Here is a 144,179-nt window from a genome sequence, read left to right as displayed (position 1 = left end):
ATCCCCCAAATTTCTTTTTAAGGCCATGCAAATCTACTCAGAGTGTATTTAGAAGCTCTTGTGATGGTCTGCATCAACAGAGTAATTGAAACTGGTTAGAAGGCTACTCATAAATTCACTTTCCCAGAAAATAACCTGTATGTGAATATACACAAAAATTTTTTGAACAAATTAGGTTTATAGAAATGACTAGAATTTTATTTTAGATGCCTTTGGGTATAAGTATTTATCATTTTAAAATATCATGAATAAAAATAGCTCAGTTAAAATCTATTATATGCCTAGTCAGTACACCTCTCTATTAGAAAACTGCCACATACTACTATTAAATGTAAACTGTTACAGTATAAGGATAATTTGAGGTTTGAATGATAATCCATCTTCTGTGGTCAAAATTCCATCTTTATATGTCACTAGTGTGTTTATAAGTAAAGTACTATTGTTGCTGTTTAGTTGCTAGTTCAGTTCAGTCACTCAGTCGTGTCCAACTCTTTGCGACCCCATAAACCACAGCATGCCAGGCCTCCCTGTCCATCACCAACTCCCGGAGCTCACCCAGACTCACATCCATCAAGTCGGTGATGCCATCCACCCATCTCATCCTCTGTCGTCCCCTTCTCCTCCTGCCCCCAATCCCTCCCAGCATCAGAGTCTTTTCCAATGAGTCAACTCTTCGCATGAGGTGGCCAAAGTACTGGAGTTTCAGCTTTAGCATCATTCCCTCCAAAGAACACCCAGGACTGATCTCCTTTAGAATGGACTGGTTGGATCTTCTTGCAGTCCAAGGGAATCTCAAGAGTCTTCTCCAACACACAGTTCAAAAGCATCAATTCTTCAGCGCTCAGCCTTCTTTACAGTCCAATTCTCACATCCATACATGACCACTGGAAAAACCATAGCCTTGACTAGATGGACTTTTGTTTGCAAAGTAATGTCCCTGCTTTTGAATATGCTATCTAGGTTGGTCATAACTTTCCTTCCAAGGAGTAAGCGTCTTTTAATTTCATGGCTGCAGTCACCATCTGCAGTGATTTTGGAGCCCCCAAAAATAAAGTCTCTCACTGTTTTCACTGTTTCCCCATCTATTTCCCATGAAGTGATGGGACCAGATGCTTAGTTTTCTGAATGTTGAGCTTTAAGCGAACTTTTTCACTCTCCTCTTAGACTCTCATCAAGAGGCTTTTTAGTTCCTCTTCACTTTCTGCCATAAGGGTGGTGTCATCTGCATATCTGAGGTGACTGAGATTTCTCCCAGCAATCTTGATTCCAGCTTGTGCTTCTTCCAGCCCAGCGTTTCTCATGATGTACTCTGTATATAAGTTAAATAAGCAGAGTGACAATATACAGCCTTGACGTACTCCTTTTCCTATTTGGAACCAGTCAGTTGTTCCATGTCCAGTTCTAACTTTTGGTTCCTAACCTGCATATAGGTTTTTCAAGAGGCAGGTCAGCTGGTCGGGTATTCAGTTCTCTTTCAGAATTTTCCAGTTTATTGTGATCCACACAGTCAAAGGCTTTGGCATAGTCAAGAAAGCAGAAGTAGATGTTTTTCTGGAACTCTCTTGCTTTTTTGATGATCCAGTAGATGTTGGCAATTTGATCTCTGGTTCCTCTGCCTTTTCTAAAACCAGCTTGAACATCTGGAAGTTCACGGTTCACATATTGCTGAAGCCTGGCTTGGAGAATTTTGAGCATTACTTTACTAGCGTGTGAGATGAAGACATGTCCAAATCTTTAATGACCCCATGGACTGTAGCCCATCAGGCCGCTTTGTCCATGGAATACTGGATACTGAATGGGTTGCCACTTTTGCTTCCAGAGGTTCTTCCTGACCCAGGGATCAAACTCACATCTCGCGTATATAAAGAAAGACACAATTGCCTACATATTTTAAAAATAACAAAAAAGTATATTTTGAAGGTCCTATTAAATATTTAACCTCATTTGAGTCTCACATTTAGCCTGTGAGGGAAAGATTCCTAGGGCAATTATCTGAGGCATCAGGAGTGTGACTCATGGGTATCATAAATATCATTCTGATCTTGTATCTGAGAGAGATAAGCTGTGAGAAACAGAAGAACATGACTTATAAAAGACTACTTTAATTGGAACTTGAAAATGGGACTACCCACTTGGGAAGGGAATAAAAACCAAGAAATTATCAAAATATTTTGGGGAACTTCTTGGCCAAGAAGATTCCCTTCTCTTTACTGGACTCTTAATTAATTAGTTGTTTGGTTTTTTTTTTTTGTAAGATAGTGTGAAGAAAGATCTAGAGCTCGAAGAGAGAAATATCAATTAAAAAGGTTTGTTTATTTGTTTTCAATGAAATCTTACTTATTTTCAATTTTGATTGTAAGGGTCTATTTTTTTTCAATTATAGAAAATTAAAAGCACCCCATCTCCCACCTCCCCACCCCACCTCACTTACTACTGGTTTTAGGAAAGGCAGACAAAAAGCAGAGATTCATCTATTATGCTATAGAGAAGCAAGCATACACTTTTTTTTTTTACCACACAAAATAAGATTTAAAGATTTGGTAAAATATCCCTTAATTTTGTTTTATCTATTAATCAAAATTAAATAAGTTATTTTTTGTGATTTGAATTGCCTGGGAATTACAGAACTATATTTAAAAAAAAAAACTATTGAATTTTTTCGCTGGGATTAACTAAATCCTACAGGAATATGTGTAGGTATGAGTCATTTTTTTCTTATATTCTGTTTTGAATTCTGTGTGATCTTTCTCCATACCTTTTTCTTTCTTCTAATTTTAAATGTTTTCTTTTATGTCTTTGGTAATTTTCTTCCTGCCATATCTCTTCTTTTTTATAAGACTTCCATCATATACTGGGCCTGCTGGGTTTACCCTTTATATCTCACTTTTTCCTCTCTCATATTTTACACAAATATCTTTCCAAAGAGTTTACTCCATGTCTCTTCAATAGCTAATGATTATGCTGTTTCCCCTGCACGTTTCAAAAGGCCCTGGGAAACTCCACTGTCAGCTACCCTGTGGACACTCACTGGCACTTCCCAGTGCCATCTGGGATCCTGGAGCAGGGTCCCAACAGGCTGACACTCTTTCCAGTTTGGATGCTGAAGGGCCATTCCTCTTACCCTTCTTAAGAATTCACAATACATCAGCCAAATATGAATGGTTGGTTCACTGGCAATCAGAGAAATCTCAGAAAGAGATTACAAATTTAAATTCTAATAGCTTCCCTTAAATGTCACAAACAAAGGATTTCCTGTGGGTGCCCTGACTCCAACTTCTGACCAAGGTCACCTACCTTCAAGTTTGTAACCATGCGGGGAAAATGCAAAAGTAGACATACTTCAAAAGACAAACTGCTATTGTGCTAGCATGACAGGAATATGGGGGATTGTACTTATTTTTTCCCATCTTCCAGTATTTGGGTAAAGTATGCATATTAATTTTAAAATAAATAACAAATTCAAAGTAAATCTTATCATATCAGTATGAAAAGCATATCAGTACTTATTGCTTGATAGTCAAATATTCATGACTTTATATGTTCTCCTTGCTTTTTATGCATCAAATTCTGTGTCCTTTCACCATAGTCCCTATTTTAAACAGAAGATACCATTGCAAAGTACAGCAAAACATGTAGAATATTGATGTTTTATGGTATTCCTCAGCTCCTGTAACTTTCCAATTCTTGATGTAAGACTCATATGAGGCCCAAGAGCACCTCTTGTCCTTGGACCCTATGGTATTTCTATTGTTTCTTCATGTTTAAAACAAATTAACCTACATGATTTCAGTTAATTAGAATGGAAAGTTCCCTTAGAAAGACACAAGGCAAAAACCTCCAGTGATGAAAAGCCACCACCTAGCTAATACGAAGGCTTTAAAAAATGTAATAGAGATATTTGCCATGTCTTAAACGGACAGTTTGGAAAAGCATTGCCAAAATCCATTGCAACTGTGTCCTTGATTTGAGTTATAGGAGGAGAAGTCAATTAGCAGTAACTTTAGTTAGGAGGACAGCTAACTTTGGAAGTCTGTTATTAAGAACTTCACACCTCTTTTTCCCCCCCTATAAATAGCTTTCTGGTTTACATCTTTAAAGCAAAGCACATACCTTAAGGTTCAGAGTGGCAAGCAGTACTCTTCAAGTATAAAAGTTAATCAAAACAATTCATTTCTCAAATGCTGATATTTACTTATTTTTAAAATACAGTTGACCCTTGAACAAAACAGGTATGAACTATGTGAGTCCATTTATATGAAATTTTTTTTGTTCAGTATTAAATACTTCAGAACTACACAATCAGCACTTGGTTGAATACACAGATGCAGAACTGGGGATGAAGAGGAGCCTTGTATATGATGTGTATATACAGGGCTTTCCAGGTGGGTGAATGGTAAAGAATCCATCTGCCAATGCAGGAGACACAAGAGGCATGGGTTCAATCCCTGAGTCAGGAAGAGTCTCTGGAGGAAGAAATGGCAACCCACTCCAGTATTCTTCCTGGGGAAAATCCCATGAACAGAGGAGCCTGGCAGGCTATAGTCCATGGGGTCGCAAAAGAGCTGGACGCAACTGTGCTACTGAACACCCAGATGCCACAAAGGTCACATATGTGGAGGGCTGACTATAAATTATATGGGGGGAATAGTGACTCCTTGAGGGTTGGTGTTCCTAATCCTCATGTTGTTCAAAGGTCAACTGTAGATATTATTACCGACTTTTTACAAATGGGGAGATTGAAGCTCAGAGATCTAACTATTTTGCTTGAGATTTCAAACCTAAGTGCAAAAGCTAGCCATAAAATCCTGATTCTAAGTCTGTTGTGCTTCCCATATTTCCAGAGCCACTATTTTTTACAATAAGACTATTTTAAAAAGACTACTTTTTACAATAATACAGGAAGACTATACAGGACATTGATCTCAATGGAAACCAACCTTATGAATAATACAAACAGCTAAAGAATGTGTTGAGAAACGGTGAGCAAAAACCCTTCTCCAAAATATTTCATTCACTGCCTAACAGATTTCCTCATCCTGGAACCCAGGTCAGGAGGAATTTACCTGAGATGAAAGCAGTAAGACCTCTGTCTTTACCAGTTAGTAATGTATATCAAAATAATATTGGTAGCCTTTTCACTGTACAGTACTTATGCCTAGAACCCTCTATCTCCTCCTCCCAAATCAGTATTTGCTGTGGGTAGGGACTAGCACATATGTATAATGACAATTCAGGGGATTCTCAGTTCAGTTCAGTTGCTCAGTTCTAGGGACATGGCAAGTGTGCAAGACTCTTTGTATTTATTTGCTTTATTGAAGTATAAGCCTTCTGGCTTGGCTGTATTATGACAGCATTTCTTGAAATAGGAAATATAGCATTAGCAAGTTTGCCAAAGGAGTTTTCTTTTGTATGCTGAGTTTAAGAGCTATCTATGGGAAGTTCTTAAAGAGATGGGAATACCAAACCACCTTACCCATCTCCCGAGAAACCTGTGTGCAGGTCAAGAAGCAACAATTAGAACCAGACAAGGAACAACTGACTGGTTCAAAATTGGGAAGGAGTAGGACAAACCTTAGATATGCAAATGGTACCACCCTAATGGCAGAAAGTGAAGAGGAACTAGAGAGCCTCTTGATGAAGGTGAAAGAGGAGAGTGAAAAGGCTGCCCTAAAACTCAGCATTAAAAACACTAAGATCATGGCATCTGGTCCCACAACTTCATGGCAAATAGAAGGGGGAAAAGTGGACAGTGACAGATTTTATTTTCTTGGGCTCCAAAATCACTGTGGATGGTGACTGCAGCCACAAAATTAAAAGACACTTGCTCCTTGGAAGAAAAGTTAGACAAATGTAGACAGCATATTAAAAAGCAGAGAAATCACTTTGCCATAAAGGTCTGTATAGAGAAAGCTATGGTTTCTCCAGTAGTCATATATGGACATGAAAGCTGTACCATAAAGAAGGCTGAGTGCCAAAGAATTGATGCTTTTGAAATGTGGCACTAGAGAAGACTCTTGAGGATTCCTTCGACTGCAAGAAGATCAAACCTGTTAATCTCAAAGGAAATCAACGCTAAATATGCATTGGAAGGACTGATGATGAAGCTGAAGCTCCAATACTTTGGCCACCTGATGCGAACAACCAACTCATCAGAAAAAACTTGATGAGAGAAAGATTGAAGGCAAGAGGAGAAAGAAGCGGGCAGCAGAGAATGCGATGGTTAGATAGCATCTCCAACTCAATGAATTTGAGCGAACTTCGGGAGATAGTGAAGGACAGGGAAGCCTGGAGTGCCGCAGTCCAACAGAGTTGAACGTGACTTAGCAACTGAACAACAACAACAAAGCACGGAGTAGGAAGTGTGAGCACAAGCTCAGCATTTGCTGAATGGGTGTTATCATTTAGTGAGAATATAAAAACGAGAAGAGAGGCATGAAAAAGGCCTTTAAACAATGACAAAATTTGAAAGAGTGGGAAGAACAAAAATTAAATGGAAAGGTTAGAGATGTAAATGAGACTTAAAGAAGGTGGTTTCAGTTTGCATTTACTCTAATTTCCAAACTGGAATCTGGAGTTTGAGGTGAGCTGTTTTCCCTTTATGTTGCCACCAGGGGTCTCTAGTAACTTCTGCAGTATCTGTTAGGGGAGCCCTCAACAAGAACCCTCTCAGTTCAGTTCAGTTCAGTCGATCAGTCGTGTCTGACTTTTTGCATCCCCGTGAACTGCAGCACGCCAGGTCTTCCTGTCCATCACCAGCTCCCAGAGCCTACTCAAATTCAGGTCCAAGGAGTCAGTGATGCCTCCAACCATCTCATCCTCTGTCATTCCCTTCTCCTCCTGCCTTCAATCTTTCCCAGCATCAGAGTCTTTTCAAATTAGTCAGTTCTTCACATCAGGTGGCTAAAGTATTGGAGTTTCAGCTTCAGAATCAGTCCTTCCAATGAATATTCAGGACTGATTTCCTTTAGGATGGACTGGTTGTGTCTCCTTGCAGTCCAAGGGACTCTCAAGAGTCTTCTCCAACACCACAGTTCAAAAGCATCAATTTTTTGGCATTCAGTTGTCCAACTCTCACATCCATACATGACAACTGGAAAAACCATAGCTTTGACTAGACGGACCTTTGCTGGCAAAGTGATGTCTCTGATTTTTAATATGCTATCTAGGTTGGTCATAACTTTTCTTCCAAGAAGCAAGCGTTTTTTAATTTCATGGCTGCAGTCACCATCTGCAGTGATTTTGGAGACCCCCAAAATAAAGTCTCTCACTGTTTCCATTATTTCCCCGTCTGTTTGCCCTGAAGTGATGGGACTGGATGCCATGATCTTTGTTTTTGAATGTTGAGTTTTAAGCCAAGTTTTTCACTCTCGTCTTTCACCTTCATCAAGGGGCTCTTTAGTTATTCTTCGTTTTCTGCCATAAGGGTCATGTCATCCGCATATCTGAGGTTATTGTTATTTCTCCCAGCAATCTTGATTCTAGCTTGTGCTTCATCCAGTCCAGCACTTCTCATGATGTATTCTGCAAATAAGTTAAATAAGCAGGGTGACAATATACAGCTTAGATGTACTCCTTTTCCAATTTGGAACCAGACTGTTGTTCCATGTCCAGTTCTAACTGTTGCTTCCTGACCTGCATACAGATTGCTCAGGAAGCAGGTCGGGTGGTCTGGTATTCCCATCTCTTGAAGAATTTTCCACAGTTTGTGGTGATCCACACAGTCAAAGGCTTTGGCATAGTCAATAAAGCAGAAGTAGATGTTTTTCTGGAACTCTCTCGCTTTCTCGATGATCAAATGAAAGTTGGCAATTTGATCTCTGGTTCCTCTGCCTTTTCTAAATCCAACTTGAACATCTGGAAGTTCATGGCTCATGTACTGTTGAAGCCTGGCTTGGAGAATTTTGATCATTAATTTGCTAGCATGTGAGATGAGTGAAACTGTGTGATAGTTTGAGCATTCTTTGGCAATGCTTTTCTTTGGGATTGGAATAAAAACTGACCTTTTCCAGTCCTGTAGGCACTGCTGAGTTTTCTGAGTGTAGCACTTTCACAGCATCATCTTTTAGGATTGGTGGCTCAGGGGTAAAGAATCTGCCTGCCAATGCAGGAGACTCAGGAGATGTGAGTTCAATCCCTGTGCTGAAAAGATTCCCCGGAGAAGGAAATGACAATCCACTCCATGAACAACTGAGCATAAACGTGGCTAAGAAGAGGGCTTTTCCAGCTGTGCCATCCACACATCAGGTGCCTCACAACAGTAAGTTTATTGGATGCCTGATACTCTTGATTGAAGTAAAGTTAGATGAGTCATTCAAGTGATCCATTGGTCTGTGGTCTATTGACTTCCCTGTAGTCACTTGTATTGGCAGTTTTATCGCATGATAAACGAATGAAACATACTTTTCCCATTTCAGAACTGGACTGATTATCTGCCTGGACACACTAGTGCCCAATATACAGTTTGCATAAAGGTCTGGTGAAACCTCTAAGCATACTGGAAAAAAAGAAAAACCTAATTTTTTCTAAAACCTAATTTTTCTAAAAAAAAATTCATCATGTTATAGTAACTCTAGAAAATAATTTTCTTTCTTAAAAAAAAAGATGAGAAGAAAAATAGATCTGTCGCCCAGAATGATGAGAAAAGGTGAGACTAGATAAAGCTGACAAGTGTTTATTTCTAAACTTTTCCCTTTTTCTAATTATTCCTACAGATGACACTATTTCTGTAATGACAACATCAGTATCTCCAACAGGTTATAATGCAATTAAGTTATGTGCATATGAACTTTTATATTGGATATTTAAAGTTTTACTAACGTGAAGATGTTTGTTAATACAGAAAAGTAGAAATAGCAAAATATCAACTAGCGATGTCCTACGTCACTAACACTTTGCCATATTTGTATGTATGTTTTTTCTCTTGAACCCTTATAAAATAAATTATAAATATTCTGATGCTTCAACCTAACTGCTTTAGCATGCATTTATAGAAAAATAAGAACATTCTCCCAGCTATTGACAGTACTGTGCGTGTATGCGTGCTAAGTTGCTTCAGTCATGTCTGACTCTGTGTGACCCTATGGACTGTAGCCCACCAGGCTCCTCTGTCCGTGGGACTCTCCAGGCAAGAATACTGGAGTGGATTGCCATGCCCTCCTCCAGGGGAGTCTTCCTGACCCAGGGATTGAACCTGTGTCTCTAACATGTCCTGCATTGGCAGGTAGCTTCTTTACCACTAGCGCCCCCTGGGCACCCTGACAGTACAGTAATCACATCTAGTAAATTTGGAAAACATAATGTCACCTATTTCCCAGTCTGTATTTAAATATTGTCACCTCTTTCCAAAACACATTGTATAGCTCTTTACTTTCAAACCAAGAGCTAATCAAGAACCATGCATTGTCTTCAGTTGCTTTGTCTTCCTTAATCTAAAACAATTACAATTCCTTCTTCCTTTTTCCACTACAATACAGACTTGAGATAAGACAAACTGTCTTGCAAAATATCCCATATCCTTGATTTCTCTATTTCCTTGTCATATCCTTTAAATTGGGCTTTCCTAGTGGCTCAGACCTGGAGGAGGAAATGGCAACCCACCCCAGTATTCTTGCCTGGAGAATCCTATGGACTGAGGAGCCTGGCATGACACAATCCGTAGTGTCGCAAAGAGTCTGACATGACTGAAGTGACTTAGTTAGCTAGCTAGTGGCTCAGACAGTAGAGAATCTGCCTGCAATGCAGGAGACCAGGGTTCAGTCTCTGGGTCAGGAAGATCCCCTGGAGAATTCCATGGATGGAGGAGCATGGCAGGCTGCAGTCCATGAAGGTGCAAAGAGTCAGACACAACTGAGTGACTCACAAACACACAAAGAGTTCAGTTCAGTTCAGTTCAGTTCAGTTCAGTCGCTCAGTCGTGTCTGACTCTTTGCGACCCCATGAATCGCAGCACGCCAGGCCTCCCTGTCCATCACCATCTCCCGGAGTTCACTCAGACTCACGTCCATCGAGTCGGTGATGCCATCCAGCCATCTCATCCTCGGTCGTCCCCTTCTCCTCCTGCCCCCAATCCCTCCCAGCATCAGAGTCTTTTCCAATGAGTCAACTCTTCACATCAGGTGGCCAAAGTACTGGAGCTTCAGCTTTAGCATCATTCCTTCCAAAGAAATCCCAGGGTTGATCTCCTTCAGAATGGACTGGTTGGATCTCCTTGCAGTCCAAGGGACTTTCAAAAGTCTTCTCCAACGCCACAGTTCAAAAGCATCAATTCTTCAGCACTCACCCTTCTTCACAGTCCAATTCTCACATCCATACATGACCACAGGAAAAAACATAGCCTTGACTAGATGGACCTTAGTTGGCAAAGTAATGTCTCCGTCCTTTAATCCTCTAGCTCCTATATTTCCTACATACTGGAGGTTAAAACTGGGCCTCCTGAATTATGTTCAAGGTTAAATTCTTTTTTTTTTTTAAGGTTAAATTCTTAACAGGAATTCTTCTTAAGTGATACTGTGAACATTGTGCATCACACTGAAAGGCACTGGCAGTGTGTCCCTGTCATGTCTGATGTCCCACTGTTAGTAAATGTGATTACTGGATTAAAGGCTATGAGCTAATCTCTTGGTTTTAAAATTAAGTTATTTTCATTTGAGACCTACATATAATCTGCATTCCCCATCAACCATTTACTTACTGGTTTTAGAATTCATTAACTTTCCCTACTGTGACATGCACAATAAATCCCTCAAAGATGTTCATGTCATAGTCCCCAGAACCTATGAATATGTTACCTTACAAGAAACAAAGAAGTTTCAGGTGTGATTAAAGTCAAGGACCTTGAAACGGGAGAATATGCAGGAATATTGAGCTGAGTCCAATCTAATCACTTTTCCAAGTGGAGCAGAGAACCTTTTCCACAGGTATTCAGATAAAGTGATATAATGATGAAGCAGGGTCAGAGAGATGCTAAGTTGCTGGCTCTGGAGGTGGAGTAAGGGATCCTCGAGTCAAGGAACTCAGGCAGCCGCCAGGAAATGGAAAAGGCAGAGAAGCAAATCCTTCCCTAGATCTTCCAGGATGGAGCACACCATGCTGACATCTTTTCAGTCCAGTGAGAACCCTCTAGGACTTCCAACGTACAGAATTGTAAAACAATACATTTGTATTTTAATGCTATTTATTGGTTATTTCTGGTGGTGCTGGATCTTCTTTGCTGCAAGGGCTTCTCTCTAGTTGCTGTGAGGGAGGGCTACTTTCTAGTTGTGGTGCTAGGGCTTCTCATTGCGATGGCTGCTCTTGTTGGGAACACGGGCTCTAGGGCACACAGGTTTCAGTAGTTGTGGCACATGGGCTGTGTAGCTGTAGCTCCTGGCTCTGGAGCACAGGCTCGCTAGTTATGGCACATGGGCTTAGCTGCTCCACGGAATGTGGGATCTTCTCAGATCAGGGATAGAACTTGCGTCTCCTGCATTGGAAGGCAGATCCTTTACCACTGAGCCATCAAGGAAGCCTTATATATTTGTACTTTTTTAAGTCACTAAATCTGTGGTAATTTGTTATAGCAGCAATAGAAACTAATGCAGATCTTCTTCAACTTATAATGGGGTTGCTGCTGCTGCTGTTGCTAAGTCACTTCAGTCATGTCCGACTCTGTGTGACCCCAGAGATGGCAGCCCACCAGGCTCCCCCATCCCTGGGATTCTGGGTTACAACCCAGTAAATCCATCATGGCTTGAAAATATGATTAAGTCAAAAATACACTTAATACACCAAAGCTTCTGAACATCATAGCCCAGCCTACCTTAAACATGCTCACAACACTAACATTAACCTGCAGTTGGGAAAATCATCTAACACAAAGCCAATTTTATGAGAAAGTGTTGAATGTCTCAAGTAATTGTTGAATACTATGTTGAAAGTAACAAACAGAATGGTTGTATGGATACAGAATAGTTATAAATGTACTGATTGTTTACTCTTGTGATTGCAAGGCTGACTGGAAGCCGCAGAGTGCCACTGCCCAGCATTTCAAGAGAAGATCAAATGCATGTCACTAACCAGGGAAAAGATGAAAATGCAAGATTCAAAGTGTGGTTTGAAATGCATATCATTTTCATGCCATCATAAAGCTGAAAATCATAAGTTAAACAATTGTAAGTCAAGGTCATACCTACATCAATTATTTATTGAGGGATGTGAGTAAAAGTGTGTACACATTTTCTACATCAGTCAAATTCCAAATCACATGTTCCTAAAGGCTGTACCTGGTCTATTATGTTGAACTATAACTATGGCCCATCAGTATTTAAGTAGTTATGCAATTGAATGATTTTTACTAATTTTCATGTCATAGAATGAGATTTTTCTGGTTTTCAAATACTCTACTCCTACTCTATCAAAACTTAGGACTTTATTATATAGTAACAATATGGAGGCAAGCCAGAAAGTATTCATCCTTGGAAAGCATTATCATCATCAGTTAAAAAATATTGCTTATATGGGAATTTTCTTGCATAGTTCAGGAAGTTTTAGAAACTTTATAAACATTAGTTTCCTCCTCTTTCCTATACACTACTATGTCCCAGAAGACAAATGCCAACAGTAACTAGAAAGAGCTGGAGTATCTGTTACTATTGTCAGACAAAATGAACTTTAAAATAAGAACTGTTACTAGAGACAAAAAGGGCATTTCATAATGGTAAAAAGGATCATTTCATTAAGAAGATAAAACAATGATAATATGTATGCACCTAAAAACAGAGCTCCAAAATGCATGAAACAAAAACCGACAGAATTAAAGGGGTAAATAGACCATAACAATAATTGCTGGACACTTCATAATCCTATTTTCAATAATGGATTTAACAACTAGAGAGATCAACAAGGAAATAAAAACTTGATCAAATTATAAACATAGCAACAGACAAAGAACATCTATAAAACACTCCCCCAATATCACAATATATATTCTTTTCAAATGCACATGGAACCTTCTCCAGAAGAGATCATATATTATGTCATAAAAACATGTCTCAAACTTAAAAGAATCAAAATCTTACAAAATGTGTTCTCCAACTTCAATGGAATGAAGTTAGAAAATCACAATAAAATGATGGATGGAAATTTGAAAATTTCACAAACATATAAAAGTTAAACAACATACTCCTAAATAATCAATAGATCTACCTGGCTGGGCAGCTGGATTGGGAGATGTTAGTGCTATAGAAGATTGTGCTAAGCCTTAAGGCTAAAATCAATGTTAGGTAGGGCCTAAGGAGCACTGTTGTGTTCAACTCTCAAATTTTATTTCTTGGATCTGTCTTTGTCTATAAGCAAACATACATTTAATGGCTTCTGAGATAAGCTCCCAATCCCATTTATAATCAAACTAATCTATTAAACTATTGCTCATTACTGCCAATTCAACTGCCCAGCTAGATTAATCCCTCAGGGTTTTGTAACTCAAGGAGCCTTCACATCCTCTGTGCCTTAGCTGTACTACTGAATGCCTGCTCTCATCTCTCTGCTGAGGTATGACACTCCATATGACATTGTGCTGTGTGCTGTGCTGTGCTTAGACACTCAGTTGTGTCCAACTCTTTGCAACCCCATGGACTACATCCTGCCAGGCTCCTCTGTCCCTGGGGATTCTCCAGGCAAGAATACTAGAGTGGGTGGCCATGCCCTCCTCCTGGGGATCTTCCCAACCCAGGGATTGAACCCAGGTCTGCCGCATTGCAGGCAGATTCTTTACCAGCTGAGCTACCAGGGAAGCCCCAATAAGACATTATGTATATGCAATGTTGTGTAAACTAGAATACATTGATGTAAACTACGTTTACTTGCATTCACATCCTTCAAGAACCAGTTAAATTTCCTCTTCTTCCAAGAATCTTACTAAACTCCTATAGTCCTCATTGATCTCATTTCTTTTTATTTTCTAGATTTTCCTCTCTCCCTTTCTTCCTTCCTTCTTTCCTTCCTTCCTATTTTCCTTCTAAAACTGTATTCTCCTTCTTCTATACCTCTATCCCCCACACACCTGGTAAAAATTATTTTGAATTCTGTATTTATTATTTCCTGGTTTATTTCACAGAATTTATCATTCATGTGTATTTCCTGAAATAAAACACTGCTACATTTTGTCTTTTTTAACTTCACATAAAAGAATTATAACGTATTTGTTCTTCTGTACTTTGTTCCTTTTTATCATCATGGGTCTGTCAGTTAACTTGAGTAAGAATTATATACAAGGTTCAGAAAGCAAAGCAACACAATACAAAATACTGATTAGCCTTACTCCACCCTCCCCGTCTCTGCCATAACCTCTGTCTCCCTCTACCTTCTTATGCTTCTATTGAATGTTTCCAGTGAAAGCAAACACCACTGTATTCTTATCCCCACCCCACCTTTTCAATTAAAAAGGGGTTAACATCATGTATAAATCTTTTCATATAAATTTACAGAGAACTTTCTTATTTTTTTATAATATGCATCTGCCTTAGTTTCATAACTAGCCTCTTTAATGGACTCTTGGATACTCTCTAATCTTTCACTAATACGATGTTGCAGATAACAACATATGCCATTTTCTTCTGTGTGCATGTATTTCTGCAGGATAAATTCCCATGAGTAGGACTCCTGGATGGAAGGGGAAAATATACTTATAATTTTGACAGGCATTACCAAATTGCCCTTCAGAAAAAGTGTGTATTTTATACTTATCCAACGATATGTTCCTGTTTTCCCTCTGTTTCGTTAACCTTAGATTTTTGCTAATCTAATAGGTGAAAAATTCATCTATTGGATTTTGAATTGTGTATATTTTCTTATTTTTAAGACCATTTGTCTGTCTTTTCTATGAGCTAGCTTTTCATGTCTTTGGTACATTTTTCTTTTAGATTATTGATACTTTTTCAAATTAATTCCTAGCATATCAATTCCTAGAATTATATGAAAAACAACATATTCTCTGATTTTTTATCTTTCACTTTGTGTATTACAGTTTTGCCACAAAGAAATTTTTATAAATGTTCGTTAGTTTTGTCTGTTTTAAAATAGCTCTGGGTTTTTAATCAAAGGTAAAGAGTGCATTCCTAATTTAATTTTGTCAAGATATTCTTCAATGTTTTCGTCTAGTACTTACATGATTTTATTTAAATCTTTGAGTTTATATCCATGTAGAGTTTGAGGACTGGCTCTAACTGTATCTTTTCCTAAGTGGAGTTTACCTAGTTGCTCCACCCCAGCATCATGTATGAGATTCACCAGTGTTGATGCTACTGTTCGTCCATTCATTCTACATATTGAATTCCATTGTGTAAATATGAACAACTTATTTATTTTCTCCAGCAATCCAGCGATGTTGGTTATTTCCAAAATTTTGCAATTATAAGCAGAGCTTTGTAAATGTGCTTATAACATCTTATTTCTAAAGTCTATAGCACTTACTGTCTATCACATGTAACTTGCATTAATTGGATAAATGAATTGATATTTAACTATTTCCTATTACTTATTCACTCTTTTCACCCTAGGACTTGAGAAAAAGAAGACAGTAATTTTACATCTTTTCCCCTGACTAGAAGAGAGATGAGCTCTCAGTAGTAAATGAATTGAGTTGAATTAAACTGAATAGAATCAGTAGCCTGCTATAGGCAGTGAAATGTAACATTATTTCCTGTTATTCAACAAAAGCAGAAGCAACAGGATAACATTAACTGCATACATATTTTGAATATATATAGCTGTTTATTTTTTAAGGTTACAGAGAACATGAATCTTAACGAGAAGCCTGTTGTTATTGTTTAGTCACTAAGTCATTTCTGACTTGTCTGTGACCCCATGGACTACAGCCCACCAGACTCCTCTGTATATGAGATTCCCCAGGCAAGAATACTAGAGTGGATTGTCATTTTCTTATCCAGGGTATCTTCCTGACCCAGGGATCAAATCCACGTCTCCTGCATTAGCAGGTGGTTCTTTACCACTTAGCCACCTTGTTAGTCCAGTCAATTAATTCATTCACCTTTGATACTCTTGGAATTTTTCATGTGCATATGAATATTGATACAGATTCTGTGTGTGCTGTGCTTAATTGCTCAGTCGTGTCTGACTCTGCAACACCATGGATTGTAGCCTGCCAGCTTCCTCTGTCCATGGGGATTTTCCAGGCAGGAATACCAGAGTGGGTTGCCATGCCCTTCTCCAGGGGATCTTCCCTACCCAGGGATTGAACCCAGGTCTCCTGCATTGCAGGTGGATTCTTTACTGTCTGAGCCACCAGGGAAGGCCTTTTATGACCTATCAAAAACAGATGAGAAATGAGAAATGGAAATGTTACTGCAGAGTTTCCTTTTCATGCATTCAAAAATAACACATTGACCTTATTTGGTGTTATCTCTCACATCACTTTTGACTAATCCTTTTGTTTAAATGATAGGCGTCTAGGAGTTCCTACATCCTCTTATGGTAGAAGCAAATGCCTTTTAGAATGCATTCCAGGCTAGGTTTTTGCCCAGGGATTAAAAGTCTGAGTTTTAAGTGAACAAAATCTACATCTCTTTCAGAATTGTAATTGATTTTCCTCCTTACCCAGCTATTACTGCAAGTACTACACTAAAATACTCACCAATAAGCTGGAGTCATCCCTTTTTAGGACTGATTAAACTTATGAAAAATAAATTAATATCTTGTGTTCACACTGAGGCTTACCAGAGGCTCATATTTATACTACAGTTAAGAGGCAATCTTAAAAGTACATTTCCATTAGCAATAACATATTGAGCTCTCAGGAAATGGCATACCCAAGGAAAAGCAGTGTTTGAAAAAATGAGATCTATGTACATTCTTAAGGTAAGAAAATTTATTAAAGGACAATATAACAGATAGAAAGATGCTTTTCTATAAAGCAAAATCATGATTTTACTATTAAGTGATAATATTCCATTAAGGCAAGGTGTTGTGTTATAGTTTAAGTATTAATAGAATTAAAATGTCTGTGAGCTTTGAACCATATAGAAATTGCACATAGTACTGTCTGACATACAAGCCACTTTGTCTTTTTCTGTACTAAAACACTTTTCTAGAAAAACTATAATTACATTATTTAGGAAATAAACTGCTACAATAGTTAGAAAAATGTAAGACAATAGTATTTGTTTAATTTTTTGTGATACTTGTCTTAGTCTTTTGGGGGTGGTATAACAAAAATACCATAACTTGGTGGCTTACACAGCACATATTTATTTCTCACAGTTCTGGAGGCTGGGAAAATCAAGATCAAGGCACTAGCAGCTTAGGTGTCTGGTGAGAACCTGCTTCTCCCTGTGTCCTCACATTGCTCAAGGGCAAGGGAGCTCCCTTGGGCCTCTTCTATAATGAGTGTGTACTCAGTCATGTCCAACTCTTTGCGACCCCATTACCCTGCCAGGCCCTTCTGTCCATAGGATTTCCCAGGCAAGAATACTGGAGCGGGTTGCCATTTTCTCATCCAGGGGCTCTTCCTGACCCAGAGATCAAACCCGTGTCTCCTTCCTCTCTTGCATTGGCAGGCAGATTCTTTACCACTGTCATTTGAGAAACCCTCTTTTATAAGGACATTAATCCCATTTATGAGAGTTCTACCATCATCACCTAATCACTTCCCAAAGGTCCCACCTCTTACTATTACTGCATTAGGGGTTAGATTTCAACATGAATTTTGGGGAGATGCAAGCATTTAGTCTATGGCAGTGCACATGGTTTTTTGTTCCTGCCAATGAGCAAAACTTCAAAAAGCTCTCAGTACTTATTCCTAAAAGCTATCATTCTATCCAGGGAACATGCTGCCATAGACAATAATTCCACAAATACCATTCAGCCCTCATTGCATATGCCCACAAGGAAATATTTATTCTAAAAATGATGTAAAATTCTCCATTGCAAGAAACACAAGGATTCCTAGCCAATGACTTCAATAAACTCCAAAGCTCTAATGTCTCATGTTTTTATTTTACAACCCTATCTTTTACATCACATTTTCCTTGTTTGCCTAGGAAAGTAGTGAGCATTTAGCATTATTATTAATGTTTAACACTGACTTGTGGAAGAAACAGATAATAGCTTTGCTTTCTGCTTTTTACATCATTTCTAAATTCATCCAGCAATTCAAGAGGGATTACTCAATGCTCTAGGTTTAGGTTAAAAGTAAGTCTTACTAAATTGTGGTGAAATAGTGATGGAGTTCTTGCTATCAAAACAAAAGAAAACAAAATTTTCCCTAGAATAAGAAAATGATTATGCCAGCATTTCCTTAAGATTATAAGGGACTTAAATAGATAATAACACCTTGTGACTCCTTAGTTTAATAAGAAAAAAAAAACTGGCCATAGATCATTTCCAGAATTTTTCAAAATTAAACTTGTAAAGAAGAGTCTTATTTTACTTAGTTATGAAAGATGTGAACTGGAATTATCTGTTGCCTTGTCACTGGTAACATGAAGAAGCTTTGTAAGGGAATGAATCTGAAATACTGCAAGGAAGAGAAATAATTCTAATGAAGTCAATAAACCCAATTGGGTTAAACTAGTTCAAATTATGTTTCTGTCCTATGCTACCTAGACAATGGCAAGACATTGAGAAATTACTATCTGGAAGATGGGGTATTGCAAAGGAAAGGCCTTAATATGTGATTCTATTGGTGAAGGGAGACAATAGTGAGATACAATCCATTGAAAATGATATTAAGAAAGTTAGTTAAATTTCTTTCCAGTTTTCTATTAGGACACAGGCCATGCACACCAAGGCTGTTACTTAAAAGAATTCCAAAACAAATGTCAGGGTATTGGAGGGTGTGGGTGACATCTTACAGTCTTCATAAACTACAAGACAGAGATAAGCTGGATCATCAGAAGGAAGAAAGGATCCCGTGGTATCAACCAACAGTGTCAGTGTTGTTAAGATAAGTACTTTCCACCTGTGGCCAGAAATCCAAAACAGCAGAAAGTCAAAAAAGCACATGTTCTGCTCATACAAAGATGAAACACTCTGTCTCATACTGAACGTAGTGTGTTGGCTTAGAGAGGTGCTTTCAGGAGGAACCAGAGAAATGGAAGATTTTATCCCATATGACTCACCAAATGATCTCCTGTGTCCTCGCTGTTAGGCTACTCTCCAAAAGCCTCATTTCAAGATGCAGTAACCTGGAATCAGTCCTGTGGCAAGGTGAAGCTTTCTATTATCTCTGGCTGTTTGAGGATAGTGGCTTAGAGCAGGCAATTAAATTGAGGTTAGAGAGGTAGACAGAAAACCAAACTTGTTGCTCAGAGATCAAATCTATGGCTTAAGGCTAGAGATGCAAAGATTTCACTTGAGAAGGGTGGCAGATTGTATCCAAAGATGACCATAAAAATATTTTCCATGCCACATTCTTAACTGTGTGATATTTACATCCTTCCTATTGCACAGTAAAGTCTATGACACCATGATCTTGAGGGGATCTTTGTAAGTACATTGATCAACAGAACTTAGTGAAATTGATACCATGAGACTTATGAGGCTAGTTTAGAAAAAAATGTCAATCACTTCCACCTTGCTCTCTTGGGATGTTTATTCTTGGAACCCAGCTGCCACATGTGAAGAAGTTCAAATTAGCCTATGCTGAAAGAACACATGGAGAGACCATTTGTAGATGTTTTTGCTGATAATCCTAATCACCAACCATCATCAACTAGACACGTGAAGCACCTTCAGATTATCCTAACCCTAACCACTGAGACAACCCCAGGTTTCAAGTCTTTCAGCAAACAAGCCTTTCCTATGTGTGTGGTCCCCAAGACCACTCTCAGGTTCAGTGATTCAGTAGAAAAACTCACAGAACTCAGAAAAACTGTTAAACTCATGTATGATTCATTACAGTGAAAAGATAGATTAATTTCAGCAAAGGAAAAAGACACACAAGGCAGAATCCAGGAGAGACATGAGTTTCTAGTTCTCTTCTTTCAGTGGAGTTACAAGGACAGCACTTAATTCTCCCAGTAATGACGTGTGACAATATTCAGGAAATGTTTCCAGCCAGAGAAGCTCACCTGAGCCTTGGTGTCCACTGTTTTACATAGGCATGGGCTGTCTGTGTGACTGGCCTTTGTAACTCAGTCTATAGCCCCCAAGAGGTCAAACTGATACAGCACAGCCCATGAGTCACATTTTTAAACCATCTAGTACCTCTTAAGTCTCCAGATATATAAATGCATGTTTCTGAGGCAGGATACTCCAAAAGTTTAGAGGTTATCTCCTAGGTGACAATTAAAGCCAATTTTATTTTTGGAATTTGCAGGGTTTGAACAACTGATATCCATTGAGTTACCCCTCTACTGAGCATGAGGCTAGTTCAGAAAGATGCCCAGCACTTCCATCTTGCTCTCTGGGACCTTGGAATTCAGCTACCATGCTGTAAGGAAGTCCAAACTAACCCAGGCCAAAAAAAAAAAAAAAAAAGAAATCATAGAGAGGCCATATTCAGATGTTCTTGCGGGTAGTGCTGGTCAATATCTATCATTAATCATACATGAGAAGACATCTCCAGAGAATTTTGTTCCCCAAATGTCTTGTCATCCTTAGCCTTTAAGACTTCCAGCTGCAGTCCCAGAGATCATGGAACAAGACTTTCCCACTATGCTCGCTCCAAATTCTTGATCCACATAGTTTCTAACCCTACTAAAATGGCTGTTTTAGGCAGCCGACTTCAAGCACTGGAAGTAAGGTCCTGCCTCCTTCTCTGCCCTGCCTCACACACACAAAAATCTAAAACATCTTACACTGGCTTTAGGAAGAAGTGAGAAGAAACTCAAGGGCCTAAGTATACTATCTGAAAGTCTAAAGAGATTCCAGGCAGCAGTTATCTAAAGCTAAAGAAGGCTGTCAGTGAGTTTTTAAAGGAAAGGATGAAAGTGTTACTAGAAACTGGAGGAAAGAAAGCAGTTGTTAACGTAGCGGTAGAAAATTTGCCAAGACTGTTGTCTGTGGTAATGTATAAAACAGAAAACAGCTAGAACTGGGTAACTGGAGAATATTGAAAGTGCCACTTGACTTCTTTTTACTCTCTATGATAAAATGTGAGAAGAGAGATGAACTAAAGAATGAAATTCATTGTCAAATAAAAAAGGGACTGGTACTTTCTGGGTTCAAAAGTAAAACTGTTTCACATAACCAACATTTCCATAGGTCTAACAATTTTTAAATTAAGTATTGAGAAATGGCTTCTTGGTAAATATCAAACCCGGGGTGGTGTATAACAGTCTTTGTTAAGACATCAGAGAAATTTAACAGATTGACTCATACATAATCTTTTAGACAGATGGAAGGCCGCCTGAGGTTCTTAAGGGTGTGCCTCCGATATCATCTGCATTTTAAAGTGTTTCTAAGAATACTAAATATAATGTCTCATGGAAATTTCACACTGGAAGGACAAGATAAAGAAAGGATACTATCAGAGAAGTCTGTGGATGTGGCTTTGGCTTAACAGAATATATTACACATTGGCACATAAGAAATACAAATGGTTTTTCAAATAATTATAAAAGCTTGAACTGAAAGGAAAAAAAATCAGTACAAAATGCTAAAAGGCCTTTGGACTCCTATTTTTGCACTCAGCAAGCAGGTTGAGAAAATGACTCAAATACAAACATGATGTGCTCTTGGTAGAAAAAGAATGCATCAGAAAGCAAAGCCAAGATTCCAGAGTGGAGTCAAGATCCATGAAGAACAATTGCCAAGGAACAGAAATGAGCGCCAATCAAGGAAGTCACAGCATGGTCCTGGCCAGATTTCGGAACTGCTATGGAGCAGTGGCTGTTACATGCCTCCTGTTTTACACATTATTGAAGGGGATTGTCTACAGCAGGTATTCCAGGACTCGCTCTCTATACACTAAATATGCATGAGGCACAGATATCTTGTTTGTTTAGTTCAGAGTTTTTCAGATCAAGAGGAATTGTCCTCAAGGAGCTGTAACCAGTTACACTTGAGGAGTATCATCCACATCTGGCCTTGATGTGGATGACAGAGACTAGACTTTGCACTAAGGAGACCTGCAGCTCTGAGAGAATGACATAGTTATATTTGGCATGTGAAGGAAGGTGAGTTTTTGTGACAAAGTGTAGATGGTAGATTATATTTTCCAAAGAAGATTGCAACAATATCTCCTATTTTATATACTCTTCTTAAATTGTGATTTTTATACTCTTCTCATCAAGGTGGGGTCTATGTCTCCTCCCCTTAAAACTGAGCAGATGTTTATGATTATCTCAAACAACAGAGCATGATAGAAGTGGTACTGCTATATGACTTCCATAGCCAGAACATTTAAAAATGCCATGAATTCTACCTAACTCTCTTGGAACACTTGCTTTTGAAACCCAGCCATCAAGCTGTAAAGAAGCCCAAGCAGCTCATAGAGGCCCTAGCTGGGGAGGAACTGAGGCCTTCCCCCACCCACAAACATCACTGAGGTCCAAGCTGAGAGCCAGCACTAACGTGCCTGTTGTGTAAAGCCATCTCGCAGTACGTCATGTAGTATTCAGGCATCTCAGCTGATAGTGCATGCAGTGGAGACAGGGGATTCTGGCCTTTCCTGCTCAAACTGCAGATTTGTGAGCAAAATAAAATTGTTGTTCTTGCTGTTTAAAGCTATTAAGTTTTAGAGTGGTTTGTTACACAAAGATAGATAATAGACCTCTGGAATCTTTTAAAGCTGAGTGGTTCTTAACTGGGGATAATTTTGCTTCACAGAACACATCTGACAATGTCTGGAGATATTTTTCGTTGTCACAACTGGGGAGGGATGCCACTCGCGTCTAGTGGGTGAAAGCCAGGAATGGTATTTAACATTCTATAATACACAGGACAGCCCCCTGCCACAAATAATTACCTGGCTCAAAATGTCATTGGTCTCATGGTTGAGAGACAGTCAGACATAACTAGCACTTTCAACTTTTCTTAGCACATAGTACCTGAGACATGAAGTCTTCTCAATCTTCTTTCATCACAGGCCGACCTTCTGAAAGCCATCAACTGGAATTTATTTGGGTTTCCCAGGTGGCATTAGTGGTAAAGAAACTGTCTGCCAACGCAAGAGACACAGGAGACTGGGGTTCGATCCTTGGGGCAGGAAAATCCCCTGGAGGAAGGCATGGCAATCTACTCCAGTATTCTTGCCTGGAGAATCCCATGGACTGAAGAGCCTGGCAGGCTACAGTCCGTAGGGTCACAGAGTCGGACACAACTGAAGCAACTTAGCACACACGTGAAATGTCATTGGTCTAATGGCTGAGAGATGCTGATTTAAAGTTCCCCTGAAATAAAAATGACAGGCATATTCTTAAGTCTCAAGCCTGGCAAAAGGTGTTGTTTTATCCCAAATATCTCAGTCCTCCAAAAAGCTGCTCTTATGGTAGCACAGCTTTCCAGAAGGAAATCGTCAATCAATGCCTTTTTAGAATTCATCTTAGGGAACAATGGATAGGAAGTGTTTTCCAGAAGTAATAATCCAGTGCCTCTAAAGTAGAAGACAAAGGAACTAACGCCACTGACGGTAAATTTAGTGCTTATATTCTCAATTCTGCAAGATATATTGTTGAGTGTGGAAGAAAGGCCACTGATTGCTTCTGCTTTTTCCTAGTAACAGTTTTACTGTGACTATGTTGCTTTTGTTCTCCCACTGTAATGGGTTATATTATGTCCCCTCCCCCCCAAAAAAAAATTCATATCCACCCAGAACCTCAGAATATAACCTTATTTGGAAATAGAGTTTTTAATAGACATAATTAGTTAAGATGAAGTCATATCAGATGTGCATGCTAAGTTGCTTCAGTTGTGGCCAACTCTTTGCCATCCTATGGACTATAGCCCACCAGGCTCCTCTGCTTATGGGATTTTCCAGGAAAGAATACTGGAGTGAGTTGCCATGCCCTCCTCCAGGGGGATTTTCCCAACCCAGGGATCAAACCCACGTCTCTTAAGCCTCCTGCATTGGCAGGTGGGTTCTTTACCACTAGTGCCACCTGGGAAACCCCATACCTCATTAGGGTTGGCCTTAAATCCAATGACTGGTGTCTTCATGAGAGAGAGGTGAGAGATTTAAACAGAGGTACAGAGAAAACAGCCAAGTGAAGATTCTTCAGGAAGGGCTCATGAGAACTGTATTTCCTAAATTCTATGTTTATGAAAGTCTTTGCCCTTTAACTTGAAACTTACTTCATATAAAATCCTTGGTTTACATTGTCTTTCTTGAATAGCTTAAAATGTTACTCTATCCTTTTCTGATCTAGAGAATTGCTAAAGCAAAAGTGCAATGTTGATACAATTGTCTTCCCCTTTTAAGTCACATCCCTTCCTAAAGCTGAATACCCAAAGGATTTTCTTTCCCATTCTTCAAAGTCCAGTAACTTTACTAGAATATGTCTTGTGTTGGTTATTTTGAGTCAATATATTCTCAGGTAAGCAATATGATCTTTCAATATCTAGTTTCATATCATTTTTTTAATTTCAGAAAGTTTTCTTGAGTCACCATTTTTCAGTGTTTGTTCCTTTGGTTTCCATCTTCAGAGACTTCTATCATCCATGTACTTGATCTCATCATCTTTTTAATATTTGCTACTTTCTCTGGAATACTTTATATTTGTCATTACTTTTTAAAATTTTTATTTATTTTTAATTGAAGGATAATTGCTTTACAATATTGTTTTGGTTTTTCCCACACATCAGCATGAATCAGCCATAGATAAACATATGTCATTACTTTTCAATTTTTTAGAAAGAAGAATTTTTACTATCCATTGTTTGTAGGCATTATCAGTTTTTTGCCATAGTATTCTTTTCAGTTTAGCCTTCATCTATGTAATATTATTTTCTTCATTTCTAATTCTTTCCTGAATTCTATTACCTCAGTTACGAGTTTTTCTAATTCTAATTTGTGTGATCCTTTTATGACATGCATTAACTTTTTGATGTCTTTAATTTGTTTTCAAGTAATACACTTTTGCTCTGTTTTGTGGACACATCTTTCTGATGTACTGTAGAGAAGTTATTCTGCTCTGTTTGCTCTCTTTTCTTATAAGTTTGTATTGGATTTGACCTTAATAACTACTGTTACCCATTATTATGTGACATTAATTTTCCTAAACTTATACAATGATGCAGAGTTTAGAAAATTGTGTCCAACTTCAGAGAGCTCCATCCTCCCTGTTTTTATGAAGCGCTAACAAATACAAGAAGATTTTGGAGATTTCCTGACTCCATTTCCCTTTCTGGCTGTTGAGCACTTGAAATATGGCTAGTATGACTGAGAAGTCAAATTTTAAGTTTTAATGGATTTTAGTTAACCTAATTAATTAAATTTTAAATAACTACATGTGGTTACTGGCTACTACATTGGAGAGAGCTCCTCTAGCCTTTCACTTTCCACTGTCTCTTCTGCCCCAACCTACTTATTCTGATTTCCCTTGACAAAATTTCTTATTGTGGGACCCTCTCCTAGAAAGAAGTCCTAGTGGGTGAGTCATGAGATATCACAGGGTGAGATTAATTCAGCCCCTTCAGTCACATTTCACTGTTTCCGCTGCTGTTTGAAATTTGGCCTGCAGTGTTTTAAATCAGATATCTGGAGGAGAACATCTTGAATTTTCCTGGTGTCCATCAGACACCAACTTATTGCTTCTCTCCCTCCCCTGACAGAATTTTTTATACATGCGTGTCTTGTGGCTCTTGTTGGCTTGTCCTTATCTGTCGTGTTTTTGGATTTATGGAGATACCTTGCCAGTTTTATTATGAAGGCTGTCCATGGCTTTTGGTTTTGCTAACCAGTTGATCAGTTTTTTTTTTAATGTAGATTTTTCAGGCAGATTGAAAAATTATACTGCCACTGCCCCATCTTCCTAAAATGCTTTGAATAATATATTTTTAGATAAGGTTTTTCCATTAAGAAATATGCCATGATCATGAAATATTTTTTAAAGGAAAGAAGAAATCCCCATGGACCTATCAATCAGAGACAAACCACTGTTAACATTTTATGAATTTTCCTCATGTTTCTTTTCTGTGCATGATATTTTTGCACAGTTGTGAGCATAATCTATATACCATTCTATTTTCTATTTTGTTCCTATAACATTATGATTGTTTACTGTTAGAAAAAATTAATATAAACTTATCATGTGAATCATTCATTATTTCCCTAGCCAAACACCAATGTTTGGTCAACTAAAAAAATTTTTTACAGGTAATAATTTTTTCTGAAAAAATGTTTGTCTCCCCATAGAACAATGTGTAATCCATACAAGCTGCTAATGAGCAATAACAGCTAAGTCAGTAGCACAGGAGTTCCTCTAACAGGTGGTAATAAATTATGAACATTTGCTAAAGAGGCCACCTGGGGCTACATTAATAATTGAGGAGACAGGTACAGTCATCTTTATCTTGGAAATTTACCTTACCTGGTGTAGAAAACTTTCCTACTGGTGTTTTCTTTTCCTAGTGCTTTGGTATGTTGAGTGTGTGTCTGTTTATATGTACATGTGTATATGTAGATGTTTGTGCCTGTGTATTTATAACCAGTCATCTGCATCTCCATCCCAGATGTCTCTTTTGACTGCCAAACTCAGATCCAATCAGCCTTGCAAAATCATTACATGCAAATGAAACTCATCTTAAGGTGGGAAAGGAGAGATCTACAGCCACCGTACAAGTCACCAAATTAGATTCCTAAGAGTGACTCTTAGGAATGCTCATCCCTCCTCCCTTCGAGTCAATCACTCAATTCCAACATTTTCTACTGCCTTAAAATCATTGGTTATTCCTTTAACTCTCTATGTTGCTGCCTCAGTTTGTCCCATAGCCTATTTGACATGGGATACAGCTTTTACTCCCCAAGTTTACTTTCTGTTAAATTCAATGAGAATTTGACCATTTTCTATAGCTGGACATTGTTGATGAATTCCTTCTTGAATTTCTTCTCTTAAGAGGTTGTTGGGAACTCTAATTTTTTTTTTTTTTTTTACTAACTAACCTTTATTTCCGTTCTGTGCTTTTCTTGCTCAACTGTGCTCAATTGAGGTCATTGATATTCTCTCTTATTTTGTTATATTCCATGCTGATCTTTTCCATCCATGGCTTTGAATTGTTTATCTATGTAAGATATTGACACTTAAATCACCATTCCACTCCAGTTCTCATCTCTAAGATTAATATTTGGATACTTCAGTATCCCAGCCTCAAATCTAATGAATTAAAAACTGTACCCTTTGTCCTCATCCCACTCCCAGGAAAACACAACTAAACACAACCTATATTTTCCTTTTTCCAGAACCACCTACAAAAATGAGCAAGCCAGCAACATGTGTATTATCTTCTACTCATTTTTCTGTCATCAATTACATCTTGTCATCAAACAATGCCAGTTCTAATTCCTTAGTATCTCTTTAGCATAACACTTGAACAGCTAATAAATTGGAATCTAATCCTCCTAACCTAAAACTTATCTACCTCAATGTTAATTTGTATATAATTGGCACAATAAAGTTTCCAGGTAGATAAAAATTTCAATTAGCAAATGATACACAAAGTGATGCTAGAAGGTTTGGGAGGAAAGAGAGAGAGAAGGGCAAAATACAATGCTAAAAAATGTTTCCAGATATTTTCTTTAGTGTTTGTCTCTCAAACTTCACAAAATAAGCCCAAAATTTATGTTACGACATCGTTTGATTCCTTATTTAAACTGTTTCACTGGACATTTTCCACTGTTAAGCTCCCTGAAAGAGACCAATTTGCCTTGTCATAACTAAACCTCATGTTCATTGGAGTTTACATTGGGTAAACTTTGCAGGAGCCCAAACATTGTAGCATGGTTTGGGAAAATGGCTTGGAAAAGTTTTAATTAAACTGAGTGAGAAGAAAAATTCATGACCATCTTGGTCATTTCATTTTTAGTTTATTAATAGAATAAGAAAAACATCACATCATAAATCAGTGCTCTGTTACTGAACTGAATTTGGGTCTGCTCATCCAATATGAGACAAAGCTAAGCTACTGACACCAGGTTGTGGTGAAGCAAACTGTAGTGTTTATTGTGAAGGCATCAAGCAAGGAGGACAAGCAACTAAAGCTCAAAACACTAAAACTCCCCAGTGGTTTTTACGGGAGGATTTTTAAAGGCAGCATTTGGGGTATGGGTTGTAGGGTGCCTGACCAGCTTGTGCACAATTCTCTGACTTGTCGGTGGTGAAGTAACAGCATGCAATTTCAGGAATCCCAATCATCAACCTTCTTAATTCCAACTGGTCTGGGGCCTACATGTTGGTGGTTCATCTGGTTGGAGTGGGGCCTGGTTTCTGTAAAACCAGTACAAGGATATGGCTCAGGATACTATCTATAGCACTGAAGGAAGAAACTAAAGGCCCTTGGCTTTACTTTACAGCCAAACTATTATTATTTAGTTTCATTTGACTGTTTTCCTTTGTTTTTGCAATTTCTCATTTAACCGATTAAATTTGCTTTTGGGAACTTGGGAGAAGACTAGGAAGTTAATGTTCTTCTACAAACAAAAGGCAGGGGACACCAGGGGTCTGTCCAGGGGAAGATCCTAAGGGTTGAAAACGTTAGCTAAAATTAATTTGGGGTTTTTTTTTAAGTTACCATATTTCAAAAGGTAAAGGGGAGAGAGGGCTTCCCTTGTAGCTCGGTTGGTAAAGAATCTGCCTGCAGTGCAGAAAACCTGGGTTCGATTCCTGGGTCGAGAAGATCCTCTGGAGAAAGAAAGGGCAACCCCCTCCAGTATTCTTGCCTGGAGAATCCCATGGACAGAGGAGCCTGGCAGGCTACAGTCCATGGGGTTGCAAGAATCAGACATGACTGAGAGACTAAACCACCACCACCACCACCACCAAAGGGGAGAGAAATGTGGACCTAAATAGCTATACGATTTGGAACTTTTTCCCTTTCAAAAGCAGATGCAGATTAGGTGGTCACTTGCTATCTAATCATTATAATTTTCTATCATTACCAGGAACAGAGGAAAAAAAGTCAAATGGTTGTTTTTTTGCATCTGGAACAAGCTGAAGACACTGCTTAAAGACTCATGAGCTTTAGCTCTGTCCCCAGGAGACTAAGAAATTGGGCAGGTCCCTATACTTCTGGGGTCCTCAGTTCCCTGCAAAATGAGAAAGTTATCCTCAATAATCCCTAGAATTCCTTTCAGGTCCACCAAGGCAATAGTATTCACTGCCATTGCTCCTGAACGAGGCCATAATATGGATCCAAATCTAGAGCTGCAGCGCTGCTTGTTATGCCTGTGATACTGCTTCATCTAAGCATGAGGCACATGAGCAGCCTCACATCATTTCACACAACAGGGGCAAAGGACAAGCCTCTCCTTCCAAAGGAATGGTGTAAGTCATCCCTTCAGTGGTTCACACTATCCTCATTTTTGAACTGTCAAATGCTCAGAAAACCCATATAACCCTCTTCGTTGTCTGTCTGAGATAAGGTTTCCAGCCAGTGCTTGGGATATTGGAGAAAAGTATTTAGCCAAGTGCCTTTTCCACAACTCAACAGTGAAATTATAGAGTGCATTTCCACCACGAAGATCCCTAACAAGCCCCACAACTTCTCTTTTTCTTCGCTCTGAATTCATATTTAAAGTCGCAAGGAAAACAGGTTCAAGCTGACTGAATGGAAAAGGCTCTTCCTCATTTCAGCTGGAGGCAGCTTGGGCTCCAGTTCTTTGGGAGCAGGTAGTCAGGACGCCCAGCGGAGCCTCAGAGACCAACTCGGTGCTACAGGATTGAGCTCCGCAGGGTACCGCCCCGAACGCGGCCCCGCCCCTCACCTTGCTGGCGCCGCGCTCGGCAGCGAAGGTGCGTGCGGCGCTCAGTGATTGGCGGCTGCCTGGAGGGGCCCGGCTGCCATTGGCTGCTTGGGCCTCTTTGTTCCCGGTCCCCGCCGCAGGCCGGCTGCAGCCGACTGGGCAGCGGAAGTTTGACCGTGCCGGGCAAGTGGCTGCGGCGGTGGCGCCGGTGTCCCGGTACATCTCCTCCAGTAACCGCAACGGTGCCAGACGCCAGGCGATCCTGGGCGTGATATCCCCGACAGGAGGAGAAACCCCCTCTGACACATAGACATGGACCTGGAGGCCAAAGTGAAGAAGGTAGGGTGGCTGGCAGCAGCCGCTTCACCTGCGCGGGGCGGCGCCCCCTGGCTACCAGTGGCTGGTGGGGCGCAAGGGCCGTCAGGCACGAGCGGTGTCGGGATCGCCGGCGCCCGGGGCCCCAGTACCCGGTCCTTCGGGTAGAGGGGGTGTCCGCTGGCCCTACTAACTTCTGAAACCCAGGAGCGACTGAGAGTCGCGCGCGAGGGCGGGCGCGGGACATTTCTCCCTGTCTAACCAAGTCCAACGGTTGGAGGTGTTTGAAACTTTTCCTTAAGATGTTTTGGCTGGGCTTGTGCCTCCCAAGAAGAAAAGGATGAGCTTAGGGCGAGTTCGGGCGAAACCGTGACACTACTTCTTCCTGTCTCAGGAAGCTGAACTTTATTAAGCCTTTGTGGTTTGGGGTCACTGATGAGACTTTTGACAGCTCAGACCTCCTCCCTTCCCAGCTTGGCAGTCAAGAGGCTGTCTAGAGTGAGCGTTGATTTAATGTGCTTCCTTCGCAGCAGCGGCTGGTGATGGCGTGCAAAGGTGAACTTTTGTTTTTGTTTTGTTTTGTTTTGTTTTTGTCTCTGGTCATTCATTACTTGACTTCCAAAGCACTGCCTTCGTCTTCCAAAGAAAATGTTCTCCTTCTTTGGCAGCTAGTCCCAAAGGACGATTGTCAGCGGTGGTTTAGCTCCAGGAGACGTTTCCTGACTGGCTGCCCTTCGGGCGTCAGGACCCACGGCCCTACCTGAGCCGCTCAGTGAGATTAGGAAACTCGCGTTTCCTGGGAGAAAAGGGTGGGACTAGACTGTGACTCAGAGGGAATGCTGATGTCACACTCCAGTGTAACGTTCTGTGTGAAAGGTCGTCTCATTCCAGGGAATTGATTAAGCTACTTGCTCCTTGGAGAAGGAAATGTTGCTCCTTATCAAATAAGGAAGGAAGTTCTGCTGAGAGTAAAGGAGGGGAAAGTAGAGAACCTAATTTTCTTCTCTTGCTCATTGTGGGTTATCAACATTGCCATTACTTCATCTTCTAAAGACAAGGTTTCTAACCTAAGCATTAGTTCTGTTTCATGCCCAGAGTTGGATTTTTGAAAGTATATGCAAGTGCAAAATATTAGGTTAGGTTAGGAGGCTGTTGAAAAATAAAAAGCCTGCAGTGGGGGAAAAAAAAAAAAAAAACATGTTTGCCCCTTGTGACTAGACTCAGCTTCCAAAAGGGAATTCAAGAACAGGAAAACGTAAATTCTGAGAGTACAGTGATTGAATTCTATTGTCTGCTAGTTTGGTTTCTAATTCTTTTCTTTGCTTTTAGATGACACTCACTTCACTTTCACTTTTCACTCTCATGCATTGGAGAAGGAAATGGCAACCACTCCGGTGTTCTTGCCTGGAGAATCCCAGGGACAGAAGAGCCTGGTAGGCTGCCATCTCTGGGGTCGCACAGAGTCGGACACGACTGAAGCGACTTAGCAGCAGCAGCAGCAGCAGCACATTTTTTGTTAATCTTGCTTGCTACTAGGAAAGCATTTTGTTTGCCCCTTAATTAGCCATCTGTTGATGAACGCTGCTTATTTTGTTTTTCATGTGGGAAACAGTGGGTAATTTAGTACTTGTCTAAAAATTTTTTGGGGGGATCTTGTCTATGCTTAAACATAGTGCTTCAAAAAAGACTTTTTAAATGCCCAGATCCTTTGGGAGAGAGGGATGAATGGGTGAAACCATTCTGTATGCTACTGTAATTGTGAATACCTGTCATTATATATTTGTCAAAACCCACAGAATAAACACCAAGAGTGGACCCTAAAATAAACTATGGACTTTGGGGGATGATGATGTGCCAGTGGAAGTTCATCAGTTATAGCAAATGTACCACTTTGATGTGGGATATTGATAATGGAGGTAGGGGGTGGTCTGAAAAGGGATAGAAGATATATGGGAATGCTGTATCTTCTGCTAAATTTTGCTGTGAACCTGAGACTGCTCCAGAAAAAAAAAGAAAAAAAAAAACCCTCTATTTAAAAGGAGGAAAAAAAAAAACAACAAGTAACATTCAAAAGTGATTTTGAAATTATTTGAGACAAGAAGTAGTTCTGAGGGAGAAAGTCCAGAGTTAAGAATTATATGTGCTAGCAAGGGAAAAATCCAGACATTATTTATACAGTTTCCTTAGTTTCAGAATGTGGATTATCATAAATAATGGTCTTGATATATGGTGTAATTTTTCTCCTGCATCTTCCCTTTACTTTAAAAGGTTATCTTTTCAACCGAGAATCTTATCCTTCTCTCTCATCTTCCTCCTCCCCTCCCGCCGCCCCAAGAAAAAGGATTCCATAAATTTAAAACTTGTACAGACAATACCATGACAGTAACAAATCCTTGTTTCACTACCTTGTCATCACTGGTGATTCTCAGGGCAAAGTCCTCAACTAGTAAATTGGAAAGTAAAAGATCCCAAAGATGTCCAGTCTGATTGCCAACATACCCTCTCTGTGTCTAGGTAGGATCCTTGACAGATTAATGTTCTGTGTATTTGACAGAGTGTTTCCCAGTACAAAGAATTTAGAGGTCCCAGGAATACATTTCATAATTTCAAAAAGAAACTTGCATTCCCTTTAGAAATTGTTTTCTAACACATAAGAAGAAGGAAACATTACAAGATCATCTTTGATCTTATGAGCCTTCTTACCCTATTTTGGTATCTAGATACTTTTCAGGTCTCCCTTCTTTTTCACTTGGATATACAAGAAAACTGATAGTTTTACTATACCTTTTAAAAATCATAGCTGAAAGTTGAAATAAAGACACAGCCATTTAACTAAAACTAAATTTAACTTCTGTTTTAAGATGCATGGCATTTTTTTCCTTTTAAAACCTTTTTACTGTTGTTTTCATAAGAAATTTTCTCCAGGCAGATGACAAATGTTACTTTCCCATTAACATTTCATGTAAAAAGAATTAGAGGGTTATCTTTATTTCACATCCACCTAGGTGGATAATGTTATTATAAGATTTTTTGTTTTTAAGAGGAGAACTTGGGTGTCTATCATGGGCATAAATTTGGATTAATTACCAGTTAAAATACACCATCAAAAAGGCAAGGAATTTTTATAACTAAATTTTACTATATTGTATTTTGTTTGCGATAAGTGAGCTGTTGCTAGGAAGTAAGAGCTAGTTTGGTTATACAGAGTTTTGTTTTAATAATATTTTAGAGTAGAATTTGAGTTTTACATCTTTGCTCTTTCTTTGGAGTTTCTTGTCTAGATCTCTTCCTTATGTCTTGTGTTTCTTCATTATAATTAACTTCATGTAAGTAGAGCCTGTGTCTGCTTGGAAAAAACAATGACCTTTGAGAAACAGAAACAGAGTCTCATTTTGTGATGAATGCTAAATCATGGCCCACAGCCAGCTATTTTCCTCTTTCCTTTCTGTGTTACTCTCCCCTGAGAAACACTTTTTTCCCTTTAAAAACATACCAGAGAGAAAGAGAACTATAGTAATTTCCGTTATGCTGCCTGGAATTGCTATAGAACTTTTAATTTTACACCTTATTCATTGTTTGCCTCCTTTCTAACCTCCATCTTTTGATCCTTCCTGATGTCTTGCGTATTTTTTCTGTAAGATCCTTTTCTTTGTTTCTTTCATTTTAAAAAGATGAGATTTTAAAGATTACACAGTCACTAAAACATCTCCTTTCTCAGCATCCAAACATGTTCTGAAAGCTTCTGTCATTTGCCGAAAAATCAAAGTGACACCATGTGATTGCAGTTGGAAAGATAACTGCACCACAATGACTGTCTCCGTTAGAAATTAGAATGAACCTTTTCTCTTAGGGTGGCCCCTGACTGAAGTGGAAAAGGCAAGTAAACGGTGACCTGGAGGTTCAGCTCTACAGTTGAATTCTCTGCTTGAAGCCATTCTTGCTGAGAATCATTGGCAAGACTTGGGGTAATGAGAGGGCTTCCAGGGCTTTACCTTAGAGGCAGTTACTCTCTCAGAACAAGTACAGAATAAAGTGTTCCTCAGCAGGGCTTTTATCTCTTTTAAGCCATAGTGTGAGTCATTACATTAATTAGACATGAAAAGTCGCTTTTTCTAACTTGCTTTGAATATTGGTTTGAATAGAACTGTAGTAGATTTTCTGTTGATTTGTTCCTTAATCCTATCCTATGAAGTTGAATTAGGGGTTTATGTCTCTACTGGCTATCAAGCTGTGTACCATCACCTCTCTCCTTGACTTTGCTAGCTCACCTTCAATAATATTAAATATTACTAATCCAAGACACACTCCTCACCCTACTTGCCCCCCTTTCGCCCCAACACACACATCACCCTCCAGGTAATCATTCTTCTTGTTACCAGCTAGATGGAAAATCTCTTTCTTCTATATTCCCAAAGCATGTTATCATAACTCTTAGCAAACTTTTTACTTTCTCCCTCTAGATTATAGTCTTTCTCTTACTTAGATTGCAAGCTTCTTGAGGGAAATTCATATCCTATTTATACTTGTATAGTTATTTTGTTTTCTGTTCAAAGCAATTTACGAAGCAGACTAGCTTCATTTTAAGGATAAGAAAATTAAGGCTTAGATAGGTTGATCTGAAACTGGCAGAAAGTAACTATGATCTTGCACCATAGTCTTCATAATCCATGTGACTTCCATCACATCACCCAGTCTGAGTCCTCTGATACCCTTGCTTTGATCATTGCATATATGTTGAATGAAGTTCCCTAATAGAAAAAACCTAAGATGCATTTCAACATTTTTATTTGTTTAAAGGAATTATATTGGAGAAATGGTTTCTATTCCAATAAAATTACTACTCTACTGGTTTTCTATAGTTTATACTTTACCCATGATCATATGTATGCCTTTAGTGTAAGTTGCCTTTGACATTTTTTGCATGGAAACAAAGTCTAAATAAGTACAAATATCATGAAAAGTAACTTCTGGGAGATTTTACAGTCAAAGAAATTCCATAAGCTCCAATAATATTCTGGACTGTATCTTCTAGGATTCCCAGGTTTTGTTGGGAGCAGTGATAATGCTGCCTTCCAGCTACCTAATATGGTTCTGAACAATAGCAACCCTGCTTTTGGCTCTTTGTCTTTCAACTAGTGACATCTGGAATTGTATACAGGTACTCATGGTTGGCCTGTAGAAGAATCTGTTCTACCTGCTGAACCCCAGAGTTGATAGTAAGCCTTACACGTAACATGGTAGGCTAAACCTCTTTTTCTCCTAGCAACAAAGTACTGTAAGTGCTGCTGGAATGGCAGATCAGAATAGAGCAGTTAAAAACAAAAAGTTTAATGTTAGGAGAATTGTTCATACAAGAAGACCTATTGAGAAGCAGTAGGAAACACCAAAATGAACTATTTAACGAGGCACTCACTGAACTCCTGTAGGGTACCAGTCTTGTGAGCCTGGAATTAACATCATGGACCATAGAGTTAGTCTAGTCTAAAGGGTCTGTTCAGTAGAAAGAACAATAAATTGGTAAAAGAGTACTACTTCCTGTATTCTTTTTCTGAAAGCCAGAAGTAGGGATATAGTTTGCCCCATGCTAATTTGAATATGTTTTTTACACGCCAAATCACTACCATGTATTCAGAAATTGAAAAGATCAGTAAGTACCCAGTATAGGTAAAGCACAGTAGTATACAGAAAGATCTTCTATGGTATATTAGCTTTCTCGTGTCTGTTTATCAGTAGGATGTTTTAAATTCACTCTGGGCTGAGAATTAGCAGATCTGGGTCCACTGTAGTCTTTGTGATCTTCGCCACTCTGGATCTCAGTTTCCATATCCATAAAAATCAATAGGGGAGCCAAGTGATTTCTAAGACTTCTTCAAACCCAGTTACTCTTTTTGACTTTGGAAAATATTATCAGTAGTTTACCAAATATAATAATATTCCACAGTGCTTAAAAATCATACAGGCCAAGAACATATAAATATAAATGATTTTCAATGAAATGGCCTGTATATAAATGTTATATATTCATATGGAGTCCATGAGAAAATGAAAAAAATTTTAATAGATCTTAGCTGCTTTTTCAACTTGTTTTTACTTAGTTTGCCTTTTACATATTTGTGGCGTATTTGAAAACATTAAGTTTAATTCATTTAACTCTTTAGTTTACAGCTTCAAAGGCATATAAATTGCTTTCTTAGCATGAGGCAAATAAGCCTAGTTATGATGTATATCACTCTCTATGGTACTTAATTACAGGAAAATGAAAAATAATGGAGCTTTTATTGTCTTTAAAAGTTATCTCTCCCAAAATAAGATGATTCATTTAAAAACTATGTGAGTAGTTTATGTGCAAAACATTTTTCTAAACCCTGGGGGTATAGTATGAACAAAAAGACAAGATACCTTGTATTATAGAACTTACACTATTGAGAGAAATGATAGAGGAAAAAAAAATGACAAAATAAATGATAGAAAGTAAGTACAAATGGGATTATATCCCTTAGTGAACTCTTTACAGGACAAGACTACACTAGATTTGTAACACAGAATGTCCTAATTTAATGGTGATTCTTGGCATTTGTTCCTGGCTTTGCAAGCTTTGTAATTAGGAGTGATTATTTGTCTTAAGTAATATCAAATGAAAAAGAAATGAGAAAGCAGCTTATATGTAGTAGAATGTGAAGAAGCTCATAATCAGATAAAGCTAAAACATTTACAGTGTTACACCTATAGATACACAAACTGTCTTTTTCCTGATTACAAATGTGCTGCAAGGGTCATTCCTGTGTTGCATTTCCTGTTTACAATCATTACTAATTTTTGTTTGGTAACTACTGTCATGGTACCTGAAAGAATGACTTTTTAAAAATCCATTTATTAGATCATTGATATACAATACATAAAGGAAATTATTCTGCTTTTTACAAAGTAGTGATGTTAGGGATTATTATATAAATTATGAATTATGAAATAACTTCTTCAATGATAAGAAAATAGAGAAAAGACTAACCAAATTGAAAATGAGTTTTAGAACCTCAAACTTTCAAGATTTTAAGGAAAAATTAATTTGATAATTGATAAATTTGTATTTGATCTTTGAGTAAAATCCATGGATTAAAATGTGCCTTAAGCACTGTTATTAGAGGATTAAATTTAGAGGTTATGTTTTTCAGCTATCTACCTCCAGTCTTTGACTCTTTTATAAAAAAGCTCCGGTCATATTTTAAATAGTTTCACTTATTTTTGTTTTCAAGTACCTGATCTACCTAACTCCCTACTTAAATAATAGGAAATTAGAAGAATTAATATGCATGGCTATAATTTTCTAATGCAAGTTCAAGCTGTGATTCTAAAATGACTTTTTAACTATTTTTCTTTCTTTTTTCTTCTCAACCTTTATAATCACTGTTCATTGCCATTTACAAAAACTATAAGAAAGAACAGAAGGTGATAGAAGAAAGAACCTACCTAAAGAAACTCACTAGGTATAATCTGGGGACTGCTATGGAAGTATTTCATGTTTCTGTAGTATTTAGCTATAAAAATTGGTTGATTGTAGGTATCACTGCTTTTATTTTGGTCATATTCAACAAAGGAGAAAAGCATAGTTTAGGATTGCCAGTTTCTCTTATCCTTGGCTAGTCAAGAATGTAGGACTGCTTGGGTTTGAGTATGGCTTGAGGGAGGGACTGTAGGAGAAGCCAGGCAGTTTGAGGACTGCTGAGAGCGCATCTGCCAAGCAACAGCCAGGCTACCACTATGTAAATATAATTAAACTCAGGATGAGGCCGGATCATCCTCAAATCACCTATGCTTCAGTCTGTCTTTATTACAGTGACATTCTGACCACCATACAGATTTTAAAAAGGGGTTTCAGGGCATCTGTTGGTTACATAGCTTCGTATCTGAACAGTGCGCCTAGCAAAAAAAGAGGCTGAAATCCTAGCACAGATGCCTTGGTGCTGAGTCCGTTAATGTCTGTTGCCACCATGAACTTATTACCCCTGTTTTGTTTAAAGATAAAGTGATACCGTGTTTCATTGCAAAATGACAATGCAAATATTAGGTGTATTTTTCTTTTTATGAGTGCAATATCATGGAAGTCTTCATAGAATGAGTCACAAAGTAAAGGTAAAGAATATATTTTCATTATGGAATACTGGCATACAATACAAATAATTGAGGGTTAGACAAAACAAAGTCACCATTTATTTTTCATAGAGGATATTAAAATTTCAATTTAGATGTAAAACTACAGTATCTTAATTCCTTTTCTATCAGTATCACCTATTGAGCTTATATCCCCCCAAATTCCATGATGTCATCTCTGGTGGATCAAAGAAGGAATGTAGGCAGGCTAGCTAGTGGGCAAGATGTGAATTAACTACAGTGCTGGATAAATGACAGAAGTGCTGTAATACAGTGTTGCTCAAAATGTCTATGTTGAGGAACCATTTTTTCAAAACTCCGAATCTGTCCCAGGCAAAATACTTTTAAAAACACAATAAAAATGAATTACTAAAAGAAAAAGACAAAAATGAGGCCAATTTAAGAAATATACCAGACCTACTGTCAAAGTGCTTAACAATTCCTAATTTCTTTCAGTTTCTTTGTATGTTTCATAACAAACTGGTAACCAACAGTTTGCAGGCTACACACTTTGTAGCACTGCAATAATAGGAATACAGACCATTACGACTACCATTCTCTACCCATATCAGTGGAGATGTTCCAAGACCCCCAGTGGATGCCTGAAACTGCAGATAGTACCAAACCGTTATATATATGTTTTTTTCCTATATACATATGCCTATCACAATACTGTGGAAAATTCTGAAAGAGATGGGAATACCAGACCACCTGACCTGCCTCTTGAAAAACCTATATGCAGGTCAGGAAGCAATAGTTAGAACTGGATATGGAACAACAGACTGGTTCCAAATAGGAAAAGGAGTACGTCAAGGCTGTATATTGTCACCCTGCTTATTTAACTTATATGCACAGTACATCATGAGAAACGCTGGGCTGGAAGAAGCACCAGCTGGAATCAAGATTGCCGGGAGATATATCAATAACCTCAGATATGCAGATGACACCACCCTTATGGCAGAAAGTGAAGAGGAACTAAAAAGCTTCTTGTTGAAAGTGAAAGAGGAGAGTGAAAAAGTTGGCTTAAAGCTCAACATTCAGAAAACGAAGATCATGGCATCTGGTCCTATCACTTCATGGGAAATAGATGAGGAAACAACGGAAACAGTGTCAGACTTTATTTTGGGGGGCTCCAAAATCACTGCAGATGGTGACTGCCGCCATGAAATTAAAAGACGCTTACTCCTTGGTAGGAAAGTTAAGACCAACCTAGATAGCATATTGAAAAGCAGAGACATTACTTTGCCAACAAAGTTCCGTCTAGTCAAGGCTGTGGTTTTTCCAGTGGTCACGTATGGATGTGAGAGTTGGACTGTGAAGAAGGCTGAGCGCCGAAGAATTGATGCTTTTGAACTATGGTGTTGGAGAAGACTCTTGAGAGTCCCTTGGACTGCAAGGAGATCCAACCAGTCCATCCTAAAGGAGATCAGTCCTGGGTGTTCATTGGAAGGACTGATGTTGAAGCTGAAACTCCAATACTTTGGCCACCTCATGCACAGAGTTGACTCATTAGAAAAGACCCTGATGCTGGGAGGGATTGAGGGCAGGAGGAGAAGGGGACGACCGAGGATGAGATGGCTGGATGGCATCACCAACTCGATGGACATGAGTTTGGGTAAACTCCTGGAGTTGGTGATGGACAGGGAGGCCTGGCGTGCTGCGATTCATGGGGTCGCAAACAGTTGGACACAACTGAGTGACTGAACTAAACTGATGATGAAATTTAATTTATAAATTAGGCACAGTAAGAGATTAACAACAAGAACTAAAAATAGAAAAATCATAACTATATACTATAGTAAAAGTTTAGTTGATGTGGTTTCTCTCCTTAATTAACTTCTTCGTTCCTACCCAAAATGAAGCAGTGGCTTATTCAATGGCAGACCCAGTCTCTGCAGTAATTTTTATATTTTTCTGTCCAAACCCATTCCCGAATATTTGTAACCATCCCTTGCATGCGTGCTTGCTAAGCTGTTTCAGTCGTATCCGACTCTTTGCAACCCTATGGACTGTAGGCTGCCAGGCTCCTCTGTCCATGGGATTCTCCACGCAAAAATACTGGAGTAGGTTGCCATGTCCTTCTTCAGAGGAGCTTCCTGACTCAGGGATCAAACCCATGTCTCTTTTGCCTCCTGCAGTGGCATGCAGGTTCTTTACCACTAGTGCCACCTGGGAAGCACTAAGTGGTATAAGTCATTTTATGGGATCCCTTGCTGAAGTCTTCATGTGGGCTTCATGTTTTCTGGTGCCACATGTTACCACCAACTAGAATATGTTTCTGCTTATGTCTCCCACCCATGACTTTAATGCCTTTTCCATCTTAACTAGGCAATTAGCATGCACTGTGTGGCTATAATTTCTGCAGTTTGAGGTGCAACAGCAACACTAGCAAGAATTTGTTTTTCCTTCATCACAATTTCATGGATAGAAGATTTCTTCCTACCATAGATCTTAGTAGCATCAGCATATAATTTTTTTCGTTGTCAAGTGGAGAAATTTCATCTTTCACTTAAAGGAATCACTTTAAGTTTTCTCTTTGTCATATCTGAATTGCCAGCATCACTATTTCTGCAGTTTGGAGCCATTATTAAGTAAAAATAAGGGTTATTTGGAATGCAAGCACTACAGTGATACTGTAACAGTGAGTCTGGTAATGAAATTAGCTACTAAGTGACTAACCAGCTGAATAAACTGGACAAAGGATGATTTGTAACTAAAAGCAGGACAGAGCAGACTCCAGATTTCATCACACTACTCAGAATGCAGTTAAAATTTAGGAATTGTTTACTTCTGAAATTTTCCATTTAATATTTTTGGATCATAGTTAACCATAAATAAATGAAACTGCAGAAAGCACAAGTGTGGATAAAGGGCAACTACTGTATTATGAGGTTTCAGAAGCAGAAGCAATATAATTGAGTGGATTGAGAACAACATTATGGAGGAAACATCAGTCAAACTAACTCCTGTAGGATAAGTAGACAAAGAAGGATTTCCAGGAAGAATAGATAATCTGAACTAAAGAAACATGGCTGCAAAACGTCAGTAAACCCTTCACATTCTCACCATTAACATTTTTAGCATTGACTCTTCTAGAATAAAGCTAAGGTATATGATTTGTGATTTTCCTAGATTATAGGTTTGAATTTCTAAGTGTGCCACTGAGCTTGTACGGGAACATAATCTACTGCTGAGAATCTATATCTCTCTCCTAATCATGATTCTTATTTAATGTCATCTCTTGACTTAGAGGAGAAAACATCACACTGGAGTCTAGCTGGGGTACTCTGGGCTTGGCTGCAAGCTGTGGGTTGGGACTACACTGGCTCTCCATATCTCTCATCTTCCTTAGATCACTGGATATCTTAAGCAGACATTTGGAGAATAGTGGGCGTGTCCAACTGTAGGAACACGTTTTAAGCCTCTGCTTGTGTCACCGCAGTCACATGTCCAAGTTCAAACTCAAGGGGAGGAAAGTTCTAGTCTAATGACTACGAGGCAAGGGTGTGGATATTTAATGCTACTACCTGGGAATAAAGAATTTGGATCATTACTTCAGACTATTCTATAGTGGGATTAATTTTTTTTTTTTTAATTTGGGGGTTGAAGTATACTTTTCTGAAGTTCTTTCCTGTAACAAGTCTGTTCCGAGAAGATATTCTGCACAGTTTCAGAGACAACTGATACTTCAAAGCAGGACAGTCTTTGACCTTTCTGAAAAAGCTCTGAAAAAATCTTGAAATATCCTTTACTTGATTTTTAGAGTGATCTAGTCTCTTTTCTGTTAGTTTTGAGACTAACAGACCTCTCTAGATTCATCCCAGCTAGGTCATATGATCTCCATGTAAAGAAATGTAGAACTCATTTCTCTGGAAAAGATCAAATTGCCAAAGGTTTTTAAGAGGAATTACAAAATCTAACCTTTTAAATACTGCAATAAATTGAAAGTAGATTATACAAATATTCAAATGATGCTGTGTGTTATACTCTGCCATTGGTAGCAAAATAGAAAATTTTCCCAAGAGAAATAGGCAGATTAGCAGTAGAGAGAGGCAAGACAGATGAATGGCTCAGTATCCATATTTTTTTTATGATGTCACAGGTAAAAGTAATTGAGATGCTATTTGTTGGCACTTTTCTCATGGACCAGATGAAATCAAGCTGGGGAATGGAAATCATCCAGAGGACCACTGCTGCCCACTTCTCTGGAACAGGGAGTGTAGAGGATGCAGAACAGAACTTACATAGGTTTGAATCCTGGTTGACACTCCCCTAGAAATTTAGACAAGTTTCTTAGCCTCCTTGGCTTTAGGAAACTTATTTGTAAAACATGGATAATACCTCCTTATCGGGTTATTGTGAGACTACATAAAATGATACATGTAAACACTTAGAACAGTGCCTCACATGTAGCAAGTACTTGATCAGTGTTATTATTCATGTTCTCTGATGAGTTTTATTTAGTTATCTAGACCTTAGTATCAATAAGTAAATATTTGGAGATCCAGAATTGCAGAAAGTTCATCAGCTTTAGAATTCTGAGTTGAATTCTTAGCCCTGACACTTACTGGCTGTGTGAATTTGGCAAAATTACTTAAACCTTTAATCCTCAGGATCTTTATCTGAAAATGGCATTACAACCATCTATCTCACAGGGGTATAAAGAATAATTAACATGAACATTTTAAAGCACAAAGTATGGTACCTGCACATATGAAAAATAGGTGTATTATAATTATTATCAAGAAATCCAGTTTAGACAGAAGAAAATCCTGCATAGATTTTAAAACCATTTAACAGGTACCTGAATATATCATCAAGGATTTTATGACTTAACACTTTCAGAAAAATTATTGATACTTGATGCTTTGTTGGACACAAAGAAATAATTAAAATTCAATAAATGGAATGTATTAAATTACTGGATTTCATTTTTTCCTTTTTTAAAATTTGCAAGTTTTTTATGATAAAAATAAAAATTTTTAAGTAACTGTTGCTAGCAGTTGGTTGAGTACATGCTGTATGCTAGTCACTGTGGGAAAGATTTCAGAGCTATGTTATTGGGTCTCTAGTGGGGCTGCTTGATGTAACATTGCCAGGTACTCTGGTCCAGTATAGCAGACAGTTATGTTTTCCTGAATGTAGTCTTCCTTAGAGTTTTTGGTAAGTTGCAAAAATGGATACAGTTCTTTTTAGCACCTCCCATCAAGAAATGGAGTCTATTTTCCTACGCTTTGAATCTAGGCTGCTGGCAGACAGTGTTAGAAGTGGTGTTGTGTGTGCTGTGACCAGGGACTTCACAGGGCTTGTTTGCATCTCTCTTTTTGGAACCCTGTTACCACCATGTGAGTTAGCCTAGCTCAGCCCACTGGAGAATGAGACTACATAGAAAAGATGAAACATCCCAGATGAGCCTCCCCTGAACTAGTTGCCCCTAGCTTACCTGAAAGGTGACTACCAATGCAGTGAGCCCAGCTCAGACCAGAAGAGTCATCAGCTGAACCCAGCCCAAGGTGCTAAACTGCAGAAGCATGAGCAGAATATCATGATCAGAAACTGCACACTAAATGGTTGCTATTTTAAGCCACTCTGTTTAGTGGTGGTTTGTTAGGCAACAGATCGTAACTTATACTCCCTCTATTGCTAGGATGTAAGTCTTCTTGGCCTCCCACAGTGAAAGCTATGGAAAAGGTCTGAGAGAAGACTTTTCTCATTCTGAATTACCCTCCTAGCCCTCTGTACATAAGAAAGAATCTGGGCACTGTAGCTTCCTTGACATCACTGATCACTTGAGAATGGCCCTCTTTCTAACCGAGTCGAATCTAATTTTGATTTATTTGCTTATTGTTTCATCAATATAAAGGAAAATTAAATTACTCTGCAATTGAAATTTGATTCTAGTTGTAAAAAGGTGGTGTATGTATGTTTTGAAAATTGTCTATTTCCCCTGAACCCCAGTACCTTTTGTAGTGAGGAAGTCCTTGGGCTGTAGTTTAAATATAGAGCAAAAAGCATGTGAATCCACACCACTTCTCTAATAAATCAAAAACCAAACGATGGGTCAAAAATTAATTAAAGCACTTGTTTACATAGCACATCATATAAACATAATTCTATTTTTCCAGAGCAATGGATGGTGTGAAAAGTTTAGACAAAAAGTACATAAGCGTAAGGCATCTGGCAGTAGGGTTCCTGCATCTCTCCCTTCCTTTCAAAGTTTCTAACACCTCTACCGGTGCTTTAAAACTTTGCTTTTGCTCTAAATACACCTGAATGCCAATCGTGGGCAAAGTGGAAAATAAGAAGATCGCCTTTTGACACCTTGTACCCCAGATTTTCTGTGTCTTCTCCTCATTGGGCTTTTCCTCTCCAGCTTCCCTTGGATGCTTGTGCTTGCCTGGGCAGCCTGCTCTAACAGCTCTTTCAAGCCAGTGCCACAGGGCTTTCCCTTCATTCTGTTTCTGAAAACACGCCTGTACTGTTCTCTTTTCTGCATGTGCTCTGATTAAGTACACAGTCAATGGCAATACATCACTTAATTGTATAGTCATCCTTACTCCTCAGTTATACTCCTAAAGAAATACTGTAGCCCTTAAGCCTGGTAAAAAATGATGGCAATATTCAAGTTTTGGTATGTACAGTCTTTAAAAAGGCCTCTCAATAAACAGCGATATCTGTGGAATCCACTCTTTGAGCAAGCTGTGGAGTTAGTGACACAAGACCAGATTAGAATTGTTTGTCGTGATCTAAATTCTTTTAGGAGACTCTTACAGATGCCTTTTGGAATCACATTTTAAAAATAACCTTTTATAGCTGATAATTGGGAGTTTCTGAGGCCTGTGTATAAAAGCACATGCATTACAAAGTCTTTCCACTGAGCCACAGCTCAGCCAATCCTAATTAAGAAATCATTTCATCAGCAGCTGTAGCCTGTGACACTTTTATAGCCTGCATTGTCTTTCTCAAAGTAACAGAGTTAGGAGGAGGCTCTTTTTGAACAGAATTCACAGAAGAGAATTGGTGAACAGCTCAGGTGACTGACTTTACTTAAGAGTTTAGAAATAATTTGATAGTAGTCAATTTGAAAAATGTTTATAAGGAACCAGCATAAACTGAACAGATGCAGTGCATTTCTTTTTATAATTTACTTACCTAAAATAAGTGCAATCTTTAAAAAAAAACCTAAATTATTTTGTCTCCAATAATACTGTGAGGATACATTAGGTTTTGAATAAGTATACAGTACTGAAAAGTTAGTTATGAACTGCTGCCTATAAATATACCTAATTTGAATCAAGTAATTGACATTCTGATATCACAAAGAAGTACTATATATTTTTTCCTTTTCATCATCAGAAAAGTTATAAAATAAGGTTTATATCAGTCCTTTTCCAGTTTTATCCTCTGTTCATTAAGGAGGACTATGACATATTATAAAAATTGTGAAATTTTTCTTTTAAATGTATTTCTAGAAATTTCTTGCTAGTCAAACCTGATAGTTTGTATTCTGGTTTGTGACTGTGTTCTAAAACAAGTATGTATGTATGTGTGTACACAAGTGTGTATGTATGTTGAGATGGTTAGAGAATAAGATGAGAGACAAAATCATTCTACTCTGTCTTCTGAAAGACTGTTCCCTGATCTTGACTGAGTGAACAGTTAAACTGAGGGGAATAAAATGAGAGCATTTATAAGGAAAGACAAAGTTTTGTTTTCTCTGCCCATTGGGGTGAATAGAGACTTAAATATTTGAAGTGGAAAAAAAATAAAGGCAAGGGTGGTAGATAAGCACATTTATATCCCCTCCCTTTGTAAAGTCTGTCATTACAGATCACTTAGTCTTAGCTTTTAAAATCAAAACAGAATAGAGGCTGTCAAGATGGCCCCCATTGATCCCACCTCCTAGAATTCAAAGTCCCTTCCCTTGAGTGTGGGCTGGTCCTGGTCAATAGCCGCCAAGGGATGTGACATGGCAGATGTGATGGTACTTCGAAGATTAAAGACTTCAGCTTCCATCTTGGGTACGCTCACTCTCTGTGGTTCGCTTGGCCTGGGAAAAACTTGCTGCCATGTCATAGGTGCCAGTGTGAGACAGCTTAACAGTGGATCTTCCCCAGTTGAGCCTTGAGTGACTACAGCCCTAGTTGACCCCTGATTGCAACCTTGCAAGAGGCTCTGAGCCAGCCCACCTAGATAAGCCACTCCCACCTGCCTGACCCATAGAAAGCTATAAGATGATAAATGTTTGTTATTTTCAGCCCCCAAATTTTGGAGTAATTTGAAGTAATACACAGGTTTTCCACTAGGAATCTAGGAATTTAGTGATTTGAAAAAAAAGAAGAATTATTGCAGTTTTTGCTTCATTATATTACCCCTGGACACTGCATAAATATATGGAATCTTCTATATAATATAGTTAATAATTTTCAGTACTAGTGATAAACTTACTTGTTTTGAATAAAGATCTTTCAACTTTGAGAATTAACTTGTTCATTTGCATTTCATTTGTTCCTTTTAAAACATTTTTTTCCTCTTAAAATATTGTAAGAGACCTATTTTGCATTAGGACCCTGGATATTTCCTTGACTTATACCCCATAATTTTGAGGGTCCTCTTGTATGTGTGAATGATCACCTCAGGGCTTTCTGTGTAGTGCAGGTGGTTTGCAGACACTCAGGTTTCTTATAATCAGTCTCAGGTTTGTCTAGGAAGGAGGAATTCCTGGCTGGTGACAAATAGACAGTCTTTCAGATGAATATCTATTGTTCTACAGAAGTTACAGATGAGGAGTATGACTCATTTAAATTATTACTTATCTTCAGAGTCTCATTTTAGAGGAAAAAATAGTGATTTTGTAGTTAAGCTCAGGATTTGGAATTAGAAAGGTCAAGATTCAAATCAGCTCTGTCGGCTTTTGGCAGATTGCCCACAAGACAAATTACTTAATCTCTCCAAGTCTCAGTGTCTTTATTTGTGAAATAGGAGTAATAACACTTTCCCATCAGTTGTCTTGAAAATTCAATCAGGTGATGTATGTATCGTACTTGGTAAGTATTAATGTCTTAACAAATGGTGCGTGTGCGTACTAAGTCGCTTGAGTTGTGTCTGACTCTTTGTGACCCTATGGACTTGTAGCCCAAGAGGCTCCTCTGTCCATGGGATTCTCCAGGCAAGAATACTGGTGTGGGTTTCCATTTCCTACTCCAGAGGATCTTCTTGACCCAGGACTCGAACCCAGGTTCCTGTACTACAGGCAGGTGTCTTACCAGCTGAGCTACCAGGAAAGCCCCTAACAAACAGTAATTGAGGTATTTTTATTACCAATTCCACCTCCACAACTACCAGTGGTCATTAAGAAAAAGCATAATTAGAATTACTTTAAGGCACCCTAACAAAACTACAATTCATTATTGCTTCCTAGAAAAAAGCAGCAGGATCTACTTCTGGTCTTCATCAAAACTGTTACTATATTTATTGAGGTTGTGTAGATGTTTTAAGTAAGTTACGATTTGATTATATCCCAGATCAAAGTACACAAACTGCCTTGGTTACAGTCCTTGTATCACTTACCTAATACTGGTACTGCCTTAAGGAATGTAGGGAAAGACTGAATGGGAGTTATCTATTTAATTTGTTAAAGTTCCAGGAAGATTGACCCAGTACCTCCAGAAGAGAATTTATTATGAACTATTTAGACTGAAAGATCACTTGTTTTCTTTTCCTTCCTATCACAGTGATGATTTACTACTATGTGTGAACAAAAAAGTGTTAGTTCACTTGTCTCACAGTGGATTTTGTGATATAGTTTCACGAGGGGCTCTGCCTTTGTATTTCATGCACTGAAAAGCTGAAAGGATGTGAAAATGAATTCTAGAATCTGCTATGAAGAGTTTTATTCCCACTTTCTTCTGAATAAGTGGTCCTGACAACTAAATACCCTTACTTGATTATTTTATTCTTGGTATAATATTTTGATCTCAAATTAAAATTGACATTTCTATTTAAAAAGAATTAATATATTACATATTTATCTGAGCCGAAGTCTTTGCATGTTCATGATCTGTGCTTAGGCACTAGTGGTTAAGAAGAGGCATTCTGCAGTGTAGCTGACCTTAGACCTGTCAGCAGTTTTCTGCTTTAGTTTCTTCACCTGGATGAAAATGCACATAATAATTAACAGGTTTCATAGCATTGTTATGAGTATAAAATGAGATGGCCCAAGTGAAAATTTATAGCCATTCCTGACAATATAATTGCTCAATAACTATTTGCCATTGCAGTTATTATCACCACCACCCCTGCCAGAGCCCTTTTAAAATCTTTATTTATTTTTTGTGAAAAGCAATGGGAATTCCTTGGTGCTATATCATAAATGATTTGATTAAATTAAAGCAAGTATTAAATAAGTAGATAACACTTTCTGGCATTTCTACAAATCTCAGGCTCTGCAGCAGGCATCAGGAATTCAAATATAGAAACTCAGTCCAGTGGGGTAAATGAGTATCATAGTATGGAAAAAAAGGACTGAATAATGGAACTTGAACTAAGACCAATGGAATTAGGAAGAACTCTGCTGAGGATGGTTCAAGAAGGATACAGAGTAACTGCTGTTTGAATTGGGTATGTACAGATGGAGGAGAAGAGGAATGAGATCCAGGCAAGGGAAAAGCTCCTCTAGAAGCAGAGCATGGCTGGAGGGGAGGGCTGCGAGGAAGGGAGTTGGAACCAGGGTGGTGCCAAGTTGAAAGGCCTTTCTCCGCCAGGCTAAGACATGTGGAATTCATTGAGCTCACTAAAAGTATCTAACAAGGGTAATATTACGATCACCTTTGGGTTTTATTAAAATAATTTTGGGAGCAGCACTATGACATTACATGAAGGGAGTGATCAGTTTGGAGAGTGTGATCCCAGGTTGATGTGATAGAAATTTGGACATGAACAGGGAAGTGGAGATGAAAGAGCAAAGTGTAGTTTTTAACAAAACTTGGACATTAAAAACATGACTTTGACGAGGATAAAGAGGCCCTCATGCCCAAGTTTGGGTAACTAGATAAGTGTAATGACTTTTTCTTCATTCTTCTTCACATGTATTTCAGAATTAAGTGAGAGATGGGAAGTTTTTGTTCTTATGAGCAAAGCAAAAAATAACAGCAATTTTACTAGAAATGATTAATCATACCTCTTAATCACAATAAGTTTACTTCTTTGTATTCCCACCTAAAAAACTTGACAAACTATATGAAAGTTGAGGGTGCCTCTCTTTGTGTTTAAGTCTGGTTTTCTCTGTAACCTGACCTTTTTTTTTTCTTTTTTTGGTGGTGGGTGGTCACTGAGAATCTTAGTAGATATTGGGAAACAGGCATTGAGCTAAAAAACTAAAACAGTTTAAAATCTTATGTTAGCTATTAATGAAAACATACCAATTTGAAGTTGGGTTGAGGGGAAACTTGAAAGATTATGTCAGGTTTCTAGAAGAGCCATGTGCTGAGAAGAATTATTTATTTAGAAATTTAATTCCTTTGTCCAGAATATTCACTTGTGTGAACAAGATCTAAAATACCTGAGTGTAATATGAATATATGTGTGTATACATATATATATATGTGGATGAATAGATGTGTACAAGTACAGAGAGAGAATATATATGTATTTCATATAATCTACCTTGGTCAGCTTCATTCCAAGATGATTAAAGAATTCTTAGTAACACTTGTGTGTTTAGTAACCACATATGATTTTTTGCTCCAGAGGGAAATTTGGTTATGAAAACAGCATGAATCAGATGATCTCACTATGAATACTGAATAATATCTTCCAGACCTAAATTGTATCCAAATCAAGTCAGACTGTATTAGAAATACCAGATGTTCCCTACTTTCCTTTTTCTTTAAAGTATCTGATATGTAATACCCTTTCCTGGGTCAGAAAGGTCGCCTGAAATACTGCCAAGCTATGTGGTTGCCTGAAATTATAAATATGGAGAAATTGATCCCATTCTCATTTCTCTCTCTGAAATAAGCAGGAGATGAGGGATATTTTAGGCACGGATCACAGTGCTATATGTTCAGTATCTGGATCCTGTAGTTAAGGATATTTAAAAAGTCTTATTTGTCTATGACTGGTATTTCAGGATAAATATTATACAGTCATTTTTATTTTTTCAAAGGACCTAGATAGGTATTCCTAAAGCATGACTGTAGTTTTTCCAAATATAGTCAATCCAAAGGACCTGTTTTCTTGGACACTGAAGAAGAAAAATTAATCTGTCATATCCTTGTATTGATGCTGGCCAGAATATGTTACTAAAATTATATGAAGTAGACAACTTTTGGACTTGTGTGCTTATGAAAAACACGTGTTTTCAGGCACCAAGTGTTGACTCTGCAGGGAATACTACATCCCATTTGCTGCTGAAATAATTTTGTATAACAGAACTGTGTCTTATCCCTCAGAACTTAAATTTTGTGTTTCCTATGTAGTTTTTAAACTACTCTTCCAAGCTGAATTCCAGATGATTCTGACCTGTTAGAGCCAATAATACATTAACTTTCTCAAATAATTATTTTCTATTTAGTATTTAAATGTTAAGCAGGTGATCATGCTGAATAGCAACTGAGATGAAGTTAATCTGAAACACAATTTTCAGCCATAATTTTAGAATTGAAAAGTGTCTTAGAATTGATGTAGTTCAATTCCTTCATTACCTAGATGAAACCTGGAGAAGAAGAGTAACCTCTAAAATCACTGGACTTGGTCATAATTCCTTAGGACCACATAACAGTTTTCCTGACTCTCTTCCAGTGCTCTTTCTACATTTTCACCATTTAGTTGTGTAATTCTTGATCATTAATGCCTGGTATAGTTAATTCTCATCCATATTACATATAAGCACATATATTATAAGCACATATATAAAACACCAATATATATGACCTTCCTGTTCTAAACAGCCAGGCTGCCTTAGGTGAGGAACTAATACTTCCTCTACCATCCCCTCCCACACACCGTAGGTATCATTAAATAACAACTTCCTTGTTCTCATCACTCACCAAAAATTCTCCAGCCCAGAAACCTGGGCAGAATCTAACCTATAAGATCTGGATGTCTAAGAGTAGTGGCCATAACTCTTGAGGAAAGGAGAAGGACCCTGACTGACCAAAGAGCACAGTCTGTGCTGTGGGTAAAGGGGGGCACGAGGTATAGAGAGGAGGATTCTGGTCCTGGACTTAGGGGCTCCTGAACACTAAGGAGGAAGAGAAGTTGGCTGAGCCCTTACATGGGGTATAGAGAGGAGGATTCTGGTCCTGGACTTAGGGGCTCCTGAACACTAAGGAGGAAGAGAAGTTGGCTGAGCCCTTACACGGGATATAGAGAGGATTCTGGTCCTGGACTTAGGGGCTCCTGAACACTAAGGAGGAAGAGGAGTTGGCTGAGCCCTTAGAACAGACGGCATTCCAGACCCGCAAACTGAGACTAAGAAACGTTAGAGACTCCAAGCTCCTGTGACCTCTGCCCAAAAGAGTCTTGGAATAGGTCTTGAGAATGTTCCTGGGGAAGCTCTGGCTCAGAAATTCATTTTACTACAAAGTAGACTTAGAACATTTAACCTCATTTTATATGTTTAACTTGTTAAAGGGAGAATGGCAGATGCCTAAATTGGGGCAGGAACAAAAGCAGAAGGAAGTTACCTCATACCAGTAGAGATATGTCTGCTGGGGTGCAATTTTATCACCTAAATTGGGTTGAACAGGATTAGAGAACACATTGTACTCTGGATTATTACTTAATCTGAAAGTAGGCTATCTATAAAACACTGTTTTCCACAGATCTTTGTTGTTTGAGTATGATACAGAGTTTGTGCTTTTGTATCCTAACAGAGTTTGATAAAGAGGGTGAGATTATGGAAGAAGTTCCCATCCCAGTAAGTGGCATAAGTTAGAGATCTTCAGTGCTGGGTGTTAAGGAGGTTGAGTTCATAGCTTCATTTATATCTATAAAATTTCTCTTAATGAAATTACTCTAAAGAAAGTAAGTTTATTGTCAGTCTGAAACTCTGATCACTTTAGCTGCTAAAATGGTTTTGAAACCTAGGTGCTTTTTTTCTCTTGTGTGTTGTTTTTTAATTAGAAACATTGGGTTGTAACAGGAGAGTTTGTGTATCATATTGCTGTGACCTCATTCCTCTCTCTTTCATTTACTTGTCTCTTTGTGATATTTTGAGAGTCTCCTCACTCCTTATGGACCCCAGGGGAAGAGGAATGTGTGTGTGTTTGGGAAGGTGGGAAGGGACACATTCTTCAGGTGGACACAAACCCAAACTGCAGGAAAGAAGATGAAGTTGCTCTTCCAGGCAGGCCAGCAGGAGTAGAATAACACTGGAACAGTGCTTTCTGAGCTTTCCAGGGCAGACTGCAGAACTGTTTTCTAATTACTGCTTCTCTCAGAGTTAGGTCTCCTAGTCTCCCTAAGGGTCTTCCTGAGGTTTGGCCAGCAGAACTTAAGAGGGGCTCTTGCTTCCCCGTTCCCCATCCTACCCTGTACCTGCATGCCTTTTCTCTAGGACTGTCCTCCATAGAGTCTCATCTTCTCTCTGGGGATGTCTTCTTTTTTAAACCTGGTAACCTAAGACATGGTGCCAGATGCTTCAGGAGATTTATTTGTTCCTCAGGAAAAGTAAAGAAAAATGATAGCCCCACATGGCCACTACAAGGCTGGCCCTATCTCTTCTCATGTTCTCTAAGAGTTCCTCGACTCTAACCATCCTTCTGTCACTGGCTTCAAATACGGTGTCCCTTCTGCCTTGAATGTACTTCCTCCTTCTCTTTACTGAGTTAGATGTTCATCATTTCCAGCTTATTTCATGTACCACTTGTTCAAAAGATTTTTCCCATCTTCCCTGCCTGATTCATGGTGTCTCTTTATATAGGGTTCAAAGTCATCTCCATTGAGAGGCAAAGCAGGAGGCTTGGGGCTTGTAGTCCTTTTCCTTGAAGCAGAAATGAGCCAGGGAATCTCATTGGAAACTGGACACCCTACAGAGTCTGCCCCAGCAGCACAGTAGAGCACAAGTCAGACACTGGGTTTTAGGTTAGTTTGCTATTGACTGGCCGTGTAACCAGCAGCAAATCATCTCCTCTAAATTTTGGTTTCCTGATTTCTTATATCAGGAGGATGTCTAGGCTTGTCCAGCACGAAGAATATGTAGGGCACTTTAAAAGAGTAGATGTTCGTGGAACACCACCAGTTCTAATAGCTCTCATGAATAAACGGATAACAATTTTAAGAATATTAAAACGCAGGTAGGAAAGAAACGAATTGCCCCTTTCCAAGGCTGACATCCTCAAGAAAAAGAAATGCAAAAAGGCAAAATGGTTGTCTGACGAGGCCTTACAAATAGCTGAGAAAAGAAGAGAAGCTAAAGGCAAAGGAGAAAAGGAAAGATATGCCCATTTCAGTGCAGAGTTCCAAAGAATAGCAAGGAGAGATAAGAAAGCCTTCCTTAGCAATCAGTGCAAAGAAATAGAGGAAAACAATAGAATGGGAAAGTATAGAGATCTATCTCTTCAAGAAAATTAGAGATACCAAGGGAACATTTCATGTAAAGATGAGCACAATAAAGGACAGAAATGGTATGGACCTAACAGAGCAGAAGCTATTAAGAAGTGGCAAGAATACACAGAAGAATTATACAAAAAAGATCTTCATGACCCAGAAACCACGATGGTGCAATCGTTCACCTAGAGCCAGATATTCTGGAATGCAAAGTCAAGTGGGCCTTAGAAAGCATCACTATGAACAAAATTACAGGAGGTGATGGAATTCCAGGTGAGCTGTTTCAAATCCTTAAAGATGATTCTGTGAAAGTGCTGCACTCAATATGCCAGCAAATTTGGAAAACTCAGCAGTGGCCGCAGTACTGCAAAAGGTCAGTTTTCATTCCAGTCCCAAAGAAAGGCAATGCCAAAGAATGTTCAAACTACCACACAGTTGCACTCATCTCACATGCTAGCAAAGTAATGCTCAAAATTCTCCAAGCCAGGCTTCAGCAGTGCGTGAACCATGAGCTCCCAGATGTTCAGCTGGATTTAGAAAAGGCAGAGGAACCAGAGATCAAATTGCAAACTTCCATTGGATCATCAAAAAAGCGAAAGCATTCCAGAAAAACATCTACTTCTGCTTCATTGACTATGCCAAAGTCTTTGACGGTGTGGATCACCACAACCTGTGGAAAATTCGTCAAGAGATGGAAATACCAGACCACCTTACCTGCCTCCTGATAAATCTGTATGCAAGTCAAGAAGCAACAGTTAGAACTGGACATGGAACAAGAGACAGGTTTCAAATTGGAAAAGGAGTCTGTCAAGGCTGTATATTGTCACCCTGCTTATTTAACTTATATGCAGAGTACATCATGAGAAATGCTGGACTGGATGACGCTCAAGCTGGAATCAAGACTGCCGGGAGAAATACCAATACCCTCAGATACACAGATGACACAACCCTTATGACAGAAAGCAAAGAAGAACTAAAGAGCCTCTTGATGAAGGTGAAAAAGGACAGTGAAAAACTTGGCTTAAAACTCAACATTCAGTAACAAAGATCATGGCATCCGGTCCCATCACTTCATGGCAAACAGATGGGGAAACACTGGAAACCGTGACAGACTTTATTTTGGGGGTCTCCAAAATCACTGCAGATGGTGACTGCAGCCACGAAATTAAAGGACACTTGCTCCTTGGAAGAAAAACTGTGACCAACCTAGACAGCATATTAAAAAGCAGAGACATTACTTGACCAACACAGGTCCTTCTAGTCAAAGCTTTGGTTTTTCCACTAGTTATGTACGGATGTGTGAGTTGGACTGTAAAGAAAGCTGAACACTGAAGAATTGATGCTTTTGAACTGTGGTGTTGGAGAAGACTCTTGAGAGTCCCTTGGACTGCAAGGAAATACAACCAGGCTATCCTAAAGGAAATCAATCTGAATGTTCATTGGAAGGACTGATGCTGAAGCTGAAACTCCAATATTTTGTCCACCTGATGCAAAGAACTGGCTCATTTGAAAAGACCCTGATGGTGGGAAAGATTGAAGGCGGGAGGAGAAGGGGACAGCAGAGGATGAGATGATTGGATGGCATCACCGACGCGATGGACATGAGTTTGAGTAGACTCCAGGAATTGGTGATGGACAAGGAAGCCTGGCGTGCTGCAGTCCATGGGATCGCAAAGAGTGGGACATGACTGAGCAACTGAACTGAACTGATGCCTTCAAGGCACTTGCAATCTAATGTCCTTTCCAGACTGGCACTGAATTCTTCTAGCATCCAAATATCAGCCACGTTTATTCAAAAAACTACGTAAAGTATCAAGCCCTGTGAGACACTTAGGAGAAACCCTCCTATATGGTCAATACTCTGAAATTTACAATCAACAAATTATACAAGTACATAAACATAAGCATACCTGTTACATGCTGGTTAATACTGCAGGGAAAGTAAGTGCTGCAGAAGTTTTTCCAGGAATTCACAGGAGGGGTATAGTAGTTAGTCATGGTGCAGTGAGTAAAGGTAAAATTTTAAATGGTAATTGTAATTTCCAAACTTAAATTACTTGAGTAATTTTAAATATCTGGAACTGTGAAAAGGAGCTGGACAGGACTGAGCGACTGAACTGACTGAAGGCTGACTTTGTAAATCAGCAATGAGCTACACTGAGTTCTTAGTATAAAACCTCTGCTAACTGATTGAGCTTCTAGTTATATTAGCTGAGCTTCCAAGTTTCATTCAGAAATACAGAATGAGGTGGTATTGGTCTAGTATGTTTCTGGTATTTTAGGGCCAGTATTGCTCAAACCAGATGATTCAGATTTGAAGGCAGGCAAGAATTTGTTTAGGTGGCCATTTAACTTAGAGGCAGAATCATACTTAGTTCTCCGTATTATATAAGCCAATAAACCTTTGTTTCAGGATTTTATACACACTCACAAACATAGAAGTTTGTATGTGTGTGCATGTTCTCTTTCAGGAGATAAAATGTATTTCTTTTTTTTTTAATTTATTTAATTGGAGGCTAATTACTTTGCAATATTGTATTGGTTTTGCCATACATTGACATGAATCTGCCACAGGTGTACAGGTGTTCCCCATCCTGAACCTCCCTCCCACCTCCCTCCCCATCCCATCCCTCTGGGTCATCCCAGTGCACCAGCCCCGAGCACCATCTCATGCATCAAACCTGGACTGTCGCTTAGTTTCACATATGATAATATACATGTTTCAATGCCATTCTCCCAAATCATCCCACCCTCGCCCTCTCCCACAGAGTCCAAAAGACTGATGTATACATCTGTGTCTCTTTTGCTGTCTCGCATACAGAGGTATCATTACTATCTTTCTAAATTCCACATATATGCATTATTATACTGTATTGTTTTTCTTTCTGGCTTACTTCATTCTGTATAATAGGATCCAGTTTCATCCACCTCATTAGAACTGATTCAAATGTATTCTTTTTAATGGCTGAGTAATACTCCATTGTGTATATGTACCACAGCTTTCTTATCCATTCGTCTGCTGATGGACATCTAGGTTGCTTCCATGTCCTGGCTATTATAAACAGTGCACATGTTTATTATATACACGTGTCTCTTTCAATTCTGGTTTTCTAGGTGTGTATGCCCAGCAGTGGGATTGCTAGGTCATATGGCAGTTCTATTTCCAGTTTTTTAAGGAATCTCCACACTATTCTCCATAGTGGCTGTACTAGTTTGCATTCCCACCAACAGTGAAAGAGGGTACCCTTTTCTCCACACCCTCTCCAGCATTTATTGCTTGTAGACTTTTGGATAGCAGCCATTCTGACTGGTGTGAAATGGTATCTCTTTGTGGTCTTGATTTGCATTTCTCTGATAATGAGTGATGTTGAGCATCTTTTCATGTGTTTGTTAGCCATCTATATGTCGTCTTTGGAGAAATGTCTGTTTATTTCTTTGGCCCATTTTTTGATTGGGTCATTTATTTATCTGGAATTGAGCTGCAGGAGTTGCTTGTATATTTTTGAGATTAATTCTTTGTCAGTGGCTTCATTTGCTATTATTTTCTCCATTTTGAAGGCTGTCTTTTCACCTTGCTTATAGTTTCCTTTGTTGTGCAGAAGCTTTTAATTTTAACTAGATCCCATTTGTTTATATTTGCTTTTATTTCCAGGTTTCTGGGAGGTGGATCTTAGAGGATCCTGCTGTGATTTATGTCAGAGAAGGCTTTGCCTATGTTCTCCTCTAGGAGTTTTATAGTTTCTGGTCTTACATTTAGATCTTTAATCCATTTTGAGTTTATTTTTGTGTATGGTGTTAGAAAGTGATCTAGTTTCATTCTTTTACAAGTGGTTGACCAGTTTTCCCAGCACCACTTGTTAAAGAGATTGTCTTTAATCCATTGTATATTCTTGCCGCCTTTGTCGAAGATAAGGTATCCATAGGTGTGTAGATTTATCTCTGGGCTTTCTATTTTGTTCCATTGATCTATATTTCTGTCTTTGTGCCAGTACCATATTGTCTTGATGACTGTGGCTTTGTAGTAGAGCCTGAAGTCAGGCAGGTTGATTCCTCCGGTTCCATTCTTCTTTCTCAAGATTGCTTTGGCTATTCGAGGTTTTTTGTATTTCCATACAAATTGTGAAATTATTTCTTCTAGCTCTGTTAAAAATACCATTGGTAGCTTGATAGGGATTGCATTGAATCTATAGATTGCTTTGGGTAGAATACTTATTTTCACTATATTGATTCTTCCGATCCATGAACATGGTATATTTCTCCATCTATTAGTGTCCTCTTTGATTTCTTTCACCAGTGTTTTGTAGTTTTCTATATATAGGTTTTTTGTTTCTTTAGGTAGGTATATTCCTAAGTATTTTATTCTTTTCATTGCAGTGGTGAATGGAATTGTGTCCTTAATTTCTCTATTTTCTCATTATTAGTGTATAGGAATGCATTTCTGTCTGTTAATTTTATATCCTGCAACTTTACTATATTCATTGATTAGCTCTAGTAATTTTCTGATGGAGTCTTTAGGGTTTTCTATGTAGAGGATCATGTCATCTGCAAACAGTGAGAGTTTTACTTGTTCTTTTCCAATGTGGATTCCTTTTATTTCTTTTTCTGCTCTGACTGCTGTGGCCAAAACTTCCAAAACTATGTTGAATAGTAGTGGTGAGAGTGGGCACCCTTGTCTTATTCCTGACTTGAGGGAAAATGCTTTCAATTTTTTACCATTGAGGATAATGTTTGCTGTGGGTTTGTCATATATAGCTTTTATTATATTGAGGTATGTTGCTTCTATTCCTGCTTTCTGGAGAGTTTTTATCATAAATGGATGTTGAATTTTGTCAGAGGCTTTCTCTGCATCCATTGAGATAATCATATGGCTTTTATTTTTCAATTTGTTAATGTGGTGTATTACATTGATTTTCAGATATTGAAGAATCCTTGCATCCCTGGAATAAAGCCCACTTGGTCATCTTTTTAATGTGTTGTTGGATTCTGTTTGCTAGAATTTTGTTAAGGATTTTTGCATCTATGTTCATCAGTGATATTGGCCTGTAGTTTTCTTTTTTTGTGGCATCTTTGTCAGATTTTGGTATTAGGGTGATTGTGGCCTCATAGAATGAGTTTGGAAGTTTACCTTCCTCTGCAATTTTCTGGAAGTTTGGGTAGGATAGGTGTTAGCTCTTCTCTAAATTTTTGGTAGAATTCAGCTGGGAAGCCATCTATTCCTGGGCTTTTGTTTCCTGGAAGATTTCTGATTACAGTTTCAATTTCCATGCTTAGGATGGGTCTGTTAAGGTTTTCTATTTCGTCCTGGTTCAGTTTTGGAAAGTTGTGCTTTTCTAAGAATTTGTCCATTTCTTCCAAGTTGTCCATTTTATTGGCATATAGTTGCTGATAGTAGTCTCTTATGATCCTTTGTATTTCTGTGTTGTCTGTTGTGATCTCTCCATTTTCATTTCTAATTTTATTGATTTGATTTTATCTTCTCAAAGAACCAGCTTTTGGCTTTGTTGATTTTTGCTATGTTCTCTTTTGTTTCTTTTGCATTTATTTCTGCCCTAATTTTTAAGATTTCTTTCCTTCTACTAACCCTGGGGTTCTTCATTTCTTCCTTCTCTAGTTGCTTTAGGTGTAGAGTTAGGTTATTTGACTTTTTTCTTGTTTCTTGAGGTAAGCCTGTATTGCTATGAACCTTCCCATTAACACTGCTTTTACAGTGTCCCACAGGTTTTGGGTTGTTGTGTTTTCATTTTCATTCATTTCTATGCATATTTTGATTTCTTTTTTGATTTCTTCTATGATTTGTTGGTTATTCAGCAGCATGTTGTTCAGCCTCCATATGTTGGAATTTTTAATAGTTTTTCTCCTGTAATTGAGATCTAATCTTACTGCATTGTGGTCAGAAAAGATGTTTGGAATAATTTCAATTGTTTTGAATTTACCAAGGCTAGATTTATGGCCCAGGATGTGATCTATCCTGGAGAAGGTACCGTGTGCACCTGAGAAAAAGGTGAAATTCATATAATTGTTACATCTTCTTATTGGATTGATCCTTTGATCATTATGTAGTGTCCGTCTGTGTCTCTTTTCACAGCCTTTGTTTTAAAGTCTATTCTATCTGATATGAGTATTGCTACTCCTGCTTTCTTTTGGTCTCTGTTTGAGTGGAATATCTTTTTCCAGCCCTTCACTTTCAGTCTGTATGTGTCCCTTGTTTCGAGGTGGGTCTCTTGTAGACAGCATATATAGGTGTCTTGGTTTTATATCCATTCAGCCAGTCTTTGTCTTTTGGTTGGGGCATTCAACCCATTTACATTTAAGGTAATTATTGATATGTATGATCCCATTGCCATTTACTTTATTGTTTTGGGTTCGAGTTTATATACCCTTTCTGTGTTTCCTGTCTAGAGAAGATCCTTTAGCATTTGTTGGAGAGCTGGTTTGGTGGTGCTTAATTTTTTCAGCTTTTGCTTGTCTGCAAAGCTTTTGATTTCTCCTTCATATTTGAATGAGATCCTTGCTGGGTACAGTAATCTGGGCTGTAGGTTTTCTTTCATCACTTTATGTATGTCCTGCCATTCCCTCCTGGCCTGAAGAGTTTCTGTTGAAAGATCAGCTGTTATCCTTATGGGAATCCCCTTGTGTGTTATTTGTTGTTTTTCCCTTGCTGTTTTTAATATTTGTTCTTTGTGTTTGATCTTTGTTAATTTGATTAATATGTGTCTTGAGGTGTTTCACCTTGGGTTTATCCTGTTTGGGACTCTCTGGGTTTCTTGGACTTGGGTGATTATTTCCTTCCCCATTTTAGGGAAGTTTTCAACTATTATCTCCTCAAGTATTTTCTCATGGTCTTTCTCTTTGTCTTCTTCTTCTGGGACTCCTATGATTTGAATGTTGGTGCATTTAACATTGTCCCAGAGGTCTCTGAGATTGTCCTCATTTCTTTTAATTTTTTTTTCTTTTTTCCTCTCTGTTCCATTCTATCTTCTACCTCACTTATCCTATCTTCTGCCTCCGTTATTCTACTGTTGGTTCCCTCCAGAGTGTTTTTGATCTCATTTATTTCATTATTCATTATATATTGACTCTCTTTTATTTCTTCTAGGTCCTTGTTAAACCTTTCTTGGATCTTCTCAATCCTTGTCTCCAGGCTATTTATCTGTATTTCCATTTTGTTTTCAAGATTTTGGATCATTTTCGCTATCATTATTCAGAATTCTTTATCAGGTAGATTCCCTATCTCTTCCTCTTTTGTTTGGTTTGGTGGGCATTTATCCTGTTCCTTTACCTGCTGGGTATTTCTCTGCCTTTTCATCTTGTTTATATTGCTGTGTTTGGGGTGACCTTTCCATATTCTGGCAGTTTGTGAAGTTCTCTTTATTGTGGAGTTTCCTTGCTGTGGGTGGGGTTGGACGGGTGGCTTGTCAAGGTTTTCTGTTTAGGGAACCTTGTGTCTGTGTTCTGGTTGGTGGAGCTGGATTTCTTCTCTCTGGAGTGCAATGAAGTGTCTAGTAATGTGTTATGAGATGTCAGTGGTTTTGGAGTAACTTTGGGCAGCCTGTATATTGAAGCTCAGGGCTGTGTTCCTGTGTTGCTGGAGAATTTGCATGGTATGTCTTGCTCTGAACTTGTTGGCCCTTGGGTGGTGCTTGGTTTCAGTGTAGGTATGGAGACATTTGATGAGCTCCTATTGATTAATGTTCCCTGGAGTCAGGAGTTCTCTGGTGTTCTCAGGATTTGGACTTGAGCCTCCTGCCTCTGGTTTTCAGTCTTATTCTTACTGTAGCCTCAAGACTTGTCCATCTATACAGCACCAGTGATAAAACATCTAGGTTAAAGATGAAAGGTTTCTCCACAGTGAGGAACACCCAGAAAGGTTCACAGAGTTACATGAAGAAGAGAAGAGGGAGGAGGGAGATAGAGGTGACCAGGAGGAGAAGAGGGGGAACCAAAAGAGGAGAGAGAAAGCTAGCCAGTAATCACTTCCTTATGTGTGCTCCACAGTCTGGACCGCTCAGAGATGTTCATGGAGTTACACACAGAAGAGAAGAGGGAGGAAGGAGACAGAGGTGGCCAAGAGGATAAAGAGGGGAATCAAAAGGAGAGAGACAGATCCAGCCAGTAATCAGTCCCCTAAGTGTTCTCCACCGTCTGGAACACACAAAGAGATTCACAGAGTTGGGTAGAGAAGAAAAATGGAGGGGCAGATAGAGGCGACCTGGTGGAGAAAAAGGAGAGTCAAAAGGGGGAGAGAGCAGTCAGGCCAGTGATCTTGCTCCCTAAGGTACAAAGTTGATAACAAATACTAAAAAGCAAAAATTAAAAATCTATTGTAGAAGTTGGATTCTCAAAAATACAATATTAAAGAAAAAACAAAGTCACAAAAATTATAAAATATATATATATGAAGTTTGCTTTAAAAATTAGAGTCTTTTTTTTTGCAAAGTAATAGTAGGTAATGAAAAGTAAAGGAATAACAGAGAACTTAAAAAAATTTTTTAATTAAGAAATGATAATAGTAAAAATATATCTTGGACTTTCTCTGGTATTGTGGACATTGTGGGGTCAGTTCATTCTCCCATAGTTCCTTGAACCGGCTTATACCTCTCAAGATCTATAGGCCCCTTCCTGTGTAGTCGGTGCTAACTACAGGGTTTTATTCTATTGCACCTGTCTCTTCCAAGGCGGTTCCCTCTGTTTGTTTTAGCTTCTTCTGTTTGCTGGTCTCTTCAGTGTCTAATTTCCACCCTGACACAAGGGGGCGGTGGTGGGCACTTTTTTAGGCTCACTTGTTCAGTCGTGCTGTGGGGAGGGAGGAACGCTGCAAACAAATAACACTGGTGTGTGCTCGCAGTGTCTTAGCCACACTGGGTTTGCCCCCGCTCACAGCCTTATGGAAGAAAGTGAAGAGGAACTAAAAAGCCTCTTGATGAAAGTGAAAGAGGAGAGTGAAAAAGTTGGCTTAAAGCTCAACATTCAGAAAACTAAGATCATGGCATCTGGTCCCATCACTTCATGGCAAATAGATGGGGAAACAGTTGAAACAGTGTCAGACTTTATTTTTTTGGCTTCCAAAATCACTGCAGATGGTGATTGCAGCCATGAAATTAAAAGACGCTTACTCCTTGGAAGGAAAGTTATGACCAACCTAGATAACATATTGAAAAGCAGAAACAATACTTTGCCAACAAAGGTCTGTCTAGTCAATGCTATGGTTTTTCCAGTGGTCATGTATGGATGTGAGAGTTGGACTGTGAAGAAAGCTGAGTGCCGAAGAATTGATGCTTTTGAACTGTGGTGTTGGAGAAGACTCTTGAGAGTCCCTTGGACTGCAAGGAGATCCAACCAGTCCATTCTAAAGGAAATCAGCCCTGGGTATTCTTTGGAAGGAATGATGCTAAAGCTGAAACTCCAGTACTTTGGCCACCTCATGCAAAGAGTTGGCTCATTGGAAAAGACTCTGATGCTGGGAGGGATTTGGGAGCAGGAGGAAAAGGGGATGACAGAGGATGAGATGGCTCGATGGCATCACTGACTCAATGGACGTGAGTCTGAGTGAACTCTGGGAGTTGGTGATGGACAGGGAGGCCTGGCATGCTGAGATTCATGGGGTCGCAAAGAGTCGGACACGACTGAGCGACTGAATTGAACTGAACTGAATGGTGCGTGTGCTTTCCCTGTCTACACTGCTTAGGCTCTAGGTTGCTCTGCCGGGAACTGTCTGAGGCCAGCCCTGGGTTGCATGCACTTCCCAGGTCTTAGCCGCTCAGGTTCAGGTACTCGGATACTCCACAGAGGCGCAGAGTCGGTTGGGCCTGTGTTTTGTGCCCTTCCCAGGTCTGAGCAACTCAAGTGACCAGGTGCTTGGCGAGAATGGTCGCTGCGACTTATGGCCTCCCCCCATCCCTGCCGCTCGGTTTTCTGGGTGTACAACGGAGCACCTTCTCAGGTGTGCCGTGTGTCTCTTCTGGGGATCTGATCTCTGGCTGCAACCCTCCCGGCAGATGTTGACCATCCAGAATCCCAAGAAGTCTTGGTTAGCAACGAAGCCTGCTTGCAGTTTGGTAGATGATGCCTCTCTGGGGCCGCGATTGCCCCCTTCCAGCTCTGGCTGCCCTCGCCTGCCTCTCTGGCAGGGGATGGTCCAGTCCGCAGCCGGCTAGCTCTGCTCAGTCCTTTGTTCTGTGAGCGGGCCTGGCGATGTCTTAGGTTAGGGCTTTTCTTGGGATAGCTATCCCACAGACTTGTTTGCTATCTCAAGTTAGGTCCCTCAGATTGCCCTCGGGACATTCAGGCCTGGTCCTTACTGTAAGCAATGCAGCCCACACCTCCCTGCCCAGCCCCCACTTGCTAGTGGCGGATGTGGGCATCTGCGAGCATCTGCGAGCATCTGCGAGCATCTGCGGGTGTCTGAGGCTGCTTCTCCACTGGGAGTTACCGTTGGGCACGTAATCTGTGGGTTTTAATTATTTACTTATGTTTTTCCCCGTTATGTTGCCCTCTGAGGTTCCAAGGCTCGCCACAGACTCGCCAGTGAGAGTGTTTCCTGGTGTTTGAAAACTTCTCTCTTTTTTAAGACTCCCTTCCCCAGACAGATCTCTGTCCCTACCTCTTTTGTCTCTCTTTTTATCTTTTATATTTTTTCCTACATCTTTTCGAAGACAATGGGCTGCTTTTCTGGGTGCCTGATGTCCTCTGCCGGCATTCAGAAGTTGTTTTGTGGAATTTACTCAGCATTCAAATGTTTTCTCGATGAATTTGTGGGGGAGAAAGTGGTCTCCCCATCCTATTCCTCCGCCATCTTAGGACCGCCTCAAAATGTATTTCTTACTGTGAGTTTAGAAGCAGCTGATTTAAGCTGAGCTATGTGATTAAGCCTTAATAATATAATCTTAATTTTCATCTGAGATTCAGTTTAGCGGGGGATACATGGAACATAGTATGAGGCAAATCCATATACCAGACAGACTCAGGATCATTACCTCTCCTGTAATGGAAAACGAGGAAGGGCTGGAAAAATAATTGACCTTTTTAGATTTGCTATTCATTTTACTATGGGTATTGTAGTGGAGAGAAAAACTCTTTAATTATGTTCATCGCAGAAGACCAGTAAACTAAAATAGCTAGAATCTGTCTTTTGGTAACCCATTTTATTTCTGTACTGTGAACTATAATGATAAGTAACAAGAAAATAATTTGATTCTTTCAAAAAAAAAAAAAAACAAAGTGGCTAGTGTTAAAGTATACAATTTAGAGAATTTTTAATCTTTTGAAAATGGTAATGGAGATATGGCAAAGGTAATAAACTGTAGTTAATGCTGGACAGGTTTTTATCACGTTTAGCAAATATTCTTGAAATGGTCTAACTTTAAAAATCGTAGGTTCTCCTAAGCAGCTGGGTAGACCAGCTGGTTTTGAATATGCCCTTAGTTATGTAAAGGATGTGGTAAAATTCTTAAGAAAAAAGGAAGGGCTTCATTTAAACTTCATGGGCTGATCAAGCTGATCTTTCATGGAACAAGTTACAATGTGTTTTGTTTTAAATTTTTTAATCGAAGGATAGTTGCTTTACAGAATTTCGTGGTTTTGATTGCAGTGACAAACACAACTTGATAAAGCTACAAAAGGGAGCCATTGAAAAAGTCTCTTGTCTGACTTGTAACACTCACTCCAGACACTAAACAGTAACAAATCTGTCTGCAGTCAGTGATATGAATAATGGAAGCACTGGTGATTTGTTGATGTGCTGAAGCAAAGCTAGTTGATCTTTTTCACTCTAATACCAATAGTTGGGTTACAGAGCTTACATTGCCTTCTGGTGTCCTTCCCTCATCTGCACCCCTCCTCTTTTGCTTATTAAGTCATGTCTCAGCAGTTCCTGAGAATTACTGTTAATATGGTAGAAGGAAAAAAAATGGTTTGCTATATAAGGGCAGTAGTGCAATCCCTGCACCCCTATCTAGGGCATAAGAGCACAGACCTTGAAATCAGACTTGGAGTCAGATCTCTTGTACACCATTTATTAACACGTTGATCTTAAGTAAGCTCTGTGGCCTCTCAGAGTTTCAGTTGTCATCTCTTAAGATGGAGAATAGAATTGCCTACTTTATAAGTATTTTATGAGGTTCTGTAAAATTTCAGTGAGATAAGTGCTCATCTCTATCCCTGTCATTCAGTATGTTTGTCATTGCTATTATTATTATATTTATCAAAAATAAAATAATATCAAATCAATTTTAATTAAATAATTAAAACAGTATTTCCCCAAATCGTTTGCATATTCCTTGTTTGCCAAAAAATATGTCATTTGGGGCCAGGCTTGCTTTCCAAGCTCTGGCTCCTCTGACTGTTCCCTGTACCTATTATATACAGGGCATGTAGTGGCCAAAAAGATAAATTCATGACTTTTTGTGACTTTTGCAATCTGTTTAGTCTTCTATATAGTTGTATTCTAATGCTTTTTTATTCATGAAAAAAGCAATAAGAATACAGGGTATGTTGTGTATGCACTTGGAATCGCCATAGAGCATACCTGGGTGTCATCACTGACTAAACAATGTGATACTCATGAAAGATCTGTTTGAAAGTTATATCAAGAGGAGTAGTAAATTGAATTAAAGTTGTGGTCTATTGATTTTTTAAAGATTTTTTAAAAACATAATAAATCCATGTTGTTTTCTCTTTAACAGATGGGTCTAGGTCATGAGCAAGGATTTGGAGCCCCTTGTTTAAAATGCAAAGAAAAATGTGAGGGATTCGAACTGCACTTCTGGAGGTAATGTTTTGAAAACTAAAGCCACATTAGTAATTTCTGCTTTTTGGCACTGCTTCCTCAGACAGTGGAGACTGCTTACAAGTTATCCAGCATGGTTGATAAGTTGTGATCTAGTATATTCTTTTCTAAGAAATAAGAAATGAAGCTATTCTGACTTGTTATCATTATTTGAGCTTATTGAGCTATAGTGACTGTATTTATTTGCTTGATTTATTTGCTGGTTTTCAGTTTTCCTGTGAGACTAAAATATTGAATATGTCTCTTCTGTGAGTGGCAAATAAGTGTATGGTAATCCTGAAGGACTATTTATTAGTTGTTATTCTTTTACTAAGAATGGACAACTATATTCTTTTATTAAAATGGACAATTATGCACATCTCATCGGTATATTTGTGATTAAACAATAAATACAATGAATTGAGCATTCATGTCCTAGTTGTCAGGAAATGGACTTGAATCTAGATTTTTTTTTCCCAAAAATTTTCAGCTGTTAATTTACTACTGAAAACCTTTGAAAAGCTTGAGTTAAAAAAAATGATAATCCTTTGCCATTGTCTTGATTTGAATCAAGTGCCTACCTGTGGAAGACAAATGTTAGTGGATCAAAAATGTGAATTTTTTATAGCTCTTATTTGCATGTTTTTTTTAAATTGTTATTCTATGTCATATAAACCTAAAATTGGTATTTTAAATCCATTCTTTTAAAGAACATAAATGTCGTTCATCAGTGGCTGCCAAGACCATAATGATAGTTTATAAGCGTTCAAAGTTCAGTTCAGTTCTGTTCATTTCAGTCGCTCAGTCGTGTCCGAGTCTTTGCGACCCCATGAATTGCAGCACGCCAGGCCTCCCTGTCCATCACCAACTCCCGGAGTTCACTCAGATTCGCATCCATCGAGTCAGTGATGCCATCCAGTCATCTCATCCTCAGTCGTCCCCTTCTCCTCCTGCCCTCAATCCCTCCCAGCATCAAAGTCTTTTCCAGTGAGTCAACTCTTCGCATGAGGTGGCCAAAGTACTGGAGTTTCAGCTTTAGCATCATTCCTTCCTAAGAGATGCCAGGGTTGATCTCCTTCAGAATGGACTGGTTGGATCTCCTTGCAGTCCAAGGGACTCTCAAGAGTCTTCTCCAACACCACAGTTCTAAAGCATCAATTCTTCGGCACTCAGCTTTCTTCACAGTCCAAACCTCACATCCATACATGACTAATGGAAAAACTATAGCCTTGACTGCTGCTGCTAAGTCACTTCAGTCGTGTCCGACTCTGTACGACCCCATAGACGGCAGCACACGAGGCTCCGCCGTCCCTGGGATTCTCTAGGCAAGAACACTGGAGTGGGTTGCCATTTCCTTCTCCAGTGCTTGAAAGTGAAAAGTGAAAGTGAAGTCGCTCAGTCGTGTCCGACCCTCAGCGACCCCATGGACTGTAGCCTTCCAGGCTCCTCCGCCCATGGGATTTTCCAGGCAAGAATACTGGAGTGGGGTGCCATTGACTAGACGGAACTTAGTCGGCAAAGTAATGTCTCTGCTTTTGAATATGCTATCTAGGTTGGTCATAACTTTTCTTCCAAGTTAGAATTAGCATATTATTGCTAGAAGAAAAAATTAAAGTGATCAACCATACATCATTAGGATGGCAGCTGACTGTTAGAATGAATCTCACTTGAGGACCACTCTTACATTGCATATTTCCATAGGAAACACTGTAGAATAAAAAATGTAATCAGCTATAGGGTTGTATACAGTATAAGTTAAAGAAGAATGTAAAATAAAATTTAGGGTATTAAGTTTCTTTAAAAGCTCATTTACATAATAAGTTTTAGGAAACAAGGACAGTTGTTTTAAATAGTGAAGGCAAAGGAAACCTTAGTCCTCCCCCAAATGATGATACAGTTCTTTATGTGTAAGGAGCTAAAGTGGCCCAGGGAATTTTAAAATTACAAGATTTTACTGGCTCTTCTTTGTGCCGCCTCTTCAAGGGATATAGCAGTTTGTGAATATGTCTGTAATATTTTGGAAAGGTAAAGTCACCAAACACAAAATAGTTGTCATGCATTAGAATATTTCAGCTCCTGAGAACACAGCTCTCTGTACTCAGTGGATTTTGTGGAGAGCTGCTCTGCCCTCTGCTGGGCACAGTTCTTGCTTTGCAGTCTCACATCATGCTCTTTTTAGTTTGACTATGCATTTGCCAAAACTGCTAATGAGATTTTTATTTAAAGCAGGTTAGTTTAAAGTAGTTCTTATTTGCTCTGTATTATTTTTGTATTGTAGATAACGATCATCTGATATTTTCACATAAAAATGTCACATAAGAGCAGTGACATAAAAATCACTTTATTTATTATCATTTTTCCATGTAGTCTCATCTCCTTACCCTCAGTATTTTCTGAGAATCTGTTAAGAACTGTAAAAGACTACATCTTCTGGTTGGGCTTCCCTGGTGGCTCAGAGTGTAAAGCATCTGCCTGCAATGCGAGAGACCCATGTTTGATCCCTGGGTGGGGAAGATCCCCTGGAGAAGGAAATGGCAACCCACGCCAGTATTCTTGCCTGGAAAACCCCATGGATGGAGAAGCCTGGCGGGCTACAGTCCATGGAGTCACAAAGAGTCGGACATGACTGAGCGACTTCACTTTCACTTTTCTTCTGGTTAATAACCACAGTGTTGGGTATGTGATGTAAGCTGACCCAGTCATGGTTTGTCATTTCCTTGTTCACACTGATTGGTCCATTTATGGGCACTTGACAAAAGTCAGATCAGTTGAAACTCTTCCTAGAGGTGGTAGTTGTTGAATAATTTTACCCTAGGGACCTGCAAACGTCTTGTGTTTCTGATTGCCTCAGGTTGCTTATGAGAAACCATATGCAAGTAAAAAGAAACAAACTCTGATTACTACCTAGTAGTATTTTCATTAGCATGTTGCTGCCTGATCTCCCAGGGTCTCAGAACTCAAGCTGAGTTATTTGCTGTTCCACACACACTCACCAAGCATCTGTTATGATTTAGATATTTTGCCATGTGCTAACTCCAATACTTTGGCCACCTGATGCAAAGAGCTGACTCATTTGAAAGGACCCTGATGCTGGGAGAGATTGAGGGCAGGAGGAGAAGGGGACGACAGAGGATGAGATGGTTGGATGGCATCACTGACTCAATGGACATCGGTTTGGGTGGACTCTGGGAGTTGGTGATGGACAGGGAGTCCTGGCGTGCTGCGGTTCATGGGGTCGCAAAGAGTCAGACACGACTGAGTGAACTGAACTGAACTGAAGAAAGAGAAAAGTCCCTGATCTTACCCAAAGTGTAGATATTCCTATGATTTACTAGTTTCTCTGTGTTCCCTAGAGTATTTGAGAAGTTATTTATCCCCCATAATCCAGTTTTTTTCCCCTACATTGTCCCTTACATTGTCTGCACAAATGATACTGGCCTCTTTATCCTGTTGGGTAACTGCTCAACCCTCAGATCATGGCTTAAATGTTACCTCTTCAGATAGGTTTTTTGTTTTCTCTTATTTCCCCATTTATGTGGATTCATTCTGTTGTTGCTCTGTATTAATGTACCATGTTTCTTTCCTTCCTGATACACATTGTTCTAGGGCTTCCCAGCTGGCTCAGTGGTAAAGAATCCACCTACCAATCCAGGAGACACAAGAGACAGGGTCCAATCTCTGAGTCGGGAAGCTCCTGGAGTAGAAAATGGCAACCCACTCCAGCATTCTCACCTGGAGAATCCCATGGACAGAGGAGCCTGGTGGGCTACAGTCCATGGGGTCACAAAGAGTCAGATACAACTGAACATGTTCACACATATTCATAAAAGACTAGGGCTTTGCCACAGCTTCCAGTCTAACTTGGATTTATATCGTCTGTACAAATGGTGTTATTTAGTAGTTCTGTCTTCTTCCTGGCATCAGTCCAGACACATTTCTCAGAATTTTTGATAATTCCTTGACCTTTTCACCATAGCTGGAAAGCTTGAGGGTAAGTCCCTTTGACCTCCAGATGAGCCATTTTCAGTACAGTCTTTGAAGACTTTTACAGACTTTCTAAGGCTGGTTGTCCTGAGTGTAACAAAGATTCCAGATTTGGTTCGAGGCCATAGAACTGGTGTGATTGAAGTAGACATGGGGTCTCAAGTTCCTGCCCACTTAACCTCCTCCTCCATCTTCATGGTGACCCTTGACTTCTAAGACCCTTAGGGCTTCTTGGAGCACATTGTGAAAATCAGAGCCTAGTTATTCTTCACTTTTTTCAGTCTGACCTATGCAGCCACAAGAATGGTCTTTTGAAAATGGATACTATTGTGTACTTACCAATAGCTTAAGAATCTTAATGCTTTCCCACTGGATTTGATCCTTTGAACAAAGTCTTTGGCCTTTAATGTTAAACCTCAATATCTGTCCTCTGCTTACTCTTCCAACCTTCCTTCCATTTCAAGTACCCTGTGCTTCAATTACTTAGACACATTCTCTTTCCTGAAATTTCTGTGCCTTATCTCATGTTCCCTTTGCCTAGAAAGACCCTATATGGTCAAACTAAAAAGAAATCTCACCACATGGAAACAAAAAGTCCTTCCTGTTCTCTTCAGGTCTTGGCCCAGGTGATGTCTCTGAGAAGTTGTCTTTGCTCCCTATATGAGTCAGCTCAGCTTCTGTAGTAAAATACCACAGACTGGTTTCTTAATAGCAGAAATGTATTGTCTTATACTTCTGGAGGCTAGAAGCCCAAGACTAAAACATGAGCATGGTTGGGTTCCTGTGAGGAGCCACTTCCTCGTTTGTAGATGGCCACCTCCTGGCCATATCCTCACATGCCCTTTTCTCTGTGTGTACATGCAGAGAGAGAAGGTCTCTCTCCTCTTATTATATGGCACCAATCTTCTCAGATTAGAACTCCACCCTTATGATCTCATTTAAGTTTTATCTCCTAAAAGCTCTCCCAGTACAGTCACATCGGGGGTTAGAGCTTCAAGATATGAATTGGGGGAGGGACCCTGTTCATTCCATAGCACCTTCTTTTCCTGGTCCACACACACCCAAGTAAAGTAAATCATTTTCCCCTTTAGCACCTTGTACACTTATAGAAATCTAGGAAGTAAATGCTCAAATTTCATTTTCTTCATCGTTCAGACCTCCTGCTGGTGCTTTCCATTGGTGGGGCAAGGTGGCCCATTGCCACAGTCCTTAAGTGTCTGCCTGCTAAGGCACTGCACAGGGTACTGTGCAGAGTGGGTCTAGAGAGTGAGTGGGAGAGATCCAGCAGGTATGACTGCCTGTTCAAAGTGTGTCCCAAAGGTTGTAAAAAGCTGAAAACAAACTCTTAGACATACAAACGTCTAGAGTGGGATTCATAAGTTAGCTAGCCAAAGCTCATTTTACAGATCGAACTTAAAATCCAAAGGAGTTTTTAAGAAAAGACTTATTTGAGCCTGTTGGTTCTTAGTAAGAAATACATGAACATCTTTGTCGCACACCAATAAACACTTGTCTGTTGCTCCATAACAAATTACTATAAATTTAGCAGGTTAAAACAATAACTGGATGTTAATTAACTCAACCTCCATTTGCGCTTTAGGTCAGAAGTCTGGGCTGCTTAGCTGAATTCTCTGCTTAGGCTCCTAAAAGGCTGAAATCAGGGAGTTGGCCAGGTTGAGCTCTAAGAATCTGCCTCCAGGCTCACTCCTTAGGGAGGTAGAATTTATTTCTCTGTGATTGTAGATCTGAGGTCCCTGTTTCCTTGCTGGCTGTTAGCCAGGGGCTACTCTCAGCCTCTGGAAGCCACTCACATGGCAACCTCCAAGCCAACATAGTTGGCTTAGAATCCTTTCTGCACCTCTGATCTCTTCAAATTCCTCTTACACTCCCAGCCAGAGAACTTATTATTTTTTAAGGGCTCTTGTGATTAGATTTGGCACACCTGAATAACCTCTCCTTTTCCATATAAAGTAACATAATAGGAGTAATACCAAGGTGAAGGTCATAGGGACTGTCTTAAAATTCTGTTTATCACAGCACTTTATTTACTTGATTGTACCTCATCCTCATAATACCTTTTGAGATAAGTGGTAGTATTCCTGTTTTATATTTGAGAAGTCAAAGACTTAAGGAAAGTTAAATAACTTATTAAGGCATGGCTTATAGATGGCAGAGCTGGAATTTGGACCCAAAGCCTACCAAAACCTTCCTTATCACCACTTTTCTACAGGACAGAACAAAAACTTGAACCCACATTCACACTCTTCTGCCCAGTGAACTGTGGACTGCACCGGCTGTGTGCCCTCCCAGTGTGGCGCTTTTGCAGCATAGACATGGTTGTGGACAAAAATATTGTAACTGTGAGCTCTCCTTTTTTTCAGTGTACCAGTAATTGCAAAGCTAGAGGAAAATAAAAGATTGATACCTGATACTAATACTTATCATGAAAAAACTACTATCTTCTGGGCACACTTTTAAGTAATATTTAGAAATAACAAATATTTATGAAATGTGAGACAGAAACCCAGGATATGAAGTTTATACCCAATTATTTCATATTGAAAGTAATATCATTGGAACCATAGATCATTTATTATATAAGTAATAGAATAAGTAATAAAATTATTATTTTATTTAATCCTCGATAAATCGTTTCAATAAAACAGTTGCATTTTACAAGAAAAGTGTTATTTGGATGAATATAGCATACATCTGTCCAGAGAATTTCTGATTGGGTTAGAGCTGGCTGAAAACTGAAAATTCCCCACCATAAATGGATTAATGCCTGTGTTGAATTCTATAACAGAGGCCCACTCTTAAGTCCATATATGTATATCCCTGTTGTAAAAGGGCAGCTTCCAACCCTTTTAAATTATTCGTTTATAGCAGTGTCATGACCATTCCGTTAAATCACTGTGACTGCTGGTGGTATGTCAGAGCACTCCAGTTGCTACTACTTGCCTTGGAAAAATAATAATTTTTACAAATAGTGTTACAAAAATAGCTTCTCTTTTGAGAAGCTGTGAGGGATAGTTTCTTGACTGCTTTCAGCTTGCAACTATAAATCTATCTACTTTTCTGAGCAGTGCTTTTGGTAAGTTTTGTACTCTCCTGAACTTAACTCAAGAACTCTGAAGTTGTAATATAAAATTGTGAGTATACAGTTCTGATTTGTCATGTATATTAATCTTTGCATGTGTATGTGTTAACAGCTTTAAACTTTTTAGGACAAATAGCCCTCCTCACCCTACATCATAGAGCTTCCCAATCTACCAGTCTACCCTCAAATCTTTTTTAGAAAGTCATATAAAAAAGACTGTTTTAAACTAACTTAATTCAGAGTCTCCCCTACATTTCCCCTTCACACAACTTTAACCTCCCATGGAAAATTTGGGCAGAAATGCTATAGGGCAGTTTAGAAGATTTAAAGATATGACGGCTGTGTAAGTATGGGAGCTGATTTAAATACTCCCCTCAAACGAATAGCTCAGATAAATTTAATAAAAATAAACTTTTTAAGCCTTACACCTATCATCAAAAGTTACATGTGAATCATCTGAAGAAACATACGGTACACACCTTATAAACATAGCCCCTTGCACATGGATACTCTGCTCACCTATGCCGTTTTCATTTTATTTCAGGTTGGTCTAAAACAAATTTTTTAAAGTTCTGTGTTTTCTTAAATGTCCTACTCATCCTCAGACTTTCTCTTAGATAAAAAATAACGGTATCTCTCTCTTCCCTAATTTCTCAACAAAAATTTCCGTTTAATAAATTTATTGACTATTTTCCAAATGACTTGAAATTTCCTGAAAGATATTTCTAAAAATTAAAAAAATAATAATTTAAATATGGGAGATTAGAATATAAAACACTGTAGACTAAAACCCCCCCAAAATATTTTTTAAAACCTAGATAAGTAGTGGATAGTGCACATTTCCACAAGGATAGCTCTTGGCAGCTGGCCCAGATTTTATGGGTTCTTTCTTGCCTAGTGGTTTGTAGCTGTCCCTTTTTATTGCAGAAACGGAGCTCTGGTTTTCGGAGTCTGGGACGAATGTGGTCATTCCAACTACTACATTGATGACAACTCTCTGGCTAAAAGAACCATCCTACCCTTCTTGAGTCACATTCTTGCCAGTTCTGTTATTGCAGGTCACAGTTTTGGAGTAAGGATGCAGATGAGGCTTATAGTATATTGGGATTTTAAAAACGATCATGAATCAATCATAGGTTTTCCCCACTTAGGAAACTGTTCATCAGGCATAGGCTGACTCCTTTAGCTACTACTTCTTCCCTCATCACTGCGCTATCAGTGTGGTGTCTTAACCTGAATTTACTTGCTTAATAAAGTTATATTGGATAGGTTAACGGGTAGACAGGGAATATAGATTTTCTCAGAATGTAAATCTTCAAAGAATCACCAAGATTAATAAGAAGAAGAAGTATAGAGACAGCTAGTATGTCATTGGTTAATATACTTTTTTATATAACATTTTCATAGTAAATACAATCTATTTAACCATGCTACAGCTTGTCATAGTATAGTTCATGCTTTAGAAAGTCCACAGGCTTTGTTTCACTTACTCTTTTACTATCAATCCTTCAGATTTTAGAGTCTTACTCTGTATTTCGTGGCATACATGTTATACTGGTGTACACCTGGATAATAAACATTTTTGAAGGAACTCCAATATTTATCACTATCCTTGTAACATGATTCCTTCCTTCTTTAGTCAGTCACTTTGCTAATGCCAGGATGCATGCCATAGTTCACAGCCATATAAGGAACTAGTTATTTATATAAGAACAAAATTCCCAGCCCACCTCTTTCTCCTCAGGAAGGTGTCGCTTTAAACTTGATCCAAAAGCACTGTGATAGTTTTATGAATAATTTTATAGTTTTCATTAACTAAAGAACAAGAGTGAAGTACATACTGTAGTAGGAGAGTATGCTCCTTTCCAGTAGATGAAAGTATGAGATAACCAGATGTAAGTCTTTTATAGCTGAACTAGAATATGCAAACTATTCAGCAAGTTATTACCAAATAAAGAATTCTGACCGATGTGTACACAAGGGAAGTACTTTGCCTCCCTACCCTACATCTCTTGACACACTGTCTTTCTCTCTCTTTCTGGGACTGTATAAGTCCAATGTAATATTTTCAGTTTGCATACCTCACCTTAAGAAAAACAGAACATAAAAGTAAATAATTATTTAATAATTTGTTATTTGACAAAGTGTTTAGGGGTTTTGTTTTTTTTTTTTGGTAATTTTCTGATGTAGAGAAATCCAATGATTTATATTAATTTTAAATATGTAAGACTTATTAACTTTTCATGATGCTAATACATTTTTATATGATCAATTTGAGCATGTGTAATTAACAGTTTAGTTTCTCCCTTTCTGATGAATCCTTACCACTTGTATTTCTTTGAACTTTCTTATTGCTCTGATTAGTACCTAAGGAAAAATGAATGAAGTGGCAATGGCAAGGTTGCTTTCTTGCTTCAGATCCTAAAATGAATGCACTAAGTATGACGGATGCTGAGTGGTTGCTGACTTTTTTCCCCAGAAACCCTTTCTAAAGTCCTAATTCCTTTCTACAACTAAAATTACTTTAAATGTAATCAGAAGAAATGTTGATATGTATTGAATGTTTTCTGTATCCAATGAGAAGCAAACCTTTATCAGTTTCTGTTATTGTCTTTATTTTCCTTTTTACTTTAGGTTTTGTCTGAATATTTCCTAACCTCCTTATTAATTAATTAATTAATTAGCTTATTAATTTTTATTCTTCTTTCTAATTTGAGCATACCTTAACTATAATTTTCCTCCTCAGCATCTCTTTAGTTGTATTTTACAAGTTTGAGGAAGTGATAGTTTTGCTTTCTTTTTTCCTAAAATGTTTTTTGTTTTAATTTATATTGTAATTCTTTTCTTTCAACATTTAATTTTTTAAGAGTCTTTTTTTAAAAGTACTCTGTAATGTTTTTGTTGATGATTTTTAACATAACTGCATTCTGTTCAGCTTATCTGGTTGATGATCTGTCCTTGAGACTTGCTCTAGGGCCTAGTAGATGTTCGGTTTTTCAAAGTGTTTCAAATAGTTGTAAAAAGAATATATATTCTCCAGTCACTGGATATAATGCTTTCATGTGTCTCTTAGGTCAGGCTTAATACTTGTGTTATTCAAATCTTTATCTCTAATTTTTTAAAATCTCACCATAATGATGGCTTTGTCCATTTGCTTCTTATAGTTCTGTTACTTTTGCTTATATATGTTGAAGTTAGGTTATTAGGTGGTATTCAGTTAATTGTTATAGCAGAGAAGTGATTTTAAGTATTTGTTACTGTGAAGTGACTCTGATACTCATTGAGGGAAAAAGCCTTAATTGTATTCCCTAATATCATGACTCAGTTGGTCTAGAATCCGCCTGCAATGTGGGAGACCTGAGTTCGATCCCTGGGTTGGATGAGCCCCTATAGAAGGGAAAGGCTACCCACTCCAGTATTCTGGCCTGGAGTATTCCATGGACTTAGTCCATGGGGTCACAAAGAGCTGGACACAACTGAGCGACTTTCACTTTCAATATATGTAACAACGTTTTGCTGGTATTTGCCAGATTTATCTTTTTGCATCATCATACTTTTCATCCTTTCTATGTGGTTAAAATTTAAGTGTTTCTTAAACAGCATATAGTTTAACTACTTTGTTATATTATCCTTCTGAAAGCCTTTATCTTTTAACTGGAGAAATGAGTCCATTTATTGTGACTGTTGATATGATTAGGTTATATCAACCATCTAATTTGTGCTTTCTACATCTCCTAAGTTCCCAAGTTTATTTTTCTCCGATCTTGTTTGACTAATTACATTTTCATATTTTCATCCCTTTTTATCATAGTTAGAAATTACATTTCTTTCTTTAGTTATCTAGATATTTTAACATATATAGTTAACAACGTCCAATGTTAATCTGTATCTTCAGTATCTTCCTGAACAGTGTAAGGATATTAAAATGTTTTTTTTAGCTCTCAGATTTCTCCCTAACTTACATGCTATCATTGTGCGGTGTTTTAGTTCCAGCTTATATTTTTAATCCCACAGATTCTTTCTACTCTCTGTTTTCCTCTGTCATCTTTGCCGGCTTGTGCTCCTGTACGAGGCTCCCTCCTGCGGCCTCATCTCCCTCTGCTCTTCCCCCAGGAGGTGAAAGTGCTCTATTCAGCTTATTCCCTGACTTCTGAATTTATATTTTCCACCAGGCTACAGTTTCTAATAATAGATCTATATATCCTATAATCTACTTGATATCTTTACCCTGTTTTATAGGCATTTCAAACTTATTATTTCAGTTTGGATAGATTTCACCAACATTTTCATCCCATACCTCAGTACTATTCTTATTTTGCTTTTATGATCTAATAAATTACATTCCTTTTACAATCTTACTCATCCCAGAAACCTGGGTTCATTTTTTAACTGATTCTGTCTTCCTTTCATCACTGTATTCACAAGGCCTAATTCGTTTCACATTATTTGTTTAGTCACTTAGTCTTGTCCAACTCATGGCACCCCATGGACTGTAGCCTGCCAGGTTCCTCTGTCCATGAGTTTCCCAGGCAAGAATACTGGAGTTGGTTGTCATTTCCTTCTCCAGGGGATCTTCATGACCCAGAGATCCAATTCAGGTTTCCTGAGAGTCACCTGCATTGCAGGCACATTGTTTTACCACTGAGCCACAAGGGAAGACCAGTTTCACATTAAGGATATCTTAAATTTGTTCCTTTCTTTTTATCTCCACTATCAGATACTTCAGTGCAAGCTATTACACATCTTACCCAGGCCAAGACAGTAACCATCCAAGATGTAAATTCCAGGTTTGAAATAGCAGTAGAATCTCTGTTCCTTAGGACCTTGCAGACTGGATGCACCATTGACGTGTTAACTGGTCTTCCTGCTTTAAGTTACATTTATCCCTAAGTCCTCCATATGGCAGGTATTACAGCTTTTGAAAGTGATAGATCTAATCATGTTATTCCATGACTTAAAAGCCTTCAGAGCCTCCTGATTGCTCATACAATGAAAGCCAGACTTCTTAATATGCCTTACAAGTAGTCCCTGCATGATCTCAGGCTTGCCTACCTTTCCAGCCTTGTCACTACCCAAGTTACTTAGCTCACTGTAGTCATACATACCAGACTTCTCTGATCATAGGGCCTAAGGACGCAGTCTCCTAATACAGGACAACCACACATACCCTTTCTACCCAAAATGTCTGGAGGCTTTTCTTCTCCTGTCTTTACCTCTTCTCAAACACATACACACAGTTCACATTCATTTTACACATCCTTCAGATTTCAACCTAAATGTCACTTTCTTAGGATTAATGTTCTTATGGAGTCCTTTGCTCACCAGTTCCAAGTCAAAATGATATCCTCTCAAAGTAGTCTGTGATTATCACAGTGCATTTATAGGTATGTGTGTGTGTGTGTGTGTGTGTGTGTGTGTGTGTGTATTTGTTTAATGTCTGTCTCCTCACCAGGTGGTAAGCATAAGATCTAGACTGTCAGAGACTGGGCCTAATTATTGTCATCATTATGTCCTAGTATCAGGTACATTGCTTGGCATGTGGACACGCATATATGTTGCATAAATGAAAGATTACATACCACGCCAGATTGGGGAAGGGAGATTGTGTCTTTTATACATAAGGGAGCACAGGTTAGGTGGTCACTAAATGTTTTGAAGAAATAAAAGAAGAGGAAAGGGAAAGGAAGAGAAAGGAAATGAAGCATGAGAAAAGAGAGAAAAGGAAATTGGAAAGGGGACAGGAAAGAAAATGAAAAAAACTAAACATAAATCTTAGGTTACCATCCTTGAGGAGAAAAGTTATATCAACTTCTTTATCTCTCACTTAGGGAAAAAAAATAGGTAATGGCTGCTATCATGCAATAAAATATGAAAATGCTTGCTGTGATAGTTTTTGGTGATTTTGTTTTATTTGCATATCTGGTTGAGAGAATGAGGACTATCACATGGGGTTACTCTCAGTCATACTCCCTTGAACATGCACTTTCTAATCAAAACCTTTTTCAAAGTCTTATAAAGCAAAGATGCATTTTTATGTTTCCTTACTTAAACTTATGTATAGCTACTTGTAATCCCCTCACCCCCACCTGTCATAAGTCTTGACTTTGCATACCATTATAAGAAATATTTGTAAAAATATATTATGAACTATATATGTATGATTGATTAAGTATAATTAATCATTGCCTGCTTATCTCCAAAATTATAGAAAAATATGTCGTAACTGCAAGTGTGGCCAAGAAGAGCATGATGTCCTCTTGAGCAATGAAGAGGATAGAAAAGTGGGGAAACTTTTTGAAGACACCAAGTACACCACCCTGATTGCAAAGCTAAAATCAGATGGAATTCCCATGTATAAACGCAATGTTATGATACTGACCAATCCAGTTGCTGCCAAGAAGAATGTCTCCATCAATACAGTTACCTACGAATGGGCTCCTCCTGTCCAGAATCAGGCACTGGTAAATAATAAAGGGGAAGGAAGTCCCTTTATTGAAGTTCCTAGGCTACTTATTTAGGGCAGTTCCTTTAGTGATCTAATTGACCTCAGGTCTTTTATTTTTGGGGGTTCCCATTACCTTGACTTCCAACTCCTGTTGGACTTTTGGAAGTAAGATTAGATATCCCATAGAATTTTTCTAACTACTTAGATAATCGGTGTTGACCCTTTTCAAAGAAATGGCATGACACTTTCAGTAATTAAATGAAAAACATGTTTTGTATAAAGCTAGTAACTTCTTTGTTACTTTTGGGAAGATTTTTCTTAAGATGGTTAAAAAAATCTAAAGAATAGAATTTCTGTCAATTTTTTGTAACTCAAAAGGTGGTCAACACTATATTTCTTTTATATATAAGGCAAAAAAAAGCAATTTTGTGTCAAGCTCCTTCCACTAATATAATAACTAGATGAGACATTTGGAAATCTTTTAAGACGGTTAGTTAAATCATGAGAATGAATCTTGTGATATCATTTTCTTATACAATACTGATGATCCTTAGGCCATTCTGAACATGTAGCTTAAAAAATTTTCTTTTGCAGTTATACAGTTGTATTTTTGTTTGTTTGGGGGGCTTTGTCTTTTTTATTAATTTTATTGGAGTATAGTTGATTTACAATGTTGTGTTAGTTTCAGATGTATAGCAAAGTAATTTTAGCACAAGTAAACATTAGTAACCCAAGTCTTTACAGACTGAAAAAAAAGCTTTACTTTCATGAAGAAAAAAATGTGTTCATTTTTACTGACTAAATCTATTTATTGCACCATTTTAATGTTTTTTTTTTAATATATTAACATCTCAAGATAACTTGTATTAGGAAGATCAATTGTTATTAATGGATAAAACTGAATTCTTCAGTAATTTGATTCTAATGAGTGTTGTATAGTACCATTTGTCTGATGGCCAAGGCATCTCCCAGTTAACACTGGTCTCCTTTGTGGTCTAGGCCAGGCAGTACATGCAAATGCTGCCCAAAGAGAAGCAGCCAGTGGCAGGCTCAGAGGGGGCACAGTACCGGAAGAAGCAGTTGGCAAAGCAACTCCCTGCCCATGACCAGGACCCTTCAAAATGCCATGAGTTATCTCCCAAAGAGGTGAAGGAGATGGAGCAGTTTGTGAAGAAATACAAGAGCGAGGCTCTGGGCGTAGGAGATGTCAAACTCCCCCGTGACATGAACACTCAAGGCCCCAACAAAATATACATTCCTGGAGGGGACAGAAGCACCACGACAGCGGTAGGGGCCATGGAGGACAAATCAGCGGAACACAAAAGAACTCAGTATGTAAGTAAAGCAGTCATGATGTTAGCCCATTTGGTATATTTAACAGGTTCATTCCGTTTCTTTGAACTGTGGGAGGCTGGTGGGGGAAGTTGCATTCCTCTGTTTCCAGAAGGGAGTAGATGAGGGAAGTAAATTGAATTATAATTTCAGTTTAGGCTTATTTTAGAGAATTATCATGTTTGAAACCTTGGTCTAAAGCCAAGTTTTCTGATTATCTGTTGCCAAAGATAATTACAAGTGTTATGTGTACACAGCAGTTAACATGGTGTCATGCTGGAATAAAACATACAATCTAGAATCTGTTTCTAAACATAATTTTGCTGTTAATTGTTTCTCTCTTCCGATAAAGAAGAATAATACATGCTAGGTTAATTCGGTTTTGCTCGTGAGAACATGCATAACATTCAAACTTAAACATGTGGATATATAGTCAATCATACAAGTCTCCTAAGACAGGGGAATTGAAGTCATTTTTATGCCTTGAAAGTAGAAGAAAATTGTGGCACAGATGAACCAAAAATAAGAACTAAACTTACTGTTAGGTATTTCTCATAGATCCTGTTAGCACATCAACCAACCAGGCTTAGTCCTGTATTAAAACAAAACAGAAAAAAAAAATGTAGAATAAGTTTTAAGGTAATCATTTTTGAGAGAACTACTTAAAACTGAAGTGCAAATTACTATTAGCCTTTTTCCATAAGCAACTTTGATTCAGTAAACAGTGCTCTGTTACACATTGGGTGCAAGAATTACATTTGGAGAACCTGGAGAAAGCCAAGAGATTCCTTTTCACAAATACTAACACCATACTCCTATATGGACAAATTACTAATTTCAGTAGAAATTATTTCTCTTGGAAGTGGTTTCTCTGAATTCCCGCTGGAACTGTTGATGAGAAGCGCCAGTCTTGGATGACTAGCTTGTTTTGGCTGGTTTCCCTTTCAGTCCTGCTACTGCTGCAAACTGAGTATGAAGGAGGGAGACCCAGCCATCTATGCTGAAAGGGCCGGATACGATAAACTGTGGCACCCAGCTTGTTTCGTCTGCAGTACCTGCCATGAACTCCTGGTCGACATGATTTATTTCTGGAAGAATGGCAAGCTGTATTGTGGCAGACATTACTGTGACAGTGAGAAGCCCCGGTGTGCTGGCTGTGATGAGGTATGTTCCCTAGGGCCACCCACATGCAGGCTTCCTTTTGCATCTTCCTATGGTTCCCTCACCATGCTAACCAGGCGTCCCTTAGCGAGAAAGCAGAATGAATTAAGCCAGTATCGTGTGCTTTATTTACATCCAAAGAAGTTGAATGAAAAAAACATTTTAGTCATTCTGAATGCCCATGTTAATAGTGTTGACAAATGAAGACTGTCCAGATACCTGAAACATTAATTTGAACTAAACCAAGTAATCATCCAGGTTCAAGCTTTAGGTTATCTTCAGGCTTCAAACCCCCAAAAGTAGACTGATGTTCCTTGTGGATCTCAATCTGTTGTCTAAAGAACCTAGCTTGGTCATTTGAAGCAAAAAGGAAAAAACATGAGTGATCTTATTTTTATCCTCTTCCTAGCTGATATTCAGTAACGAGTATACCCAGGCAGAAAACCAAAACTGGCATCTGAAACACTTCTGCTGCTTTGACTGTGACAACATCCTAGCTGGGGAAATATACGTGATGGTCAATGACAAGCCTGTGTGCAAACCCTGTTATGTGAAGAACCACGCTGTGGTAAGAGACACCTTGGGATTCAGTAGCCTTGACCTGCTTTATTTAGGTCTCTTACAAAGGAGAAACAGAAAGTACTACTCTCAAATAGGAAACAGGTGAACTCTACCATAGGGCGTTAAAATCCAGGTAATTCAAAAACAGTACATGCGTTGACTAGGATGACCCACCTCAAGATTCTGTATATGCAGTTTATAATATAAAGTGCTATTTGATAACCAAATCTCCACCAAAAAAATTCCTTAATGGGAGTAAGATTGATTGATTCTCATCATACAGATCAGCTTTCACTTAAATTAAGGTTTTTAGAGACTGTTCATATGCCTTAGCTCTATTTGAATATTTATAAATTTCTGTTCATGTTACCAGATCCCGCACTGTGGCTTTGTGTTTGCTACCTGGAGATTGTACAGTGCCCTTTCTTAAACCCTCACTGAATTAATATATATGTGAAACAAAATTTCAGAACAAAATTTGACTTGCATGTTTATTTGCATAAGCCAAGCATTCAAATATTTAATGTGAAAGTATATATATGTGTGTGTATACACACACACAGAGACACACATATATGTATATGTATAAAATCTACCATACTTACACAGAGCTTCTATTGCATGATGGCCCAGAGATAGATAAAGAGTTGACCATATATGGTAAAACTTATAATCCAGGAATATTAAAAGGATAGATGTTTACTTTATATGCAGGTAAATAAGTACTAAAGATCTCCCTGAACTATCAACTAGAGGAGACTCTTGGCTGAGGAACATAATGACATATTTATATAGTTCTAGAAGTATGTTATTATTAATATGAAAATAAGGTTAAGAAGTTTTGATGTCAGTGCCAATTTTCAGCGTTTACCCATTGCCCTCAGATATAATCTATCAGCTATCATTTTCTATCAACTCTGCCTCATCAGTGTATCGCAGGTTCTCACAGTTACAACTATTCCACTCCAGAGCTTTGTTTTTTGTCATTTTGATTATTATAGTGACCTCAAATTTGGCCTCCCCACTTCCATTCTTCTTGTTCAAAGCTACCTTCCATAATGATGGAAGGTAATCTTTCTAAAATGAAAACCTGATCATTAAGCCTTTACTTAATAGATCCAGCCCCTTCTTACCTATCTGGCCATTTTTACTAGTTGTTGTTCAGTCGAGTCCAGCTCTTTGTGATCCTGCGGACTGCAGCAGGCCAGGCTTCCCTACTAGTTATCTAACCCAAATCATACCATTTCCCAAGTTACCTGCGTTTCATAGTTTATACTGTTCTTTGTCTTCTGCTAGCACTCATTCCTTTGTCTGGTATAGCATCCTGTTCTGTTTTTATTTATTTATTTATTTTTGGCTGTGCCACGTAGCTTGTGGGATCTTAGTTCTCCGACCAGGCCCCTGGCAGTAAAATCACCAGGTCCTAAGCACTGGGTTGCCGGAGGAGCCCCTGCCTGTTTTACCTAATTATGCCTGCACACTCCTCCAGACTCAGTTTAAGCTTAACTTTTTCAGAACACCTTTCCCGATTCCCTACCCATGTTCCACCCCTTTCTCTCTGGCTAGGCAGGGTGTCTCTGTTCCCTTGGGCCTCTTTGTGTACTTACCCACATGTGTGATTGTCAGTATCACTCCTCTGTCTCTTCCACCAGACTGTAAATAGCTGGCGCATAGAGCTTCCCTCTATTTCCATACCCTCAATGTCTGCACTTAGGAAATGTTTGAGTGACTGACTTGTGTTTTAACATTTCTCATTTTCTGTGAGGGTAAGCATGGACCCTCCTTATAACTGAGGATAAGATGTTGAATCACTATGCAGTCTAATAGATCATTTAGCTTAAAAAAATGCTTCTTTGAATGTAGTTGCAACAGTTTCTCTACGGAAGAGGATTATCATAATAAGCATTCACTGTATGGTGTGTTACCTTGGCCTCAAGGAGTACAATGTAAACTCCATGAGGGCAGGGATTTTGTCTGCTTCTTTTCGGTTCTATTTTCAGCACTAGAACAACAGAGTAGGCACTCATATTTATAGAATAAAGCTTTTAACAGATGAAGCTACTTTGTTATTAATACAAGCTTCTCTCCATTATGTTGCAGTAGTTATTGGAGGGGAATAACTACAGAGAGAATGCAAGAGACCTGAAGTTATTTAGCTTTATAATATAGCATGATTTATTTTAGAAGGTGTACTTTCTCAGTAAGATACACTATTGCCATGTGCTTAATACTAAAATGAATATTCATCACCTGAACAAAACTTAGGTGATAGCAGCATGCTAAAGGATATAAAAATTGGAAGATTGTCTAGTTCTGGGCATTGATCTGCTTAGATCTTTTAATTTTAAAAAGAAAAAAAAAAAAAAGGAGTGAGAATATAAATTATTTTTAGACCTGAAGCTAAAACCTCAACTCAAAAAAGGACTTTTCTGAAGAAAAAATTAACCTGGAAGGAGGAAAGTGGGAAATACATTAGTTTGTCTCTGCATGGTCTCTGGAATTCCAGTGTCAAATGGCCACCCCAAGATTTCACATCTCTGAGATTTCACAGGACCCTCCTGCTAGAGAGCAAATGTCATCATCAATTTTTTAATTTTGAATATACATATACAAATAAAGAAGTAGGAGGAATTGAAGGAAATAATAACATATTGGATTATTAGCAGTTTAATTAAGAATTCAGGATAATCAAATATCAAGCATAAAGTCGTGAATGAAGTCCATAAACTCCCTTACTGGTCCTGGAGTCTCCAGACCCTTAGTTGAGTCCTGGGTAGCTTTCAGATTTATGAAGAATTAGGGATAGGGATCTGGAGAAGGCAATGGCAACCCACTCCAGTACTCTTGCCTGGAAAATCTCATGGACGGAGGAGCTTGGTAGGCTGCAGTCCATGGGGTTGCAAAGAGGCGAACACCACTGAGCAACTTGCTCTCACTTTTCATCTTCATGCATTGGAGAAGGAAATGGCAACCCACTCCAGTGTTCTTGCCTGGAGAATCCCAGGGATGGAGGAGCCTGGTGGGCTGCTGTCTGTGGGGTCACAGAGAGTTGGACATGACTGAAGCAACTTAGCAGCAGCAGCAGGGATAGGGATCGGTAGTTTTACCTGGGGACATGTCAGATTTGGGGATGAATGGCAATCAAATTATTAATAAACCTAAATTTTCTGAAGCCCATAAACCCTACATTCTATGCTATTTCAGTTCAGTTCAGTCGCTCAGTCATGTCGATTCTTTGCAACCCCATGAACTGCAGCACGCCAGGCCTCCCTGTCCATCACCAACTCCTGGAGTTCACTCAAACTCATGTCCATTGAGTCGGTGATGCCATCCAACCATCTCATCCTCTATTATCCCCTTCTCCTCCTGCCTTCAATCTTTCCCAGCATTAGGATCTTTTCAATTGAGTCAGCTCTTCGCATCAGGTGGCCAACGTATTGGAGTTTCAACTTCAACATCAGTCCTTCCAATGAACACCCAGGACTGATCTCCTTTAGGATGGACTGGTTGGATCTCCTTGCAGTCCAAGGGACTGTCAAGAGTCTTCTCCAACACCACAGTTCAAAAGCATCAGTTCTTCGGCGTTCAGCTTTCTTCACAGTCCAACTCTCACATCCATACATGACTACTGGAAAAACCATAGCCTTGACTAGACGGACTTTTGTTGGCAAAGTAATGTCTCTGCTTTTTTTTTTTTTGCTTTTCTAAAGTTTTTAATTTATTTTTTATAGATTTCAGCTTCATTTAGTAGAGTCACAGAGTAAAATATTAGTAAATTTCATCATAATTTAAATGTTCAAAATGGCCTCCTTTTCTCTTATTGATTTTTTGTTTGTTTTTTGTTTTTTTAATTTTTATTTTTACTTTATTTTACTTTACAATACTGTATTGGTTTTGCCATACATTGACATGAATCCACCACGGGTGTACATGAGTTCCCAAACATGAACCCCCCCTCCCACCTCCCACCCCATACTGGCACAAAGACAGAAATATAGATCAATGGAACAAAACAGAAAGCCCAGAGATAAATCCACACACATATGGACACCTTATCTTTGACAAAGGAGGCAAGAATATACAATGGAGTAAAGACAATCTCTTTAACAAGTGGTGCTGGGAAAACTGGTCAACCACTTGTAAAAGAATGAAACTAGATCACTTTCTACCACCACACACAAAAATAAACTCAAAATGGATAAAAGATCTAAATGTAAGACCAGAAACTATAAAACTCTTAGAGGAGAACATAGGCAAAACACTCTCTGACATAAATCACAGCAGGATCCTCTATGATCCACCTCCCAGAATACTGGAAACAAAAGCAAAAATAAACAAATGGGATCTAATTAAAATTAAAAGCTTCTGCACAACAAAGGAAAATATAAGCAAGGTGAAAAGACAGCCTTCTGAGTAGGAGAAAATAATAGCAAATGAAGCAACTGACAACTAATCTGCTTTTGAATATACTGTCTAGGTTGGTCACAACTTTCCTTCCAAGGAGTAAGCATCTTTTAATTTGATGGCTGCAATCACCATCTGCAGTGATTTTGGAGCCCCCAAAAATAAAGTCAGACACTGTTTCCACATCTATTTCCCATGAAGTGATGGGACAGGATGCCATGATCTTAGTTTTCTGAATGTTGAGCTTTAAGCCAACTTTTTCACTCTCCTCTTTCACTTTCATCAAGAAGCTTTTTAGTTCCTCTTCACTTTCTGCCATAAGGGTGGTATCCTCTGCATATCTGAGGTTATTGAGATTTCTCCTGGCAATCTTGATTCCAGCTTGTGCTTCTTCCAGCCCAGTGTTTCTCATGATGTACTCTGCATAGAAGTTAAATAAGCAGGGTGACAATATACAGCCTTGGTGTACTCCTTTTCCTGGTTGGAACCAGTCTGTTGTTCCATGTCCAGTTCTAACTGTTGCTTCCTGACCTGCATATAGGTTTCTCAAGAGGCAGGTCAGGTGGTCTGGTATTCCCATCTCTTTCAGAATTTTCTACAGTTTATTGTGATCCACACAGTCAAAGGCTTAGGCATAGTCAATAGAGCTGAAATAGATGTTTTTCTGGAACTCTCTTGCTTTTTTGATGATCCAGCGGATGTTGGCAATTTGATCTCTGGTTCCTCTGCCTTTTCTAAAACCAGCTTGAACATCTGGAAGTTCACGGTTCATGTACTGCTAAAGCCTGGCTTGGAGAATTTTGAGCATTACTTTACTAGCATGTGAGATGAGTGCAATTGTGTGGTCGTTTGAGCATTCTTTGGCATTGCCTTTCTTTGGGATTGGAATGAAAACTGACCTTTTCCAGTGCTGTGGCCACTGCTGAGTTTTCCAAATTTGCTGGCATATTGAGTGCAGCACTTTCACAGCATCGTCTTTTAGAATTTGAAATAGTTCAACTGAAATTCCATCACCTCCACTAGCTTTGTTCATAGTGATGCTTCCTAAGGCCCACTTGACTTCACATTCCAGGAAATCTGGCTCTAATTGAGTGTGAGTGATCACACCATCATGATTATCTGGGTCATAAGGTCTTTTTTGTACAGTTCTTCTGTGTATTTTTGCCACCTCTTCTTAATATCTTCTGCTTCTGCTAGGTCCATACCTTTTCTGTCCTTTATTGAAACCATCTTTGCAGGCTTCCCTGGTGGTTCAAATGGTAAAGCATCTGCCTACAATGTGGGAGACCCAGGTTTGATCCCTGGGTTGGGAAGATCCTCTGGAGAAGGAAATGGCAACCCACTCCAGTACTCTTGCCTGGAAAATCCCATGGATGGAGGAGCGTGGTAGGCTGTGTAGTCCATGGGGTCACCAAGAGTAGGACATGACTGAGCTACTTCACTTTCACTTTGCATGAAATGTTCCCTTGGTATCTCTGATTTTCTTGAAGAGATCTCTATTCTTTCCCATTCTCTTCTTTTCCTCTATTTCTTTGCATTGATCGCTGAGGAAGGCTTTCTTATCTCTCCTTGCTATTCTTTGGAACTCTGCATTCAAATGGGTATATCTTCCCTTTTTGCCTTTGCTTTTTGCTTCTCTTCTTTTCACAGCTATTTGTAAGGCCTCCTCAGACAGCCATGTTGCTTTTTTGCATTTCTTTTACTTGAGGATGGTCTTGATTCCTGTCTCCTGAACAGTGTCACGAATCTCCGTCCATAGTTCATCAGGCACTCTGTCTATCAGATCTAGTCTCTTAAATCTATTTCTCACTTCCACTGTATAGTCATAAGGGATTTAATTTAGGTCATACCTGAATGGTCTAGTGGTTTTCCCCACTTTATTCAATTTAAGTCTGAATTTGGCAATAAGGAGTTCATGATCTGAGCCACAGTCAGTTCCCAGTCTTGTTTTTGCTGACTGTATAGAGCTTCTTCTGGAGAAGGCAATGGCACCCTACTCCCGTACTCTTGCCTGGAAAATCCCATGGACAGAGGAGCCTGGTAGGCTGCAGTCCATGGGGTCGCTAGGAGTCGGACACAACTGAGCGACTTCACTTTCACTTTTCACTTTCATGCATTGGAGAAGGAAATGGCAACCCACTCCAGTGTTCTTGCCTGGAGAATCCCAGGGACTGGGGAGCCTGGTGGGCTGCCGTCTCTGGGGTCGCACAGAGTCAGACACAACTGAAGCGACTTAGCAGCAGAGCAGCAGCAGCATAGAGCTTCTTCATCTTTGGCTGCAAAGAATAGAATCCATTCGATTTCGGTGTTGACCATCTGGTGATGTCCATGTGTAGAGTCTTCTCTTGTGTTGTTGGAAGAGGGTGTTTGCTATGACCAGTGCATTCTCTTGGCAGAACTCTATTAACCTTTGCCCTGTTTCATTCTGTACTCCAAGGCCAAATTTGCCTGTTACTGCTATTTATATGTTAATTTTTTTTTACCAAAACAGTTTCCTTAATTGTACATAGAACCGTAGTTATTACTTTTTAAAAACTGCAGTGAAAACATGAGTTTTGAAAGATTATAAAATGATCTAAAAATATTATTAAAGGGCTGAGATACAGAGGATAGATCATAATCTAAAATCAGAGGAATAAAAAATTGAGTGTGAAAACAACAAAGGGCTACATTCTAAATGAATTACAAAGCTATAAAAATGAATTTATACAAAAGCAATTGCTTGCATGGTGCAGCTTCAGATTAGGAGTCATTGTAATCAAAACAGTCATTTTTGTTGTATTCAGGATCAATCATGCAAAGATCTCCCCTACTTCTCAGGGAAGACTGGGTTGACATAAACTGTGAGATAAGGAGTTACAGTCTCTGTAATTAGAAACCTTGTAGTTATCTAAAAATATAGAAAGTATTACTATATTGCAGGTCTGAAATGGATATCTATACCAAGGCCTCACACCACATGCTAAATCAATTCACCCAGTGAGTGGCAGTCATACACCTGTGACCCTCCTCAACCCATCCACCTTCATCACACAGAAATTCCTGACAATCACAGTAAGAGACCAAGAGTGCAGAAGATTAGCCACCTTTATGTAATGCTGGACAATCTTACTGGTTTCTTCATTTGTTATAAAATATTTAAAAGAAAAATATTAGGCAGTTTCAGTCATAACATATAAACAAGAAGGCATATGAACTATCTAATGTTTTACAGCTCTCAGTTGGGTAGTTTTGTCTTCTGCTGTAATAATGCCAGTTATTCATTTATTTTCATACTAAACATGTTCAGCTAAAGAAGAAAATTATGTGTGTTTGTGGGTGTGGATGTGTATATCTCATGCTGCTGCTACTGCTAAGTCGCTTCAGTTGTGTCCGACTCTGTGTGACCCCATAGACGGCAGCCCACCAGGCTCCCCTGTCCCTGGGATTCTCCAGGCAAGAACACTGGAGTGGGTTGCCATTTCCTTCTCCAATGCATAAAAGTGAAAGTGAAGTCGCTCAGTCGTGTCCGACCCTCAGCGACCCCATGGACTGCGGCCCACCAGGCTCCTCCGCCCATGGGATTTTCGAGGCAGGAATACTGGAGTGGGGTGCCATTGCCTTCTCCGGTATATCTCATATTTATCTGTATATGACATACATATATACTGAATGGCATATGGAATATAAGTGCTAATATTCCATGATATTTGATTTTACATAAATTATGACATGACAGAAGAGATATTTTTAGTGCACACTAATTATTCTCAAACACTATCAGTATTTTTGATTGAGTCCTGAATTACTTTGCACATAGTTTTCACTTGTGTGTGCTAAGTCACTTCAGTCGCCTTCTCCAGATTTTAACTTACTGCTGTCTAGAATTTAGTAGTGTTAATCACCTCACGTGTCATAGGTAAGACTGGTAAAATTATCACTTCAGAGCTTTAGTGAATGAGGAAAAAATCTTTTTGAAAAAGACTTTTTTAGAGCAGTGTTAGGTTTATAACAAAATTAAGAGGGAAATACAGAGATGTTCCCATATAGTCCCTGCTCCCACACATGCATTGTCTTGTGCATCATCAACATCACTCACTAGAGTGGTACATTTTTAAACAAGGATGAATCTACATGGACATATCCTAATCACCCAAAGTCCACAGTTTAGCTTAGAGTTCACTCTTGACGTTGTGTATTCTCTGGTTTGGACAAATGGCATATATCCATCATTGCAATATCATACAGAATATTTTTACTGGCCTATAAGCCCTCTGTGCTCTGCCTATTCATCTCTTCATCCTGCCTGTCTCCTACTCCATACCCCTAGCAACCAATGATCTTTTTATTTTCTCCCCAGTTTTGCCTTTGCTAGAATGTCATATAAGGAATCATACAGCATATAGCTTTTCCAGATTAGCTTCTTTCACTTAGTAATGTGCATTTAAGTTTCCTCCATGGCTTGATAGCTCATGTCTTTTTAGCTCTGAGTAGTATGAATGTGGAGACTTCCCTGGTGGCTCAGACGGTGAAAGCATCTGCCTACAATGCAGGAGACCCGGGTTCAATCCCTGGGTTGGGAAGATCCCCTGGAGAAGGAAATGGCAACCCACTCCAGTATTCTTGCCTGGAAAATCCCATGGACAGAGGAGCCTGGCAGGCTACGGTCCATGGGGTCGCAAAGAGTCGGACATGACTGAGCGACTTCACTTGAGTATGAATGTATTAGTTTCTTTATCCATTTACCCACTGATGGACATCCTGGTTGCTTCCAGATTTTGGCAATTACAATTAAAGCATCATGTGCAGGTTTCTTTGTGGACATAAGTTTTCAAGTCATTTAGATAAATACCAAAGAGCATGACTGCTGGAGTATATAATTAAAGTATGCTTAGTTTTATTATAAGAAACTGCCAACTGTCTTTCACATGAGTTGAAACATTTTGCATTCCCACCAGCAGTGAGTAAGAGTTTCTCTTGTTCTTGCCAGCATTTGTGATATAGGAAAAATCATAAAACTTAAAAAAATATATAACTGCTGATATACAATCTAATAGATACACTGGAACCGAACACACTGCTTTGGAACTTCAAGACTTTCTGCCTTGAACGCCTATGGCTTATCTTAGAAGCATCAAGTGCTGTTTGGACTTCACCTGTTATTTCCCACATGCTCCGCATATGACTATGGAGGTTAACTAAAAGGTCATTCTCAGTTGTGTATCTTTGAGGTTGTCATTCTTGGTTTATTTTGCCATCTAAAGAAATGCACTGTTTGTTCTAATGTGAAAATGTTACCATCACAGTTTGATCTCTCATCCTCTTCTCTTCTTTGTATAACTGCCTTAACAGGTATGTCAAGGATGCCACAATGCCATTGATCCCGAAGTGCAGCGGGTGACCTATAACAACTTTAGCTGGCATGCGTCCACAGAGTGCTTTCTGTGCTCCTGCTGCAGCAAGTGTCTCATTGGGCAGAAGTTCATGCCCGTAGAAGGGATGGTTTTCTGCTCAGTGGAGTGTAAGAAGATGATGTCTTAAGAGGAGAGCACCAAGCAATATTGAGCCCTAGCTATCCAGAGTGGTCTGCATTTCTACTATAAAATGCAATTTGGAAAAATAAAAGGAAAAAAAAAGAAACTATAAAGGAAACCAGGAAATTTTGTTCAGTATCTTTCTTTGATGTTTTTCCTAACCAAATTTTTGCATCTCAATTTTTAAAACCTGCTTTAAGCATTTAATTTTTAAAATGGTAAAGAGTTTTACCTTTCTTTGGCTTTCCAGATGTAAAATCTTTTGAGTTGGAAGCTTGAGTTTAATGTCTTCATATTCCTACCTTCTTTGTGCCAAACACAGTATATATGAAACACTTAAAACTTAGTGTTTGAATGGAAAGATGAGCATTTCATGTTCTATATTCTTTTTCCCTTCTTGTATAAAAATGAAAAGGAAATTAAACTTGCCCTAATGCCAAGGCTGTACGTTTATTGCCTCATCTTATTCGCTGAATTTTATAGTGATACACAGTGAATTCTTTTGACAGAGAAAATAGAAATGCAGCATAGTATGAAGAACCATTATCATTTTAATGTCTATGCATTTGCTATTTCCTAACTTAGGCAGAGATGGCTTTACTGCATATCTCTATTTTTTTTAATATGCTCTACCTCTCAATATTCTCTTTGTAAGCTGATCACCTCCATTTGTGGCCTTGAATATTTTATTGTCACATGTGGCTTCCACACTTTTTACTTCAATAGATGATTTTTGGCAAGCCACTCATTTATATTTTCAATCCAAAGAACATGAATACTTTTTTGTATCCAAGAAGCTATAACTTGTACTCTTTGCACTTGGCTGTGTGGTTTGAATAGACTTTTTGCATGGTTTCCATTCTTTTCTAATGGATACTGTCCTATGATATGATGCCTGTTCGTGAATATATAACAAATGTCTTCTTTGCCTGTATACTTCCTTCCTTAGGTATTTCTAATGTTTATTTTTCCTTTTCTACTTCCATACAAAGCTATGCACTATGAAAATTAAATGGAATGAATATGTATTATTATTCAAAATAAAGTCTCTTTCACTTTAATAATTATAACTTTATTTCTTGTATCTTTTTCGTTTGAGAGCCAAAAAGTCCTTCTGCAATTAAGTATTTGTTACAGCAGGGGGCAGTGTTTCCAAGGATAAAAAATAACCTGACAAATAAGGGCTACTTCCTGACAAAACAAAACAGAAACTAGACTTTTCATTATGCTGAAGGGCTAAGTTTTATGAAACTTCATAACAAGTGAAAGCATTTAAATAGTTGGTTTTCAAGTCACGCATGAGTTTTTTCTTTCAGAAAAAAGAAAGTGTCATTTTAATTGAAGTCGGGAAAGCTATGTTCTTTTCAGGTAAGTCTAACAAGTATTAACTCTTATACTCAAATTGCAACTCTGGATTTCTATGAATTTTTTCACAGCAGCCTATTGTGAAAAAGGAAGCAAACGTGGAATAGTTGTAGCTTTGTTCTTCCTAATATTAGCAGGTTATGAGGTGGTGTGTTTTTTTCCCCTCAGTCTAAAGTATTTGTCACAGTAGAAGTAGCACTTTTCTCTGACACATACCCAGGATAATTTGATTATTTTTGAGCTCATATTTGTTTGGCTAATAGTGTTTCTCCTAAATTCTATACCCCACACCCCCACCCATCCCAACTCCACACTCACTAACATACCAGCATTCCACATCTCTTCCCTCTCTGCATTATGCTTTCCTTAGCCATGAAGAAGTGAGTTGAACACGTCACCTTATCCAAGAAGTAATCTAATCCTACATATAATTTTAAATGCTAATGTCACAGATATCCATCATTGTCTATAAGTATCACTTTATGCTTTCTCTAGTTTACCTTTGTCTCAAATGGCAAAAGATATATTTTCCATTGCATTTTTTCTGTGAAGTTTAACAGCTTAATTTTCCCAAACATGGCTAAGTGAGAATAAACTGAAACAGTTTCTCTGCAGTTAACAGAACTACTCTTCACAGGTCTGCCTGCGCAGCCTCTCCTCTCCTGGAGCTGAGATTGAAGCAGGCTGTTTTGGAGATGGAGAAGCTCAAGAAATTTGGTTAAATCCGTCTCTCGCTACCTGAGATACTGATTGCATGATTTCCTGGAAGAAGAAACTTAGTTTTACTTTGGTCTTGTAATGCAATAGAATGAACTGTAATGAAATGTAATGCAAGAGAATGTGCACCATTTTCATTGTTTATCACTTTTTTTTTCTTTTAAAAAAGGGTGTTCAAATACTTTGCCCTTTAAGCACTTAACAAGAGAGTAAGATGGTTACTAGATTTATAAGATTTTCTTTTCCTCTAGCACTTAGGATATGGTCACCCCACTTTATATAGTCATCACTTTATATTCTGCATTGACTTCAGTTCTAAATAATGGCTTACTTGATACAGGTGCCAGCATTAAATCCTTCCCTTGCAATGGGGAAAAGATAAGAAAGTAATATTTCTATCTGAATGTGTACATTTTTTCCTTCAAAAATAGATATGAAGAATAACCTTTTGGCCTACTGAACTTCCTATGGGGTCAGTAAATGGAAATTTCTATCATCCAAATCCCATTTAAGTTATATTTTTCAAATATATAGCTTATCCCTTTTTTGTACTCAGTATAGCAGGCATTTGACTAACATGTCTGTGTATTGATAATTAGCAGTTGAGAGACCCTTAGCCTGAGAGGGACTAGATAGGAGGGACAGGATACTGGAATATGAACCACACAATAAAGGTACCACAGACAGTAAGAAAATAAATGCCTTTCCCCTCTTATTCACCTGTTCAGCAGTGAGTGCTTGAGAACAGCAATGTTAGATGCAGAAAGAGAAGGGAGATATTTCTTTCCTGAGACCCAGGAAGTTCGAAAGAAGATTTTGACACATCAGTTGGTGGAGTATATTGAAGTAATACATTTAGCATCCTTATTGGAAGAATCAGACATATTAGAATGACTAATCATGAACTCATCCACAGAATTTGCATATCCTATTCATCTTTTAAGGGCTTCCCAGGTGGCTCAGTGGTAAAGAATCCTCCTACCAATGCGGGAGATGCAAGTTTGATCCCTGGGTTGAGAAGATTCCCTGGAGTAGGAAATGGCAACCCACTCCCATAATCTTGCCTGGAGAATCCCATGGACAGAGGAGCCTGGCGGGCTGCAGTCCAGATTGTTTCCAAGGGTTGGACACGACTGAGCACACATGTATTCATCTCTAAACAGAAGGATTTTGCTCTTAACTTTTGAATACAGTTGTAATTTTAAGAAATCAGTGCATTTTTGTTATCCAGTCCCTTTAAGAAATACAAGTTGCTCAAGAAACTAGTCATCATACTTTACAGTATGGTGTCTTTTTTATTTAATTTTTTTTTTTTTAATGAGGGGCTGAAGGTTGTTTTTCCTTTAATCAACTCTAGCTGAAGCTTCTGTGACTCTGAAGTCTTCAAGCACAGATTTCCAAATCTGACTTTGAAGTATTTCAGCCCAATTTCACCAAAGTCAAGAGATTCATTACTGACTCATTCTTAAGGAATTTTCAACACGCAGTGTTTAAGCTCATCCAACTTCACCATGGTTACCAAAGAGACACCACAGCCCAAGATGAGCATTAAGCCTTTGTCTTAAGATGCCCTGGCACATCTGAACTTGTCTTCTGGCTGTTCACTTAATTCCTCAGAAAACTTATGACTCTATCAGTGCCTCCATAAAATAGCACTTCACCACACATTCTTGTTAGATATGTCCTGCCCCGCCCTGACTTCTCCCAATCTGAGTGCTCAGTGAGAACTCTTAACATTGAACTAGATATTCATATACATGAAAGGACTCACTGGGGTACATGGGTGTGTTTTGAGCAAACAACCTAAAACGCATTCTTGCTTGATTAATGAGATTTTTTTTCATGTATTTACTAGATGTTTAAATAGCTTTAACTAAGTACTTTGCCTCTTCATGGGCTGACAGCATGTCACTGTAGCTTCTGTTTAATCTGATAATGTATTTTGAAACCCTCAAGACATCATTAACCTTTCATATTGTTTTGAATGCCATTTTATGCTGACATTTTTAAAGGAGACTATTGATTTTTCTTCAGTGATACTTTTCCCCAGGATATCTTGACCTTCAAACAATAACACAAACAACTTGTACCCAAGTATCTTTACTAGAGCCAGCCATTGAATGCAGAAACATTTGAATTGACATTCCCAAGTAGTGACTAACTTTGAAAGCATCATGGCATAGTTCAAAGGAGGGCTGGGGTTAGGAGTCTAGAGACCTGGCTAAGTCCCACTGATCCTCTCTCTCACAGTTACAGTGAATAGAACAGAGGAAAGATTGTTGGATTTGAGGAGTCTAGGAAATAACAGGCCTGAGTGTGGGTTGGACATCTACAAATATATTGAAGTCACCAAGAACGGTAACTTCAAAATTGGGAAAGGAGTACGTCAAGGCTGTATATTGTCACTCCCTTTTTTTAACTTACATGCAGAGTACATCATGTGAAATGCCAGGCTGGATGAATTACAAGCTGGAATCAAGATCGCTGGGAGAGAGAACAAACTCAGACATGGAAATGATATCACCCTAATAGCAGAAAATGAAGAGGAACTAAACAGCCTCTTGATTAGGGTGAAAGAGGAAAGTGAAAAAGCTGGCTTAAAACAACATTCAAAAAACATTTGAATGGCATCTGGTCCCATCACTTCATGGCAAATAGATGGGGGAAAAGTAGCAACAGTGGCAGGTTTTATTTTCTTGGGCTCTAAAATCACTGTGGATGGTGGCTGCAGCTATGAAATTAAAAGACACTTGCTCCTTGCAAGAAAAGCAATGATAAACCTAGAGAGCATAGTAAAAAGCAGAGCCATCACTTTGCTGACAAATGTCCGCATATTTAAAGGTATGGGCTTCCCCTGGTGGCTCAGTGGTAAAAATCTGCCTGCAATGCAAGGGTAGCAGGAGATGCAGGTTCAATCCCTGGGTTGGGAAGATGCTGGAGGAGGAAATGGCAACCCATTCCAGTATTCTTGCCTGGAGAATCCCGTGGACAGAGGAGCCTGGCAGTCCATAGGGTTGCAAAGAGTCAGACACAACTGAAGCGACTTAGCATGGTTTTTCCAGTAGTCATGTACAAATGTGAGAGTTGGACCATAGAGAAGGCTGCAAATCAAAGAACTGATACTTTGAAACTGTGGTGTTGGAGAAGACTCTTGAGAGTCCCTTGGACTGCAAGGAGATCAAACCAGTCCATCCTAAAGGAAATCAACCCGGAATATTCATTGGAAGGACTGATGGTGAAGCTGAAACTCTAGTAGTTTGGTCAGATGTGAAGAGCCGACTCACTGGAAAAGACCCTGTTGCTGGGAAAGATTGAGGGCAGGAGGAGAAGCGGGCAACAGAAGATGGCATCAGCAACTCAATGGACATGAGTTTGAGTAAACTGGGAAATAGTGAAGGACAGGAAGCCTGGCATGCTGCCATCCATGGGATTCAAAGAGTCAGACAAGACTTAGCAACTAAACACCACCACCACTGAGAATAACAATAGGGAAATTAGCAGAGAGAAGAATGAGCCAGAGGCTAAAGTCATGTTAAAAAATGAAGGTGTGCTGGATTTGATAGAACATGGCATCTAAGGATAGAAATAGATGGTAAAGTCTGTAGCCATGTACTAGATACATTTTAAAGAGCTGTGACTGAGGAAACAAAAAGGAATTGACATGAAACCAAGAAGGATCTTGAAGGGCTCCTGGGCACAGAAGTCTTCTTATGCCCCATTTGTTGTAGGCAAGACTCCAGTCTTCTCTGAGTTCCAAAAGGCAGATTCGGACAGGTGCTAATCAGAGGAGAAGCAGCCAAGAAACCACGTGAGGCAACGTTAAAGGGACCAGAGAAGCTCTTAAAGATCGGAGACCAACCATCTGAGGCCCTGCAGATACCCTAATCTTGTCAGCTGCTGCTACTAAGTCACTTCAGTCGTGTCAGACTCTGTGCGACCCCATAGACAGCAGCACACCAGGCTCCCCCACTCCTGGCAACCCCATATAAACCCCATTTTTGCTATAAAACTCCATCAAATTCCCCAAGGTTGTGAAACCTAGCTTTCGAAGGCAGGAGCTCACTTGTCCCCCTTTGCATGGCCAAACAATAAAGCTATTCTTTACCCCAAACTCTATCTCAGATTCAGTTTTGCATTGGTGTACAGAGAGGCTGGGCTTTTGGCATCAGAAATAACAATGAGGAATGAGGAAGATACCTACTCCACTGGCATTGCAGAACTCCCATATGGGAGAAAAAGTAGCTGGCCTCTGCTTGAAAGACTTTGAGGGATAACCAGGGATCAGTTGGAGCAAGATGAAGCTCTTGAGAGTACAAGGGAGTTTGCAGTTCATAGAAGTTGAATTTTAGAGGGCCCAGAGGTAAAGTTAAGGAGTGTAGGAAGGAAAAGAGCCAAATTAGGAAATTCACAAAGAAGAATGGATATCAAGTTTCCAAATGAGGCCAGAAAAATCTAGATATCTGGGGTAAACAGGACTGAGGGGCATACCAAGTTTAGCCTGCTAGTGAAGGATGAGCTTTTGGCTGTAAATAACTAAAAACACAGCTAAGATTAACTTGAAGACCAGACATAGGCTAGTCCAAATTTGGCTCAGAACAAGCTGTTTGTAATCTCTATGCTCTGCTATCCTCTCCGTGTTGCATTCCATTCTCAGGTTTGTCCTTCCATTCAAGCACCCCTCCTTCACATAATAGCATCCAAGATACAGAGCAGAGAGAGGGCAAAAGGTTATTTTACTTTCTTAATAAGGAGAAAAATCCCCAGAGGCCCCAGCAGACCTACCTACCCTTCCATTTCATTAGCTAGAACTAATTCACATGCTCCTTCACATGAGAAGAAAAAAACAGTAGCTAGAGTTGACTTATCTGATCATAATTCATACTCTGAGTACTGGACACATGACCATCCAGAGCAAAATCAGTGTTCTGATATAGGAAGAAAAGAAATGACCATTGAGTTGTTGAATGGCAAAGACCACATAAATGAATAGTCATTTAGAACTCAGAGTCTTTTAGCCAGGCAATTGTTTATGAAAGTTGGGGTTTCTGTTGGCCTGTGAGATGAGACAGGGGCATCATTTGGGAGCATCTTTCTTAGGCAGGATGTCACTTACATGACCAGAGGTTATGTGGAGGCAGAGCAAGACAAACTGTGAAGTCCTTAGGATGACATTATCAGATTTTGCTTGGCTTGCCTCACCACCACCACCATCTCATTCTGTCTATCTAATGTGTGCCTTAAAATGGTAAATAACAAAATGAATTAAGTGAGATCTCTATAAGCCATGAAAATTAAGTGAGAATTTTACTAAGTTTGATCGAATTCATTTGGTCATTTCTAAAAAATACAGCATTAGAAGAAACAGCTCAGGAGCTGTAAGCTAAAAAAAAAAATCAAGGTTTACTTAAATATTTAAAAAATATATTGCTACAAAATCAAAGTACATTGCTCCAGCAATACTTATTTTAAAAATTCCCTCTTCTGTCCTGCCTGTTTTCCTCAGACCTCCATCTGCTCTGTCCACAAGTCCCCCAAACCCCAATCTTGTCCAACTTCTCCTCTCTTGACCTCTGCCATTTCCATTTCTCTCCAGTGCCTCATCCATTCACTCACTCACTCAGTTAATGTTAACTGAGCATCTGCTATATGTCTGGAATGGCCGCAGTTTGCAATGTAGTAAATGAGACAAGATCCCTGCTGTTATGGTGCTTTATGTTCTAGAGAGAAGTAAAGAATTCTAACACACAAAAAGGAAATGTGGCCAACTGGGGAAAATAAGGTGCAAAATCAGAATATATACAAATAACAAATGGAGGTCAAAGCCATTAAAATATTAAAGAATAAGGACCTACCTAGTAGCTACAAATGGAAGTCCACATTACTCTATGATTCTAAGCATTGCCCTTTATCTTTACAAGTGAGAATTGGGAACCTCTTTGACACTCTGAGTGGACTGAGGGAAGGCTGTGAACTCTCTCACATGGATTATTTACCCCACGGCCTAAGAAAATTACTATTAGATGTCAGTACTAATAGAGCTTCACTCTCCAAAGGAAGGCATTCATTTCCACGTTTCTGAAATTGAGAATGAGAAAAATAACTGTAATTTCCCTTTAATTTTACTTCCAGGAAATTTTGAACAAAATCTGACCCTCCACTAACATAGCAACTATAACTCAAGTATCTCTATTATTTTTCCAGACTATATGATTATATGAGTTCCCCCTTTGACCTGCTTCAGATTCTTTGTGGAACTAGGTAGCATATCTTTTTGGTTAGCATTATTTTTGTTCCTTTTCCAAATGGCCAAAAAGATTACTCATCATAAAGGTACAGGCAGGAAGTCAATGGCCTAAAGAAAGAACAGAAATAGTCTGGGCAGCCATCAGATCTCTTCCCATCTTTCTCTCATTCCAGGTCTCCCATGCACATCTGCTCCATTTTTCTCTTTGCTGTAGACACATTCTCTCCAGTCCTCAGTCCAGTGAAAGAGAGCTGCCCTAACATTTCTGGGTTCAGTCACAATGAGAGACTGATGGGCTGTCTCTAGGTTCTGATTCCAAATTTCCCCCAAAGAAAATCTAATTAATACTAGTTGTTTCATACTGGACAAAATAGTTTAATTCCAGAGGGTAGACGCATGCAATGTAAGTAAACAGTTAAAAATCTGCCTGAATGAGATTTGAGGGAGAAACAGTGAGAATAAGGGGGGCAGGTAGGGTCAGCTATTTAGGGAGTCATTGTGAGCAGAAAGATATTTCTCCAGATGACTCTTGTAATTGCAAACATGTAGATAGTTAGAATGATAGTGTGATGTTGTGTTTTAGTCACTAAGTTGTGTCTGATTCTTTGCAACCCCATGTACCAGGCTCCTCTGTCAATTGGATTTCCCAGGTAAGAATAGTGGAGTGGGTTGCCATTTCCTTCTCCAGGGGATCTTCCTGACCCAGAGACTGAACCCACACGTCCTGCATCGGCAGACGGATTCTTTACCACTGAGCCATGAGGGAAGCCCAACAGTGTGATAAACACTGCCTATTTCCAGTGGAACTATATTTCCCAGCATCCATTACAGTTGTGTAGGGCTTTGTGATTTTGTTCAATAGAATATGAACAAAAATAAGCAGTTTCCTTCTATTCTTGGCCTTAAAAAAATCAGAATCCCCCAGAAGATGGTGGAGCCAAGAAATAAACTGTTTCACTTTGGAACATATGTAAGCCAGAAACAAACTTTTACTGTTGTAAGCACTGAGATTAGGTTTGTTTGTCATAGGAATTAACCTTTCCTAACTAATACCGATAAATAAAGCAGACCTTTTTCTCATTCTGCAAACATCCCTTGACTTGGTCATGTGTTATACTGGGATGCTGGGGAATTGGGGGTGAACAAGGCAAGGCTCCTGTTCTTGCATTCTTCTCTTGCTCTTTTCTCCATAGTCTCATGTAGGAGACGGGTAAATTGGGAATTAAAATAGTGAAGACCTGTCCCCTAGAGAAGACGATGAAAATGATCCCAGAGTGACTGTGATACTGAAATGTCTTCTCTAATAGCAGAGGTTATATTTACTTTTCTTAGGTGAGTGGATGGATAAATAGAAGAAACACTGCAAAAACATAGTCTTAAAAGACCTATCACAGTGGGATTGAAGGACAGGAAAGAGTCAAGGACAACTCTGAAGCCCCAGCCCTGCCATTTGAAAGGATGACAGTGAAATCCAGATAAATGGGAAAGCTGCTTAATGGGGGAGCTAGGTTGAGAGAAAAAATGATGAGCTTGCTTTGGAACACACTGAGTTTGAGGCAGGTGGAAAGATAAGTTTTGAACCTGAAATCTGATGCTCAAGAAAAACCTCTGGCTGCAGATATAGAAAAAGAAACCAATGGATAAAAGTTACATTAGTATCTCATATTAACTTACAAAAAGGGGCCCAAGTTTTCTTATGAAATGTGACTATATGTCAAAAATACTCTTGAAATGATTTTCATATTACTTTTCCTGGGTGTAATTAAAGACATCTATTTCCTCTTTTTTGAGAAAATGAAAAGTATACTAACAGTTTTGGTACTTCCACAATATACATTCCAAGCTCTGAACAACCATAACCTTTCTGTGTTTCAGTTTCTCATCTGTAAAATACAAACATCAATCCCTATGTGGCAGATTGCATTTTGAAAAATAGCTGTGGTAATAGTTCTGGTCCTATATCCTCTTCCAGAACCTTGCCACTCACCATCTGGAGTCTGTCTTCCCTCGCCTTGAACCTGAGCAGGACTTTGTAACTACCTGGATGAAGAGAATGTGACATGCATGCCTTCCTAGGCTAGGTCATAACAAGTGATATGACCTCTCCAGGCTCTCTGCCTCAAGGATTGTACCTAGTCACCATACTGTAAGGAAGACAAAAATAGCCCACTTAGTCCATGTGGAGAGAAACTAAGGCTCCCAGTCCAATATCAACATCAACTGCCAGAAACGTGAGTGAATGATTCTTCAAATAATTCCAATCCAGAGCTTTGAATCTTCCAGCTGAAACCCTGAGATTGGCAGAGACAAGCTAAACCCATGTGTCCTGTCCAACTTCTGGAACCATAGAATCCATGAGCATAATAAATGGTTACTTAGTGCCACAAAATTTGGGGTAATCTGCTATGCAGTCATGATATCTATAACACCTATTGAACAGGATTATTACATACGTGTTTTACAGGAATCTTCTGCATTACTATGCATAATACATATATATACACACATATGTATGTATTATAATATATACACATTATACTTTATACACAAAGCATTCCTGCAAAATATGTAAATTTGCTACAGATACTACAAAATTTTATTTTTATAAATATAGGATTTTATATTTATATAAATTTATATTTAGTTTATATTTAGGCAAAAATTATATAAAAATTTATATATAATAAATATATATATTAAATATATATTTATGCTTTTATAGAGAGAGAGCAAACACTACAGGCAAAGCTGTTGACATAAAGGGTTTCATCCCAGAGAGAGAGTTCCTCAATCCTATTGAAGGCTGAGAATATTTCTTGCTTCTTTATTTATAAAATGAACATATGAATTTCCATTACTTATCTCCAGCCAAAAAAATCTTTGGGGGATAATCACAAAGCCTTTATCAAAGTACGTAATGTGGATTTTACCAAAGGAAGAGTTAACAGCTTTAGAATCATCTTTCTTACTTGTGTGTGTTGGGACAAGCATTATTAAACGAGAGAAAATTTGGACTGAAACATTTTCTTTAAACAAAATTCATTCTTAGTCACTATCCCCTTTTTAAAATTCCCTTTAGAGTCTTTTGAACAACTGAATTAGTCACTGTTCTAAATGTTTTATGCATATACACTCACTCAATCCTTATAACCACACTTTCAGGTAGGTATTTTTATTAAATCTTTTGACAGATAAGAAAACTGAGGACAGTGGAATTATGTAATTTGGCCCGAGTCACAGACCTAGGAAGGGGAGAAACTGAAATTCACATTCTGGCAATCTGGCCCAAAAGTCTGAATTCTTATTCACCTCACTATACTGCCATAGCAAGTATATGTAACTTCCCTTTCATATAAACTATGTCAAGACCACATAAAATTTTTTTTTTACTTTTTTGCCTTTGCACAGGGATTTCTTATATGCACCTCTGCATCTTCCAAAAGATTTAGCTCATCCTTTAGAGGAAGTTTTTCTCTCCTTAAGGAGTTGCTCCACATCACACTGATCATGGGCCACGCAGCCAGCAGCAGCCCTGTGTCAGCCTGCTAAAGACAAAATCCTTTCTGTTTCCCAACCAAATCCCTCATATTTTGAGCTGAAAGCAAGAACTGCCCTGCTGAGGTGCCAAGGGAAACATACTTACGTTATGAACTGTTTCTAACAAATGTTTTGGAGATTTTAAAGGGACAGCTTTCTAAATATCTGAGACATTTGCAAACAACCCCAGAAACAGGCCAGCTTTGCAGCCCAAGCATTGCTTCTGGTTGTATAATCTTCTTTCTGAAAACAGCTGTTGCAATGCCCGGTTATCTATTGTCCAATGATAACAACAGATGTTTTCTAGGGTTAAAGTAACCAAAATAATCTAGGTCTTTGGTTTTTAAATGTGCATTGCTAATATAATTTTGGCATTCTTTAACAGATTTCAAAGTGGAATCAAACGTTTTGTTTATAGAGTTTATATTCACTCCACAAAGTTCAAGATATTTGGCAGTGCTAGGGAAAACTTGAAAAGAGTAACAAAAGATTACCATGAGGAATTCAAAGCTGCCTTGTATGGTAACACTGATTCAAACCACCACATTGCTCAGCATTATAAACTTAGCTGTAGTTTTAAGGAATGATCAGTGTGTAGCTGCAGAGATAGCTTAGTATAACAAAGTGGTTTGCCCATTAACAATGAATAACAGACTTTGGAAAATTTATAATTAATGTCTCAGTTTTGAAAACATTGAAGAAATGAGAGAGAAATAAAGAGAGAGAGAACTGTTCATTTTATTAGCTTCTTTGACTTCTTCAGCACCAGCAGCTCCGCCTTGCCTTGTAATTGTAAACTGCACACTTTTGCCAACCTGGAATGCACACTGTGTTCCTGCCCAGTCCCAGCTCACTCTGAATCTGAGCACTCTCAAACCCTGCTCTCCCAAGCTCTTGATTTGTTGGCAGTCAGTAAAAGGGGTTTCCTTATGAATCATAGTGCGTGGGGAGACTGAGTGGTATACCCCTCACTTGTGCCATAATCTGTATGGAATGCATTTGAAATAGAAGACAAATCTAGAGTTTAGTTCAACATCTGACTTCAAGCACACTATCAAAAAAAAAACTGGAGTGCAATATGGAAAAAGCACTGTGTCTCTACTGCTTTGGAAAAGTTTATTCCCATTAACATTGTCTCCAAAGGGACAGGAACTAAGTTGCACACTTTTGGGCTCTGAGCTCTGATTAGGAAGCAGTCCATTACTTGACCCTTTTAGATGACCCAGCTTTCCTCGTCAGTTAATGTGCTTTTATCCCATCCTTTGGTGTGCTGAAGTGGAAAGGCATGTGTTTGAGAAAACTGAGCTGCCATAAATAATAGTTTTCATCAGTCCTATTGAACAAATGTGAAGTCTGATGGCTCACATCATTAACTGCAAGAAGACTAAGAATATTGAAAGATAGGTATGTTTATAAAAGTCAGAATAGATGTGGGAACACTTTCCCACCACTTGTCATCACCTGTTTATATTACATAAAGAAAATGGATTTACTTATCAGCAATATGCATGTTATCTGGCAAAATGAATTGCAACTAGCTATCAAGTTCTAAATTTCATTTTAAAGAAACTAGATACACTGTAGGGCTTCCCTGGTGGCTCAGAGGTTAAAGCATCTGCCTCCAATGTGGGAAACCCGGGTTCGATCCCTGGGTTGGGAAGATCCCCTGGAGAAGGAAATGGCAACCCACTCCAGTATTCTTGCCTGGAGAACTGTAAGAACCAAATCTTCTTTTCTTCTTAGACTGCATTAATCACTCAAATATCTTAAATGGAAAAAAAAAAAAAAACAACCTAGTAAAAGTACCCTGAATACTCATCAGAAGGATTGATACTGAATCTACAATACTTTGGCCACCAGATGTGATGAACTGACTTAATGGAAAAGACCCTGATGCTAGGAAAGATTGAAGGCAAAAGGAGAAGAGGGAGGCAGAGGATGAAATGGTTGGGTAGCATCGCTGATTCAGTGGATAAGAACTTGAACCAACTCCAGGAGATAGTGAAGGACAGGCAGGCCTGGCGTGAGGTAGTCCATGGAGTTGCAAAGAGTCAGACACAGCTTAGCAACTGAACAACAACAACAAAGGCATTTTGAATGAACAGAAAAATTGGGAAATATGTGGCTACAAGTTTAGAATTTGCCCTAAAAGCTTGTATCAAGCTCACATATTCTCTCAAACTATAGAGGATAAATCATGTTGACTACTAGGCAATAAAATGATTATACCTTCTTAGTTCATGAATCTTTGATTAATAGTCAGAGAAATAAGTCAAGTTATGTTACTTATATTCCTTGCAACATGTATTTCCTGGTAAAGGTGAATGATGTGAGAAAAGAGGAATTAATAATAAGTAATCCTTTTTGGGATACCATGACTTGATGCAAAATTCCCTTCATATCAATCATCTGATACAGTCACTGGATATGGCTGATGTTAGCAATCTCATAAGTATGTAGAAAATAACAAGCATGTGTTAACTCAATTATTCAACAATCAACCTCTCAAGGCTTACCAAATTTTGTGATGTTTACAAGGTGTAAAAGAGGTATATAACCTCAAGAAGCTCACTATAGGGGAAGAAGCAGACATGCCAACAAGTAATTAGTATACTGCATGTTAAACCATCAATAGATGGAACCATTCTTCCATACATCTGGCTGTTCTTGAGTTATACCTTTTATAATAAACTGGTGTTCTTGTAAGTAAACTATGTTCCCAAGTTTTATGAACCTCCCTAGTAAATTAATTGACCAAAGGAGTAGGCTCTAGGGACCCCCAACTTACAGCCAGTGGTCAGATCCCAGGTAAAAACCTGGACTTGTGACTGGCATCTGAAGTACAGGGGAAGCAGTTTTGTGGATCTGGGCCCTTAACTTGTGGGATCTGATGCCATCTCCAGGTAGATAGTATCAGAATGAAGTTAAACTGTAGAATACCCAATTGCTGTCACAAAATTGTCTGGTGTGGGAAAAGTACCACATATTTAGTGATCAGAAATGCCAGAAGTAAAGTAGTGCAGTGTGATTGCAAAGAAACACAGATCTGGCCACTGAAGTGTTCTCTGTGAGCAGGAAAAGGAACACACAGGAATGTGGTCTTTTTTTCTTTTCTTTTTTTTTTTTTTTTCAGAAGAGAGATAGAGCAGTAAAGGGCAATTCATATAACGCCATTTGCAGCAACATGGTGGACCTAGAGATTGTCAAACTGAAGGAAGTCAGACAAAGAAAGACAAATGTCATGATATTGCTTACATGTGAAATCTAAATTTTAAAAAATAGTAAAAATGAACTTACCTATAAAACATAAATAGACTTACAGATGTAGAAAACAAACTTATGGTTACCAGGAGATAAGGGGGAGAGGGATAAATTGGGAGATTGATATTGACATATATATACTATTATATATATACAATAATAACTAAGAAGGACCTACTGTATAGCACAGGGAACTCCACTCTGTAATGGCTTATATGGGAAAAGAATCTGAAAAAGAGTGAATATATGTGTATGTATAACTGATTCACTTTTTTCTTCACCTGAAATTAACACAATGTTGCAAATCAACTGTACTACAATAACTTTTTTTAAAAAAGACATTGTGCAGGAACAAGACATGAGTATGGGATGAAATGAGTTTGTAGTAATTTTTGATTATAAAGAGAAGGAATATTGGTGGAGACACTGACAGACTTCAGGCTGGCAAAGAAGAAAGGCAAGGTGTGAGTCTTACTGCAAGGGTTGCAAAGGAATATGGCAAGATCTGGGAGTTGGTGATGAACTGGGAGGCCTGGTGTGCTGCAGTCCATGGGGTCACAAAGAGTCAGAGATGACTGAGTGACTGAACTGAACTGAAGGAATATGGACTACACAGCAATATTTTCCAAAAGGTGTTTTATGAACTATTAATTTCATAGACTACTTGTTTCTTGGGTTATTTATAGTAAACTGAAAGCTTCTTATTCAAGTAAGTTTGAGGAATGCTGGATTTCTTTTCTGCAGTTCTCAGAGTCTTCAGTATGCTAATCCATATGGCTATACAAAAAGGGTAGAAAAGAGAATTTCCCACATTTATTTGACCAAAAAACCTTATTTCGCACAGGTTACTTTGAAGAACCAGTGTTCCACATAAGGTAATTAGGAAATGATACTATAAAGAGTTGAGTGGAATTGAAAGTCTTAATTGTTAAAGGTCAGAGAGTTTTGTGGCCAAATCTGCATTTCAGAAATGCAACTTTGGCAAGATTAGGGAAAATGGATTGGAAGTGAGACAGAGTTGGAAGATGAGTGAGGAAGCTAAGAGAAAAATCTAAGCAAAGGCCATGAAAAAGAAGGGAAAAGTCTGAATTGGGGAAATTTTCAGAATTGACCGCACCAAAGGACTAATTGGACATGGAGAGTAAAGAAGTGCATGAGAAGGGAAAAATAACTAATAACTTAACCAAGTAGTCCAAGGTAACATCATCCATAATGAGACAGATTGACACCATATTCTTACTGATAAAATATGTTAAGGAGGATACAGTATCACCTACATTATATTCCAAATAATATACAACCTGAAAATAATTTTCTTAAGTCTTTATTGAATTTGTTACTATATTGCTTCTGTTCTATGTTTTGTGTTTTAGCCACAAGGCATTTTAGCTCCCTGCCCAGGGATCCAAAAGTCTTAACCACTGAACCTCTAGGCAAGTCCCTAAAACTAATCTTGAAAAATATCAGATAACCCAAGTTGACAGACATAAAATCAATGGACTGATCTCTCTAAAAATGTCAATATCACAAAAGACAAAGAAAAGCTGAAGAACCTTATCAGATCAAGGGAGACTAAAACCTGGACCAGGAAAAAATATGCTATAAAAGACATTAAAAAGGCAACTGGAGTGACTTGAGTAGGTCCTGCGGATCAGATAATAGCATTGTAGCAGTTAATTTTTGATTCTGAAAACTTTTACTGTGATTATTAGGAGAATATTCTTATTCTTAGAAAACAACAGTGAAATATTTGGAGTGGGGTACATGAGGTCTGTAATTCACTATCAAAAAGAACAGAAAAAGTTACATGAATATATGCATGCATATAGATATATGGAGAGGGAGAGAGAGAGAGAATATGAAAAAATGTTAAAAAACTGGTGACCAATCTAGGTGAAGGGCATTTGGAAATTTTTAGTTCTTTTTGGAAACTTGTGTGTAAATTTAAAACTATTTCAAACTAAAACACTAAAAAAAAAAAAGTAATTCAGCCATTTCACTTGCAATGCCAAGAGGTGCAAAATATAAGTCAATGAAGTTTTTGCAGTTTCTAGCATCAGTGATGAATGGACCATACAGGCTAGGGAGGAGTAGGACAGAGAGAGGAAGGTGGAGTTCTGTTTGGGGCATGTTTCATTAAAAAGACAATATCATGTCCAGGGAAACATGGCTGGTAAGGTGTGACTGAAGTTCTGGAAATAGCGCACATGAGTCAAAAATTTTGAAGACATCATTATATATGATGGTCTCCACCTGCTGATATTTTAAATTAAATGACAGTTTCTCTTTTCATTCAAACAACTTTTAGTTGAGCCAGAGCAAATTTGCAACTTTAATTAGGGCTTAATCTTTAGTCCCTAAATATGACATGTGACATTTTACCACCTTTTTGATAAGCCAGACTCTTCCCAAAAAGATACTGACATAAATGACTTGGTTATAATTAAAATTATATTATATTAAATAACTGATTCTCAATGGGTGTTAGGGATCAATAGCCACACCCTGGCTTCCTAGACATTAACAGTAATTAAGATTTTGTTCATGTCCTCAAAAAGTTGATTGAAAATATAATAACATATTAGTTGAGATTGAGTTCAGTTGACTCAAAAATACCAGTCACGTGTTTTTAATCTTCCTAAACTAGAGCCAGACATCCTGGAATGTGAAGTCAAGTGGGCCTTAGAAAGCATCACTACAAACAAATCTAGTGGAGGTGATGGAATTCCAGTTGAGCTATTTCAAATCCTGAAAGATGATGCTGTGAAAGTGCTGCACTCAATATGCCAGCAAACTTGGAAAACTCAGTAGTGGCCACAGGACTGGAAAAGGTCAACTTTCATTCCAATCCCAAAGAAAGGCAATGCCAAAGAATGTTCAAACTACCACGCAATTGCACTCATCTCACACACTAGTGAAGTAATGCTCAAAATTCTCCAAGCCAGGCTTCAGCAATACGTGAACTGTGAACTTCCAGATGTTCCAGATGTTTTAGAAAAGGCAGAGGAACCAGAGATCAAATTGCCAACATCCGCTGGATCATCAAAAAAGCAAGAGAGTTCCAGAAAAACATCTATTTCTGCTCTATTGACTATGCCAAAGCCTTTGACTGTGTGGATCACAATTTTCCACAACTGTGGAAAATTCTAAAAGAGATAGGAATACCAGACCACCTGACCTGCCTCTTGAGAAACCTATATGCAGGTTAGGAGGCAACAGTTAGAATTGGACATGGAACAACAGACTGGTTCCAATTAGAAAAAGGAGTACGTCAAGGCTGTATATTGTCACCCTGCTTATTTAACTTCTATGCAGAGTACATCAAGAGAAACGCTGGGCTGGAGGAAGCACAAGCTGGAATCAAGATTGCCAGGAGAAATCTCAATAACCTCAGATATGCAGAGGACACCACCCTTATGGCAGGAAGTGAAGAGGAACTAAAAAGCCTCTTGATGAAAGTGAAAGGGGAGAATGAAAAAGTTGGCTTAAAGCTCAACATTAAAAAACAAAGATCATGGCATCCTGTCCCATCACTTCATGGCAAATAGATGGGGAAACAGTGTCAGACTTTATTTTGGGGGGCTCCAAAGTCACTGCAGATGGTGACTGCAGCCATGAAATTAAAAGACGCTTAGTCCTTGGAAGGAAAGTTCTGACCAACCTAGAGAGCATATTCAAAAGCAGAGACATTACTTTGCCAACAAAGGTCCGACTAGTCAAGGCTATGGTTTTTCCAGTGGTTATGTATGGATGTGAGAGTTGGACTGTGAAGAAAGCTGAGCACTGAAGAATTGATGCTTTTGAACTGTGGTGTTGGAGAAGACTCTTGAGAGTCCCTTGGACTGTAAGGAGATCCAACCAGTCCATCCTAAAGAAGATCAGTCCTGGGTGTTCATTGGAAGGACTGATGCTGAAGCTGAAACTCCAGTACTTTGGCCACCTCATGCGAAGAATTGACTCATTGGAAAAGACCCTGATGCTGGGAGGGACTGGGGGCAGGAGGAAAAGGGGAAAACAGAGGATGAGATGGCTGGACAGAATCACCGACTCGATGGACATGAGTTTGAGTGAACTCCGGGAGTTGGTGATGGACAGGGAGGCCTGGTGTGCTGTGATTCATGGGGTCACAAAGAGTCGGACATGACTGAGGGACTGAACTGAACTGAACTGAACCTTCATGATCTACAGATCTTGTGTTTCAGAAGCAACTTGGATATTGGTTTGGTTAAGTTAAACAACATTACAGTGAAAACATTTACTTTAATAAAGACTTCCTTCTAACCTAAACCTCTAACTTCATTAGAAATTGGGAAAACTAATGCTAATGTAGATTAAACTGGCCAGGCTAAGAAAATGTCAGCTTTTCCAAACCTTGGGGTATAAAAGTGAACAGGCTCAAAGTATTTTACCGAAATAAATATTATCTCAATTTTGTATACATAAGGCAGTTTCAACTTTTCCGGGACTAAATGCAAGATATCCTTGATGACTCTTGCCTGTTGTAAAATGCCAGAAATGTCTACCTGTCACACTGGGACACCAACTCACCCAAACATGTAAATAGCTCATGCAATATTTCCTTCTGTCTCTTGGAACAATTATTTGAATAGCAACAGAGTAATCCTTCACTCTCTTTACTAGATGTAAGTGCTGTTTAAAGCATATCAGACAGAACATCTAGCCAGACTGCCTGGGTTTAATTCTGTCTTTGCCTCTATTAACTGTCATCTTGAACAGGATGTTGAATCTCTTTGTGCCTTGTTTTTCCATCTATTAAATGGAGCAATGGCAGTACTTAGAGCTTTGGTGATAGTATTGTTGCTGTTGTTGTTTAGCAGCTGAGTTGTGTCTGACTCTTTTGCGACCCCATGGACTGTTTCCTGCCAGGTTCCTCATCCATGGAATTTCCTATTTTAGAATACTGGACTGGGTTGTCATTTCCTTCTCAAGGGGATTTTCCCAACCCAAGAGTTGAATCTGTGTCTCCTGCATTAGCAGGTGGATTCTTTACCAGAGCCATCTGCAAAGCCCTGGTCATAGTATATGTCATTTAAATGAGCCAAAGTAAAATTAATCCCAGCTACCTAGATGAATGGGCTTCCTGGTGGTTCAGATGGTAAAGAATCTTCGTGCAAAGCTTGAGACCTGGGTTTGATCCCTAGGCTGGGAAGATCCCCTGGACAAGGGAATAACAACCCACTCCAGTATTCTTGCCTGTGGAATTCCATGGACAGAGGAGCCTGGTGAGCTACCGTCCATGGGGTTGCGAAGAGTCAGACATGACTGAGTGACTAACACACACACACACATACACACCTAGATGAAAAGGGCTTCCATGGTGCCTCAGCGGTAAATCATCTATCTGCAGTGCACGAGACGTGGGTTCAATCCCTGGGTTGGGAAGGTTCCATGGAGAAGAAAATGGCTACCCACTCTAATATGTTTGTGTGGGAAATCCCAGGGATAGAGGAGCCTGGTAGGCTACAGTCTAAGGGGTCACAAAGAGTTGGACATGACTTAGGGACTAAACAACAAACGAAAACCAACCTAGATGAATAGAGGTGCCAGCTTCCTCTAGGGTCTCATCCCTAGCATCATCAAGAAGCTACAGAGGTGCTCATTTACGTCCAAAGGGGGAGTCTCAGTATTTCTCAACTACAATTTAGACAGTTTTCTTGGGATATGAGGACTGCACCAACACTATTTATATGACGGCAATTCCAGAAACAAATGCCCTCTGTGCTGCTGTTGTGACTGCTTTCACTCCTGTCCTGATCTGAAGATGCTTCTAGAAGTGGCTGTGGGTACTGCTCATGCTCTGTCTGTGTTTGTTGAACATTACTATACTCTGATCTAGAAGAGAAACCAACTTCCCTCTTTACCTCTCTGCCCCAAGAAGTCTAATTCGATCAGCCTATCACTGCTGTTTAAAAATTCCAAAAACTAACCAATCACTAATTTTAAATTATCTAGCACACTATTCTGGGTTTGTTTTTTTTTTTAGAATAAAATTCTTCAATAAATTGTACTTATAGGCTATTCTGAGAAAATATCCTTATCCCAGTGCAATGTTCAGGAGAGACAACACAAAGGCCATTGGAAGAGGCGAAGGGCAGACTAAAGGTCTAGGTACAGGAACTAAAAAGAGAAAATTGTGACCTGAAGTGAGTTAAAGAAAATTTCTCAAAGCATTCTTCCCTTGAGAGTTAATAAAAATGAAGTGCAAATAGATGAACACATGAACTTAAGATAATTCTAAACCCCAATATAGAAGGCAGCAAAGCATTCCTACCACTGTCTACCAGTTTGTCTGTGTCTATTGCATTGCGCTCAAGGAATGCCTTAATGAAAATCACAGTAAAAACTGGAAATGTTTTCTGATGGGTTGTTTTCCTGATACTGGTTAACCATAACCTCATATTTTTTTCTCCTAAAATTATGAATATTTTTGGTAGAAGATAATTTGCTTTTCCACTGCAGAGAGTCAGTAACCTGAGTGAGAAGATACCACATCATAACCAGAGGATGAGTTAAATGAGTTAGCAACCTGGTGTGACAGCCCCTAGGACAGTGTGTCAAGAAGGGCTGAGTGGGCATGCCACAATATCCTGCCTACCTGAGTCCTGTTATCTGGGGCAGCTGGCAGGGATGGCTAGCATGGCTCATCTAGAGCACCTCAGAAGGCAGCTCAAGTTTTGCTGTGGTCCATGCAGGGGGCAAGTGCAACAGGTATTCTTGCCACTAGCACAGATAGGATATGGCAGTCAGTGAACTTCACTTCAACAGCCAGCTACCAAGTGCCTACTGCCTACAGGGAGCAAGGGCCCTGCTTTAGTTTCCTGTGGCTGAGGTACATAGTACCACAAACGTGGTGGCTTAAAACAACAGAAAACTATTCTGTTGAGGTTCTGCAGGCCAGAAGTCTGAAATCAAGGTGACGCGTTTACATTTCTTCTGGCAGCTCTAGGGGAAAATTTTCCTTTGTCGCTTCTGTTCTTTGACCCTGCTGCTAGCATTCCTTGACTTGTGGCCTTAAGGCTGCATCACTCCCATATCTGCCTCTGTGGTCGTATCACCTCCTACTCTTCTGTCTGTCAAATCTCCCTTGTGTATTTCCTACAGAGATGTGTGACATTGGCTTTAGTTGACTGTATGGATATTCCAGGACCATCTCTTCATCTCAAGATTCTTAATGAAACTACATCTGTAAAGATCACTTTTTCTGAATAAGGTTCTAGTTTCCAGGAATTAGGAAATAAATATATCTTTCTGTGGGCCACCATTCAACCTACCATGGAGCCCATGAAGGCTACTGGAGGAGTTAGTATTGAATCTACATTTGGATCCAATGTGGGTTAGATCGGATCCACATTGGATCCATTTGGATTGGAGTTAGCATTTGTACACCAAGTTAGATTGGAGTTAGCCTTTGTACACATGGTAAAGGGTCAGGACATGACTTAGTGACTGAACAACAAGAAGAAGCTCTGAACCAGTTGCCCCACATTTCTGGCTTCCCATAAATTGATTTTTTTTTTAATTGTTTTCAGTTGATGTGCTGGCTGCACAGTAGCTATTTTGATGTGAAGAAGACCTGTCCCAAAATAGAGCTTTGCTATTATCTCAAGACACATGATCTGAAAAAAAATCTATTGGATTAAAAACATCTATCTTCATTAACAAAGGAAATTTCAATGTTATAATTGTCATGAGAGACAAGAAAGAGGTTGCTAGAATTTTCAAATATAATTTTAAGTTTGAATATTTTAATGGTTTTAATTTATCATGTATGCAAAAAAAAAGTGTCTCATCAATGACGATTATCAAAGGTTTGATCATCATTGTTGTTGTTGTTTAGTCACTAAGTCATGTTCAACTCTTTGTGACCCGATAGACTGCGGCATACCAAGCTCCTCTGTCCTCCACTATCTCCCAGAGTTTCCTCAAATTCATGGCCATTGAGTCAGTGATGCCATCCAACCATGTCATCCTCTGCTGCCCGCTACTTCTTTTTCCTTCAATCTTTCACAGCATCAGGGTTTTTCCAGTGAGTTGGTTCTTCACATTAGGTGGCCAAAGTGTTGGAGCTTCAGCTCTAGAATCCAGTCCTTCCAATGAATATTAAGGACTGATTTCCTTTAGGATGGACTGGTTTGATCTCCTTGCAGTCCAAGGGACTCTCAAGAGTCTTCTTCAGCACCACAGTTCGAAAGCATCAATTCTTTGGTGCTCAGCCTTCTTTATGGTCTAATTCACATCTGTAGTGACTACTGGAAAAACCATAGCCTTAACTATAGAGGCTACACATGCTGTTAAACCTCCTGCAATGTGCTTACCGCAACAAATTGTAAACTGTAAAATAAATGTTTCTCCTAACTTTATTTCTGATTCTCATTTCTATTTACTTATTTTTTGGTGGAAATGTTATTCATTGGAATATAATGCCATTGCTCTCAATGAAAAGAAAAACAATAAACCAAGGACGTATATGTTCTTCAGTAACAAGTGTCTATTTAAAGGCCAGGTGAGCCTTCCCTCATGGCTCATTAGTAAATAATCCACCTGGCAATGCAGGAGACGCAGTCTGATCCCTGAGTTGGGAAGATCCCCTGGAGAAGGAAAAGGTAATCCACTCCAGTATTCTTGTCTGGGCAATCCCATGGACAGAGGAACATGGCAGGCTACAGATCATGGGATCCCAAAAGAGTCTGATACAACTCAGCAAGTAAAAAACAACAGTGTAGCAGCATGACTATACATGTGATTGGAAATATGGAGAAGTAGAACATGCTTTCAGAGAAGGCAATGGCACCCCACTCCAGTACTCTTGCCTGGAAAATCTCATGGATGGAGGAGCCTGGTGGGCTGCCGTCTATGGGGTCGCACAGAGTTGGACACGACTGAAGCGACTTAGCAGCAGCAGCAGAGTATGACTTTTGATCAAAGAGTCTATCTCCTCTGCTGACTTTGAGGTAGACTGGGATCCAGATTTTCTGGACTCCAAGACCCGTAAGTTTTCAACTAGCTCAAGGGTGGCAGAAGCTGCTGACAGCTCCTCCATCCCCCAGCCTCTCTTAGAGTTCCAGCGGGGCCACATGACCAATTATAACAGATGGGTGGGAGTGGGAATGGCGCATGTCACTCTGAAACCATCCTGACTCTTCTACCTCTCTTTCTAGCACATGAGGAAACAAGACTTTACAAAACAGAAACTGAGTATGGGGTAGGAATAAATTTACGGAAATCACTTATTTATTCACATTAAAATGTAACTAGGAAGGTCAGTACAAACAAAAATCCTTATTATATAGAGCAGTTATATGATTTTAAAATTTATTTTCATTATCTTTTGCTATTTTCTTCAAATTCCATTTAAGTATTTCACAGCTTTGATCTTGCTAATGTCCTTTATGCTTTATTTTGTTTTTAATATAGCCAAATAATGTAAAATAACATTCATCTGAAACCTCTCTGTTTCTGCCCCTTTCTGTCGATGTCTCTCTGTCTCCCTGTGCTTTTCTGATTCTCTCTCTCACAAATATATACACATACCCATTATTTTCCACATTTACTCTGAATATTGCAAAAATCTACCACCATGAGTAAATTTACACAAAAAGTCAAAATAAAATTTAGACCTAAATGTTGCTTATGGCTTGTTAACTAATAGCAACCCACTACCAGTATGATTCAATGATTAAAATTGCTCTTTCATTTGAATGGTTAAAGAAGAAAGTGTGGGCAATGGGGAGAAGGAGGGGAAGGAGAGAAAGAACAGGGTGTGACTGTGTTTAAGAGGAGGTGTGAGTGTTAGAAATGCAGAAGTACAAGTAGTTAAAAAAAAGAATGTTTTTGAAGAAAGTTATATGGCAGAAAGGAGCCCATTACCGAAGCATTGAGTTTATAATTTAATGCCTATTCTTTTATATACTTATTTGTTAATTTCTTCAATTTATTTTACTGGCTCACAAATTGCACCACCCTTTTTACATAGGAAAATCAAGTACAGGAGAAAGATAACTAGGAAATTGTCTGGGACTTTATGTTGCTTGATGCAGCAGTGCCCCTCCCCCGCTTTTAAATAGAAATATGTAGGCCAGTGGTTTATTCAGAAGAAAGCTGTCTTCATACTCAAGAAACTCAGGGGGAGGTCGCTGAAAAGAACAAGCAGTCCACACAGAAACACGCCCAGAAGAAACAGTCATTCCCTGAGCTGGAATGTTAGATGTGCTTTGAAGTAGCTGAGGTGATGCTGCTCTCCCTGGAAAAAAGTGGGAGTAAACCAGCAAGGTCATTCACCTTGGGAGCTTGGGTAAGACAGAGTTGGTCAAGCAGTCCATGGCTATATATATACATATATATGTGCAATGCACTTTTTAAACTTATTTTTAATTGGAGGATGATTGCTTTACAATGTTGTGTTGGTTTCTGCCTTACAACAACGCGAATCAGTCATAAATACACATACATCCCCTCACTCCTGAATCTCCTCCCTTACTTCCCCCTATCCCACCCCTCTGGGTTGTTACAGAGTAACAAGTTGAGCTCCCGGTGTATACAATAACCTCCCAAGTACTCTTGCCTGGAAAATCCCATGGACGGAGGAGCCTGGTGGGCTGCAGTCCATGGGCTCGCTGAGGGTCAGACACGACTGAGCGACTTCGCTTTCACTTTTCACTTTCATGCATTGGAGAAGGAAATGGCAACCCACTCCAGAGTTCTTGCCTGGAGAATCCCAAGGACGGGGGAGCCTGGTGGGCTGCCGTCTCTGGGGTCGCACAGAGTCGGACACGACTGAAGCGACTTAGCGGCAGCAGCAGTAGCAGCTATTTGGTATCGTTTTACATATGGTAATGTATATGTATCATTGCTTCTCTCTCATTTTCTCCCACCCTCGTCCCCTGCTGAGTCCCTATGGCCATATTTTTATTCAATGTAGTTGACTTCTCAGTGGATGGGGTTTAGGATTCCATAACTAACGAATCAACAGATGAAGAAACCAATTTAAAAAGGTGTGTGTGTGGGGGGGGGGGGGGAACAACAAAAAACCTTGACTACTAGGAGCAAATGGAAGATGCATTTGTGTGCAAATAGGAAGCTAGGGCATGAGGTGGTGACAACTGATTAGATTTGGAGACCAGAATCCTGGACACTTATCTAGTTTGCACCACGTGTGAGTAGCTTTTTATGTCTGGTCTTCATTTTCCTCATCAGTAAAATGAACAGATTTTTATTAGATGATCCAATAAGACTTTCTCTCATACCATAAACATTCTATGCATAGCTTTCTGACTGGCTGAAAATTCTGACTCAATATGACTCATAGAATGTAACTTTGTTCTGGCTTGTCCTTGATCCTGGAGCACCTCGACGCCTCAGTGAACTCTTCCTTTGAGGCTCTCCTTGTATAATGGTGAGACTCCCCACAACACAGGAGCCATCCCCCACCTCTGTCCTTATTGCTAGGGATTCGGTTCTCACTTTGGCCAATTCTATGGTGATATCCTCTGAAGATCTGCCTAACCAAGTTTGCTATAGAAAACTGAACCCTGGTGCTAAACTGGGATTTAGATGCTCAGTTTTGCTTTCTGTTCCTTAAAAATTGAGAGCAAAGTAGTTCTGAATTAGAACGAAATGATTAATATAATGTGTTAAAGTTTGCTTCTAGGGCCATTATTCCAGTAATTAAAGAATCATGTGGATGCTCCAAAATAGCAATTGCTAATTAAGATGCCATCAAAAACTACTGGAGCTCATCAATAAATTCAGCAAAGTTGCAGGCTACAAAATTAATATACAGAAATCTGTTGCAAACCTATACCCTAACAATGAACTATTAGGAAGAACCATTAAGGAAACAATCCCATTTACAATCACATCAAAAATAATAAAACATCTAGGGATAAATCTAACTATGGAGGTAGAAGACCTATATTCAGAAAACTACAAAACACTGATATAAATTGAAGACTACATAAACAGATAGAAAGATATACTGTGTTCATGGGTAGGAAGAATTGAGATCCTTAAAATGACAATAATACTCAAGGGAATCTACAGATTCAATGCGATTCCTATCAAAACACCAAAGGCATTTTCACAGAACTAGAACAAATACATTTAAATTTTTATGGAAATACAAAAGATCCCAAATAGCCAAAACAATTTTGAGAAAGAACAGAGCTGGAGGTATCATGCTCCCTGACTTTAAACTATACTCCAAAGCTACAGTCATCCAAATGGTACAGTCCTGTTTCAAAAAACAGACACAGAATAAGAAGCCCACAAATAAACCCACATACTTATGGTCAATTCAAGAAGGCAAGAATATACAATAGGGAAAAGACAGTCTCCTCACATGGTGCTGGGAACTAGACAGCTATATGTTAAAAAAAAAATAAACTCAAAATGGATTAAAGACCTAAATGTGAAACCTGAAAGCACAAAACTCCTAGAAAAAAGCAGGCAGAACAGAACATTCTGACATAAATCACAGCAATTTTTTTTTTGATCTGTCTCCAAAGGCAAAGAAAACAAACAAATGGGACCTCATTAAACACAAAAGCTTTTAGACAACTTACTGAATGGGAGAAAATTTTTGCAAATGATATGACCAATAAGGTGTTAATAGCCAAAATATATAAACAGCTTATGCAATTCAATATCCAAATTAAAAAAAAAACTACTTGATTTTAAAAAATGGGCAAGACACCTAAACAGACATTTTCCAAAGAAGACATACAGATGGCCAACAATCAGATGAAAATATGCTCAACATTATTAATTATCAGAAAAATGCAAATCAAAACCACAAGGAGATATTTCTTCACACCTGTCAGAATGACTATTACCAAAAGGACCACAGATAACAAATGCTGACAAAGATATGGAGAAAGGGAATCCTTGTACATTGTTGATGGTAATATATGTTGGTGCAGCCACTGTGGAAACCAATGGAGGTTTCTCTAGAAACAGAACTACAATATGATGCAGCAATTCCACTCCTGGGTATATATATCCAAAGAAAACAAAACGTTAATTTGAAAATGTACATGTATCCCAATGTTTATAGCAGCAACATATATAGAGGAGCCAAGATATGGAAGCAACATTAGTGTCCATCAACAGATGAATGGATAAAGATGTGGTACATATATATATATACAGTGAAACAGTGCTCAGAAATAAAGAAGGATGAAATTTTGCCATTTGCAACAACATGGATGGGCCTGGAGGATATTATGCTTAATGAAGTAGGTCAGACAGAGAAAGACAAATACTGAACGCTATCACTTATATATGGAATCTAAAAAACAAATGAGTGAATATTACAAAACAGAGACTCATTTAGAGAAAAAACTAATGGTTACCAGTGGACAGAGGGAAGGGAGGAGGAAGGGGCAGGATAGGGGCAGGGGATTAACAGGTACAAACTACTATGTATAAAATAAATAAGCTGCAAGGATATATTGTATAATACAGGGAATATGGCAAATATAATAACTTTAAATGAAGTGTAATCTATAAAAATTTTGAATCACTATGTTGTACTGAAACTAATACTATAAATCATCTATACCCCAATTAAAAAATATAAAACAATAAAAAGTTACCCAAACAAAGTTAGTAAAAGCAAAACAATAAAAATGTCCATTGATAGATAAGTGGATAAAGATGTGGTTTATACACACATTTTATTGAAAAATGAAAAGCAATTAATGTTACATGAGGAATCTTAATGATGTTTTAAACTTTATTCTTCAAAATCTTAGAATCACTATATTAAAATTTTGTTCCAGCTATATTAAATCATTGATTTGATATCAGCCCACCAACTTCTTACATGTTCTTTACTTATTAAGATATGCTGCCTTAGGCATTTAGGAAAAATAAGAATTTCTAAATTATATGTTATTTTTTTCTTTATGGTACACAATTTCTATTTTTCTAAATGCCTACTCAGTAATATGTTCTTCTCATGCTTTGCCTTGTCAGATGGTTTTAAACAAAATCTTTTTTGGTTTGGTTTATATTCCTTAACTGCTTTGAACACTGCAGACATATGATAAAAAATTCACTAGACCAGAAAAACCAATCTTGTAGCCACTCAGTACAATCAATAAAAATCTACAATAAAAAATATAATGAAGTATACTGTTTAACAAATTATTTTTTCTTTTGGTGGAGTTTCAGTGGGAAATTTAATCCACTCAGATCATCTAAAATGGTTCCTTCCATGGCATTAAATAAACCACTGGGCTTATAGGGTTGTGCCCAATCATTGGAAGAGAGACTAGGAACTTTAACAGCTCTATATAAATAAAGACATTTCAACTCAAGGCACAGTTTAAGATCCAGCCTCAGACACAAGGAGCCTGAAAGCAAGAGGACTTTGAAGGAGATTCCTGAATAAATAGTGAATCTATTACTAAGGAAAACCAGGGTAAATCCCTTTTGATAGATCTCAATTAGGCACAAATTCTGGAAGACTTTGCTCAGAGTCATATTGGAAAATTCTCCAGTAAATATAGCCACAGACCAGACATTTTCATGGGGTCATAGAAAAACCCAAGACAGCCCTGGATCAGAGGCGCCAGTGTCTGTACTATCCCAAGGAACACATTGAAAAGCAAGACTACAACTTTGAGACTTGGCATGTTAGATTCAGAACTTTTACCACCTTATTGGAATTCAATCCCTTCAAGGATCTGAGAAGACTCTCTGAGCTCTGTCATCTGTGGCTGAGGCCAGGTTTACAAACCAACAAGAAGATTGTAGATAAGTTGGTGATGGAGCAGTTTAGGATCTCCACATTTCAGGAGTTCCAGGTCTTAGTCAAGGAAAGTGGTTTGGAAAATTGCAAAGACCCAAAGGACGTGCTAAGAAATGAAAAGAAACCCAATAAATAGACCACAGTCACCTTACAAGGAGAAAAATTTCTTCTGAAAATTTGAACATTCAGATGATAGAAGTTGAGGTCAGTGACATGGGTAATGGGAGAAACTTATTCAGGAAGCCCAAACCCTCTAGGAGTGAGCTACATCAGATGACAGAAGGAACAGAATATTCTCCTGTCAAAGACCATTCCTGAAAAAAAGGTACACTGGAGGGTCTGAGACTCAACAAGAAATTGAAGAAGGGCCTGATGGAAGATGGGGCAGAAGGAAGAATACTTAAATTTCAGGGTCATGAAAGGGAAGTTTTGACTCAGAGTGGACACAAACGAGGCTCTCAAAGGAGTTCCAAAAGAAAAATGGGACAACAGTTCCATTTCCCAAGAAGTACCTCAAGAAGGAGCCAAATATTTGTCCTGAGCTGCTCAGGACAACATGGGCCAAATTCAGTTCCTTCACTGAACACTGTAGGTCATCCTACTGGAAAAGAAGTCACAGACACTGAATGAAAGTAGGCTATGCAAAGAAAAGCTTTCATTATAAACCTCAATTTGCCAGAACACACACACGGGAGAGAGATTCTTTAAATGCAATATCTGCCCCAAAGTTTTCATGCAGTCTTCAGATCTCCAAGTTTACCAGCAAATCCATGCATGCAAGAAGCCATACCATTATGAACTCTGCACTAAGGAATTTACCCACTACTCCACCCTGTGCACTCACCTGAAGATCCACAGAAAGAAGAAACCGTGCCAACATGAAGACTTCAAGAAATCTTTCAGTCACAGAGAGAACCTCAGCATTCACTGACAAACTCACTCTGGACTAAAACAGCACCCTCTGTCAGTTGGGGACTTTTAAACACCGTATACAAACACAATTAAAAATTATGTCCCAATGATCCCACCATCAGGTCCAAATCTCTTCTCCTCCAAGAAAGAAATTAATCTGTTACAAAAATAATGTATGATATGTTGAGCAATTAATGAGATTTCTGGAACATAATGGGGGTTTTATAAATATTAACTTCAAGAATCTTTGAATAATTACACATCTTCCCTATTGGTTTTTGTTTTCTACTTCATTATATCCCTTTGTTTTACTATAAGATTTTGGTTTGTGTCACCATTCTTCTTCAATGAATGCAAGTTTCATGAGTTTTCAGTATTTCATAATCAAACTGAAGCTGCTTAAAACAAATAAATAAATAAAATATGGTTTTTCACTGTACAAGAATTAAGATGTCCAGTTATATACATTGCTTTTGCCATTTTACTCCAGTAGTGTTCCAGTTTGCTTACTTAGCATAATAATCTCCCTCTTAATGTCATCTTACTTTTTTATTACTTTAATGCCATCTTACATATTTATTTTTGATTTCATAATTTTAAGTTTTGTTTTGTTTTTTAAATAAACTCAAGGCACTCACATAAATTGTCTTCCATTCTTTGGTATTTTCCTCCAGACCAAGTTCATCATTTTGTCTTTCACATACCATATTTCTCATCTAATTATCCAACTATTGATTGATGGATCACACTTTTACATCTCATTCTTTTATAATATGACTGTGGACACTGTATGGTAAAATCTACTTGATAGTCTCTCCTCATCTCTTGGTATGACATTTAAAGATCTGAATTTTGAGATTTTTAAATCTCTTGTTCTATTTCCTGTATACTGAAGCTACCAAGGGAGAAATGCTTAAATGAAGTCACAAACATGGTTTTCCTTCTGAAACACTGTTACTAAATACATTTTAGCAGGACCCCTGCACCCAGCCAGGGATACATTCACTTCTGCAACCTTCTCCTGCTCTATCCACTTAGTACACATTCCTGGAAATGCACAACTTTTTGCCTTTGCTGAGTTCCTACAGTGAGAGCTCATGCACTCAAGTGTTTCCTGTATTTCTCTCCTGACTTTCCAAGGATGCCTCCTCAATCCACTTCCCTCCTTATGGACAATGTTGGTGAGAACGTCATAATGTTGTGGAATGCACAACATTAACAGTGTTGTTTCTGCCAAATAGAAACAGAGTGCCACATCAGAATTCACTCCTATATTCAACACATATTTTTCTGTGTCAACTCTGTGGTGAGCACCATTCTAGGTTTACATCAGTGGGAAAAAAATAGACCTGTTTATTAGCCTTCTGTATGTCTTCTTTGGAGAAATGTCTGTTTAGTTCTTTTGCCCACTTTTTGATTGGGTTGTTCATTTTTCTGGTATTGAGCTGCACGGGCTGCTTGTATATTTTGACGATTCTTTGTCAGTTGTTTCCTTTGCTATTATTTTCTCCCACATCACTCTTTGTTAGAGAAATGCAAATCAAAACCACAATGATGTATCATCTCATGCTGGTCAGAATGGCCATCTTCAAAAAGTCTACAAACAATAATAGTGGAGAGGACGTAGAGAAAAGGGAACCGTCTTCCACTGTTGGTGGGAATGCAAACCGGTACAGCGACTATGGAGAACAGTGTGGAGATTCCTCAAAAAACTAGGAATAGAACTGCCATACAACTCAGCAATCCCACTGCCAGGCATACACCCCAACGAAACCAGAATTGAAAGAGACACATGTACCCCAATGTTCATTGCAGCACTGTTTACAATAGCTAGGACATGGAACCAACATAGATGTCCATTGGCAGATGAGTGGATAAGGAAGTTGTGGTACATATACACAATGGAATATTACTCAGTTATACAAAAGAAATGCATTTGAGTCAGTCCTAATGAAGTGGATGAAACTGGAGCCTACTATATGAGTGAAGTAACTCAGAAAGAGAAAGACAAATATTGTATACTAATGCATATATATGGAATTTAGAAAGATGATAACGATACTACATTCAGGGCAGCAAAGGACACAGATGTAAAGAACAGACTTTTGGACTCAGTAGGAGAAGATGAGGGTAGGATGATTTGAGATAATGGCACTGAAACATGCATATTACCATAGATAACCAATGCAAGTTTGATGCATGAAATGGGGCACACAAAGCCAGTGCTCTGGGACAATCTAGAGGGATAGGGTATTTTGGTATGAGTTTTCAGTATTTCATAATCAAACTGAAGGAAGGAGGGAAGGAGGTGGGAGGTGCTGTTCAGGATGAGGGGACACATGTAAACCTGTGGCTGATTCAAAAACTATCACAACATTGAAAAGCAATTATCCTCCAATTAAAATAAGTAATTTTTTAAAAAATAGACAAAGTTTCTGCCTCATGAAGATTACTTTCTTGTGGGAATGAGATAACAATGAATAAATAACAAAATATACATAAATCAGGTAATAAATGTGATTTAATATAATGAAGCATAATAGTTATAAGGCTTGCTGTTTTGGATAGGGTGGTCAAAAAGAACCTCTGATATGGTGACAGAGCATGAACCAGAAGAAAGTGAGTAAGTGAGCCAGGTAGCTATGAGCGGAAAAATTCTCCAGGCAGAAAAAGTCTAAATGCAAAAGCCGGGGACTGGGAAGGCAACTGGCATATCTGAGTCACAGTGAGGAGAACAAGGGCTTCCCTGGTGGCTCAGATGGTAAAGAATCCTCCTGCAACATGGGAGAACTGGGTTCGATCCCTGCGTTGGGAAGATCCCCTGAAGGAGGGCATGGCAATCCTGACAAGGTGACTGGTAAGCTGTGAGGTCAGATAGGTGGTGGGAGCCCAGGAAGACACTTGCACTTTTACTTTGAGGAGGATGGGAAGCCATCGGAGGGTTCTGCATAAAGGAATGATATATTCTGGAAGGATTCCTCCCTCTGTCTACTCTCTCTCTCTTAGCTTGCCACTTTCCAAATTTATGGAGAGAAGATTGCCCTTTTCTTGTTAAGCTGCTGTTAATTTTCTAACTTGTTTCTGCTGTTATTTTTCCTTTTTTTTTTTTTAAGTTAAATAAAAGAAATTGAAGCTGTAAATCCTCTTCATTGAGCCATCTCTACCTCTGTCATTCGGTTGGAAGTTTCATTCCCACTGTGCTCTGGTGGCTTGGAGGCATGGTCTACCTGTATTCACCCTCCAGCCCAGGTCAGGTAGGTCGGGTCCTGAGCTCTCTGGAAACCGCACAGCCAGAGCATTCACCTACTCCAGCCTTTACTCAGCTTTGCCTGCAATCCAGTGTATGGTTGCATAGTAGTGCTTTAGTTCCTTTTTTTCTTTTTATTAAATATATGATTCAAAACAGTATTGTTCTTTGTTTAGCTTTCATCTTTCTGAGTTTGAAGTGTCTGTAAGAAACAGTTGTAGATTTATTTTTCAAGATTGCTACCCTTAAATCAAGACTTTTTAAGAACATAAGTATGCCCTCTGATTTTTTTCTTATAAAAGAAAGGATGCTAAATTTACCACAAAAAATAATATTAAATGAATATAGGAAAATTCTTTAATATCTGAAAAAGAGGATTAGTGATAAAAATCTACCAAACTCTGCTAATTTTTTCCTGGAGTACTTAAAATTTAAAGAGACTCCAAATGTTCTTCATGGAAAAGTCTAGGTCTTATGTCTAAAGTTTACTTCCTTTGAAAAAGTTCCAATGATTAGTTGAGCACAGTAGGAACAATGGCACGAGATTTATTAAGATGTGGTTTAAAATGTAAAGAATACATAATTTTTATGAATTATTTATCTACTAGTGGGCAAAACTGAAGAAGTTTAAAGAAATAAGAAGTGAACTTTGAACTTACAGATATATGAAATAAAATTTTTGACTATTGTAAAGGCAACCTGAATTTTTGAAAGATAAACATTGAAAAAAGCCTAAACTTAAGGTTACCTATAAAATATATTGTGTATCATGTCAATAAGCTTCTCATGTTGTACATGTATCATTATTGTGATTATTTTTATCAAAGAATTCTATTCAAATGTGTTCCATATTTTGGTGGAGAAATCCTGGCAACTACACAAAGGTTGTACCAATTTTCACTTCCACCAACTATGTATGAGAACTTTTCAAGACCCATGAAACACTATTTTCTGGTTTGGCTGAAGTTAGGGGGGTATTGTTAAATAATCTAATATTTGCATAACACTTTTTCTGAACACAATTATTTCAGTGTTTTCACAATGTATCTACATTTAAAAGAAAGTGCCCTTATTATTGAAAACATTTTTGTGATGAGCTAACCAATTCTCCCAAATTACAATAAATCCTACTAGTAAGAGAACTACATTAGACATTTTTACTCTGAGCAAACAAACGCATCCACACCTCTATGCAACATTATAAAACAATAAGAAAGCATATAAAAACACTTGCAAAGCAAAAAGAAAAACAAAATATAGCCAATATGTCTGCTTCTATCTTTGTATTTTTCAGTTATCTAGTCATGTCTGACTCTTTGTGACTGCAGCACACCAGGCCTCCCTGTCTCTCACCATCTCCCAAAGTGTGCCCAAGTTCATGTCCATTCCATCAGTGATGCCATCCAGCCATCTCATCTTCTGATACCCTCTTCTCCTTCTGCCCTCAATCTTTCACATCATCAAGAACTTTTCTAGTGAGTTGGCTGTTCACATCAGGTGACCAAAATACCGGAGCTTCAACTTCAGGATCAGTCTTTCCAATGAGTATTCAGGATTGATTTCCCTTAAGACTGACTGGTTTGATCTCTTTACAGTCCAAGGGACTCTCAGGAGTCTTCTCCAGCACCACAGTTCAAAGGCATAAATTCTTTCACATTCTGCCTTCTTTACAGTCCAGCTCTTACAACCATACATGACCACTGGGAAGACTGTAGCCTTGACTATACTGACCTTTGTCAGCAGAGTAATGTCTCTGCTTTTCAAAACACTGTCTCAGTTCAGTTTCAGTCAAGATTGACTCTTTGTGACCCCATGGACTGCAGCATGCCAGGCTTCCCCGTCCAGCACCAACTCTTGGAGTCTACTCAAACTCATGTCCATTGAGTCATTGATGCCATCCAACTATCTTATCCTCTGTCATCCCCTCTCCTCCCATTTTCAATCTTTCCCAGCACTAAGGTCTTTTCAAGTGAGTCGGTTCTTCGCATCAAGTGGCCAAAGTATTGGAGTTTCAGCTTCAGCATCAGTCCTTCCAGTGAATCTTCAGGACTGATTTCCTTTAGGATGGACTGGTTGGATCTTCTTGCAGTCCAAGGGACACTCAAGAGTCTTCTCTGTCTAGGTTTGTCATAACTTTCCTTCCGAGAAGCAATCATCTTCTGATTTCATGACTGCAGTCACCATCTGCAGTGATTTTAGAGCCCAAGAAGAGGAAATCTGTCACTATTTCCATTTTTTCCCCTTCTAGTTGCCATGAAGATATGGGGCCAGATGCCATGACCTTAGTTTTTTTTTTTTTTTTTTTTTTTAAGTTTTAAGCTCTCTTTCACTCTCCTCTTTCACCCTCAACAAGAGGCTCTTTAGTTCCTCTTTGCTTTCTGCCATTACAGTGGTTATCATCCATATATCTGAGGTTGTTAATGTTTCTCCCACCTATCTTAATTCTGGCTTGCAACTCATCCAGCCCGGTATTTCTCATGATGTTCTCAGTATATAGATTAAACAAACAGGGTGACAGCAGACAGCCTTGTCATATTCCCTTCTCAATCTTGAACCAGTCAGTGGTTCCATACAGGTTCTAACTGTTGCTTCTTGACCTGCATACAGATTTCTCAGAGACAAGTAAGATGGTTTGGTATTCTGTTGAAGAGCTTTCCACAGTTTTCTATGATCCACACAGTTAAAGGCTTTATCTATCTTTAGATAACAGAAGACATTCTCCTTTTTGATTCTCTTTCACTCAGTCATTTCCAACTCTTTGCGACCCCGTGGACTGTAGCCTACCACGCTCCTCTATCCATGGGATTTTCCAGGCAAGAGTACTGGAGTGGGTTGCCATTTCCTTCTCCAGACGATCTTCCCAACCCAGGGATAGAAGTCGGGTCTCCCACATTGCAGGCAGACTTTACCATCTGAGTCACCAGGCTTATCTAAATCTATCTTATCTCTATCTTATCTATCTTATCTCTCATTTAAATTAAAAACCAGAAAGAAAAAGTATAACCACAGGATATCAATATTCTCATACCGTAATATTTCTTAAAGTTTCCATCAAGCAGTATTGGAAACATTTTTCATGGGAAGTTTTATGTCATGTTTCCAAGGGCCCACACATTTCCTTCTCTAATTGTATACTCCCCAATTCCATACATATTTAAGTTAACCTAAGCAAGGTGCTGGCGGCTACAACCCCGCACAAGCAGGCCGAGAGGAGCTACCCCAAGCCCGAGGTCAGGGGCGGTGGCCAAGAGGAGCAACCTCACGTCCAAGGAGTGGTGGCTGCGTGGGCACAGGAGGGCCTAGAGAAGCTACTCCACATTCAAAGTCAGGAGGGGTGGCTGTGAGGAGATACCCCTCATCCAAGGTAAGGAGCAGCAGCTGTGCTTTGCTGGAGCAGACGTAAAGCGATACCCCACGTCCAATGTAAGAGAAACCCAAGTAAGACGGTAGGTGTTGCAAGAGGGCATCAGAGGGAAGACACACTGAAACCATAATCACAGAAAACTAGTCAATCTAATCACACTAGGACCATAGTCTTGTAGAACTCAATGAAACTAAGCCATGCCCTTTGGGGCCACCCAAGACAGGCGGGTCATGGTGGAGAGGTCTGACAGAATGTGGTCGACTGGAGACTGCTGCTGCTGCTGCTAAGTCGCTTCAATCGTGTCCGACTCTGTGTGACCCCAGAGACGGCAGCCCCCCAGAGTCCCCCGTCCCTGGGATTCTCTAGGCAAGAACACTGGAGTGGGTTGCCATTTCATTCTCCAATGCATGAAAGTGAAAAGTGAAAGTGAAGTCGCTCAGTTGTGTCTGACTCTTCGCGACCCCATGGACTGCAGCCTACCAGGCTCCTCTATCCATGGGATTTTCCAAGCAAGAGTACTGGAGTGGGGTGCCATTGCCTTCTCCGGTCCACTGGAAAAGGGAATGGCAAACCACTTCAGTATTCTTGCCTTGAGAACCTCATAAACAGTATGAAAAGGCAAAATGATAGGATACTGAAAGAGGAACTCCCCAGGTCAGTAGCTGCCCAATATGCTACTGGAGATCAGTGGAGAAATAACTCCAGAAAGAATGAAGGGATGGAGCCAAAGCAAAAACAATACCCAGCTGTGGATGTGACTGGTGATAGAAGCAAGGTCTGATGCTGTAAAGAGCAATATTGCATAGGAACCTGGAATGTCAGGTCCATGAATCAAGGCAAATTGGAAGTGGTCAAACAAGAGATGGCAAGAATGAATGTCAACATTCTAGGAATCAGTGAACTAAAATGGACTGGAATGGGTGAATTTAACTCAGATGGCCATTATATCTACTACTGTGGGCAGGAATCCCTTAGAAGAAATGGAGTAGCCATCATGATCAACAAAAGAGTCTGAAATGCAGTACTTGGATGCAACCTGAAAAACAACAGAATGATCTCTGTTCGTTTCCAAGGAAAACCATTCAATATCACAGTAATCCAAGTCTATGCCCCAACCAGCAATGCTGAAGAAGCTGAAGTTGAATGGTTCTATGAAGACCTACAAGACCTTTGAGAACTAACACCCAAAAAAGATGTCCTTTTCATTATAGGGTACTGGAATGCAAAAGTAGGAAGTCAAGAAACACCTGGCTGCTGCTGCTAAGTCGCTTCAGTCGTGTCCGACTCCATGTGACCCCATAGATGGCAGCCCACCAGGCTCACCCAGGCAAATTTGGCCTTGGAATATGGAATGAAGCATGGCAGAGGCTAATAGAGTTTTGCCAAGGGAATGCACTGGTCATAGCAAACACCCTCTTCCAACAACACAAGAGAAGACTCTACACATGGACATCACCAGATGGTCAACACCAAAATCAGATTGATTGTATTCTTTGCAGCCAAAGATGGAGAAGCTCTATACAGTCAGCAAAAACAAGACTGGGAGCTGACTGTGGCTCAGATCATAAGCTCCTAATTAAAAATTCAGACTTAAATTGAAGAAAGTAGGGAAAACCACTAGACCATTCAGGTATGACCTAAATCAAATCCCTTATGATTATACAGTGGAAGTGAGAAATAGATTTAAGGGCCTAGATCTGATAGATAGAGTGCCTGATGAACTATGGACTGAAGTTCATGACATTGTATGGAAGACAGGGATCAAGACCATCCCCATGGAAAAGAAATGCAAAAAAGCAAAACGGCTGCCTGGAGAGGTCTTACAAATAGCTGTGAAAAGAAGAGAAGTGAAAAGCAAAGGAGAAAAGGAAAGATATAAGCATCTGATTGCAGAGTTCCAAAGAATAGCAAGAAGAGATAAGAAAGCCTTCTTCAGTGATCAATGGAAAGAAATAGAGGAAAAGAACAGAATGGGAAAGACTAGAGATCTCTTCAAGAAAATTAGAGATACCAAGGGAACATTTCATGCAAAGATGGGCTCAATAAAGGACAGAAAAAGTATGGACCTAACAAAAGCAGAAGATATTAAGAAGAGGTGGCAAGAATGCACAGAAGAACTGTACAAAAATGATCTTCACGACCAAGTTAATCACAATGGTATGATCACTCACCTAGAGCCAGACATCCTGGAATGTGAAGTCAAGTGGGCCTTAGAAAGCATCACTACGAACAAAGCTATTGGAGGTGATGGAATTCCAGTTGAGCTGTTTCAAATCCTGAAAGATGATACCGTGAAAGTGCTGCACTCAATATGCCAGCAAATTTGGACAACTCAGCAGTGGCCACAGCACTGGAAAGTTCAGTTTTCATTCCAATCCCAAAGAATGCTCAAACTACCACACAATTGCACTCATCTCACATGCTAGTAAAGTAATGTTCAAAATTCTCCAAGCCAGGTTTCAGCAATACATGAACTGTGAACTTCCAGTTGTTCAAGCTGGTTTTAGAAAAGGCAGAGGAACCAGAGATCAAATTGTGAACATCCACTGTATCATGGAAAAAGCAAGAGAGTTCCAGAAAAACATCTATATCTGCTTTCTTGACTATACCAAAGCCTTTGACTGTGTGGATCACAAAAACCTGTGGAAAATTCTTCAACAGATGGGAATACCAGACTACCTGACCTGCCTCTTGAGAAATCTGTGTGCAGGTCAGGAAGCAACAGTTAGAACTGGACATGGAACAACAGACAGGTACCAAATAGGAAAAGGAGTACATCAAGGCTGTATATGGTCACACTGCTTATTTAACTTCTAGGCAGAAAACATCATGAGAAACACTGGGCTGGAAGAAGCGCAAGCTGTAATCAAGATTGCCGGGAGAAATATCAATAACCTCAGATATGCAGATGACACCACCCTTATGGCAGAAAGTGAAGAGGAACTAAAGAGCCTGCTGATGAAAGTGAAAGAGGAGAGTGAAAAAGTTAGCTTAAAGCTCAACATTCAGAAAACGAAGATCACGGCATCTGGTCCCATCACTTCATGGGAAATAGATGGGGAACCAGTGGAAACAGTGTCAGACTTTATTTTTCTGGGCTCCAAAATCACTGTAGATGGTGATTGCAGCCATGAAATTAAGAGATGCTTACTCCTTGGAAGGAAAGTTATGACCAACGTAGATAGCGTATTCAAAACCAGAGACATTACTTTACTAACAAAGGTCCATCTAGTCAAGGCTATGGTTTTTCCAGTGGTTATGTATGGATGTGAGAGTTGGACTGTGAAGAAAGCTGAGCACTGAAGAATTGATGCTTGTGAACTGTGGTGTTGGAGAAGACTCTTGAGAGTCCCTTGGCCTGCAAGGAGATCCAACCAGTCCATTCTGAAGGAGATCAGCCCTGGATGTTCTTTGGAAGGACTGATGCTAAAGCTGAAACTCCAGTACTTTGGCCACCTCATGAGAAGAGTTGACTCATTGGAAAATACTCTGATGCTGGGAGAGTTTGGGAGCAGGAGGAGAAGGGGACGACAGATGATGAGATGGCTGGATGGCATCATCAACTCAGTGAACGTGAGTTTGAGCAGACTCCGGGAGTTGACGATGGATAGGGAGGCCTGGCATGCTGCGATTCATGGGGTCACAAAGAGTCGGACACAACTGAGCGACTGAACTGACTGAAGCCATGCATAATGAAGTTATGAATGTATTGTATCAGTTATTGATAGCACAAGCTGGAATCAAGATTGCCAGGAGAAATATCAATAATCTCAAACATGCAGATGACAACACCCTTTTGGCAGAAAGCAAAGAGGGACTAAATAGCTTCTTGATGAATGTGTAAGAGAGTGAAAAAGCTGGCTTAAAACTCAGCATTCCAAAAGCCAAGATTATGGCATCCAGTCCCTTGACTTCATGCCAAATAGATGGGGAAACAATGGAAATAGTAACAGACTTTATTTCCTTTATTTGGGGCTACAAAATTACTACAGATGCTAACTGCAGCCATGAAATTAAAAGGCATCTGCTCCTTGGAAGAAAAGCTATGACCAACCTAGACAGCATATTAAAAAGCAAAGACATTACTTTGCTGATGAAAGTCTGTATGGTCAAATCTATGGTTTTTCCATTAGGCATATTTGAATGTGAGAGTTGGACCATAAAGAAGGCTGAGCGCCAAAGAATTGATGCTTTTGAACTGTGGTGTTGGAGAAGACTCTTGAGAGTCCCTTGGACTGCAGGAGATCAAACCAGCCTATCCTAAAGGAAATCAATCCTGAATATTCATTGGAAGGACTGATGCTGAAGCTGAAGCTCCAATATTTTGGCCACCTTATGCGAAGATCTGACTCATTAGAAAAGACTCTGATGCTGGGAAAAATTGAAGGCAGGAGAAGTGGATGACAGAGAATGAGATAGTTGGATGGCCTCATCAGTTAAATGGACATATGTTTCAGCAAGCTCCAAGGTTGGTGAAGGACAAGGAAGCCTGGCGTGCTGCAGTCCATGGGGTCACAAGGAGTCATACACGACTGAGCAACTGCAACAATAACAATAGACAAGTGTGTACCAGGTTCACCAAGTCATGAACAAGAGATGTCCAATAAAATAAGTTCAAAATACAAACACTTCCCCTGATAGTTTTTCCTAACTTTCTGTTCAGTCTTCTTGTCTAAACAAGTTTTTCCACATAACAGGCTTATGCATGCTTGATCACATTATTTCTTAAAGTGCTTAGACATCAAAGTTTATGTGTATTGAGAAGACAAAGCTTCCCTGGTGAAGGAGTCTTTGGGCCTAGAAAAGAAAACAACAGTCTCAAAGGCCCTTGCTGAATCATCTAACTTTGGGGAAAACAAAACTGAAATTTAGGTCACACCCTGATGCTCCAGGCCCGTTGTATCTATCTGGGACTTATCACTCCCTGTACAGAAACCTTCCACCCCCTACATATGCCAGAGACTTATCACCCCCTGCCCAACTACAAATGCCATCTCAACTAAAGAATACTCAAACAGCCCACCTGATGTTTCCCTTATCACTTCTACAAACCTCCCTTTAAATATGGAGCCTCCCTGTGTTATGCCCAAAGTCCGAGTCCCCAAAACTGAGAGAATAAGACATCCACAGCAATGCAAACGCACAAAGGGGTTTATTGCTAGCTCGAGCCAGGGCTCAGGTCTCATCCAATGCAGTGGAGTCTTGAGGAGAGCCCCGAGCTCTGAATCACATCTACTTTTATACAGATGGTTCTTTGTTTCTGTAACAGCATAGCTGATTGGCTAAACCGTACTTGCGCGCACGTGTGCGCGTGGGACTTTTAAACCTCGAATCCCTATCCGGATTGGTGTGGGCGGGGTTTTCCTGATTGGCTCAGGCTGGGCTATGGGGATTTTTTCTGATTGGTTGAGCTACACTGCCTGTGGGAGTTCCCAGTACCTCAGCTTTCCTAGAGACTAAAACTCAGACCTTAGCCTGCCCCTTAGAGCCTATCGGCTCCAGTTTGGTCCTAACACCTGATTCCTCTTGCGCTCAGCCTGGTAGTGAGAGGGTAACAGATAGGAAGGCCAGGGGTCTCCAAATGGAGGAAATAGCCTGCAAGTGTCAGACATTTTTATCTCCCTTAAGCGGCAGGAAGAAACAAACTAGTGATATTTTTTTTCCTTCTCTATACAAATTTAAAAGGAGGTTTCTCTTAAAATTCTGTGTTGCCATGACACCTGGTTTCACCTGAAGCTAACCAATGCCTTTTTCTTATGGAAATGTTTATCTTAAGCTATGCTAATGTAATATGCATTTACCCCAAACTCTATCTTCAAGTGGGTTCGGCCTTTTGGCTCAGAACCTACTTGATAAACCAGAATGTTATACTCCAATATTGTTCCTCTAATCTATGTAAACGACACTATTTGTATGCTGCTCTGCCCTTCTTCAAGATTCAAGTTAATCTTTTTATGGCCCAAGATGAACCATTTGGAGCCAAGATTATCCCAAAATACATCTTATGGGTGAGGGGCCTGGTGCCATTCTAAGTTTTGAGACATTCCTTTCTTTCATTAACAGAATGCTGGTGACTATATAACATCCAGCTAAAGACTAGCAGGGGGGTACTCTTTCTGTCCCCTTCTGATGCCTATGTCAGAAGCTTTCTCTATCTCCTTTATACTTAAATAAAAACTCTGTTACACAAAAGCTCTGAGCGATCAAGCCTCCTCTCTGGCCCCGGATTGAATTCTTCTCCGGGGGCCAAGAATCCCAGCGTCGTAATTCAACAACAACATTTCAGTAGTTAGGCTGACTGTCGCCCCTCCTTGCCTGAATAAAGGTAACCTACTTCCATTGAGGTCGTCTCTCCTTCTTTTCTGCCTCGGCCCAAACTATACCTTACACCTGGTGGCTCAAATGGTAAAGAATCTACCTGCATTGCAGCCAGACCGGAGTTCAGTTCCTGGGTTCAGATTCCCTGGAGAAGGAAATGGCAAACTACTCCAATACTCTTGCCTGGAGGATTCCATGGACAGAGGAGCCTGCAAGGCCACAGTCCATGGGATCACAAAGAGTTGAACATGACTGAGCAACTACTGAAAGACTGTTGCTGAACCAGGAAAGATGCCAGGATTCTTGGCTTCCAGAGGAGAATTCAATCTGGGATCAGTGATGAGGTTTAATCGCTCAGAGGTTTTGTGTAATGAAGTTTTATTAAAGTGTAAAAGAGATGCGAAGAGTTGACTCATTGGAAAAGACTTTGATGCTGGGAGGGATTGGGGGCAGGAGGAGAAGGGGATGACAGAGGATGAGATGCCTGGAGGGCATCACTGACTCGATAGACATGAATCTGAGTGAACTCTGGGAGTTGGTGATGGACAGGGAGGTCTGGCGTGCTGAGATTCATGGAGTCGTAAAGAGTCGGACACAACTGAGCGACTGAACTGAACTGAACTGAACTGAAAAGAGATAGTGAGGAGGAACTAAAAAGCCTCGTGATGAAAGTGAAAGAGGAGAGTGAAAAAGCTGGCTTAAAGTTCAACATTCAGAAAACGAAGATCATGGCATTTGGTCCCATCACTGCCTGGTGGCTCAGAGGTTAGTGTCTGCCTGGAATGTGGGAGACCCTGGTTTGATCCCTGGGTCAGGAAGATCCCCTGGAGAAGAAAATGGCAACCCATTCCAGTACTCTTGCCAGCAGAATCCCATGGAGGGAGGAGCCTGGTAGGCTACAGTCCATGGGGTCGCAAAGAGTCGGACACGACTGAGCGACTTCACTCACTCACTCACTCACTCACTCACTTCATGGGAAATAGATGAGGAAACAGTGGAAACAGTGTCAGACTTTATTTGGGGGGGCTCCAAAATCACAGCAGATGATGACTGCAGCCATGAAATTAAAAGACGCTTACTCCTTGGAAGGAAAGTTATGACCAACCTAGATAGCATATTGAAAACCAGAGACATTACTTTGCCAACAAAGTTCCGTCTAGTCAAGGCTATGGTTTTTCCAGTAGTCATGTATGGATGTGAGAGTTGGACTGTGAAGAAAGCTGAGCACCGAAGAATTGATGCTTTTGAACTGTGGTGTTGGAGAAGACTCTTGAGAGTCCCTTGGACGGCAAGGAGATCCAACCAGTCCATTCTGAAGGAGGTCAGCCCTGGGATTTCTTTGGAAGGAATGATGCTATAGCTGAAACTCCAGTACTTTGGCCACCTCATGCGAAGAGTTGACTCACTGGAAGACTCTGATGGTGGGAGGGATTGGGGGCAGGAGGAGAAGGGGACGACAGAGGATGAGATGGCTGGATGGCATCACTGACTCGATGGATGCAAGTCTGAGTGACCTCCGGGAGTTGGTGATAAACAGGGAGGCCTGGCATGCTGCGATTCATGGGGTCGCAAAGAGTCGAACACGACTGAGCGACTGAACTGAACTGAGAAAGTTCAGTTAGAACTTTCTAAGAATAGAGAAAGAATAATAATAGAGAATAATAGAGAAACTTCTGACATAGACATCAGAAGGGGGGCAGAAAGAGTGCCCCACTGCTAGTCTTTAGCCAGATGTTATATAGCTACTAGCAGTCTGCTAATTAGAGAAAGGAAATGTCTCAAAACTCAGAGAATGGCACCAGGTCCCTCACCCACAACATGCATTTTGAGATAACATTGGCACCAGGTGAGTCATCTCGGGCCAAAAAACAATTGACATGAGTCTTGAAGAAAGGCAGATTTCCAAGCAAATACATAGTTTCAATAACATAGATTAGGAGAACAATGTATGAGTAAAGTATACTGGCTTGTCAAATTGGTTCTGAGGCTTTAGGCAATCCAACTTGAAGATAGAGTCTAGGGTAAATACACAGTATATTAACATAGCTTAAGACAAATATTTCCATAAGAAAAGTGCATTGATTAGCTCAAGGTTTGAAAAAAGTTAAGTTCAGATGGAGCCAGGTGTCCGTTATGGCAACACAGAATTTTAAGATAAACCTCTTTAAATCTGAGAAGAGGGGGAAATATCTAACATTGTTTGTTTCCTCCTGCAGCTTAAGAGAGAGATAAAAAATGCCTGACACTTGCAGTTTATTTCCTCCGTTTGGAGACCCCTGGCCTTCCTGCCTGTTACCCTCTCACTATCTTTCACCTTTCTTTCAGAAAACAAAGCAAATCCTTGTGAGAGATAGTCATTACTGATTAATTCATGTATATTTTATTTTGATCCTTCTTATTTAATAAGAAATATAAATATTTTCAATTTGCTTTTAGTTACAATAGACCTTTATATGTAGTAACTTCAATAATACCTTCATTATTTCCTGAGTAATTATAAATTTTTATTCTCTCCATGGCCTTAAACTTATTGAGAGAAATAGTTTTCAGTGTATAAATTGAGGATCTTCGCTAATATCACTATATAATGAATTTCTAAGTTTATTGCCTTATTGGCAGAGACTATAACCCTTACTATAAAGTCGTATAAGTTCCATGTTTGAAAGGTGAGATATTTATTATCTGTCTATAGATTGCAGAGATTGATTTAGTCTTTTAAACTAACATAATTCTCTTATTCAGATCCTATACATTATTATGTCACATATTGTTGTAGCCATGCGTTCCGGAAAACAAAATCACTCAGAAAGACAATGCAGATAGTGGGGTGCAGTTTATTACACCAGCAGGCCCAAGGCAGGGTCTCCTCTTAGCCAAAGACCCTGACCAGTTTTTGTGAACATGTTCAAACCCACCTCCCCAGATTCCCTGAAACTAGTCTGAACAAAGGAAAAGAAAGATACAATCAAAGTTAACCTGTGATGCATATGCCTTCAGCGTAGGCAGTTAACAGTGGACAGTTATCAATAGGCCTGTGGTCATACCTCAATTAGCATAGTAGAATTTATGATTCTATTCAGTTACACAGATAATTAGGGTATTCTTTTAGCCAACAGAGAGTCTAGGTATGAGCCCTGAGGTTCTTCCATCAGGGGGGTCTGGTTTTCCAGTTGGTATGTCGTTTCCATAGATACTGGGCATATAGCTCAAAGTCCACAGTCTGGCCCAAGATGGAGTCCTGCTTTCAAGATGGGACCTGTTCTGTTTCCTCCTTCAACATTATTAGGTAATACCACTTCAAGTCTCTATTTCAACTGAGCTCTTAAAAGCTAAAAACAATAGATTAGGTGCTGAGAATTCTTATGTCTGAAATCAAGGGGTTGGATGACCTAGATGATACAAGCCAAACCAGTTCTTCCAACATTAGCAGGTCATGGTGGATTAATGAAGACTAAGCTTCTGGGGCTCCTCACAAGCACAAGCCTTTCTCCTTTACTGCATTATTAATGAATAATGCCTGTTTTAAAAAGTATTTAATATTAATTGCTACACCAGAATACTGAAAACACCCTGAAATCTTACAGCTCATATGTGCAAGAAATTTTATAGTGGTTTTCCCAATTTTTTAAGAATTTCAAAAATTCACATGGCAGTTCCAATAAAACACTGTAAAGGTGGAAGAAACTAAAAATTAAAACAAAAAATAAATTTAATTAACCATGCTGAGAAAGAACTGAAATGACTTTCTAATATATCTATTGAAATAGATCTATTTCCAAATATCTACTGCCAACTCATTGTCATATGAAGAGGAGATTAAAGAATATGCAGTCAAAAATGTTAACAAAAAAGGTATTTTAGAAGTGTGTCAGGCAGCTAGTCAATAAAAAAATTACTGTTTATTTTGTGAGGTTGAAGGTGTTTGTAAACTTAAAAATTGGCAATAAGTTATGATTTCTTTTCACTTTATTGAACATTCACATTACTTCTTAATTTTGCATTGTTTGCATTTGTTTGTATTCTTTTTTTAACTTCGCTGAAAAACCGTAGCAGTTTCAGAGCCCACAGAAGGTGAGTATTCCCTGGTGACCATACACACCTTCAGCAACAAATGTCAAATAAAGTGTCAAAGGGTTTACAGAGAAGGTTCATTTTTATCCCCTCACCTTACACCAAATAACCACAAATTTGATGAATAAAGAAGCTGAAGAAATATTTAAATCTCTGTGTCCCCACAACACTTCCCCTCTCCCTCCCCCAACTATGAAGAAGAGTTTTACCATCACCTCAGTCTGGTGAGAAGGGCTCTGAGGGAATTGTCACAAGTCTTAGTATGTCCTTTAGATGCAATCGTGTCTGAGGATTCCTTAGAGATTATTAATGGCTGGAGCTGTCTTTTTTTTTTTTTTTTTTAATCTTTTCATAGCCCTGGGAACAGCTATCCTTGGCAAAGAAAGGATGCCTGAGGTTTCTCAAAAGCAAGTAGTTTTCGGCGGGGCGGGGAGGGGGGGGGGATGGGGCGGGGGGGGGCATGGGGGGGGATGGGGCGGGCGGGCAGGGCGCCTGGGGTGTGTGGGCGCTACTACTTGGGAAGTTTTAAAAGCTCAAGACAAAGGCTTGGAAATGCAAAGGAAGCCCAAAGAGAAAGGCTGTGGAAGGCAGATCATTCCTCCCAGCATAACCTCCAGCCCTCCAGCACCTTCCCTTCCCCATGTCCGGGGAAAGGGAGAGAGCTTTACTTTCAGTGAAATTTGGAGTTCTGGTTACTGCATTGGACTGGACATTTTAATTATTAAATTGCAATTTTCATTGTGGCTGAGTGACCCACCTACTTGATGCATCTGAGATGTCATTCATTCAGTTCAGTTCACTTCAGTCACTCAGTCATGTCCAACTCTTTGCGACCCCATGAACTGCAGCACGCCAGGCCTCCCTGTCCATCACCAACTGCCGGAGTTCACCCAAACTCACGTCCATTGAGTCAGTGATGCCATCCAGCCATCTTATCCTCTGTCGTCCCCTTCTCCTCCTGCCCTCAATCCCTCCCAGCATCAGAGTCTTTTCCAATGAGTCAACTCTTCACATGAGGTGGCCAAAGTATTGGAGTTTCAGCTTTAGCATTAGTCCTTCCAATGAACACCCAAGACTGATTTCCTTTAGAATGAACCGGTTGGATCTCCTTGCAGTCCAAGGGACTCTCAAGAGTCTTCTCCAACACCACAGTTCAAAAGCATCAATTCTTCAGCTTTCTTCACAGTCCAACTCTCACATCCATACATAACCACTGGAAAAACCATAGCCTTGACTAGATGGACCTTTGTTGGCAAAGTAATGTCTCTGCTTTTGAATATGCTCTCTAGGTTGGTCAGAACTTTCCTTCCAAGGAGTAAGCGTCTTTTAATTTCATGGCTGCAGTCACCATCTGCAGTGATTTTGGAGCCCCAAAACATAAAGTCTGACACTGTTTCCACTGTTTCCCCATCTATTTCCCATGAAGTGATGGGACAGGATCCATGATTTTCGTTTTCTGAATGTTGAGCTTTAAGCCAACTTTTTCACTCTCCTCTTTCACTTGCATCAAGAGGCTTTTTAGTCCTCTTCACTTTCTGCCATAAGGGTGGAGTCATCTGCATATCTGAGGTTATTGATATTTCTCCCAGCAATCTTGATTCCAGCTTGTGCTTCTTCCAGCCCAGCATTTCTCATGATGTACTCAGCATAGAAGTTAAATAAGCAGGGTGACAGTATACAGCCTTGACGTACTCCTTTTCCTAATTGGAACCAGTCTGTTGTTCCATGTCCAGTTCTAACTGTTGCTTCCTGACCTGCATATAGGTTTCTCAAGAGGCAGGTCAGGTGGTCTGGTATTGCCATCTCTTTCAGAATTTTCCACAGGTTATTGTGATCCACACAGTCAAAGGCTTTGCCATTCATTAGTGGGGCAAAATTTAATTGAGCTTGACCTTGAAGGAACTATGAGAAAATAATAAAATTGTTTTATATCAAACCCAAATTTATAACCCAAGAAAAGTTATATCCATTTCCTTTAACCTTCTTAATCTACCAAAAACAGTAATTTATGTAAAAGCATATCTATTTTTCTCTATTAGAACTTCTTTTCAATTTTTAAAGAATTTTAAAAAATTGTTTTCAAGACTTTGTTCAATTTAGTCACTCAGTCATTTCTGATTATTTGCGACCCCATGGACTGCAACACGCCAGGCATCCCTGTACTTCACCAACTCCTGGAGACTGCCCAAACTCATGTCCATTGAGTCAGTGATTCCATACAACCATCTTGTCCTCTGTCGTCCCCTTCTCCTGCTGTCTTCATTCTTTCCCAGCAGTAGGGTCTTTTCTAATGAGTCGGCACTTCATATCAGGTGGCCATAATATTGGAGTTTCAGCTTCAGCATCAGCCCTTCCAATGAATATTCAGGACTGATTTCCTTTAGGATTGACTGTTGGATCTCCTTGCTGTCCAAGGGACTCTCAAGAGTCTTCTCCAACATCACAGTTCAAAACCATCAATTTTTCAGTGCTCAGCCTTGTTTATGGTCCAACTCTCAGATCCATGCATGACTAATGGAAAAACCAGAGCTTTGACTAGATGGACCTTTGTCCACAAAATAACGTCTCTGCTTTTTATATCCTGTCTAGGTTGGTCATAGCTTTTCTTTCAAGGAGCAAGTGTCTTTTAATTTCATGGCTGCAGTCACCATATCTACAGTGATTTTGGAACCCAAAAGAAACTAAAGTCTCTCACAGTTTCCATTGTTTTCCCATCTATTTGACATGAAATGATGAGACCAGATGCCACGATCTTCAGTTTTTGAATGTTGCGTTTTAAGTCAGCTTTTCCACTCTCCTCTTTCACTTTCATCAACAGGTTCTTTAGTTCCTCTTTGCTTTCTGCCATAAGGGTGATGCTATCTGCATATCTGAGACTATTGATGTGTCTCCTGGCAATCTTGATTCCAGCTTGTGCCTCATCCAATATTTGACACGATGTCCTCTGCATATAAGTTAAATAAGCAAGATGACAATATATAGCCTTCATGTCCTCCTTTCCCAATTTGGAACCAGTCCATTGTTCCATGTTCAGTTCTTCCTGTTGCTTCTTGACCTGCATACTGGTTTCTCAGGAGGCAGGTAAGGTGCTGCTGCTGCTGCCGCTGCTAAGTTGCTTCAGTCGTGTCCGACTCTGTGCAACCCCATAGACAGCAGCCCACCAGGCTCCCCCGTCCCTGGGAGTCTCCAGGCAAGAACACTGGAGTGGGGGTTGCCATTTCCTTCTCCAATGCATGAAAGTGAAAATTGAAAGTGAAGATGC

At 39.1% G+C, this 144,179-nt stretch overlaps 1 protein-coding gene and 1 non-coding gene across 3 annotated transcripts; both read left to right on the top strand.

Moving 5' to 3' along the window:
- The first annotated feature begins 30,026 nt into the window (after nucleotides 1-30,026).
- TES (testin LIM domain protein) lies at nucleotides 30,027-94,091 on the top strand. 2 transcript variants are annotated; one of them, XM_068972569.1, is made up of 7 exons: nucleotides 30,027-30,172; nucleotides 66,526-66,611; nucleotides 79,901-80,153; nucleotides 81,137-81,472; nucleotides 82,418-82,633; nucleotides 83,040-83,198; nucleotides 92,927-94,091. In XM_068972569.1, exons 1-7 carry the CDS (start codon nucleotides 30,146-30,148, stop codon nucleotides 93,113-93,115), a joined length of 1,266 nt encoding a protein of 421 aa, XP_068828670.1. In that variant the 5' UTR covers nucleotides 30,027-30,145; the 3' UTR covers nucleotides 93,116-94,091. The 2 variants fall into 2 exon arrangements, with proteins under 2 accessions (XP_068828670.1, XP_068828671.1); XM_068972570.1 differs by lacking the exon at nucleotides 30,027-30,172 and adding an exon at nucleotides 30,655-30,703.
- TRNAC-ACA (transfer RNA cysteine (anticodon ACA)) lies at nucleotides 92,085-92,157 on the top strand. Its single transcript has one exon. It is a non-coding gene; the product is annotated as a tRNA-Cys (tRNA).
- Nucleotides 94,092-144,179: the final 50,088 nt, after the last annotated feature.

This window comes from Capricornis sumatraensis, chromosome 5 (genome assembly GCF_032405125.1).
Source record: "Capricornis sumatraensis isolate serow.1 chromosome 5, serow.2, whole genome shotgun sequence".
NCBI lineage: Eukaryota > Metazoa > Chordata > Mammalia > Artiodactyla > Bovidae > Capricornis > Capricornis sumatraensis.
This window is presented reverse-complemented; position numbering and strand designations above follow the sequence as displayed.

Excerpts from the sequence above, each read along its gene's own strand:
- TES (XM_068972569.1), top strand. The coding sequence starts at position 30,146 with ATGGACCTGGAGGCCAAAGTGAAGAAG. Across the intron at positions 66,612-79,900 it reads TTCGAACTGCACTTCTGGAG|AAAAATATGTCGTAACTGCA; the intron begins GTAATGTTTTGA and ends CCAAAATTATAG. Across the intron at positions 83,199-92,926 it reads ATGTGAAGAACCACGCTGTG|GTATGTCAAGGATGCCACAA; the intron begins GTAAGAGACACC and ends CTGCCTTAACAG.